This window comes from Aspergillus fijiensis (assembly GCF_003184825.1).
Source record: "Aspergillus fijiensis CBS 313.89 unplaced genomic scaffold BO72scaffold_17, whole genome shotgun sequence".
Taxonomy (NCBI): Eukaryota; Fungi; Ascomycota; class Eurotiomycetes; order Eurotiales; family Aspergillaceae; genus Aspergillus; species Aspergillus fijiensis.
The window spans coordinates 1-109,942 of NW_024468993.1; the positions used below are offsets into that span (position 1 = coordinate 1).

Consider the following 109,942-nt stretch of genomic DNA (forward strand, 5'->3'; position numbering starts at 1 on the left):
CATCCCCCCGCTTCTGCTATGGAGAAGACAGCCATGGAAAGGACCGTTTCCAGGCCTTAGCCCGTGACGTCAAAGAGTGGGCATCTCCGCCTCTCCTCCTCCCTGTGCCCACTGGACCGCCACAGGCATTGGCCGCTGGGGACGATGCCCAACAGGGAATGACCAACCGTGCGCCAGGAACGGGGAACCTCCGCGATCGGGCGGGCTGGGCATGATCCATGACCACGGGCACCGGGCCTTCGTGGCTCAACCCAGTCTTCAAGCGAGCGCCGCCAGGCGAATCGAATCCAGGGCAGATAAGCCGTAAAGTTTCAATACAGATTTGGGGGAGGGGGGAGGGGGGAGGGGGGGAGGAAGTCATTTCTCTTCGAATGCATGCGGGATTATTATTGACTTTATGCCTTGCATTATTCATGATCGCTATCACCACGAATTCCTCCCCTCGACGTGTCTTCGGGATTAACCGAACAGCACTCACTTGAACTGCCAGGCAAATTTCAATCGCTAAAAATGCGTTGAGCTGTCCTCCTAGAAATACGCCAAGGGGGACTGGATGAAGAGACACACACTACTCGCTGAACTAAATGGTTCGGTCTTTGTTGAGATGGAATGATGGAGCAACTAGATGTACCCAAGTCTTACTAACCTACTAATTAAAATAGCACACAGGAAACAAAGTGGATTAGAATAGGCTCGTAGTAAGAGTCCGCCGCCGGCCAGCTCTATCGGGGTACGATCCACGGGTCAATCTGCCCGGTTTCACTCGAATCCCTCTTGTTCCTCGTTCGCTGGTGGGAAACCTCCAGTAAATTTTCGTAAGCCTAAACAGCAGTAGTACCTGTTGCTCTCGCCTCTTGAATGGCTTGATTGAGTTAAAATATTGGAGTCGGATAATAAAAATTGTTGTTGACTGACACATCCATAGCCAGTATAAAGCCCGCGAGCCCTCATTCTGCCTTCCCCTCCTCCTCCCTTCTTTCCTCTATCTTTCAATCAACTTGCAGCCTGGAAGAAATCCTCCCAACTAGGTGTGCCTGCAAAACTGCTTGAATAGGTTCGTCCAAGCATACACTACAACATTCCACCCACCTCGAAATCCAGTAAACCGGACGAGAAAAAGGGCGCTACGTCCTATAATCCCCGAGTACCTACGCCAGTGGTGAAACTCCCTGGTCGATAGATCTTGTACTTGAAACTTGCAGTGAGGAAATCTGAAAAACCGATTTCCCAGCGATCGAACAGATCAGCAGTCCAAAAAGGATTATCGTGTCATTATTCGACCATCGACCGGAGAAAATACTCCGTCACGATGTTGCAGAAGCCCATCTTTGTGGCTACTCACCCCCGCGCGTGTTCCACGGCCTTTGAGCGAGTATGTTGTTCCCTGCAACTTCTCCCACCCCATCTCATCTCTTGGGTTGTAACATTTCGTTAATCTTGGTTGCATTAGGTCTTCATGACTCAGCGAGATACCATCCAGTGTGTCCACGAGCCGTTTGGTGATGCCTTCTACTATGGACCGGAGCGGTTGTCGACCAGATTCGCCGACGATGAACAGGCCCGTCTGGACAGCGGATTCAGCCAGTCGACGTTCAAGACCGTCCTGGATCGCATCGAGCGCGAATCATCTGAGGTCCGACCCTTTTTCTTGCCTGTTTTGTTTTCTTCACCACTTCTCTTTCCGTTGTCCCTAGCACTGTGTTCCCTCCCCTTCGGCCATCGTAGTTTGAGATCGTCGACGAATCCATTCGAATGAGGGCCCGGTCTGCCAAATTAGAGAAATCCGGGGAAAACGCAGGAGCAAGATTCTGCTTGCCGTCGTGATGCATCTACAAGCATGATTCTTCCGTGCCTGCATGTGGATCACCTGCGAGTGTCTTGTTTCGTTTCCCCTACACGCTCAGGGAGATGAACCACAGGAACAACCGGATGGACTGGCGAGCATGCATCAGCCTACTAAGCCTGTTCTTTCTGCCCTATTGTCTTCTCCCTCCCCCAGCCTACCACCATGTGTCCCGACACATCCACACATTCACAGTCCCACAAACCTGGCAAGATACTTACCCCAAAAAACAGGGCAAACGCGTCTTCATCAAGGACATAATCCACTACCTCCTTCCGCCGCACGGCCAACCCGCCAGCATCGCGCCATCCCTGCACAGGATCAAGCGCGGCGTAGGTACAGAGCAGCCGGAGGAGTCGAAGGCAACGCCGTACCCGTACGCGACGGAGGCGGAACCCGGCAACCCGACCGTGATGCCGCGGGCGCTCCTGTCGCAGTTCCACTTTGCCTTCCTCATCCGCGACCCGCATTATAGTGTCCCCTCGTACTACCGCTGCACGATCCCGCCGCTGGATGCGGTGACCGGGTTCCAGAACTACGACCCTGCCGAGGCCGGGTACGACGAGCTCCGCCGGACGTTCGACTATCTGCGGAACACGTGTCTGGTCGGCCCGCGGGTCGCCACGTACGAGCATGACGAGACGGAGCACGACTCCTCGTCGGTCGCCTCCTCGCGTCCGTCGTCCTCGGCTTCCTCCGCCAGCATGACCGGACGGAGCAGCGGTGGCAGGGAGGAAGAGGTGGAGATTTGCGTCGTCGACGCGGACGATATGCTCGACAACCCGGCCCCGATGATCGAGGCCTTCTGCCGTAGCGTGGGCCTTAAGTACGATCCCTCAATGCTGTGCTGGGATACGGAGGCCGATCACGCGTGCGCGCGGGCCGCGTTCGAGAAGTGGAGGGGATTCCATAACGATGCTATCGAGTCGACAGGCTTGGTGGGGAGGAAACATGTTAGTATTCTCCCTTTTATTCTGTTCATTGCCTCTCTCCTACGTCACGTCACAAAACAAAGAAAGAAAGAAAGAGATCCAGAGAGCTGGAGGAAGACAAGTCACCAGAACACGCACCACCTACCTTTCTCTCCTCTCTCTTTCCTCTCACATACACTCAAACCCATTCAGCTGGTGAAACTGGACTCCTCAAAACTAACACCACAAACTCAGCCCCGAGCCCAGAAGACCGAGGCCCAATTCGACGCCGAATGGCAGGAGAAATACGGGCCCGAAGGCGCTGCCCTCATCCGCAAGACCGTGGATGCCAACATGGCGGATTATCTGTATTTGAAGAACTTCGCCATGAAGGTTTAGGAAAGAGCTTCCCGAACCTACCTCAATCCATGATGTTGGGTGAAGACGAGGGTTTTGGAGGGGAGTACAGTTTGCATTAACGAAACGAGAAGAAAGAAAAGAAAACCAGCGGTGTGGAAAATGCAAGAGCAAACCAGGTGAACGGGGAATAAGAGGGGGCGGCGGATCAGATTATTAGGATCAATCTGTCCCCTTCAGAATCCCTTGTTTCAATTGTGTGATCATTTCCCGCCTTGATTGATGAACTTTGACGATATCTTAGCTTTGATGACGCGATTTCGATGTGCATACGATCTGCATAAGTATGCATACCACACTATGTCATGTTTGTATGTCGATGGATGATGATCTTGTGCTTGTGTTTGATTTGTTTGTGTTGTTTGTTCTTTGTGATCAACTGCAATTTGTCAGTCATGATCACGAAAGGGTCTGGGAAATTGTTACCATCACTTTGAGGATTTCGAAGCTTGACTATCTCTTTTGTGGAGGATTCTAGATTCTGAGAAGGGAAATTGATAACCATTCATTCTTCTGGTAGTCAGTGGTGATGATTGTGAGTTATGAGCTATCCGTATGGTAGTAGCTGGTGCCTTGAAAGTCTGCAATCAACAGCCTCCCTGTGCCCCTTCTGCTCGCCAGCTACCACTTGTTTTCTAGGAGTATCCAAGGAGCATATACATCGATCATCATGATCAATTGTCTCGTGTATCAGAGCAATGAAAACTAGCCATTTGTATCATATTCAAAAGTTTCCAATTCACCATAACTACCACTCCACCACACAAGGGCAATCCCTGCCTAAGTATGGAAGTATACCTGGAATCCGTCCGTATGCCGGCTCCTCAACTATAACATACGCTTTCTTGCACCCCACCTCCCAGCTTCCTTTAATACAACACGTACCGAAATAGACAACCTTCTAAACCGCACTGTAGCCGCCTCGCGACCCCGACCCTTGCAACGTGTTGACCACCCGACGGACCCAATCCTGGAAGATGTAGGGGACATCGCGCAGCGTGTCCCCGTGCGGGAGAAGATCCCACCCACGGGCACCGTAGCGGTTATAATTGAGCCAGGAACCGAAGATCAAGTAGGCAGCGATACACAGGAAGAGACTGTATTATCCGGGGATTAGTTGATTAGCGTTTCACCTCTCCACGACAGGGTATTAAAGGCACAAGTAGAGAAGGGGACGGAAACGGGAAGACATACAGAATAATCAGCCAGGTGAAGAATCCCCAATGACTCGAGGAGTCCCCCTTGTTATCATCTCGGTACTTGTCACACGCGTACCGTGTCGCCCAGTCCAGCCGCAGCACGTAGGTGTCGTCATCGACGGGACCGAAGCTCTTGAACTGAAGACTGCTGGTACTATTTCTGTTGCCGCTGCCCTCTTCCTCGCGAGCGCGCAACACAGCCTCACTACCGACCGGCTCGTTCGTGGTCTGGAGACCTTCCAACCCCGACCGGTCGGGGTCGCAATTGAACTCGATCACGGCTTTGGCGGCGTGCTTCTTGCCAGTCGTGTCCTCATAGCTGCCACCGGCAAATTTGATCAGGAGACCTTCACGGGATGAGTCGGATTCCTTTAAGCGAGTGACCTCGGTGTCTTTGCTGCCGGATCCGAGGTGGTCGTAGCCCGCGATGGGAAAGCCCTGGTCGATTTCGACGCTGCTGTTCGCGTGGCGTCGGTATTCGAAGCCGCAGACTATATATGATCGAGAGGTTAGTGCATGGGAGGATGCGACGCAAGAGAAGAGGATAGATTCGCGGGCAAGTTGGCAAGGGGAGAAGCGCACTGTTTTTGGACGTTCCACACTTCAGGTGCTCTCGGTTGGCAGCCTTCCCCAGGATACTGCAGATGTTGAGCACATATGTCGTGTTGACTGTCGCGGATTCCTCGGGCTTCTCGACCACGTTGTAGAGGGTGTGTACGCCGCCGAGAGGGCTGAGGTCATATTTGATTTTATCGACGATTATGTCTTTGCAGTTGAAATTGCCCAAGGCAGAGACCAGACTGGGGAGGAGCAGGGCGGAGGAGAGAAGGGTAGAGGATAGGTTGGACGGTATTCGCATTGTGGATGTTGTTGATTGTGGTGCTGACAGGGCCGCGTTTGGCTGAAGAGGGTGATTGCGTTGGTCACCGGAGCTCAGCTCGACAGTCTCGCAAGTAGAAAACGTGAAAATTTTCAGATAGCAGCGACGAAGTTAATAAAGTAGTATTCCTCGTGGGGAGTCAAATGAGGTGGTGAACTGGAGAAGCCGTGTTCAGAAAATGAACAGGCGAGAAGGCAGGCTGGGAAATTGATTCGATCAGTTGTCGGCGATGATGCGGTGGCCGGAGCTCTTCGTTTCTCCGAGGCGAGGGCGGGCCGAGAGGGAAGTCGACTAAGTCAGCATGCAGAACGTCCACAATGCAATCCTTGCAATGAGGCAGAGAGAGAGGAAGAGAGAGCTTCGAAGGATTAAACAATAGCGAGGGAGGAAGGAGACAGTGTGAGAGAGAAGGCAACTCGCGTGCTTGAGGAAGGCTTGTATTGGCACTGCGCCTGGCGAGCAGCTGACGGCAATGATGTCACCCGACCAGGTGCCGCATGTGCAGAATGTGAAAAGGAGACTGGAGGTTCATCCGGCAGAGATACGAGGGAGTTGAGAAGAAATGTGCTTAGAACAATTCAGATGCACCAAAGAGTCACCTTAGCATTCAGTGAGGATGAAGTATAGAAGGTTAGCAAGTTAGCAAGCATACAAGGAAGGAACCGAGAGCTTGGCCACTAGCAACAAAGCACAGCAGCATGAAGGAGAATACTAGATAGATAGACAAAGAGACCTAATAGACTACCTTACTATCAATAGCATTCAGTAGTACTTTTTACAGGTCTATAGAACACAGTTTATTTGACACTTCACCTTACTCTGTCCGCCCGTATTGTAGTTAGGTTATCCAAGTCACTCTGTGCACGGGCCACATCAGCCCAAAGAAGAAACCTCCCCAGCATCAAATCCCCATCCCAATATTAATCAATCAATCAATCAATCAATCATCCTCTCCACCCCTCGAAATTCGCACCCGTCTATTCTCCAAAATGATTCAAACTCGTATGGTAAGCACCCTTCTTCTCATTTTGATAGATCTACTAAAATCATTCCCCCATCTAATTCACCAACCAAAAAAAAAAAAAAAAAAAAAGAAAAAAAAAAAAAAAAAAAAAAAAAAAAAAACAAACCCCCCCCCCCCCCCACCAGCTCTCAAAAGAAGATGAAGCCCGCGGCGAGGACAACGAAGTCCGCCGCGAGGACCAAGAAAAAATCAACCGCTTCAGTCGCCTCCACCAACGGGAAATTGTGTTGGAAGAGCAATTGAAACTGAAGCAGGTAAGCTCGGCAGCCCTTTAGTTGTCTTTCAGACTTGCGTTCTCCTACCTCTCTCTATCCCAAAATTCACCCCGCCAACGTCGTCACTACGTAACCTCCACCTGAATAGTTAGCACTAAAAACTGATATGAGAAATCAAAAACAGAAAGACAAAGAAGATCTCGAAGAAATCTCCACCGAGCTCGAACTCGCAGATGAAGATGATCTCGTTCCGTAAGTGGTTACCCTCCTCCCCCCTTCCCCCTCATCCTTCATCTCCAATTTCTAATCCCCATTATGATCCGCTGACATCCCAACTGCAGCTACAAGATTGGTGACTCCTTCTTCCACCTTCCCCTGGAAGAAGCCCAGTCCCTCCTCGCCACCTCCACCGAGCAAATCGACGCCGAGGTGAGCAAGCTGGAGGAGAAACTGGGCGACCTGCGCGAGGAGCTGCAGCAACTCAAGGTCGCCCTTTATGCGCGCTTCGGCCGGAGTATCAACCTAGAAACCTAGGTTTCCCTGCCTTCTCAGGCCTAGTTCTTGTACCTAACCCACCTTTGGTTCGCTTGTCATCCTACTTTTTTCTTTTCTTGCTTTGCTTTCTTTAATGAAGACTATTTTTCGGATGCGGGGAGAAATATCACGTTGCTAGTACTGTAAATGGTGGGGGGCGTGGGGTATGGTAGCGAAGATGGTATTGTTGTTGTGATTCAAGAGATTGGACAATGAACGGAGTTGACTTAGGACACGTCTCATCAAGTTTGAGTTCAAGAACAGTGTAGGGATAGTGTCATCTATTAAAAAAACTCAATCGCCTATGCGTGTACACATACTCTGTACAAAAGGGGTTCTGTCCAACCAACAAGAGGGATATCTACGCGAACAATATACTAAATATTATAGTAGTGAATCATGGAGAAAGGAAAGAAAAGGAGAAAGAAAAGCTGTTTCGTAATCCATAACTTCATCTCACATGCTTTGATAAAGAGACGTGAAAAGAGCTCCCACGGGCAAGATATTATGACATGGCGTTGGTACAGCAAAATCCCGTTCGCTCGATTGCTCGGATGGGATATGTCTGCCTCAGGCATGATAGTTCGGCTGTGGTGCGACCAAAACGAGCTCATTCTGAGAGACTGGACCTGACCTGGTAAAAGAGCCAGATGACAACGAACCCCACCGAGTGCCGTGCCCAACCATTTTATGCGTTACCACTTAAATGATACTGGCGATCGTCATGCGCGAATGAGATGAGCTTGACTGGGGTGTGGTTGCATCAGAGCTGGTGGCTGCTGCGTCAAGTCCCAGGTAAGACGATTCCGCTGGCTTAAGATGATGGTGATGATGGTGTTGTTCTTGTTGGTGTTGGTGTTGTTGCTGTAATTCTTTTTGTTGTTGTTGTTGTTGTTGTTGCTGCTGCTGTCTCTCACTCAAATACCGTACGCTCTGCTCAACCCAAGCCCAACCTTCCCAATCCTCCGTAATCTCCATCTCGGGACGCGGATATGCGGTGGGACTGTTGAGTTGGGGGGACATCGTTTCGAGTTGAGAACCTGTTGCGCTTCCTTGCCATACCCAGCTGCTTTCAATCGTTCCTTGCATGTCTCCAGAAACATACGCAATCAGCTCTTCGTCAAGTTCAGATATAATGGTCTCGCTGCGTTGAAGTAGCGCCTTCAAGAAAAATGCCAAGTATTGTCCGCAGGCAGCATTCACCGCGCGTGAGTCCCCAATCGCCGCACTGGCTTGTACGCAGACTAATGCAGCGGCATATTCCTGGCGAAAAAGAAGCAGCAGCACGCAACGCCAGAGATGTACGCATAGCATAGCGCCAGCTGATGAGGCGAGTAGTGGTCGCCAATCCTCGCCGCTGCTTGTCGGGTGTCCATGACGCGGGCTGGCGGGCGGAGGTCGCATACAGCGCGAAAGAAGACGGGCAGTATCCTGGGCGGTCGACACACAAAAGTCCAGCGCCGACGTTCGGGCCTCGCGATTGCAGCATGGGGACATATTGTGTCGATGAAGAAGGAGTCGCGCGTTCTGCAGATAGATTATGGGTGCAAGAGAACGGGGGTCAAGGTATTGCTCGGACCGCGGCAGATATTGCGAGGGAAATGTAGCCAAGCAGGCATTGAAGTGTCGCTCGAAAGTTTCCAAAGTGGCCGGACTGATGGTTGGGCTCTTCAGGGTTCGAGACAGCTGTCCGATCGAGCGGACGACATGGATGCTTGCAAGAAGGGAACTTGTTTGCGGGCTCTCCGGCACACCACCGCCTTCTGAGATATACTGTTCATCAACGGGACATGGCAGGTCGACATCGCAGTCCTGATCATTGATCAGTACTGGTTTACCCATCTCTAAAGCAAGAAGCCTGGGAATGAATTAGTCTCGGACCTTCGGCGACGAGTCCTACGATCGGGTGATTCTTACCGGTCCCAGGTGTACATCCCCCACCATACTCGTTTGCGCATCTCGCCCTCTAGAGGTGACCAGGGCCCGGATTCCAAGTGCAACCCGATCTCCTGGGCCACTCTCACAGCAGACCCAATCCACACCCAGCTGGCCGACCGGGAATTCGCTTCGTAAAGGAAGATACTGGCCAGCAGCGCCGCTCGGGCCTGGTCTAGAGTGAAGTTATCCTGCCATACATCGATGACACCGCAACAGATCTTCACAAACTCCTTGCCTTCCTGTTCCCGGTTTCTTTCTAGGGTGTGTAGAGACCCGCATGCAAAGACACCGAATAGGACTGCCGCCCATTCCCGAGGGATACCCAGTAACGAGCCTGCTTGGTAGACCTCCTCGTACTCCGCCACAAAAGTAGGCCAGTGAATGACGGGAAGAATAGAGTGGATGCAAGAATAATATTGCCCCAGCAAGCGATTAGCCACATCTTTTGGTGGAAGTGGTGGGGGATCCGTCGTTAGCAGGGATTTAGGTCCTCGCTGTCGATAAGGTGGAGGAACCTTCAGAATTCCTCGACCGTACTTGCGCAGGTTGATCCGTGCCTGGGTCAGATCATGCACGAAGGGCGCCTTGGGTCGGCGCGGGGGACGGGACCCGATATCCGGAAGCTTCAGCTGCGGTTGGCCCGTTGCATCAATGTCGAGATCCATCAGATTGTCCGACCTTAGCATCCCCGATCGTAGTTGGTGGAGTTGCTGCCTGGTTGACAGCAGTTGCTTTTCGAGGTCTTGAACTTGTCTACCAGGCAATTAGCATGTGTGGTCACGGAGGGAACGGTAACACAAACTTAATAGACGACATGCGTCTGTTGGTTTCCTTGGTGAATTGGCAGCGCACCTTGCGGTTGGTGCATTCTGTGCAACTGGACGACTCGGAGGCGTCACACTGGGCGGAAGGTCAATGCGAGGCCAAAGTAACAGGGCTGCGGCGTAACCATACCTTGACCTTGCGCTCCCGACAGGCATCGCAACTGGGATCCTTCCTCCGCTGCCGATACGCCCTCTTCTGTTGCAGAGGCTGCTGCGATTGCTGATGATGCGGATGCGGTCCAGCCGCCACACCACCCACCGGCTGTAGCATTCCCGGTCCCGGGCCGGAGAGCGTTGGCGCATCCGCGAGGATAGATGCGCCCTCCGCGGGTGAGCCGCTGGACTCATAGGAACGCGAGTAAGGCGGAAGAGAGGTTGCGGTGGTTGACGATTGAGGGGTTGGCATTTGCTGGGCCAAGGGTTGCAAAAGATGGGACATCCGCAGACCGCTGTCGGGTCGACTGGGCGGTGCGGAAAGCAGTGAAGCAGCACCAGCGGCGGGTGGTGGTTGTGGTGGGCCGCCGGGCGGTTGAAGAAGAGGCGCTGGCGGCGAAGTCACCGCGTGCACGGGGGGAAGCTCATACGACCCTCCCGGCTGGTTCGGGCTAGTTGATGAGCGAAAATAATGCGCCTGCATGCCGACACCTGCAATGCAACCTCATAAGGCGAAGGTGATGAAGGTGGAAGCAGTTTGCGCGTGCGCGCCGGGACGGTAATCGACTCCGTCCGCTGGTTAGAGAAAGAGAAGCAAAAGAGGATGAGGAAGAGGCGGATGATAATAATAATGATGATGCGAGGCCAGACAGCAAGGATTGATAGCAGACCCCCAACACTATTCTTTTTCTTTTTTTCTTCCCTTTCTTCCTTCTCCCTTCACAGATAGATAGATGCAAATCAGAAGGCAACTAGCGTAGATAGTGGGGAGGGGGAATAAAAAGCGACAAGGAACTTTGTCAATCAACCAGATCCCGAAAAGAGCGCAAATTCCCGAAATTCCCACCCAGGTTTTGCAGTAGGATAGAGTGGAAGAGGAAGGGGGGGGGGGGGGGGGGGTTAAGGTGGAAGGAGAGGGGCGGTTATCCGCAATGGCGACGAAGGTAAAATAAAATAGCTGTATCGCTCGCACCAATGATGAAATTGGGTCAGAGATTCAATGTTCCAGAGAAAGAAATAAAGTTGGAGCGATGGTCAACCGTGGAGACATCTAGTCTAGACGCGGTAGTCTTGCGGTAGTTCCTGGTGCGGACAGATGGATGTGTTGGAGTGCAAGTGGGTGCTGGTGAAGCCATACAAGAATACTACCGAGGCTGAGGGGGGCTGCCAGAAGAAGAGCCGCCTAAGAAATGCCTTGCTGTGGGTTTCACCAAGGAAGGAATACTTCGTTGTACTGGTGGTGGTCGCGTTGCGAAGTTCGACTGGACCAGGTTGTCGTGCGCATAAACAAGCATTGATAAGAATGAAGGGGTTTCAGAGTGTTGTGGACACAATTCGTAGAGGAGGGGCTGGTGAAGAGGTGGCCACCTTAGAGAGGGGAAGACAAAATTGAGGGAAGGGAAAAGGCAAGAAGGGACGGAGAGAGAAAGGAAGAGAGAGTAGAAAGGGAAGAAGGCGACTTGCGGCAGAAAAGACGACGACGGGGCAAAAAGAAGAATGAAGAGGAGGAAAGGATATAGAGTGAATAATGAGTGGTGACGGGCTTCGGCAGTCATGGGCAGGAATGGACGATAAGCCCGTCGTCCGTCATACTACTACTAATTGACTACCTACCTACTTGCCTACTACCTAAGTTACTACCTACCTACCAACCTACCTAGTTAGCGAGCTAAATAACAACTACTCGCTATAAGCACAATCTTCTTATTGTGGGGGGAAAAAAAGAAAGGAAGAAAGAAAAAAAAAAGAGATCAAATAGATAACTCGATTCAAGAGGAAAAAAACCTGAGAAATTTCTCTGTGTCAGGGATTCTGATCTGGTATGGTTAAATATCTTATTAACAGATTCCTCTAATTTTCTCGAACCCTAGTTCGTCGCTATATTGACTCCGGCAATGATCAAGTGGAAACAAATCCCTTCTAAGATTTAGTAGCAGCGGGAGCGGCAGCGGCACCCAGCAGCACCAGCACCAGCACCAGCATCAGCAACAACAACACTACAACGCTACAACACTGCTCAACGGCGACACCAGTTGTCAGTTTTGATTCCCAGCTCCAACCTGCTCTTCAGCCCTCCGTCCCCTTTAACTAGGTACTTAGTCCATCATATGTGTTTGAAATAAGTTCAACTTTGGGGGGCACAGTCACCAGGCTTGAAATAGCTAGCCTGTCAGTGCGAGGAGAGGCTGAAATCGGCCAACCTATTGCCCCCTTCGTCGTTCTGTCTCTTGTCTCTCCTCCCCCCCCTCCTTCCCCCCTCTCTTCACACGACCCAACCATCCAGGGTCCTCCCAGGTTCAGGAAAGGTCTCCGAAAGTTTCTCGGCTGACCCCGGTTACAGAACAACAGGAAAAACATGGCTGAAACGACGCCATTCTATACTCAAATCAGATCGAAAGGAGAGGGGTGGGCAGGCTCGAGCCGGAGATTAGACCTGAGCTTACTGCAGAAAGTCTATCCGTCAAGGAATCTGTTGCCGACGCGGTAGCCTGATGGCTTCTAGCTCCTGTCGCTTGATTAAAGTGTGTTAATTACCACTGCACCCATTGATTGCTGTTGCTTCGCTCGCACTCTCTCTTGCACATGCAAACATACACAAACACTACCGAACCGTCAACCAATGTAATTTATGTTAATATCGTCCTAACCGCAACACGAGCAGAAACAGTGGCCGGTCTGTTGCCTGGATCGATCGACTGTTTGCGGTTGATGAATGAGAGAAGAGCATCGATCGGAATCCCTCTTCCTTTTATCTTGAAGATCATGCAAAGAATTGCCAGCCGCTTTGATGTAGAGATAGAGATGGTCTGGTGGATGGTTGTAGTCATGAGAAGTGGGCAGACGAGGGTCGGTACCAACTTCCGGGAGCGCAGAGGCTTGATGTTTTTTTTTTTTTTTTTTTTTCTTCCATTTTATGTTTAGTAGTTTTGGCTGAGGATCAGACCTCTAGCTAGCTGGAAAGCGACCCGAGATCGGCAAGTGGCAGTGTCGTCCTGACGACTTCAGGGCGACGGTTTGAGATCGCGACGTGGTCCTGGTCCCACCACGGAGCGGGATCAAAAAGAAGAATGGCGGGCCTTCCTTCCTGTGGGAGGGTCTCTCGGTCTCGGATAGGGGAGGACAAGAGAGAGAGAGAAAGAGAGGGGACGGAGCCAGACCCGGCCATGGGATGAACAATTTTCTGGGCTCAGCCGTGGACCATTGGCCATTGACCATTAACTGTCCAGCTTACATACGTCGTAGTAACGTTGATAGGTAGTTAAACTTACTGTACGAATATACTTGTACATACAACCCGCAACACAAAGTACATACTGTACAGATCAAAGAATGTCATTTACGGTGCTCAAATCCGAGCCGTTTCTACAATACTGCTGACCTGCAGGATCATCGCGTTGGGGAAGAGTAAGCTCGCTCGTAACTAACAGCAGCAGCAGCAGGGAATAATGCCTCGGATCAATCCCGTAGCCGATGGTTGCAAATGATTAGCCTAAGTAATTAACTTACTAGTTAGCCCTCTGATTGATGATCGATGGACGAGAAGAGAGGGGCAGTGGAATTGGTCACTCGATCCAGACTGCCCACTCTGTCGGTACAAACGTATAAACGTATTCATATGCGTATGATCTTGCATTAATGTACTCAGTATGTCTTACCTCTGCTTCACGGAAATGGGACTCTGGAATAGAATCATCAAATCATGGATCCAAGAAACCGACTCCGGAGTACGGAATGATGACTGGCGGTTTGACGGGAACGTGGAAAGTCAAACTCGCTTTACCTTCAATGAGAAGGTCGATGGGGCAACGGTTTGATTGGATGTTGGGGAAGATCGTTGGTTGCTATTCTTGTTCTCTTCACCGACATCCATCCAATACCGGGTGTCGCTTCCCCTGATGTTGAGGTTGAGACCCGATTGATCCCTTCAACAACTCCAATTAGAGTTGCAATCCATTACACCGAATGACACCGAAAGAGAGATACTTTTCTTTTCGACCTATGTGTCTATTTGAGACACTGAGGACAGATATAATGCCCCGCGTTGAAAATGAAGACTGTAATTAAGAGACGGAAATAGAAAGAGGGAAAAAGAGAGTCGTCATCAACATATGCTGACGATCGACTCGGAATCACTGCTCCGGATCAAGCCCATTGGGCAGACCAGTAAACGGCACGAGGCAACAACCGTGGATCCACTGCGACCAAGCTTGTGCACATTAATCATCAATATTACCACTGGTACTGATACTATACAATACCAACTGCCCTGTTGAGATGCTGACGAAGATGTCTGGCAGTGGAATTGGTGTTGATGGGTGGTGGTAATGATGCTGATGACGATGCTGCTGCTGATGATGATGGTTTTCTCGGGCGAAACACGGACGCCATTGCCAGGCCGAGTCACGGCAGCGAAAATTCTCCGGCTGCCCACCACCCAATACCCACCGTCATTTGCGCTGAAATGATCGGTTAGCAAATTCAGGCCGTTTGCTCACGCTGATTGGTATCGGCACATCGGTCGTTCGGTGCCCAATGCTCTTCGCAAGGTGGCAGTGCGTACTAGGTTCAATGTGTACACACACCACGCAGTCCCTAAAAGTGCTTAAACGCAATAATCGACTGCGCATAGTAAGGTATGTACTGCCTGTGCTATGGCCGTAGGATGGGTATCCTGTACCTTGCCTCTGTACGAAGCAGTATATCATCCTTCACTACCTGATAGTTCAATCAACTTATTCCCTCTTTGAGCATTGAGAAAGAATCCAGGCCTCCTTCGCCCCTCATCACCTTGTGAGTGCTTTCCCTTGAGTCAGGTGTCAACGCCACAATCAATGAGTCCTGAACCAATCGATCCCTCGAGACAGCGCGCTTGGGTAACTCTGCCACGGGCCTAATAGTCAGCCACCCAAGCCCGCCTTCCCCAAATAAAGTCTCCTACGTAGGAGCCGACCCAGCAGTGTGCAGTAGTATCTTTTGGGTGGCATGGGCCCCCTTTTTGTTTTTGTTTTTTTTTTTCTTTCTTTTTCTTTTTTCTCAGTTTCTTTTTTTTTTTTTTCGTCAATTGCCTACTTTTGTCTCTCTTTTCTTCTCCTCTCAATGCAGCGCTCACCTTCTGGGTTTCGGCGACTGTCGATCAGCACCGCAGTCCTCTGCCTCTCTCAAACAGGGTCCTTCCCTTTTCGCAGCTTGGCGGTGGGACACGGCTGCTGCGTGTGTCTTAAGCTCTTGGCCAACTGCCAATTTGTAGTCAAGTTGTTCCTCGTCTCGATGCAACTGATGCCTAGCCCAGCTCTTGTTTCTCCTCTGAACAGAATGAATGGGGGCAGGGGGCAGGGGTGTAGGGGAAGGAGGAAAATAAGAGACTCTCCTAGTGGCCGGCTGGTAACTCTCCTGATATGACAGAAATCATCCTCAACCTTACGCTTTTGAAACTCAATACTGCTGAGTAGAATGTCACAGCTACCCTGCCCATTCAGGGTTCGGGTTCAACTGACTAACCCCAAACGACTAACTTAGGTAGTTACTGTCTACCTAGATGTGTAAGGTAGTGTACAATTACTACTACTGTAGGTTATCTCAGGTCACACACGGAGTAACTTACCGATCAGTCTGCTGCGGCGGCGGCGGCGTGCCTGCACCGTCCTGCGCAGCTGCAGCAACCGACTCCAGTCGTAAATTAAGTTCTTGACTTGCTCCGTATGTACACCTACCATCTCCTTACAAGTTCAGAACAATTGACCATTTACCAAGGCTGCGGAAAATATCTCCTCAGCCTATCCTGCTTCGATGAAACTGCCGCGCCGACGGGCAACATCCGCCAGTCTTACGCATTAGTCGACAGCGTCGTCATGTCGCAGTCCGCACCCCAGTTCATTCGTCGCTCCCACCCCCGTTGCTGACAGTAGTGGCCCATCCATCCTGCATTGAAGTGGATGCGGGAGCACACCCTCCCAGAAAGATGCCGCACTGCCGCGGGTATCGGATTCGTTCCAAGAACTCGGTGTTGTGTTGCATGATTGCCTTGGGTTCCGAAAGCACTGGGTGGACTCTAGACCTCCGGAAGAGAGAGTGAGACTGGGCGGTGATGTGGTTGACCAGCCCGCTTTTCTCTTAAGTTACAGCACTACTACTCGGCTACTACTAAGTTTAATCGTTCTGTCCCTTTTCGAGAACAATGCGATCGGGTCGGTGACAACAAACAGGACCCAACCCACTCGCAACCCAGTCGGAGTACCTTAGTCACCTTTGACCAGTCCTCCAAGGTCAAGACTAGACTAGACTAGGGCAGGTTAGGCCCGAGAAGTGGTTCCCTGACTAGGAGTCACTAGTGACTGCATGTCTAAGGTACCATGTAACGTAACATGTCGGCCGGATGTTCTAGCCGAGATCTGAACAACGATATGGTTAGGACTAAGTAAACTCTGGTGGATGCAAACTCCGGCCAGTCACAAGTGGCAAAAGACTAAGCTTTTCATAGGAGAAACAGGCCAGAAATTGGTAGTTACGAAAGGAAACTATTGGAAGGCAGACAGGAAATAGCCGGATGGACGGAACGTCAAACAAGCTGCGTCGAGTTGCTAGCTACATATGATATGTACGAGTATGTACGGAGTACTGTACAGTGAATAGCAGAAGCTCGTCTAAGCTGTTTCCCGGTCGGCCTTCGGCTTGTTGCGAATTTTGGGACAACGGGACCTAAGTTTAAAAATGTACAGGACATTTGGTGCGTGCTACATGGAATTAGAACGCGGGCGGTGGTCGGATTTGGTTCCTGCTGTGGGCCCCTTCTCAGTCACTCTCACTCACACACTCACACACATCCTCTCTCTCTCTCTCTTTCTCTCTCATACTCATACATCGTTATAGGTAGGTATATTGTGACTGGTAACTTGATACTTCGACGGGCAAAAATACCTTTTGTAGTTTAGCTCTACACTACCGTTGTCGGAAGATATGAATTGGAAGCTGGTTGGGCCTCTCTCCGAGGAGCATTTTTATTTTATCTAATCCATAATTCAAGGGTCCCGCTTTATATGGCACGTCCCGTGACACTTCATCGGATGCACTCCAGTCTTAGAGTTGTTCAGCTATTGACGGGTACGATGGAAGAAGCCAGTAATAACACTACAGCAATGTTAAAAAAAAAAGCAGGGTACTGTACGTACGAACTAGCACTACTACTTATTTACCTTACAAGCGGTGAGCGGGGGGACCATTGGTCCCCTCGCAGTCAGCAGTGTTTTGATGAGGTGCGGAAGTCTGTGCAGAGGGCGGCAGAACGGCTGAAGAGAGCAGGCGGTAAGGCTGTAAACCTTACAAAACCTCATTGCCAACACATGGAAGGGACACATGGGAGGGATATTCTCGGCAGAGCGGACAATTGAAGGGCTTTGGCTGGCCAGACCTTTTTTTACTTCCCTTCTCTCCCTCATCTACTTCTCCTTTGTCCCTCTCCTTACGTACATGAGTCAGTCAATCAATAGACCAACAACCAACGAGCCATGATGCACTCTCTCGTCCGGTCGTCTGGTGTGTATGCATCGAAATCAACAATTCGACCGGGGCTAGGCCACCTGGACGCAACTCGGTGAGTTCCGTCACAGCACTAGTGAAATAATTGGTTGTGGCCAGTCGACTTCTCAATGGCGGCTGCGCTCAACTAAAGGGTCTAGCTATGTCACGATCCATGATGGCTATTCTGCAGGTTTTCTTCTCGCGTTCGCTCTCTCTCTCTCTGGCCTCTTCCTCCCTCGTTCTCTCTCTCGTTTTCTCACTTCCTCGCTTCCTCAATCGACTGGTCCTTCTGTGCCGTGTTTTGCCCCTCTTTGCCCACCCACAACGACGGAAGAGGATCGAATGCCGACACATCTACGGAAAACGTACTGAGTAACAATGGTGGGCTTGACGGGCCGGATATTGTTCGAGAGTCGAGCCTAACCATCCACGTGGGCCATGCATGGACCATTGGCCCACCTGCACACCCGCTGAATTGAAATTGAACAGAGACATGTTTCTTGTCGGTGGGTTTATAGCCTACAGAGCTCCGTACGTACTCAGTACTTTACTCTACTCACATCACCCTTTCAGTCTTACCTCTCACCATGACACCGTAATGTGGATTCTGGGCCCCCAGTGAATTGATCATGCTGTCTGAGAGTAGCGACTGGCAGTCGGAGCCTGTCAGCCATTAATCTGTTGCGCGAATAGGGGTCTTCGTGGTCAATGCCCTTCAACCATGCGGCGGCAGGTTCCAGCCAAGCATCCTAGTGCGATCGTGGTAGCTTTGCATGCGGTCTCTCGGTGTCGTAGACAATTGCCGTGTACAAGGACTAAGCGACGCTTTTGATTGGGACATAGGATGCAGACTGCTATTCTGCCTTGGCCCCAAGACAACCCAACCCGACACTGAACTACTCGTACTACGTTCACCTTATCAATATTCGCGAAACAACTAACTCTTCCAGTACTATCTTGAAGCGGTTCTTTTCTTGTGTGTTTTTCATCGTCGACACGCGCCAATGCGCACGCCTACATGAGAGGATGAAGTTCTGACGTCCGATCGGACGAGAGGTCTGATGACGAGGTCGGAGGTCTGTATAGCCTAACTTACACTACGGATAGACTATGTGTAATAATGAATCGATGGCCTCGTTACTCTCGCCGGGGATCTTTGGTCGGGATTCAGCGGGCCAGCGCCACTTGAGATTCTTGGCCTCGGATTTACTTCCGACAGCCTGGCGGCCGGTTGAAAGAGCATCATGTGTAGTTGTGTACTGTATTTACTCCGTCCATAGCCGGACTCCTAGATTGGTGGCTGTTACAACCGTCGCGGGTTTCTTGCTTGCTCTCCTCCCAGGTTTCGGTTACTGAACCGTGCGACCCCACCCCATCCGGATTGCGCTCTGCGTACTGTACTCCGTAACTTACTCCGTACTTTCTAGATCCTGCATCCATCCTAACAGTCTGTGTGCTTGCTTACTTGCAGATTGCAGGGCTACTAATTCTAACTAATTCTCATTGTTGAGCTTAGCGGCTCATTTTCTCCGATCCTTTCCGCTGACAATTCAAGATTTGTTCCGACCTAGTAACCTCAGCCGCAAGCACACGAGCTTGAACACTCTGACATTAGTTGGTTAACTGTCGTGTCGCCTTTGATTCAATGTCGGGAAATTCAAAGACTAAGTCTGCAAGTCCGTTCTTCTTCTTCCTCCTCCTCCTCCTCCTCCTCCTCCCGCCTCTTCTCGCTCTCTCTATCTGTCCTTTTCCTGTCTCTGCCTCTGCCTCTCCAAAGGATTGTCTCTTGCTTAGTCTCGTATTCGATCTACCACGATTCAAGGCCATGCCTGCGGGATGGACTGCTTCGCCCGATCCAACCGGCGCGCTTCCACGCATGTTGGCCAGCCTCGGCCGAACTTGCCAGTGGCATGAGGGCAGTGGCTAGACCCGCGGGCTGGACTATACCGTAGTAGTCTAGCTGACCTAGCGGCGGGGGCTCGAGATGTCGTGATCAATTTGGGAGGAGGGAACAATCTCGCCCTATATTGACCCGCAATTTAAGGAGATGCTTGAGATGTCAATCTGATTATCTTCTCGCTTTTGCCCCCCTCGGCAAACTGCCGGTATCTGCCAAATTGGGAAATACTTCCTATCAGGAGTTACCTACCTGCCTGAGTCGTGGACATTTCCCGATACAGTCGGCGGATAGTAATCATCCTTGTCCTTAATGGCTGAAGTATTCAGTAGCTGCTTAGTTAGTATACTTTAGGCCTCGTGCATGCAGCTGTTCATCCACCTGACGATGTTTGAGCGTTGCAGCACAAAGGGCTTCTCCGACAGGGAGGGGTGGGAGGTGGCGCTTTTCATTCGATTTGGGGCAAATAAACAAAAAGTAATGACGTCCGGGAAAGACAATCTTCACAGGGGTCTCGAACATAGGTAAATGAATTGGGACTAGTGGGTTTTCTCTTCTTTTATGGAATTGCAGCCGGGTGTGATAGTTACCACCTATGCTTTGAACACCCTACTGAGATGACTTGATATGACCTTCCAATTGCGTCTTATCATGAGTTAGGTCATTACCGTTGACGATTCACGAGTCAACTATCTTTAGGGTGTACGGTGACGGCTATCGGACTTCCAAAGCTCGAGGACATGTTAGGTCTTCGCCTACATCGCTCTCACTACTGCTATCGCCCTAGAGCCTAGTGCTCTCTAGCCTTCAATTGAGGAACCTCAAATGAATGCGACATATACTAAGTGCCATGGTGATTCAAGCTGCGCAGTCCTCTACGCCTATCACCAGCTATGCCGAAATACTCATCATAATAGTAACACGCATGGGTGTTGCAGAATACAATTCCTCTTCCTTCCTTCTGGCGTCAATCTCATATTTATAATCATCTCAAGCACTCCATATCATAAACCCTTGGAGCATCTCGCAAACCCTCACGGAAGGGTCTCTACCACTTCCTCACAAATTGAAAACTATCAACCGCGGCGACCATCGCGCCACCACTCTCGGACCCGGAGATAAGATAGAAGGGAGAGAAAACAGCGTCAGAACACAACATAAAATCGCATTCTAGACACCATGGCCTAGGATAAATAAGCCCTCGCGCGCTGAACAGTAACGGTCTCATCCCTCCTCCACTGCCTGATAGACAGACTCCAGATAGTACTTGTGAGAAAGTGGAGAGAAAGACATCACTGCCTCGCATCCTCCCACCGCTTCACCACCACCTCCACGATCTGGCGTAGCCCTTCCATCTCCTCCTCGACCTGAAGCCCCAGCGAGGTCGGGTCGAAGCTGCTACCCACGTAGACGGGGATGCGCAGCCTGCGGGCGAGGATCTTGGCGACTCGGGTGGTGTATTCCACGCTGTTGGGGGTGGAGTAGATTGTTGTTGAGAGGGGTGTGGTGGGGGATTTGAGCTAGGGGTTTGTTGGTTAGTTGCAGGTAGCTAGCGTTTGGGTGTTGTAGATGGGCATGGGCATGGGCATATGCGGTATGGATATATGTGATATAGAGGGCATCAAGGGCGAAGGTATAATATTCGTGCATGAGTGAGGAAAAATTCAGTGACCCCATCAATCAAGGTGTGGGTAAAAAGCATATGGGTTCAGGTTCATCCTGAGCATGGGGGACCTGTTTTGATGACGCAGATCTATCTATATTGTCCACTACACTTACATCAGGCATCGCGTAGATCAAACTCCCCATCGGCTTCACTGTCCCCGCTGAGTCGCCCGGGGTCGACGTAGCGAGAAATACCATGGCACATGTGTCCAACAAGGTCAGATGAATATGTGCTGTCGTGTGAAGAGCCTTGGGCAGTGGGAAGGAGATCTCCTGCGGGTGGAGGCGGGGTGGGATGGGCTCTGCTGCTGTCGCCATTTCCCTGGGTCCAGGAATCAAAGGCCCTGAGTGTTTACAAGATCTGCTAAGCCGATAAACCGGTTGCTTGTGAATGAGCCGAAAAGAGCTGTTTGTTTTGCTGGCCCGAAGTATAGAAAGATTGAAGATGGGCTGGAAGGACTGCCAGTGGGCGAAGTCTCGTTCCGCTTCTGGACTGGGGAATCTCATTTTCCCCGCCAAAAACAAAAAAGAAAAAGAAAAAGAAAAAGAAAGCGGGTCTCTCCGCGGCGGGCGGCCCTCGAATTCCATCTTCCGGCTTTGGAGTCTCATCATCGCTTGTCATTTTTCTCGCACGCGAGTTTCTGCTTGGAGCTAAATTTCCTGGTTCTTGGTGTTATCGCTGCCTGGGATCATTTGTTGTTCTTTCCTCCCGGTTCGAATGTCTGGAGCGATCGTCTTATCTCAACATGTCACACGATATCACCCACTCCGTCAAATCGGAACCCCACGATGACTCGGAAGATGTGCGAAGCTGGGCCGGGGACTTCGACCCGTTGGCCGACGCCGATGAGCGGCGGGTGCTTTTTGCTGCATTGGATTCCTTCAGGTGCGTGCGGATGGTCTGTGTGGTACAGCTTCTGGAGCTTCTGGTGTCACCGTCCTATCTTATCGTTCGTGGTTGTATGTAGCCATGGTTACTGGGTTCTTGCTCTACGCTACGCTAGTCCTACAGTGAGGGGAAGGTCGCCATTTCTCCAATAATCCATGCTTCGCATCACCATGATGGCTTTGAATACTTGAGAATCTGCTGACCATGGCAGACAATATCGGAGAACGGCGCATATGAATACAACGCATCGGCGGCGACAAGCATTCTACGCGCTGCCCTCGGCGCATTGGCAGATGCTTGCCGAGCCGCCCTTCTCGATTCTGGAGCACTTCAACCGGGTAGACGATGCTATCGACATGAATGCGGAGATTGCGGACGCGATTCTCGCCACGGGCCTATCGTCCTTTGGCTTGTCGCTCGACCCGAACCCGGAGGACCTCCGGGAGAATTGGCACGGAACGGCCAACACCTCTGATGTCAACAAGGCCCATTCGACTTTGAGGCAGTTCTACCGCGACTGGAGCGCCGAAGGGCGCGCCGAGAGAGAAATCTGCTATGACCCGGTCCTCCAGGACTTGCGCACCGAGTTTGGTGCGCGCACCGCTGCGGGCCAGGAAATCAGGGTGCTGGTCCCGGGAGCTGGCCTGGGTCGCCTGGTCTTTGACATCGCTCGGGCAGGCTTCTCACCCGAGGGCAACGAGATCTCCTATCATCAGCTTTTGGCCAGCAGCTGGGTCCTCAACCACACCCTCGGTCCTCAGAAGCACACGCTCTACCCCTTTGCCCTGCACTTCTCGAATCTGCTGTCGCGGGAGCAACAGCTCCAGACAGTGATGATTCCCGACCGACATCCGGGCACTGTGATGGCAGAAGCGCAGGAGAACCCAGAGGGCCCTCCTTTCGGCCAGATGAGCATGTCGGCGGCGGACTTTGTGGTGCTCTACCGCCAGCCTGATAACCGAGAGGCATTCGATGCGGTGGCGACGGTCTTCTTTATTGATACCGCCCCGAACCTGATCCGGTATATCGAAACAATTCATCACTGCCTGAAGCCGAACGGGCTCTGGATCAACGTCGGGCCGCTGCTATGGCATTTTGAGGACGGGGCCAACCGCAGCCACGAGAACAGCCACGACTCGCAGGACCAGGGGATCAGCGAGCCAGGGAATGTGGAGTTGACGGAGGCCGAAGTGTTCTGCCTCGTGGAGCGGATGGGCTTCGTGATCGAGCAGCGCCAGCCGGCACACGAACGGCCGTTGTGTGGGTATATCCAGGACCCCAACAGTATGCTTTTGCCGTTGTACCGGCCATCGCATTGGGTGGCCCGCAAGGAAAGCCACTGAATTCTTTCTCCTTCTTGGAAAATAATCATTAGTGTCATTCAGTATATAGACTAGATAATATATAGGGTGGATCAAAATCGGAGTCGGAGGGTAAGTACATGTATGTTATAATAATCATACTGTACGGGAAACATGGGATCGGGTGGAGACCAGACGCTGTTCAGCCGCAGCCTTGAGCCCGACACCAAGACAAAGAAAGAAAGCGGCGATCCAATTCAATTTATCCCATCCAAATTTGCCCATTCCGGGCGAGGCTTAGCGGCATTGGGGCCAAAACAACGGATGATGGTTCCATCGCAGGCTCAGGCACTAGAAGAAATGAGCGAGGCAGAAACATTCTGTTAGAGAATAGAAAATCATGGTAGACCGATACTGTACTGTACTGTACTGTACTGCACTGGCTTATACCTCTTTCTCTGCGCCAATTGTAAACAATCAAGTCACTAGGGGTCAATCAAACCAATTGAGGTTGCGGCCTCAGGCGTGGTAAGATACTGTACTGCTGTAATGAATGGTATGGAACCTAGTGTTGAATGGACCAGACTTTCGATACCTTGTCTGGGAATTCAATCATATCAAAAGCATGAACCTGAAAGCATTATGGTTCTATGGTTCTTTCTTTCTTTCTTTTCTGTTCAATAGGGTGAAGTGCTCTGTACTCTGTACTGTACCCTGTTTAATTCACCAGGCCGGTAGTCGGAAGCCGATCATTCCAGAGAGAATTCCAGGGCGCATTTCACCTGCTAGCAATCTGACAGACAGTCAGTCAGTCTATCGATGACAAACCGGCTTCGGCTCCAGCTCCAGCTGCTGTGCTGTCTGTCTGACACTTCTTTTTCTGTTCTCTTCCTCTTGACCCAAATTATCAACCATCAACATAATTAGAACCCATTCCGCCGACTCAGCCCTGTTATTTAGTGGATGTTGAAATTGTGGTTCAAGTTGTTGTTGTCGTTGTTTGTTGTCCCCGCAATCTGATCCTCCCCACTCTCCCTCTCTCTCTCTCTCTCTCTCTCTCTCTCTCTCTCATTCTCTCTCTCTCTCTCCCCCTTCCTTTGATTATCCATCACATCCTCACTCAATCCCTCACTCTATCGCGGGCACTGCCTCTTCCTTCTCCCTCGCCATTTTTGGTCCCGCTCGTCTTACATCCTTTCCTTTCTTTCCCCATCTCTCTCTCTCTCTCCCCCTCTCTCTTCTACCACTTTCTTCTCCATCTCCGTACTATTTTCTGTTGTCATTTTCTACTACAGCACCGCCCCATTCTCCAACTATCCACTTTTTCTTCTCTCCTCTCTTCTCCTCTTTCCTTGTGCTGCCGCTGCTGTTCCTCCCTCGCGTCCGCCTCTTTTCTTCCCCTCCCCGCCTCGTATCCCCTCCTTCCTCTTCCTCCCTCTCTTTGTTCGTCCCCATCCGTTGCTTTTAACGGTTGTGCACAATCAAGGACCTGATGAGCTCACGCTTAAACTTCAAATCGTTCACCTTTGGGACGAAGCGCAACAAGAACAACTCAACTCCGCAACCTCTTCCCGTGTCGACACTATCCAGCCAGGGAATCAGCACTGCGCCGTCGACCAGCACTCTCGTCGCTCCTCCCTCTTCCACCTCGCCCAGCTCCCCACCATCCGGTCACAGTTCCTCTACCACCAGCTTACCCATGAACAATCAAAATCCTTTGGGCCGCCCCCCGAGTTATACCTACAACACGGTGGGCCGGCCCACCAGCCCGCTGCCGCCTGGCCCTCACCACCCACCCTCCATCAATACCAGCCTGCAATATTCGCAATCTCCGATGGGAGCGCCCCCCGGGTATGGACTACAGCAGCCCATAGCCCCGGGTATGACCCCTGGTCTTCATCAACCCCAATATTTGCGCAACCCCGCCGTCGAAGTCGAGGGCGCTGGCCGCAGCAAGGCCCAGCTGATCGTCGGTATCGACTTTGGGACAACCTTCTCTGGAGTCGCTTTCGCCTTTGCGACCAACAACGAAGCTCGGGAAGACATTATCACAGAGTGGCCTGGGGCAGGCACTCACACCAAACAGAAGGTGGGTCCAAACAATCTCCCCGCACCTCATATGCAGGCTCCCCTAGATTGCTCACTCGATTCCCGGTACCCCCCAGATCCCAACGGTGCTGTACTACGACCAATACCAGAAGGTGGTAGGATGGGGTCCGGATATTGCAGATGCGCTGGCCCCGACTGGTTACCCCAAGCAAGGGGTCCAGAAGGTCGAATGGTTCAAGCTCCAGCTCATGCTCTCCGGCAACACCTACATCGACCCCATCAACCTGCCGCCCTTGCCGCCGGGCAAGTCCGAAATCGATGTCGCCGCCGACTACCTTTTCAAGTTGCGACAGGCAATGCGGGCCCAGCTTCAGAAGACCCTCGGCGAAGTGTTTACGCGAGAAGAACGGAACATCCGATACTACCTTACCGTTCCGGCCATCTGGAACGATGCAGGGAAGGCAGCGACCCGGGCGGCAGCTCTTCAAGCTGGGTTTCTACGCGACGAGAACGACAACCGCCTCACCCTGATCTCGGAGCCGGAAGCAGCTGCGCTCTTCTGTGCTAAAACGGGCTTGCTGAACCTAAAAGTGGGCGACGCCATTCTGATCGTAGACTGCGGTGGTGGTACGGTCGATCTGATCGCGTATGAAGTCGAAGAAGAGTCACCCTTCAGTGTCGCAGAATGCACGGGTGGCTCGGGTGATTCATGCGGTTCCACTGCTCTGAATCGGAATTTCAGCAACATCCTTAGGGCCAAGATCCGCAAGATGAAGCTGCCCGATGGCTCACGCACCGCCGGCAAGGTCTATGCCAAGTGTATCATGGACTTCGAGAATCGTATCAAAGCGGACTTCCGCAACAACGGCCAAAAATGGGCGGTAGACGTGGGAATTGAAGCCGACTTCCCCGATGCGGGCATTGAGGAAGGATACATGACGTTCACGAATGAAGAGATCCTGCAGTGTTTTGAGCCGGTGGTTAACCGCATCCTCGAGTTGGTGCGCAATCAAATTATCGCGATTCAAGCGCAGAACCGATCGCTCCAGGTATGCCGACGGATGTTTAATGTGCAGTGTCCCATGACTGACCTTGACCCAGAACGTCCTCGTGGTGGGTGGATTCGGTGCTTCGGAGTACCTCTTCCAGCAAATCAAGTTGCACGTACCGCCACAATATCAGACCAAGGTTGTTCGACCTATGGATTCGGTTGCAGCGATTGTGAAGGGTGCCGTGACGGCCGGAATCACTGAGCGGGTGGTCACCCACCGTGTCGCTCGGCGGCACTATCTGATGGCAACGCTACAGCCATTCAAAGAAGGATATCACCCCGAACAGTACCGAGTTCCCAGTCTGGACGGCCGCGATCGCTGCAAATACACGCGGCAGATCTTCATGCAGAAGGGCGAGCGAGTGAAGATCGGCGAGCCGGTCAAGGTCAGCTTTTTTCGGCAGGTTGCCCCCGGCGCCACCCTCATGTACGAGGATATTTTGTATGCCTGTGACGAGGATGTGTGTCCGGAGTACACGAAGGACCCACGTAAGCTGCTCTTTCTATAGAAAACTGTCCATTCAGCACTGACAAAAATCCACCGCAGGCATCAAGGAAGTTGTCACCCTCACATCGGACCTGTCCCGCAAGAACCTGGAAACAGACTTCGAGCGCATGGACACACCCCAGGGAACCTTTTACCGCGTTTACTTCGACATTTACTTGACCCTCGATGGTAGCGAGTTCAGCGCGGAGCTAGTGTGCCAGGGTGAAGTAATGGGACGCTGCAGGGCCAAGTTCCGCTAGTTCCAAATACACCTCGAGAAGAAAGGGGGAAAGGGAGAGGCTACAGATATGATGATACCCGGTAGAAGAAAGAAAGAACTCGGACCCAAGGTTTTCCCAAACATATGCGATATATAAATCTCATGACACACGCAATCACGCTGCACTGGCACTGGGATGGCGTTTAATATTCTTTTTTCTTCTTGTTTTCCATTTGGCCCACTGACACTTCTCTTCCCTGACAATCATCGACAGATTCGCACCAGGGAACCACCCACCAACTCTGGGATATACTTTTGGAATGATTGTGCTATGCTGCTTTATATCTCTTGATACCTTTTGATCTACAAATGCTCTGATGCAATGTGATTTGTGATTTGGTCACCATAGCCAAAATACTGGATTATGACTAGTTTGAGTCCTTGTTGCCGAAATAGGGTCTCACCTTGGTTTCCGGGCCCCAGTGGCCCGCTGAGCCTTTGTTAAGTTGGCACTAGCAGGATGCAGAGGATTTCCTGATCTTGGAAGCCATGTTAGTGCAAGCATGTCCTGGTATATTCTCAACATCCTCGATCTCTCCTAGCCTAAGACAACCCCAGCCTAGGTTATACATACAGCACACGATTTTCAACAGCTCCCTACCTCTCGATCGGGTTACCATCGTCACATAGTCAATCGAATAGTCAAGGACAAGCTGACCAAGCAGCCAACCACCAACGCCCTCAAATATTGAAATGGAAAGACGGAGGCTATTGCCAGACCCACTTCTTTACCCCGTAGAGTACCATCAGTTTACTTACCAGGCCCAAAAAAACTGTACTTGGGTAGTGGATGTATGTGCAAAGGGGAGAAAGAGAAAGAACAAAAGAAAGAAAAGAAAGTTATCGAGGTAATAGGTGTGTGAAAAGCAGGCAAAAAGAAAGAAAGAAAAAAAAAAGATCGCCAAACGTCCCACTCCATACATCTTCTCTTCCTTCTATACTTGTGTATCAAAGTCAAGGTAGAAACTCACCAAAAAAAAAAAGAAAGACAAAAGAAACCCCCCCCCCCTCAAAGAGGGAAAGAAAAGAAGAAAGAAAAGGATAAAAGTGATTAGAAACCTAGAGAAAGAGCATTTCCCCCTCCCCCAAAAGCCCCCTCCTCTCCTACGCCCCGGACCTATCTCCGTCTAGATATACCACCCTTTTCTCCGTAACAAGAGAGACGACACACACCAAGAAGCAACAACGTTTGCGCAGGGCTTGGGTGGAACGTGATTCAATAAGGCCGTACGGTAGGTAGGTTGGTAGCCTACTTGCCTACTTGTCAAGTGATGGTTACGTATTATAGTAGTTGTTGATAAATATATACCCCATGGAAAAGTCAAGGTATACCTACAGTAGGTGTACATGCTCCAGAAACCAACTCAACTATGATCGGCCAACGGCCCTCCCCCACCCCTTCCCCCCTCTTTCGCCGCCCTTCTCTCTCCCCACCGTCATCAACCATGACGACAATCCATGCATGACATAGAAGAGAATTCCACCACACAATGAAAAGCACAAAAAAACAAAAGATTCGATCACGCGCCACATCTGGATAAGGGTGGTCGGCCTGGGCGTCGAAAAAGTGGGGGGGTAAAAGGAGGGGTGGAGGGAAGAAGGGGGGGAGAGAGAGAGAGAAAAGGGAAAACAAGCTGCTGCATGGCTTAAAAAGGAACTAATGCGTGGCGTTGGTTATCTTTATTTTCTATCTCTTTGTGGGTTCTCAAATTTGTTTGCCATATATTAGTTTGTATTTATCTATCGCATTGTTGTCTCGATAACCGAGATACTGACGTTATGTACTAACTCTGGCCTTGATTCTCTCCATTTGCCACGAGGGCTATTTTCTTTTATACAATATACGAGAATAGCGAACGAAACCGGTTCGGACTGCATTTACATATCCTTTCTGTTTTACCCTGATTCTACCGTTCCGAATGATCCGAGGCACAAGAGAAGCATTCGTTGAGGTTGGTAGAGTATGAACACGGAATCGATCTTGAGTGGTTCTTTCTGCGGGCTTTTTCGGATGCGAGATGGCGGTGCGCATCAGATCTTATTGGAGATGCATGTTTGCTTGAGAACCTATCAGATTCGCCTCGGATGGGGGTTCTCCGAGGTCAATCTATTGGGAACCGGGGAGCCTTGACGCCTGATCTGACGTGGTCTCTATACCGGTATTCCTTAGATGTAGAAGTTGTATCAACATACACAATCAGGAATCGGGCTTGGGTCGTGAAGCTGCCCTCGGAAAAATTGTCTGCTTGCACCACAGGGTATGTATGCCACGGTAGACTGTGGCTCGACCATGTCGATCATGAGTGTTCGACAGACGGGGATCCGCTGAATGATAAGAGGTTGATCTTGTATCAGTCTATCGTCGTTCCATTAGAGCCCAACATCCGAGGGAGATGCTGATCACAGACTCGTAGCCGAGCCGGCTCTCCTGGTATCTGCCCTCACCTCGCTAGCAAGAATGTTCGTACACTTTGCTGAAGGATGACTGAGAGTTGCATTCCACGCATGAATTCTCGACGCAGTGGCGATAGTCTTAGAGGACGCTGGAGAAACAAACCCAATGCAAATCCTCCGTCATGGGCAAGGACAGAGAAGGACAAGCTTGAGGGAACAGGGTTAGCGAGTGAGTCTGCAGGGCTCCAACAACCGTACGGATTCAAGCCTGAACTATCACCCCACGCCTACAGTAGGACCTTCCATTTGCGGTAAATACAACCGCATGATGTCTCGCTCTTGCCCGGGGCTTCCAGCTCGGACGACATAGGGTCCCTTGAGTTGAAGCCAAACGAACGCAATTACCTTGTCTGCTCGACTGCAAGCAAGAGGAGGCGTACATCATCACTTCAGATGTAGCCATACTCGTCAGGATTTGGCTCCTCCGGGTGTCCACGAGACCATGCCTCGTTATGGCTCCCTGTCCTTAACGGTCAAGGAAAGGCTTTTCATGCATGACTGTCAGTTAAAATCTCGGAATAACTGTCAATCATTGCCGACTGCCGTCATATGTGTCTCAGCCCAAGCACATGTATGATCCAAATCCACTTTGACCAAATCAACACGGATACTGGGCCACAACCCGCAATATCACGAGCTAGGGCCATATTTTCAAGAGCGGCTTGCGTAGGTCGACAAGCTGACAGGCAGGTCTAAGCCAGCCTCCCTTTCCCGGATGATTTCCGATATCCCAGTCTTGCTCATGATTGTGGCTCGACCAGAACAGAATCTCAAGCTTGCGGAGACAGTATCCTTATCCGCGAGACCAATCGGTCATGCTGGAAATCAACGGTTAATGACACTGGCATCATCGAGGCGTTCCTGTTCAATGACGAAATCCTGGTTATTGAAACAACACGCTCGCGACAAGCACCGTCTGCGCCATGTTGGACACCTCGCTGATCCCGGCACGATGCCTCCGACTCGTGTTATAGGTCTCGATGCAGAAGAGGTAATGCTGCCGTTGCTAAATTGGTCATCACACCGTGGGCTGAGTGCATTCGATGGGGTTATAACAAGCTCTGCTAATTCAATGACAGGTCGATAATATGCAGCTCCTCGAGGGTTAGCAAAGTGTCAGATCCACTCAACCCCAGATCGAGCATCGTGCATGATGGCAGGAAGCTACGAAAGAGCTCCAATCTCAAAGACCCAAGCTGCCTTCACAGCGCCACTATTCGCGAACTGGCCCCGTTGTCGGTGGGCCCGGGTTGTATCCGGCTGAATTGAGCATTCGAACCAATGAGGATGGGATTATCTCGGCCGTACCAAGCGTGCGATAGTAGGTAGATGTGGTAATCCCAGCTAGGGAGACGTTTGGTGGTTAGAAGGAAAGGCCGAGAGCACATCGTGAGAAACGAGTCTGGAGTGCGCAGGATCACATGATGACCTATCACCTGCAAAGCCCTCCATACCGTGGTCATGTCACATGCTGTCAGACTTCAGAACCAGGAAGACAGAAATCGTACATTGAAGAAAAGGAAGTGAGAGCCACAGCCAAGCTCGTCCATCGCCGGTTACGACCTCCATGGGGCTCCAAGCCTCCAAACCTCTGACCTTCTCCGCTTCTGTAGCGTTAATCTACCTCGCATCGGAGGGTGTCTGCAGCTATCAATTTTAGGATAAGAGCACAGGGGCGAGATTCAGCCATGGATGTGCATCCTTGCTCTCCCTACTATGATGTGCGGCGACATTAAGTCCAGCCCGTGGCTAGGATTGGCCATTGTACCTCTGCTGGTTTTAGACGCTGGGTCAACAACCAGTCCTGACACAAGTACGAACGAACTTCTTTGCGCGCCCATCCATTGTCCCGCGCGAGGGAGTAGTAGTTACCCATTTCGGCACTATCTATTATCACCACCATGCGGGAAATCGTGGAGAATCATTGCCTTGTACTGACTTAGCCAGCCGTCCGTGCACTAGGATCCCATCCTCCTAGGACCATTTGTGGCCCAGTCGAGTCCCACAGACATTGGATCGCAGCTTCCTTTGGGGCCTCGAATGCTCTATCTCTGAATCGTTCTATAAGTGTGGAGTAAGAAGAGGAGACTACTTGGTCTGACGCAAGACTGGATTGAAGAGGGCGAGGTCAACACTATGGAGTAGTGCCGTTTGGCCCGCTGGGCTCGCAATCCTGGCCCACCCTTTGATTATCATAGATGAAGTGTAATTTCTTTTTCTCGAACCGCGTGCCAGCTTATCAGCTCGGAAGATAATGTCCTATCCACCTAGACGTTGGGATGCCTGGCCAGGCCTTCAAGAGGCGATCGCGGTGATGCTGGAAAAGGGCCGATCCATGGTGATGAACCAATTGGGAGAGGTAGAACTCCACTAGAAGCACTAAAAACTCCCTGGTCCAAAGTCTGCCATGGACAGTCTGACACGAAAGGCAACAGGTGCGATACCATAGGCGTCCTACCAGCCGTTGGTTTATCTCGGAGGATTTGACATCGTCGGTGGCGGGTGAAAACCAGAGGCAAGTGCTGTAAGCCTGGGAAGTGAGAGACACGAAACTGCTCACTAGCCGGGAGTCGATGATGAGAGGATCTAAGGTTTGCCGAAAGGGTTTGAGAGGCAACTAAAAAAGAAAACAAGAAAGGGAAAATCGAGGTAAAATGTATTCAGAGCACAAGAAAAAAATTTTTTTTTTTAAAAAAAAAAAGCAACGAAAAAGACCAAAAATGGGCAAGAAAGGAAAGGCAGCGAGGAAATTAGGTGACGAGCGGAATCAGGGAATAGGCAAAACAATGAAGAGGGAAAAAAGCGCATTCCTCCTTGAGACACCACCATCGGCAGCACCCTGAAAGGAGCAAACGTACCGGTTCGCTCGAATAATTAATTCCTTGCTGACCTGCGGCAAGCGCGCTTTGCGCGACCTGAAGCGGTTGCAGCGCAAGACCCCAGATGGGAAGAGAGTGGAGAGCTTGTCTTAGACGGTCCCGAAATCTGGGCTCATGCTGGAGAGGTGGATCGCCCGCTGAAATCTGGTAGCCTTCTTTCTTTCATTGTTCAGGTGGGCAACATGTTGTGGTTGCTGCTGCTGCTGCTGCTCCTGGTGGTGTTGCTGCGGCCACTTTTATCGCTCAATGACTAGCATGTTACTCTTCTGCAATGTATGCAATGTATGTATATGCACATCGCATCCAATCTCGCTAGTCGGTTCATGGTGTAGGGTCTGCATCCCGTGGGGAACGCAGTAAAGGACTGGCTGTGACGGCTAGAGGGACTGCAAGGACACCTCATAGTACGTCAGAGTCGATTACATACTTTCTCTGAACGACTTAGCCTCGAGATAGTGTCACTGCCGCTCCGAACCCGTCTGACCAGTCGCAGCGTCCGAAATGGCCAGCAGGGCCGGCACGTCAATGAAGGCTGATGGAGACCTCCTAGGTGCCTTCAATCGGTCTCCAGCATGACAGGCAGACCCCGTAGAATTTCATAGCCGCCTAATTGATGACCGTCGTCCTCTTACGTTGGAGCTGATGACCAGCCGATGCCGAGCTGATGCCGGCTCACGCAGGATCCCACGCGCTTTTTCTCGGCCCATGCTCACTCTATCGCACAGGGGATGGAAAATGTAGGATAATTTCTCATCAATCCGGTCTGGAGACATGCCTGCCCGGCTTTCATGCTAAAGTGCGCCATTTCTTTCTCATGCTCCTTCTGTCGTCGCGAACCCGATTTCTTCTCTCCTGCGTCCGCTCCGGGGAATAAAAGACGAATACCGCTGGGGCGGAACCGCAGGAACCTGTTAGACAGGGGAATCAATGTGTTCTGAACTCGGATCGGGTTCAGCTCACGAGGTCTTTCCAATCGAGGCGCACAGACAAAAATACGCGTGGGCTCCGCCTGACGATTTTCCTGGGAAGGCGCAGAGGTACCGTCACAGCCATGACTATTCTTTTCACCATCCCCATGGTATGTGAGTAAGCGCATTAAGTTCGTGCCACACTCGCTCAGCTCGAGCGAGTAGATAGGTAATGCTACCGTCGCAAGTATACTGGAGGCTTAGTACATGCTCCGGCTGCGGATCTAGAGCGGAGACGGACCTGCGCATCGTTGGGTCTACTAAGCCACTTAGAGTTCGCCTCTCGATGGGTCCTCCTCCCCGCGTTCACCAGAAGGTCCCAGTCGACTTAGATTTTGACAAAATGCTAGATAATTTAGTTAGATCATGTGAATGCTGTCAGGTCTTTTTCTTTTTTCGGGGCGGCGAATTGCGGCTTTTGCGGGGAAAGACAGAACGTATCAGAAACCGACCCAATGTACTGAATCCGGAATGTAGAAATCCCCTTGTTGATATCGTCTGACCTAATGATGATCCCGGACACTATAACCTGCCGTCACGAATATAATTGGGGCCATTACCCTCACCGGGGGAAGGGGTTTCGCCATCGTTAGTGCGGCCCCGGTCTGGTTTGCATTGCGAAGGCTTCGATATATAAGAGTGGTCAAAGATTCTTCGCAAGCCGGCCTCTATCCTCAACCATCTCCCTTTTTATGTCAGAGCTTATCTTACACTTTTCCGTACAAAGTACTCTCAGCGGGCAATGAATACCTCTATATGCGTCGGAGTCGCGTTTGCGTTTCTTTTCCTTATCATTTCGAAGATCCGAAAGACCCTCTTGTCAAGATGGGTCTCCACACCAAACAATGAGGTGAACTGCAGTGACCTCAAGCCATACCCGGCTCAACCCATCAAAGGTCGAGAGAGGTACCGAGTGATGATGGACGTCCGGAGGTTAGACGTGGCAAACTGGCTCACTGTCGACAACAACTACATGGATGAGCATGTTGTTCGGGGTCAATTATTGGAGAAGGAAAAGAGTAAAGTGCTGCAATGCCTTCCAGAGTCATACGACGCGTGCATGGAAGCATTGGAGGAGGTGGTCGACTTCCTTTGTCAACGGTTCTCGACCGTGTTCGAACGAAAGAAGTCCGGTAACGAGTGGACCATCCATAACAAGATGACGGGTGAGACGTTTGTCGTTGGTGGAGAGAATAAGAAAATCGATCCGCTCGAGGTTGCCGTGAGGTTGACGATGGAGGATCTGAGCATCCTGATGAAGAACGAAGACGACGAATACTACCTGTTAGTATACACTATCGCGACTCATTATCGTTTACTCGGACAGTGACTGATGATTTCGGACAGAGCGGCCAGCGCAAGTCTATTCCCGGTGGGATGGACGGTGCAGGAACGTATCGGGTGGACGATTTCTAAACTTCACAATCCTGTGCCTTTGTGGCACCAGCAAGTCGCTAACTCTGTCAGCAAGTGAGTGGCCTCCTTCATAGCTCAGCCGCGATGAGTGAGGAAAGAATTGCGGTAACTGATTTCTTCAATTCTAGATTTCTTGCTCGTCTGACTCCAGAGTCCCCGATGGAAAGATCTAATTACTTCGTCGAAGTAAAAAGACCCGACGAAGAACTGTTCGATATTCTCTATCGCCCGACTTCGTTGTCCGAAGACAATCCAGATCCATCCCCGCAGGACATTGTGATTCGACGTGAGCGTCAGACATTCCGTCGATTACCTCGTACGGGAACGATTGTGTTTGGTGTCAAGACTTTCTTGACAACATTGGAGGAACTGCCAATGCAAGAGCTGCAAAATCTCGCGAAGGAGATCAAGAGTTGGCCCGAGTATGTGGGAGAATACAAGGGTCGGGAAATTTGGGGACCAAAAGCACTCGAGTTCTGCGAAAAGAAAACTCGGATGATGGAAAAGCAGGAGGTCTAATGAGAGGAAAGAAGAAAAAGAAGGAACGGAATGAAGGCAGGCGCGGAAACAGCATTGGTGGTATTTTGCCTCTCACGCTTCACGCTTCACGCTTCGTATCCCTTCGTTGCATTTGGGCCAGCAAATCGATGGAGAGGGCGGCTGTCTGATTATTATTTGCAAAAGTCACTGTCCTTAGCATTGCATCTGTACTTTTGAGCCTGTTTTGTTTTTTTTGTCTTGATATCCGTTCTTGGGCTGGCTGTCTGTCTATCTGTCTGTCTATCTGGTTGGTTGGCTGGTGGTTATTTGTTCTGTTTTTGGCGGTTCTACTCATTGGCATGGTAGAGATTGGGTGATTTGTATGATTGATGACGGTTATAACACTGAACCATAATGAGGATGACGTTTTTCATGGACAAGATTGACCTTGGATAATGTTTTTGAGCAACAGGTTGCATTAACGTAAAATCATAATCATCGAATTAGGATTCAAAAAGTTTTACAGACGTTAGCGACGTGGGGATATGATTGAGATGAAACGAAGCCAGTATAGAGAAGCCGATGGATGTACCAATGGATTGGAAAATCTATCGAGTATGCAATAATTATATAGAGAATATTGTATGTTCAATTGACAGTTCTACAAGATGCAGGACGGGTATATTATGTAGGTGTCACATTTCTCAGATCTTGGATCGTGGCGGTTCATCCTGCTTGAGCCGTACGACACCCTGATTCTCTCCAGCATTAGCACTGACTCAAACCAAGTGAGGACTTCGAATACGTAGGACAGCCATACCTCTTGCGTGCATGTGGCGATAAGAATTCCATCTTTGGACCAGAACTTCTGAAGAACCAAGCCTCTTCCCTCGCCAGCCCACGGACTTTCCATCTCGGAGAACATCCATTCGTCTGCTCGGAATGCCCAGGGATTGTGAAAGTAGATCGAGTGGTCAAGGCTTACCATCATGCCCACTTCCTTGTGTTCTTTGGGGTCCTGACTCGTAGCCTTGCTCAAAGCGCCCTCTAAGCGACGGCGAAGCTCCACGGTCTCTTCCTCTTTTAGCTCCTTCAGCGCACGTGCAATGTCTTCATCGTCTAGATCTGACGGGTTCTTGAGAGCTTTGAGAAGCTTCTCGAGCTCGGCCGGCGAGGAAAAGCGTGGGATATCGTGAACTCTTGACACAGTGCCAATGAAATAGCTGTCGGTAATGTATGCAAGGGCGGATAGGTGAGCACGGTGTCCTCCTGCATCGGATATCTTCCCTCGTGACCGGAAAAACCGTCTGACCTTTTTGTCTTCCGGGGCCAAGTGACCTACAAATTGTTAGTCCACGACGTCAAGGAAGACCCATCACTCCGCGTTCGAATACTGACGATTTACAATCCCCGCTCTGTGTGATTCGAATGGTCCGCCGCCTGATTGTTGGAATGCCCGTTTGGCACCAGGTTCCGACTCCTCTGGTAGCGCGACGGATGGCATAGATGAGGCATGCTCAAGCTTTTTCCTACCGCCACTGTTGGCTTTGCTGAAACTCAGTGTGGTGGTGAAAATAGGTCGACCGCGCTGCCTAGCTTGCACCGTGCGGGTGGTGAAACTTCGACCGTCGCGGACTCGCTCGACGTGGTAGACGATGGGGATTTCAGAGTCGCCGGCCAAAACGAAATAGCAATGCATGCTGTGGACGGCAAAATCATCGGGGACAGTTCGCATCGCGGCGGCAAGAGATTGGGCGATGGCGGCACCGCCGTAAATGCCTCGTGCGCCCGGAGGATGCCAAAGAGGCCGGGTGTTTGTGAATACATCCTGGTTGGATTAGGCGGAATCAGAATTAGCCCCTCAAATGAAGAAAGCAAGAGAGAAAGGAGCAAGTGTCATACTCTGCCCACGTCAACCACAGGGGTCAACTCTAAGACGTTCTCTATCGGCGCTTTCGAAGGGTCCAGTGGCGGGGGTTCGAACAAGGTCACGGATTTGGCCATAGTGGGCATACACAGTCCCTAACAAGCACAGGAAGTAGTCTTGAATGATTGCAAAGCGCTGAGATATGAAGGGCGCTCTTTTAATTTGAAGCCCAAGTCGGAAAAAGGGTCAGAGTTCAGGAGTCAAGACAACTTTTGGAGGGGAAAGTTGGAGTCTTCACTTTCCAAGTCCCGCCCTGCTGTTCCGCGCGGTCTGTCCCAATTGGGTAATTGCCGAGGTTCCATTTTTGTGGATCGGGTTATGAAGTGATCTTCATGGATAGAGTCGTTCGTTAAGTCGTGGTTAATGCACATTGATCTGGTATAATGGGGTGTCAAGACGAGATTATTCAGTGTCAGCTTCGGCATGACTTGGGAAATGCGACCGTCAACGTGTCAGATGACAGCTGTTGCACAGCGGCTCTATTATGACTATAGATGCTGGACTTGCACATGCTCCATTCTGTCAAACTTGATGCTGAAATCTGATGTACGGTGGGTATGTCTGCCAGAGGCATGAAAGGCCGATTGCTGAAGTATGGAATTCAATGCACTTTCTGTCTACCTTGAGCGGCACTCATAGCCGATCTATTTTCAGACTCTACAAAATTAGGCACCTATCACAAACCATTTCCTACATCAGCATGGTCGCTGTGCCCAGGCTACGCTGAAAGAAGACCCAAAAGAGTGAAATGGTAGAGAAGTAGATTCAAAGACACTATGAGCCGGTGGCCCGGTGCCACAGCTATATACTCTAGATTCGCTATGTTTCAGATGGTGTTAACAAGCGACGACTAGACTGGATTGGAAACCTGGGAAAGGTACTTCAAATGATGATATAATTGACTACGACACGAGTGAGCTTTCAAGTGCATCGACGAGACCAGAAGTGTTGCTGTTTTATACAACTGTTTTGCGCAACCGTGACCACTTAAAACACATATCCAATATCCTCAGGGAATCCGGGGGCATCTCATCGAAAATAATTCTCCTCCCGAGGAGGAGGTATGAAGGTATCCCAGCCCTTGCCAGGATTAACCAGCTCGGGAGCCTTGACTTGGAATGTCTTGTGGTACATCTTGGAGCTTCGCTTCTTCTGAGAGGACTCTGGTTCTAAAAGTCGCTGTAATTGCTGGCGCTGCATCTCTTCATCAGTCAAGTGCGGGCTATGGCGATGACCCGCTCGAGATAAACCGGGGATGTCCCACGCATAGGCACATAAAGCTCCAAGGCCAGAAAGAAAAGCGAAGGTGCTGGAAAGGCCAAGGCTGACGATTTCCAGGCTGCCCATAGGGAGCAGATTTCGACAAATGACGTTGAGCAGGACGTTCAAGAGAGCGAGGAGGTTTGAACCCAGGCAAGGTCTGAAAAAGCATTAGCTGGATGGAATGGAAGATCGTCAAGGCGCACGTACAGAAACAGAGAATAAAGCAGGAAATTGCGGTCCTGAGACTGAAAGCAGACGACTGCGAGCGACAAAGAGTATGCAATGGCGATGAGGATGAAAGCTGCGATTGTCGTGGGTGTCTTATTCGCAGGGAACTCGGCTTCGTCATCCCCGAATGCTAGAGGCAGAACTAGAAACCTTCACAAACAGACTTATCAGCACCTTGTTCTATGCGTTATTTGCGATGGACAAGGACACACCCCACAAGAAGCACTTGCGACGAAAATGCCGCGGAGAATTTCCATAGTGGACTGACGAGCTGTAGCGGTGTTTGTCGCTCCTGCGATGCTACAGAGAGTTCTTGAAGTTGAGGGGTAGACATCGCAGGTGATCCCCAGCCTACAGCTTCTGTGAGGGTCAAGGCAGCATCGACAGAAGCTGTCATCGGTGTGGTCTTGGGTGTAACTTGAACCAAAGTGAGCGCGAGGAGCAATACGTAAGGGAGGCGATGTTTGATCTAAAAACCGGCGGTCAACGAAGTAACCACGACGATACGGCGCGGAAAGTGCGATGTACGATGCAGATACCGTAGTAGAAGACGATGGCTGTGCAGCTGATGGACGGATTCGAGGCGCATGGCAGCAGGGGTAAGAAACGCAACCGGTGCCAGTAAGAAAATTAAGATGGCAATTATAGAACGTGGTCACAGGGGTCGTGCATCACAATCTCTGGCATTCATTTGATCAAAACCTTGACGGCCGCGACTGATAGATTTCAGCGGGCGAATGGCGTGGAGTCAATGGCTGCATACTAGTTTAGTGCTGCTGCTATAGCTTCATCTGTTTTGCGGTTGCTCAGGAGTATTCAATGTCGATCAGTCTTGTATAGCTCGCAACCCACGTGTGATGCAGGCTGCCATTTTCCATATGTGCGAGGGCTTACTCCGTTTTCTTTCCCCCCCTCTCCCTGTGTATTACTAGATCGTTATCTTATGCATGTCTGAGGTCAAATCCCTCACAAGACACCCAGGATGAGTAGTTTGAGAACGGGAGGAATTGAAGTGGTGTGGGGGGAGGGGGTTGGAAATCGACCGAAGGATTTTGCTCTGGCCCGAGCACTTTATCAGCAACAGTCGACAACAGCCTGTCGATTTATGTGGCCCCACTAGCTTGCAGAACCTACCTTGATTCTGGAGGTCTGAATAGGAGACCAATCTGTTTTTTTGATGGCTTATAGTTAACTATATGGTCCATACTTGTATTTCCAGGCCCCCGAGATCGCTTCTCCTCTTCCTCAGCTGTATGGATTTCGGGTTCTGTGTTGATCAGGCGTTTCATGATATGAGTAGTCTCCAGGAAGTCTGCAATGATACTAGTTGACAATGAGATTCTCTCGTTGTCTTGGCGGGCTTCGTATTGTCGGCGGCCTTGTACGTTAAATCCGGCTGAATTCCGTCGACTTGGAGTATCACGACAAGCCCATACAAGCTGAAGCAAGCCAGATTTGTCGACTGTCCAGTCTCTAGTCGCTACAGCAATTCTTAAATCACGAAACCCCGAAAAACCCGCAGAATTACTGCAGCATATATCGTCATCGAATACTTATAGTCAAGCCTTGGGACACCAGAGGCGAAATCATCATGGCAAGTCGAGAAGTCATATCAGACTATGTAATTCTAATGTTTTTGAAACTGTGGTTAGTGGAAGCCATTCAGCTCAATACTGCCACTTTTGTCAAATTCGGCGGAAATGCAGCGCTGATGCTGAGAACCGTTTCTCCTACGCTTTTGAACCCGCCCATACCATCACAAATAGGTACTCAATGTCTCGACCGGGAGCCACTCCCATCAATGGTGATGAATGGTATACCTCTCGAATAATATCCACATATTTCTCCGTAGTTAGCTTTCAAACAACATATAGTTCTTTCTCGGAGGAACTTGGATTGCCTATGGCACATGTGAGGCCGGAAAAGTTTCAAGAATTGCTATGCTGGATGAAGCCTGGGGTTGTCGGCCGCGGATTAGCAAATGAGGCAATGTCTCCTAGAACCTGAGCAACATGACCACTAGCTGGTGTAACTCGATTCCTCGAATCAGTCGCATTGCTCTCCGGGTGCATATACAAATTCGCGCCTCTGTCAGTGCCGGACATTGCCTCTACCTGAGAGTACAATTGACTGTAAGACATCCTTCATGGCGTTGTAGAGATCGCCAAAAGGATACACGAGTTCTTCTTTCGCAATATGGCAGCATTCTCACTGGTTTTTCATTGCCATATTTCGCGTTCTTCCGTCGGATGCTCTGACTTAGAAGCTAACGGAGCCTTAGGTATGTGTCAACCTTGAAGGTGATGCAGGGTAGCAGGTAATGCGACAGACCGGAGCGGAGGCCGCAGGCGTCAAACCTTGTATAAGATGTATCGACTCTTCCAGGGGGCATTGTTCAGTCGTAGGCGTCGCTCGGCAGGAGTACGAGAACTGTAAACTGAATCAAAATCATAGAATAGGCTATGAGTAGCTCTGAAATGATGTGAGTGACAGCTTGTCTCCCGAAAGTACGGATCGGGCTTCAGATTTAGATTACTGTACCCATGGTTGATTGAGCTACGTCGTCAGCATCATTGTAAGATAGGCTCGCATTACATCAGTTCCGCATCGCATCCGTGAAGAAGCTCTCAGGAATAGAGACACAATCGAGATGTTTGAACACCTTGTGAGCGACAGGGTGTAGAAACCCAAATTTAGCATGATGGATGAGATCCGCCTGGATATCTCGGTCGGCTTCCCGTTGACCGAAGGGGATTCATGCGCCAATCCGGGACCTTGTCGGGCTGGGCGGAGTTCCAAGGATTCAGATTCTTTTACGGTCAGAGAGGATCCGAGGTCAATTGAATATTGCTAGTCCTCTTAACAATATGCGTGTCAATTTAAGGATAGATAGGGAAGAATGAGAGAAAAGACCATCACTACCTAGGTAACCATGGAGGATGTCATTGTGTGTGTGTCTCTCTTCATCGAACAAGTATGGCGGGTAACTAACGGGAGAACGGGGACTGGAATGCCTCAGGCTTGGAGGAGGACTTCTCAAGATCTAACAGTAACAACAGTATCAACAATATTAATATCACTTGGTAGAAGAGCCACCAGCCACTTGTCGAGAATTTCCCAAGACTCAACAGTAGACGTGTAATTGGGAGATTGGGGGTGATTCAGTCAGCCCTATTACCCTACCAATGCTATCATTAGCATTACTCAATTCCTTATACTAACTATGACGACGTTTTTCTTTTTTTCCCTTCAATAACTTTTGCCATCATCATTGCCATGTGTTGACCGGGAGATCGGATTTAAAGCGGTTCCAAGGCGCGGTGCACTGGCAGCGAAAAGTTTTCGGGTTCCGCTAGCCACTAGGGCCAAAAGCAGCGAGGTTCCGGCCATCCCTTTCAAACTAGTCCTAGTCGACTCTCTCACTCCCTCCCCCGTTGCCGGCCGCCTCCCGAGTCCATTTTCTTCCTTTCCAATCTCTGCAAAGCTTCAATCGCTTCGCTCTTCTTTCCCTTCTCCCCACACTCCTCTCCTCCTTTTCCTTTTGTTTTTCTATAACATCCCATATACCCTTTCATACATAATGTCCGTCACTACTCCTAAGGCCGACGCGCCTACTGGCCTTGCCCTTTACTCCAGATTCGCCTTCGCTGGTGCTGTCTGCTGTTCCGTCACTCACGGAGCTCTCACTCCTGTCGATGTGTAAGTCGGACACCGTCTCGTCTCGCCCACGTCGCAATTGAAGAACGCGCTCAGTATTTCCGCCTGTGCGCGCGCTTGATCGACTTGCCTGTCCTGCCATCCGACCATGCCCGTTGCTGACGTCCTCTCTCTTTCTCGTGCCTTGCAGCGTCAAGACCAGAATCCAGCTCGACCCGGTCACCTACAACCGTGGTATGATTGGTGGTTTCAAGCAGGTCATTGCCAACGAGGGTGCTGGCGCTCTCCTCACTGGTTTCGGTCCTACCGCTGCCGGTTACTTCCTCCAGGGTGCTTTCAAGTTCGGAGGTTACGAGTTCTTCAAGCAGCAGTGGATTAACCAGCTCGGTTACGAGACTGCCTCCAACAACCGCACCGCTATCTACCTTGCCTCTTCCGCCACCGCTGAGTTCTTCGCTGATATCGCCCTGTGCCCCCTTGAGGCCACCCGTATTCGTCTTGTCTCCCAGCCTACCTTCGCTTCCGGTCTCATGAGCGGTTTCGGTAAGATCCTCAAGAACGAGGGTATCGGTGCTTTCTACTCTGGTTTCGGTCCTATGCTCTTCAAGCAGTATGTCTTTCCGCGACTTCCCGGCCGCCCGCGCCCATAAATAATGATATGCGCCATTGCTAACTTCCGGCAGGGTTCCTTACACTATGGCCAAGTTCGTTGTTTTCGAGAAGACTGTCGAGGCTGTCTACGGCTTCGTTGACAAGAACTCTGTCTCTGAGGGTGCTAAGACTGGTATCAACCTTGGCTCTGGTCTCATTGCTGGTTTCGCTGCTGCCATCGTCTCCCAGCCCGCCGACACTATGCTCTCCAAGATCAACAAGACCCCCGGTGAGCCTGGTGAGGGCACCGTTTCTCGTCTCATTAAGATCGGTAAGGAGCTTGGTCTCCGTGGCTCTTACGCCGGTATTGGTGCTCGTCTCTTCATGGTATGTTCACTCCTCAAAGGACGACAGATTTGGACTTTGAAGGCTAATATCCTCTCCAGGTTGGTACTATCACCGCTGGTCAGTTCGCTATCTACGGTGACATTAAGGTATGTGGATCTCTGTTCGTCAGCTGCTTCCAAAGCAGATCGCTAATTGAGTATTGTAGCGTCTCCTCGGTGCCACTGGTGGTGTTGAGATTGGCAAATAAGCGTCGAATTGTACGATTACTTGATCATGTTAGACCTTTAGTTTTGAAACAATGCATATATATTAGATTAGAGCATGATTCTGCGAGGTTGTATCCCGCCGACGCCACCAACGGCGGTTTGTACCAATCCGGCGTAGGTACTGCCGATCGCATCGGTTGGGAATAGTACACTAGTATACTTGAAGCGTTACTGTATGTTTGTCATGACATCAGGGATCGAGATGACTTGTGTAACTTACTATATGTGTGGATTAACATTTGTTCAAGAACACATTAGTATAGGAGTGGAGTGTCAAAGCACCCATAGCCCTTCAACACACTCATCTCATCCACGTCGGTATGCTTGGTTTTGTATGACCACCCAGCAACTGCGTTGCTCAGAAATTCAGAGCCCTCTGTTGTCTTCTTCCAGATACAGGTCCCGATCACGCCGAGCTCCGATACGACCGGGCCCGAACCAATGCCCTGCGGCGACATGAGCACATTATACACCGCCGGCGAGTGGATGCGCTCCATCAAGATGTATGCACACCACGCGGAACGCGCAACCGAAGCCAGAAAGTCAGGTATATCCGCCCCATGGACATTGTGGCCCCCACCCTCATGTGACGGTTTCAACACGTAGTTCTCCGCGACATCTGAATCAGTTGCCCAGTTTCGAGCCCGCAGACCCGCTTGGGACTCATCCAGCGGATACATGGGTACAAACGTCTTTCTGATCTTGGCCGCCTTGTTCGGTGACAGGAACCTCTCCACAGATCCGGGCTCTGTGAGGGCTTGCTGAACCTTCTTGAATGTGAGGATCTGTGCCAACAATGATGGGCATTTGATCGCTCGGGATGTCTCCAATCGCACTCGCGCCCTCTTGCCTACATGGTCGTATTCGTCGGCTTCGTAGCCTGCGCGCAGGTAGACGACGGAGATCTCGATTGGGACTTGTGACTGCAGCCACGATGGGTGAAAGAGCAGCTCTTTCGTTTTGGACAGGGATGTGGTTTCGAGTAGATCGTCGCCCCATTCGACACGGTAGGCTGGGACGGGACTGGCTTGATTCCACAGCGCATATTCGACGGGCCGCTCGTCAGCAATGTTGAAGTTCTGGGGCTGGACAAGAAGGAGGACTGCTGTTTCTGCAGCTACCTTGCTCTTTGCTTGCCCATAGAGGGCGTGCGCTTCTGCGAGGCAGGCAGCTAGTGATTGAATATTGTTATTTTCGGGCAAGGCAGCAAGACCAACAGGTGAGTTTCTGTTTGTGAGGGAATTGTATGCCCCTGTACGGGTGAAATGGCGGTGCATATCCACGGTCTTTTGTGCGTGGGATGCTCCGGCGCAGGAGAAGGTATTGAACTCTACTTGCTTCAGCTGCGGGATGGAGATAGAGCCGTCGGCTGGGTCGATAGCCAGCTTGGAGGTTCCGTCGCCTTGAAGCATGTAGTCCGAACGAAATATTCCACATGAAATATTTTGGGTGTACCCACCTATGCGCTTGACGTCTTGGTGTATCTCCCACAAAGCCGCAGCAAGCGGGTTGACGTGAAGGATCTCCTGTATGGTTGTCTGTATCCAATGCTCATCTTCGGTCATAGCACAGTACAGCTCGTTATAGATGCTCTGCAGGTTTAGTGCTTCATCGAATTGCGCTCGAGGGAATGGCGTTGGGAACAGCGTGACTCCGATGGGACAGCAGAGGACACTGTGTGCAGATTGGCTGCGGACACGCTTGAGTAGGAAGCCATGATTTATCTGCCAATCCTGAACGCTGGAAGCCAGCCAGAGGTCTTGCTCCTCGGATAGTGGTGGAGGGTACATGTCAGGTTATTGTTCACATGGATGTACAGTAGATTTGACACCATTGATCATCTTATCTCAGACACGGATACAAAATAATGAGAGAGTAGCAGTCCGCTCACCACAGAGCTGTGCACTGCCTCACTACCTCATGGCCTACCTAGTACCTAGTACTGATGGGCCTATGACTGATGCGCATGTGAACGATTGTCTTTTGACACTTGAACTGATTAAGTGTCAATCTGATTCTATTCCTAATGTAGTTAGCGCACTGACTCCACCGTATCCGCTTCGGTGCCTGAGGATTGCCGCTCTTCCTCCGCCGCCGCCCCCGAATCTGTGCTTGTGCCTGGCCATTGTCACATCTGCATTGATAATCATCCACTTTGATCATGCTCTAAACTCCTCCCATTGCTCGCCATGTTGACCCTGTTTCCAGGGCTCCTTCGGGCCCTTCCCTTCGTTTTTCTTCTATTCACAGTCTCCGTAACCTCTGAGCATACGTCGAACTGGGCCGTTCTCGTCTCTACCTCTCGCTTCTGGTTCAACTACCGCCACCTCGCCAATGTCCTTTCCCTCTATCGCACCGTTAAGCGGTTGGGTATTCCTGACTCGCAAATTATCCTAATGCTCCCCGACGATATGGCCTGCAACCCCCGCAACGCTTTTCCTGGAACCGTTTACAGTAACGCCGACCGCGCAGTCGATCTCTATGGCGACAACATCGAAGTCGACTATCGCGGTTACGAGGTCACCGTGGAGAATTTCATTCGCCTCCTGACCGACCGTCTCGACGAGGACGTGCCCCGCAGCAAGCGGCTTGGTTCCGATGCAGGAAGCAACGTTCTGGTATACATGACCGGCCATGGGGGCGACCAGTTCTTGAAGTTCCAGGATTCTGAGGAGATCGGGGCATGGGATCTGGCGGATGCCTTTGGTCAGATGTGGGAAAAGAAGCGTTACCATGAGCTTCTGTTCATGATCGATACTTGCCAGGCCAACACCATGTATACGCATTTCTACTCGCCCAACATCATTGCCACCGGATCGAGTGCGCTCGACCAGTCCTCGTACTCCCACCATGCGGACAGTGATGTGGGTGTAGCGGTGATTGACCGGTGGACATACTATGTGCTGGAGTTTCTCGAAACGCAGGTAACGAGTGCGAACTCGAAACAGACCCTGGGCGACCTCTTCGATTCTTACGATGAGTCCAAGATCCATTCCCAGCCGGGCGTGCGGTGGGACCTCTTCCCTGGCGGCGAGCAGGAAGGTCGCCTGCGGACGGTGGTCGACTTCTTCGGAAATGTTCAGAATGTCGAAGTTGAGAATGTCAATGGCACTGAGCCGGGCTCCCTCAAGGAGGACCTCATTGAGATAGCCCGGCTGCTTGAGAAATGGCGCACACACGACCGGGACATGTTTGCCGGGCACAATGACTCAGTTCTGCAGGCTGGGGCAGCCGTTTCACGTCCGGAGTCAGACATACACCATCAGTTGTCCCCGTATCACACAGTCAAGATGAAGGTTGGACCGGCGAGGATGACCGAGGAGTCCACCTGGGAGAAGCGGTTCATTGGCTTGACTGTGCTTGGTGCATGTGCTGCCGTCTGGCTCGGCGGCTCTGTTCTAGGCGCGAGCTCTGCTTGATTTGGGATGTCGTATGGCGTGTAAAGCGTGTCCAGTTTTCGTATATTCTATTTGTGTTCATTTCCACTATACCTAAGCTCGTTCGTTATTAATCTTTCTCTCTCTCTCTCTTTTTTCTGTTCCTTCTTCTCATGATCACGAAACTACTTGCTTATTAATGGTCTTGCTAACCAAGATGATTGTGATGACTGGGCGTAGTGGCGCAGAGGAACCGGCGGCAATTGCTTTTCTGACCATATTCAAACAATGATCGCAAACGCAAATCTATCTGGAACCGGGTATGATATCGTCGATTTTAGGACGAACTCATACAAGGCAATCCTATCCTTGGTCTGATTACGGAGAAATCAATGTTCATTCGCATGTGGTACAACATCTAACTATAAGCAGGAACGAACCCCTCCGAGACAAACAGGTACATACAGTACAAGCGCGTAACACGAGAGACGGAAGTGTGTGAGAAGAATTGGAAACATTGTCAGCCCTTCCCTCGCAACACCAGCAACTGAAAGTATGCCGAAGGTCTCCAGCAAAAAGAAGAAAAGAAAAACAGGAAAGAGAGAAAGAGCACTGGGCACTGGGCACCTCCTGGCAAGGGAAGGCTGAGGGAAAGGGGAAATTCTTCAGTGGAAACCAATTGAATTGGGAGTAAAGCAATGAATCCTAAAAGAGAAAAAGAAGGCTTGGCAGAAACTCGACCTCCCGCACGTGCCAGACGCGTCGTCGGGCCCTGGAGATGCGCGACGGGAAAACCGATTATTACTTCGTTACTTCTGTTAACTTACTTTAGCCGCTCAACTGCCCTACTTTGCCCTCTCTTGACTCGATCTCAATTGTCCCCAATAAACATCTTACCCCTCTTAGACAATGGAGTCTTTGACCTTCTAGAATTTGTTCTTCCCTTAACTTGCAAGAGATTGCTCCTCCTACTTCTCTCCCTCCCATTGTTATCCCACCATCTTTCTATCTAAACCCCCCCACGGAGTTGGGGCCTGTGGAAGGGGGCCCTTTCTGTCGCTGCTGCTGGTGCTGCTGGTGCTAGTGGTCCTGCTGCTCCTCGCACTTCACTGTCTACTTTACCAGTTTGTTGAAAACTTTCCCCCGAATACTATCATTAACCCGCGCATACATACGCGCGCGCGCGTGTGTGGAGGTGATTCTCGATAAGAACTTACCCACCTAAAAGAAAAGACCGGCCCAACGGACCTTACCTTCCACGTTCGAGTCGAGGAGAGAAGTAGTGCGGCGGGGGTGTGTCTTTTCGCGCCTTGCTTAGTTTTCACCCACCGCCATGTATCTCCCTCGTCAACTCATCTCCCATCTATACCTACAATTACTCCGCTCACATCACCCATTGTCCCCACCGGTGCTCATCCTCGTCGCCCTTGAACCCGATGCGCTCTGTGCCTGTCGAATCCTGACCGCCCTACTCAAGCGCGACTATATCCCCCACAAGATCCAACCCGTGGCCGGCTATGGTGATCTCTCGCGCGCCGGCGAGGAGCTGGTCAAACCCATGCGGACGACGAATGGCGGTAGCGGGGGTGTTGTCATCTGTCTCGGGGTGGGTGGCTTGGTTGACCTGACCGAGATCTTGTGCTTGAGTGGCCCGGACGAGGAAGACGAAAACAATAACGAGGATGACGAGGGACGAGGGGCACAGGATATGGGAGGGGTGGAGGTTTGGGTGTTCGACGCACGACGGCCCTGGAACCTATCCAATGTGTTCGGGGGCGAGGCTATCACTGATGCTGGTGGCATAGCAGACACTGGTACCGGCAATGAGAGACGGAAACTGCGCGGGGTGGACAGAGGGTGCATCACACCCGGGTACGCATCGGGCAATGGGGGCATTGTGGTCTACGACGACGGAGATATTGAGGAGGAGCTCGGTAAGGAGCGAGAGGCGTATTGTGAATTGATGGCGATGCCGGAGGTGGATGAGGAAGCAGATGATTTTGACGACATTGACGCCGATGGATCGGAGAGCGACGGTCAAGCCGATCATCCTTCTAGCTCGGATTCCAAGAAGCGGAAGTCGTGGTCGCGCCAGGACGATGAGGACGAATCCGACGAGGACGACGGTCCGCCTCGTCAGCGTAGGAGGAGTGATTCGGTATGTTTTGTTTGTCCGCGGTACTCGCGGCGGTTGTTCTTCGAGGCTAACCTGATTGCTCTCGTGCAGGGCTCGTATATCATCTCATCTCCAAGTCGTCCCCGAAGGATGGGGCACGATTCCTCTAACTCCTCTCGCTCCGTTACGCCGACGTCGGACTCGCCATCCCCCATACATCCCAAACCGCCTTCTGAACGGTCCTTAAGGCGTCGGTTGCTTCGAATGCGAAGGAAATATGAAGGCCTCTTGCAGAGTTACTATAACTCCGGCACGTCGTACTCGGAGCCGATATCGTCCCTTGTATATTCACTTGCGTCCGAGCTTGGTCGAGAAGATAATGATCTACTGTGGCTGGCCATTGTAGGTGTGTCGAGCTTGGAACTTAGTGGCCGAACGATGTCCGGCGTGGGCGTTTCTAACGCGCTGGAGTATGGTGGCTCGGCTGGTTGGGGCGGAGAACGAGGCGAACGAATACGGCAGATCATGAGAGATGAAGTCCACCGATTAAACCCTCCAGATCCCTACGAGCGCGACATCAGAGGCGAAATCAACGGTGTCATCCCGACCACTGCTCGGTCACCAACCGACAAGTCAATCCGACTCTCTCCCGAGCCTCGGTTCCTTCTCATTCGACACTGGTCGCTCTACGACAGTATGCTTCATAGCCCCTACCTGGCATCAAGATTACATGTCTGGACGGAACATGGTAAGAAGCGATTACACAAACTGCTCGCGAAGATGGGCATCAGTCTTAATCAAAGTCACCAAAACTATACTCACATGGATATGGAACTTAAGCGAGTATTACGGCAGCGTCTGCTCAAATACGCACCCATGTACGGACTCGATGGGCTTGTTCCTCCCGAAGCCTCCGGTCATGCTGCATCTCGTGAAGGGTGGGGTTTCGTCCGCTGCTGGGGTTGGAAAGCTTGCCTTTCTGCCACTGACGTCGGCGTTATCATTGGTGCTATTCTAGAGGTTGGCCCGGAGGATGCTCCTGGCACGTGGGATGCGAAACGGCTATCGAAACCTGCCCTCGAGACGAATGACGATGTATCTACTGAATCTGACCTGTCCAGTCTTCTCCCCCGGTTTTGGAGTGCGTATGATGCGCTGTCACTGACATCGGAGTCGCCGACGCTGCTCCTCGGCTCACTTTCTCTTGCACAACATCTCCACCGCGCCATCCTGCGCACTGGTACATCGTTGTTGTCCAAACATCAGATCCGGCACTTGCGCGCATTCCGCATTGCCGTTGTCAAGGACGGCCCGGATCTCAAATTGTTCACCAACCCTGGAGCGCTGACGAAGTTGGCTCTCTGGGTCGCGGAGGCCATCCGCGTGCAGGAACGGGAACGAGCGGATACCGTCAAAATCGGCCGCAGACGGGCTGTTGGCACCCCATTAGTTCTGGCCGGGCTTGATGAGGATCGAGGTCTTTATGTGGTCGTCGGCACAGGAGGTGGAGGAGGTGTTGTCGACTTTGCTGCTCTAACCAAACGCCGCGAGGAGAGACGGCGGAAAAAGGAGTCCAAGGAGAAAAGCCGGAAAGAGCGAGAGCAGCGTCGAGTCAAACGCGCTGCGGAGCGTGCAGCAAGGGATGATGACGAGCACGAGGACGAGGACGAGGAAACCGAAGAATCCTCCTCAGAGTCCGAATCGGAATCCGAGGACGAGCAGGACCTGCGTGGCAACAAGCACCTTCTGCGGAATCGGTTTGGGATTGCCTTCCAGGAAGTGGTCCAAGAGACCAGTGCCCGCGTCCGCATCGATAGTTTCGAGCACTGCGTGGTCGAGGTGCAGAAGGAGGATCTAGGAGGCTTTCTCGAAGCTCTCAGCTTCCGCAGCGTTGTTGGCTGATAGCCGCGGCTGGCAAAATGTTCTTAGGCTTATGCCGCGACCCATCCCTTTGTTACTGTTTCATGCTCTATAATCATCTTGATGCGCCTGCTGACACACCAATCTCTTATTCCCTAGTCATGTTTGAGGCGGTATATGGACGTTTTGATACTCTATCTTGCACGGGATGCAGCTTCGAGGAGTGCCGGTGAATTTTTTGTTTTCTGTTTTCTTTTCTGCTTTAAAGTTCTGGAAGACATAAAAGGAGGAGGACATGCATAATGACAGGTTGATGACCATCTTTGCGATCATTCGACTTTCTTTTTTTTTCTTTCTCACTGTGTTCAATGACTGTGACATCTTCAGGTTGGTTGGTTGTGGGAATTGACACTTTTGGATATAGCTGCATTCTGTCATTGGTTGCTTTGCTTCACTCATGATGACTGATTTGCATCTCCGCACATTGTCATGGCGCTTGTGGTGTTTTGAGTGGATTGGCTGCTGACTGTTGTTGATGTCCTGGTCTTCTTTTCCTGTGCATAGCATATAGCATCATGCATTCAGCAAGATATGATTTTTTCTCTTATTTCTCTCGACCGAGTGGAGTGACTGAAGATTGGAGACACGGGGAGTTCGGCTTTCTGTCCGATCTTCCTCACTCTCTCCCCGCTTTATCTCCCCACATCGCCTTATCTTTCCAGTCTATTTATTGCGCCCTCACCACAACAAACCCCCCCCCATCATGTTCCGAATAACCAAGCCATAGAAAACTTCATACTCACCATGGCTAGTATTCGCAAATACCCGGTGCTGTCGCGCCAAAGCACCCTGGCTCAATTGCCCCCTGAGTCCACCATCGACGCTGAAGCCCAGATCGCCAAGCTCCTCTCGACCACCTCACCCAGTCGTCTCGTCGTGCTTGATGACGACCCCACTGGCACCCAAACCTGCCATGACATCGCTGTCCTTACCGTATGGGACATTGACACCCTTGTCAAGGAGTTCCGCCAACCGTCCGGCGGGTTCTTCATCCTGACTAACTCGCGCGCTTTTCCCGCCAGCGAAGCCGAGCAGCTGATCCGCACCATCTGCGAGAACGTCGCCGAAGCCGCCGCACGCACCCATCAGACAGTGGACATCGTCCTCCGCGGTGACAGCACGCTGCGCGGCCACTTCCCCCTCGAAGCCGACGTCGCGCAGTCGGTGTTCGGCCCCGCCGCAGCCATCATCCTCGCCCCCTTCTTCTTCCAAGGCGGCCGCCTCACCATCAACGACGTACACTACGTCGCCGAGGGTGACTCACTCGTTCCTGCGGGCACCACCCCGTTCGCGCGCGATGCCACCTTCGGATTCCACAGTTCCGACCTCAGGGACTACGTGATGGAGAAAGCACCGGGACGGTTCAGCCCCCAGGACATCCACTCGATCACCATCGAGGATATTCGTCTCGGAGGACCGGAAGTCGTGTGCGAGAAGATGCGACAGATTCCCGAAGGCAATGTGGTAATCGTGAACGCCGCCGCGGAGTCGGATATGCATGTTTTTGTCGCCGGGTTACTTCTGGGTATGTCCCCCGGCCCCTATTCTTTCCTCATCCCGGATCAGAAACAAGGTGCATGGCGGATAACCCCCCAAACATCTCTTTCCCTTCCTCCTACATCTGGTCACCCATGCTGAATAAACAACCTATACTATCAAGCCAAATCCCAATCCCCGTCCGCAAAACCCTACCTCCACCGCACGGCCGCCTCGTTCGTCTCCACCCGCCTCTCCATCCCCACCATTTCCCCCCTCACAGCAACCGCTCTCGACCTCCCGCACCCCAAAAGTACAGGGGGGCTCATCCTGGCCGGCTCGTACGTGCCCAAGACCACCGCGCAACTCAAGTCTCTAACGGACCGCCACGGGCCGACGGGCACCAACGCCCTCGCCATCCTGACCCTCGATGTCCCTGCGCTCCTTACCCAGCCTACCCCTTCTCCCATCGCCAACGCCACCGATGACAAGACCCCCAGAATTCACACCGCAATGGCAGACCTCGTTACCCACATCCAGACGTCCTTGCAAGCAGGGAAGGACACCTTGGTGATGACGAGTCGGGATCTCGTGACCGGTGACGGAGGAGGGGAGAGTCTAAAGATCGGAGGAAGAGTGGCAGAGGCTTTAGTGGAGGTGTTGAGGGGGGTGGTCGCTGGGGTAAGGCCGCGGTATATTGTTGCTAAGGTTCGTAGAGCAAATTCGTTTTTTTTGTTTTTTTTTTTTTTCCTTTGCGGCTCGTTTCCTGGCTCGATGTTTTTCTATGTGGTTTCGCTCAGATGGGCTTGGGAATTCTGGGACCTTGCGGGGTTTGCTCTAAAGGGTTTTGACTGATTGCCCATGACTGGATGGCTGACTTTTCTGGTGGTTCTGGCAATAGGGTGGGATCACTTCGTCCGATGCGGCAACGAAAGGACTGGAGATCAGGCGCGCCATGGTGGTCGGCCAGGCGGCGCCGGGAGTGCCAATTTGGCGTTGCGATGAGCCAACCTCGCGACATGCGGGGATTCCGTTTGTGGTATTCCCGGGTAATGTCGGTGGGGAGGGAACATTGTGTGAGCTGGTTGAGGCGTGGAGTTGACTAGAGTGATGTTCGGTTACGACAAAATTGGGTGTGCATATACCACACTAATCATACTGATAGAAGTCATTCATAGACATTATACGGCGTCAAATCAGTGGAAGGACAGCTAAATCTGAAACTGAGATTGTGTTAGAGTGGCCCCATGGCCACGGAATGTGTAGCTTTATTCGACTAGACCTAACTGGCAGATACACCAGCACCTAAGTCAAAGCATGCAAGGCATTATGTACAGCGGTTAACCGTCGGTTCCTGAAAAGCGGCTCCAAATGATATCCTGTACCCTTACGGCCATTGAGTCATGGGAAGATAGCTGTCCGGCTCTTACGACCAATTACAAACCGGCGGCACCTCATTGATGCGAGGCATGACCATCTGTAGTATGCCACTGGCTGGCTGGCAGGGATATGAGGAGTACGAAGTGAAGACTGGAAGCAGCGCAAAGAAAGACGATCAGGGCAGAGAAGTGTAGAAGAACCAACCTTGAAAAAGTTTTGCCGGTAGGCGTCGACTTGTTCGCAATGCAAGCAATCCGGATACCAGATCAACTGGGTAATCGGTCAGATACGGCTGCGATTGTGTTTTTATCAATGCTTGTTCGTCCAGAGCAAGGGAACGGCTTATTTCGAACCCAAATACCGTTCATCAATTTCTGGCCCTCGGCTTGTGTTTGGTGGGGAGCAGGCCCCGGTGGAATTGTGTTCTCGGATGCACTATACCACGACTCACGCGGGCGTGGTTGCAGTGCTAGCCACCCCGTTGGAGATACCATTGGATGTGACCTGGCGCTTGGCAGCCGATTGGGATGCGTCCTGTGAAATCAGTTGATATCAGTTATATCCAGACATCGGATCTGACAAGTTTCACACGATACGCGATGATGCGCATTTCGTTACGTGGGCTAGCGCCGCTTCGTGATATACTTTGACTATCTTGTTTGCACTTACGTCCAATGAATCGATGCTCCGCTTGTGGCCGCTTGTGTCGGACTTCTTAATGACCTTCTTCTTCGGCCGAAGGGGCTTCTTCTCTCCGGGTTGGAAAACATCATCCGGCAGGTCGAAACTGGCAATGATCATCAGCATAAGATTTGCTTGTGTAGTGCATGAGACACTTACTTGCGAACATGAGTGATAGCCACATCCATGACCCCGGGCTGATATCCAGGCCATGTGGTGCAAAGAGACTTGAACAGCTGGGCATCGGATGAGATATCCAATGACCGTGAGGCACCTTCACAGGTCAGCGAGTTCACAGGTGAGGCGCATTTGACGTACCTGGTTCGAGTGGTTTCAGCTCCAGCCCAATATAGTACGTTGCCGTATACATGACTCGAGTGTCCTCGGCAGCTTTCTCTTCCGTAGCCGGAATCTCTTTATTTTCCGCACCGTTTTGCGCAGCAGCTTCGTGGGCCGCATCCTTAGTCTCATCAGTGGTCTCGGTTTTGATTTCCCTATCCTGGTACTTAGTAGAGCCAGTCTTGACTGCCTCAATTTCCTCCTCGGAAGAAACCTTGTGTACCCTCTCGAAACCTTTAGGGAATGGATGGGCGACGGCAATTGTAGCCTTCCTGTCAAGGGCACCGACGAGGTGGCGGATTTTAGATTCCACAAGACCAGACCACACCGACTCTGCTTCCTTGGTTCGGCTGGAAGCCGTAATGCTGAGGTAGTATTTGTAGTCCTGAGTGAAGAACGTGTGCCGTTTGAACAAATCATTCCAGTTGAGCTGCTTCATGAAAATCTTATCCACAATGTCACCGCCCCTCTGTAACTCTCGAAGAATCACAGTCTTGGTTGACACGGAAACATTGTGAGTAGCGCACATGGAGGGATAGGCAGGCGTGATAATGGGCATCAAATGGAACCGATCACCGTTGTAGATCTATACTGACATCAGTTACTCACCTCGCCACGCATCGTTACTTTTCTCGGAGAAGCTTTACCTTAGGGTTCCACACTTTCATTTGGAGAGGGCCATCTTCAATTGGCTTCAGTAAGACGGGCTGAGGCCAGGCCCACTTTGTCATGATCCGGAAGAATTTGCCAACAATGACTGAGCCGGTGGCTTGAGGGTATAGTTGACACACTCGTGCGACAAGCATTGCCCAAGCAACGCCACCTGGGAATCCCACAACATTGGCATAAATCGCTCGCTCTAATCAGAAGAGGTGATATTAGCGCAACAAGAAATATAGTCTGAGACCATGGACATGGGCACTTACGCTGTGCCCACAGCTTAATGGCGCGCAAGGCCAGGCGGAAGGTTTTTTGCTGAGGTACAAGCTCCAGAATCTGGTCGGTCACACGGGTTCCATTGAGCGACCGAACTTCCTTTTCATCCAAGCCTCGCAGATAATCATTGTTTTTTAGGTCGAGACTCATAGGCACGGATGGTACGATCAGGCGCGCGAATATCAGATCGATGCTAATGCCCGACAGCTCCATCTTTATGATTGGGACGAACGCATCGGGGACTGGTGTCATTTTCTCGATTGCTCCAGGTGGAGCCATCTGTTCAAGGACAAGGGGGAATTCAGCAAAGAAATCGTCGATGACGACATGCTTGGGTCCGACCACCAGCGTATCAATATCCGAACCTATTGACAAAAGGCATCAATATCCCTGATCTTAGCTCTGACAGGCAAATTCGGCCAAACCAACCTGGCCCATAAACACCAAGGCGGTAACTGCCGTATGTGAGAATCTTCCCTCCAGCTGCCTCCACGGCTGCAGGGGAGAGACCCTTCTTGCGGCTGACAACTTTGACAAACTCGATGGCGACACGCTGAAGAAGTTGAAGGACTTGTTGTCTAGGGTGCACAAGCAAAGTCAGCATCTTTCTGAAGCAGCTTCAGCCAAACCTGAGAGGATCCGTCTCACCTCCGTTCGGTCTCCGCCGGACTTTCGAAGTTATTCTGCGCCTTCAGCTCGGAAATCAGATCATCGTTGGCGGTAAGCTCATCTGGAGTAGGAAGGGCGGTGGAAATCGGAGGAGTGACTCCCCACTGCCTGGCTGGTGGTGCTGTCATGTTGGCTCTTTCGTCTGTCGAGTGTTACAGGATAAAGCGGTTGCGCCGAATAGGCGCTGGGTAGGCAGGCAGGCGACTAGATACGGAATAGGCGCGAAAAGTGAAGGAAAGACTTTACAAATTGTGGAATAGGAAATCACCAGCTATGATGAAAGGAATATCTTAGAGCGTGGTAGTGACAATATGAAAGGGGGAGGATTAAAAGGGAAGGTAAGGAAAAGTGGCTGGAATTGTAACAGCTGCTTTGATCGATTCGGAGTTGGAAATGAGGAGGCGCTTGAAGGTTTATCGCCGGCCACCAGATCAGCAGCTGATTCAGCATTCCAGCCCCATCACGTGCGTGTGGATGATGGTTGATTGCGGGAAAGCACAATCCAATTCACTGGGAAGTTCGGTTACAGGTTCACGACAGTCTGTTTGAATACTAACTTATTACTTGCTGCTTGGATCCACCTTAATCATTACTAGTGCCCTCCCAAGGTCATAGACTTGAGCTTCTCCCCCAATGTTTCTCTGACAGAAGAGGTTTCCCCGTGAAAAAATTCATTCAACTTCTTGTCCAACCAGCCGAGATCATCCTTACTCAATCCCGGACCACCAGCCCAATCTGTTGAGATATGCCTTAGATTAAAGCCTCAGTCAGGTTGTAGGACAAAACTTACGACCCCAAATCGAGGGGAAAATGCCGAGAGCACCAAGTCCCGGTGCCATACAGGCAACCTCATACTCCGAATCCTCGGGCCTGTGCGGTTGGCTATGAGTTTCTGCCTCAAGATAACACACGCAGCACGACACACTTACGGGAAGTATAGGTCGGTTCTTCCAGGCAAGACCAAGACTTTTGCTCTGATAGAAGCCATGGCCTTCTCGAAATCCCCGTTGTATGGCTCTTGATCTGCCACATTTCCATTCTGCCATGTTTGCAGCATTGTCAGGAGATTGGCTGGGTCTAAAATGCAGGTCCTATCAACGAAGGGTCCTCGGTGCATGCATTCGCGCGTCGCTAGGCTGACCTTTCGAGAGCGCCCAGCTCTCCCAGAAGCTCACCATGAAATCCTCTAGATCTTTGTATCCGAGGACGCTTTCATATAGCTTTTCCCGGTAGAATGCTTGTGAAAATCCCCTTTCACAGAGAGCACGTCAGAATGTCTCCCGCTCCAGACAAAGATTATTCTTACCAGCCAGCATAGCCCCTACCAAAAGCCTTCAGCCCGATTTGTTTCTCTCTCTCGCTCCATGTTCTATCAGACTGACCGGCTTCGAGAACACCGGCATTTCCAGACCCCGCTGAAGAAATGTGCTTCGCTGCGAGTAGTGCACTTTTCACGCCCTCAAGGAATACCTGGTTATGGAGCGACGTCCTGGCTGAACCACAAAATGGCACCACTAAATCCATAAACTCGGGATACTGTGTCGCCCACTGGAAGCTTTGCGCGGCTCCCATTGACCATCCAAGCACTGCACGTAAATGAGGGATGCCTAGATGCTGGGTCACTAGCATATGCTGAGCGCGAACGTTGTCGTAGATGGAGCATTTTGGGAAGGGCCCTTGAATGGGATAATTGGATGGCGATGTTGACTGGCCGTTCCCGAAGAGTGCGGGGATGATTATGTAGTATTTATTGGGGTTAAGGGTTTTGTCCTCTCCGATCAACCAGAGATTGTCGGAGATCTCTGTGTATATCAGCGTAAGTGCACGACTACCTTGTAAGTTGTAAATCAAGTTACATACGGCCTGAGAACCAGGAGGGGTAAACAATGGCGGGCGACTTGGGATCTCCAAACGTCTTGAATGCGATGTAGGCGTCGACCAGCTTCTCCCCGCTCTGAAGCTCCCAATCTCCCAGCTTGAAGGTCTCGTAATCGTTCTTCGTCATCATTTCGAATGAAGAACTATAGAATCTGAGAGGGGAGACTTGCTCGTAGAACAATCACTGGTGCTGATGCTGAAGTGATGGCGATGGGATAGATGGGGAACGAGGGGTCGGTCTGCGAGCCTTGCCTTGCCATGTTTGCCTTTTGTCTTCCTCTTATCGAAGCACCCGATACAGCCGTGTTCCCTGCTTGCTTCTCAGCCGTGCGGGGTTTTATATTCAGCTACGGTTGATGATAACTTGATAAGCCTCCCAATGCTCCCCTGACTTTCCGTCCCGCCGCGGGGCTATTTATTCGGGACGCTTACAAACGGGAGATGCGGCACGGATAACTTATCGACAGTGGGACTTTAATGCCACGCTATATCTTTGCTCTCAACATTCTGGAGTGGCGTGGAAATATGAGCACACTTGTGACACGTCATTGTGGAAATATGGCTCGGTCCTAGCACGGCAACCACACGCCAGATTGAAATCCCGCCCTGTCCTTCGGCTGTCCATTCTCAAGCCCAGTCCCAATGTACCACCGTGTCTCATCAATCACTTTGTGCCACTCTCTGAAGCCGAAATATCATCTTGCGTAAGTCAATAACCCAGACTGGACAGTCTCCATACCCAATGATCGAGCACCACCAGCAGCTTGCTTTACTAACGCATGCCTAGTGTCCCAAAGAGAATTCCCTGTCCCTACATCCGAGCAAGTTGTCCTCCTCGATCCTTTTCTCACTCTTCGAATATGGTCCAAAATCACGACGATTTCGAGAAAGTTCAGGCATCTCGGCCGGACTTCAATCGGGACATCCCCGTCACTTTTTCGAAGCCTCCCAAGCCCGATTGGAAGGAGGGAGACGGAGGCAACGATGGAGGCGAGAGTCTGAAGAAGAACCATGTGCAAATTGACCCGTACGAGGAAGGGCGCCCCGTGGCTTCTAATTACAAACTTCTCATCTCCGGGATGGTCCCCAGACCCATTGCGCTCATCAGCACGAAGTCCAAGGATGGGAAGACAGCCAATCTTGCCCCGTTCAGTTACTCACAGGTTATCAACCATGATCCTCCACTCTTTATTGTGGGCTTTGTTGGCTCCCTTGACAAGGCGAAAGATACCCTGAAGAATCTGGCGGAGACCGAGGAATGTGTGATCAATATCATTTCGGAGCACTTCGTGGAAGCGGCCAATGCGACTGCCATCAATGCTCCCTATGGCGTATCGGAATGGGAGGTCTCGGGATTACACCAAGAGCCCAGTACCATTGTCAAACCAGCTCGGGTCAAAGAGTCCATCATGTCCATTGAAGGGAAGCTTGTCGAGACCAAGGAGTTTGAAAGCCGAACGACCCCGGGGAAGAAGTCCAGTGTCCTCGCGATCATTGAAGGTGTCCGGTTCTGGGTTCGAGATGATGCCATCAATGAGGATAAGAGTATTGTCGATCTCAAGGTTCTCAAGCCCATCAGTCGCCTGGGGGGCATTTCATACGGGCGGACTACGGATGCGTTTGAGATCCCTAGACCGCATTTCTAGATAATATGGAAAGTAAAGTCCAGTGACTTAGGTGGGAGATGTAAAGGTTCCTCGGGTGATGCTTATTGTTATAGCAGCTAGAGGCATGATAGAATGATCGATAGAATTTTTCACAATAGAGAGGGTACGGTGGTCATATGAGTTGAGGAAATCGCGTTGCAAGTTCAGTCCCAAAGATGTGAGTAAAGTCGAACGGCATTCATTGTTGACTGCCTGCGACGTGTTCTAAAGTTAGCGGATGGGAAGGGAAATGAATCAGTGGGGAACGAAAGAGAGCCGACCGAGGAAGTGTTTTGTATGGAATCCGCCCGAGGTGGATCTGCTCGGGTCAACTAAAGCTCGTCCCCCCCCCATACGGAGAACAGCTGGAGCACAGTTTCAGTGCCCGTGTCCACTTTCAAATTCCCCCAGACTCCAACCGCGGAGAGTCCAGACCTTCATCAGACTTCCAGGCGATCATATCTCAGCGTCGAAACTGATCTTCGCTACCCCAGCAACCTCAGGGATAAAGAGGTGACAGAATAAAAGTTGCCTCTATCTTACACAACACACACACACTATCTTTACAGGGCGAAATGACAGGATACTGTGGTGGCCAAGTCCCGTAATGAGGCTGTAAGGGAACTAAATACTTGATAGTCACATGGGCTACAAATCCATCGAAGGCGGGACCAGTCCAATTTTCTTTTCCCCTTTCGTTTCGGTCTTCTTTTCTTCGGCTTGCTTCTGCCGTCCTTCCATAGGGTCTAGCACAGAGACCTCCCTCGTTCCTATGAGTAATTCCAATCAGATATTTCCGTCCAACTTTCGATTTCAATACCTAGCCGGATCGACCGGCTCAAGTTGCTTGATTTGGGATTGTGTTCAAGCGTCACAAGAGGAACCGGTGTCGAATTCATTGAATCACTACAAAGCGGTCAGGCTAGAATCGCTTGGGCTGCCATTCATTCTTGGGGTGGCTTTCTTTTCCGACGCCGCCTCTTTAAGGCAGAAAAGCAGATAAAAAGAACAGGAGCCACAATTGGACTAGTTAGTCCAAGCTGGGGGGGACTACTCCGTACCTAAGCTGCAGTGGCTCTTCTCAACCCAACAACGACTCAGACAGTCATCGCCCGTTGGAGGTCCCCGGGAGGGCATGACCAGGGAGGAACCTCGTACTAACTACTAAGTTAAGTTTCCAACACTACTCCGTAGTCGCTCCTCCCATGAACGATTCGCATTTGTTGTTATCGACTGAAAGAGCACTCGATCCTGCCTCCTCTCGTTAATCTCGGCCACTCGCCCGCTTGGGCTCCTGCGATGAACTTGCACCAGTCACATTCGAAATAGCGCCTGTCCATGGATGTTCCCTTCCGTTCAGTGCTTTCGTCCAGGAATCTCCCTCTTTGTCCCTCTCCGTGACTTCTATACTCCCGGTCTACGATCCCCCTGCGCATCATCTGCGGGTACGATCGATCGCCATAGAGCTTTCAGAATAAACCATCAGGTGCCCAATGTGTCGTGACGCCGGATGACCACTTGCTCGCAATGAGCCATATTTCTTCTCAGAAGAACGGCGGTAATAATGTTCCCCCTCCGCGACAAATTCGCTTTGTGTCGACAGACGGTCAACCTCAGACAAAGCGGCGGCGTGTCAACGCGGCGTAAGTCCTACTGCAAACTGCTTAGTTCTATCCTCTCTTACTGGCTGGAAATTATTCACTGACGGGTGGCTGGGATACCCTTAAGGTGCTTAACATGTCGCAAGCGCAAGATACGATGCTCGGGTGAACAACCAGGTGAGAAGGAGCCAAGATCCTTGAGGCTGTAACCCACCACTAACAGGTCGCATTTGGGTATGTAAGTGTGCAAGACTTGCTCCGACTACAATCATGTATGCCAAGGGTACAGCGAGCCAACAACACATGCCCGATCACAATCTGATTCCAGTGCTCGAGCCGCGACAGTCGCACCTTTATCGATCTCTAGCGAGAATACTTCGCGCGTGGCTCTGAAAGTCGAAACTCGTTCCCCAGATCCTCCCGGTCGAGCTACCGTGCCTCCTGTCGAACGCAATGACAGGCCTGTAGCGGAGCCCATACCGTCGGAAGTGAAAGAGGCCTCATCTGTCAGAGACATATCTTCCCAAACAACGAAAGAGCCTGAGCAGCAGACCTTAGCAGAAAGTCCAGAGAGCAGTATGTGATAGATAGTTCCAACCGTGATTCATAAATGGTGATTGCTCGGTGCTTACCATGTCTCATCTGTCTAGGTCGCACTTCTCTAAGTTCAAGCGCTCGCACACATGTCCCTTATTTCAGGTATTTTGGGCCAACCGCTATAGTTCCCGGCTTCAAGCAGATGGTTTGAATCCCACCAATAAAGGGCGCTGGAATGGTCGCGATACTGATTTTGTGCTTGCAGGTTGTCCAAGTCAGAGGTTCTCGCAAGAGCAATGCCTCATTATCATCAGGTCTGCATAATTTCGTTTGCCATACGCTTTTGTGTGCCACAAGATACTGGCCGCTCACGTACTAATACTGCACATACAGAGTCCCTATCACCATTACGAAGTCCCAGATTTCCCAATCATGGCATCAACAATGTGAGCGGTATGCCTGATACCCGCGACAGCCGTGACTACAACACTATTCCGTTCTATGATCGCGATGATACCCTTCCTGTTAGCAATCTCGTGATGCATCTTTGCGATCTGTTTTTCGTGCATCTAGGGTGCAGCTTTCCTTTTCTACAACGAGACAGGTTTCTACGCGACCTGAAAGACAAGAAGGTCGATACAATGCTGGTGGACGCGATCTGTGCGTTATCTGCTCGTTTTTCTCTCCATCCGCTCCTGAGTCCGCCTCAGGCACCTTCGATAGATGGATCCGAACCAGCAGTGGATATGAAGAAATCAAACCGCGGTCGGCCATTCGCTCATAGAGCGATGAGTGCTCTGGTCGATTCACTCTCTTGTCCTACTATCTCCGTTGTGCAAGCATGCCTCTTACTAGCTTACGAGGAATTCGGATCGAATCATGATAGCGGTCTCTGGATGTACTTGGGAATATCCATCAGGATGGCGCAGGATCTTGGGATGCAGAAAGTCCAGGGTCTGGAATACAATTATGGTCAGAGTGGGGTAACTCCAAATGCTGTGCTGACTGGACAAGCTGGAAAGTTGAGAGACGATCAGTATGATGAACCGCAACCTTCCCCAACACTAAGGGGCCAGCCGCGCGACGCGGAAGGTCGACGTGCTTCGGAACGTGAACGAGTGGATTCTTTTTGGAGCATTTTCTTTCTCGATCGAGTGATCTCATCTGGTACCGGAAGGCCTGTTACCTTGCGTGATGAAGAGATTGAACTCTGTTTCCCTCTTCAATCCGAATCCAGGCTGCCGAATGGTTGGCCTGCACCATTCCCTCCACTTATCCGCATCATTCACTTGTACGGCAGAGTGACAGACCTCATCAATGGGATTCAGGATGTCAAGCATGTAACATCGGACACACTGAAGGTGCTGGCCGGCATGGAAAGCGACCTGACAGGTAATGATATCTCAGACTCGAGTTTTCACCACGCAACAGCTAATCATGGTTATGAACCAGGAATATACCAACGCCTATCACCCAGGCTCCACTTCAACGCCGCAAACTTTCAAGCATATGTCAAGGCGAAAGAAGGAACAAATTTCATACTTTTACATTTCGTATGCTTGGCCTCCTTTCCCATGAGAACTCCTATTGACACAGACCAGTGGTTTCATACCCTGATAGTCTTGCTGCATCAGCCGACGCTCCTTCATTCATTTGGAGGGACAATTCAGCATCTATATCCGAACAGCCGGGAATTGTCGATGTCCTCAGCCAAAACCATTGCTGACATCCTCTCTTTTTCAGAGCTTGTTGACGGAAAGAGTTTTATTGGCAATCCTTTCACGAGCCAGCCGATGTACATTGCTGCATGCGCTTTTCTGATGGAAAGTGCTTATTACTCCTCGCCATCATCGAGGTCGTGTTCGCCTCCCATCCAACCGCTTCTGACAAACCAATCCAGTGGATTTGTAATGCCCAGCATGGATCCGGCCACCGGCTCTGAACGAAAACCTACCGCTAAGCACATTCTTCTCGCATCCGCTGCGAAAGAGAATTACCAGAGATGTTACAAAGCATTGAAGGCGCTTGAGACCTATTGGGAAGGTACAAGGTACATTCTAACGGTCTTAGACCAAAAGGCCAAAGGGATCGTGGATCCACTTTTGTATACTGTGGAAGAGATGGAAAGTACTGCTGGGCTATCTTCTGTCCAGCCACTCGCGGCACAACCGTGGCGACGGACGCAATCGTCTGATGATACGGTGGGTGCTGACCCATCAGCCCCGGGCTCAGATACACCAGCAGAAGGAAGGCGGTCGCCCAAAATAGATCCGAGTCAAGGTAGGGTTCATCACTTGCTTCTCCCTACCTCAGTGTGAGCTGACTGTCTTCGAGCTATTGGATGGGCTCTTACTGGTGCGACAAATTCTTCGCAGCCGAATCTAAGCCTTCTTTATCAGATGCCTGCACAGACAGAACCTATCCCGGAAAAGCCGACATATTCATCTCAATATAGCCATAGCTACCCCCATATACTTGTTCAACCTGATGGTGGTGGGACTTCGTACTCATACTCACAGGCCACAGAGTCATCCCGGAGCACAAAAGCGACTCCGGGGCCATCAATGGCCTCTACAACTGCGCAATATTCACACCTGGCATCCTCCGGCAGAGTTACCACTTCTGATGCTAACCTTCTCCTTGGTTTGAATACGACTTATCCCGGTTCGACCTCCCGTCTACCTAATTCACGGTCGGCTTTCAATCATCAAATGCCTTCTGCTGCATGTGGGCTTGAGGGTCACGCCCAAGTCTATAATTATAACATCCCTTCTACTGTGAGTGACGCTCATACAGGGAGCGGGCACCTAATTGCGCACAGCGTTGGACTGCATTCTGATGCCGAACCTCATGCTGGAAATGTGTTTATCGAGAGCCAAGACGTTGATATGGCTATGCTCCAGCAAAATGATCAGCTTCCCTTCGCGTTCAGCGGTGAGATACTTCCATGGCTTGAATATCTTCCACAGGACGTCCTCAATTACTTTGGCGATAATCAGAATTATCCGGGCATGCTGAGTCCGGATGACGAAACCCCTCGACCACATTAGCCTGTTATCGTACCATACGATCCCTACGATGTCTATACCCGTTTACACACGGTCTGGCCTGTTTCTACCCACTTCAGAGATTAAGATTCGATTCCGTTATAAATACCACAACAAGAAAGATTGCTATGGAGCAGGTATAGGGTTCGAATAGGCGCTTATACTTCTCCTTGTATGGTCTGTATATCTTCAGCGACAAGCATTGAATACCAGCATATGACCTGTTTGATCTAGAGATTTCTCAGTATTGGGCTTATTTGTAAATCATGCTTTGGTCAATTTTGATGCCTGATTGGGGCCATTTAATGTTTATCGATTCAGCGGACTGGAGTTTGTTTTATGTTATTCTTCAAGTTTCTTATTTCTTTAGTCTTCTCCTTCTATTCTTCTTTCCCCCCTCTCTCATGTGGGTGCTTGTTTAAGTGACATATACCTGTACATTCGCTACCATGAATCTCTTTCTGCCTTTTCCCTGCAACTGATTTGATATATCCATTTCAGTCTGTCTTCGTCATACGCGAGTCTCAAAGTAGGCTATTGTACCGAGATAGAGTACAGCGTTGCCCAAGTGTGCTGGAAGCTTACTGCGTCAAAGGGCAAATATCGACATTGAATTATTCTCTGACTAACGCTGAAACAGTGTTTAAACAACACGAAGAGCATAGTGAGCAGAAACCATACTGACAACATCGAGAACCTAATATTGACACCGCTCTGTGCCATTTGCCAAATCGAATCTTACGGACTGCCACCGACCAGAGATATGAGAGTGATCCATCATGACCTATATGAGACACCCCGTGTCATTCTTGCCTAGTCGACAAGGATTAGGGAGCTGGCCTGCTCAGGGTGCTGAGTATTCAATTGCCTAATTTTGCTTTTCATCTCCTCTTTCCGCATTTCCTGGAGACATCTTATCCCATCTCGCATCGTGAGCTTCAATCACACCTAAGTCTGTCAACTTGGCTAGTCCGGGCATGCCGCTTATTTGAGTGGTGCTTCAAGAAAAGATGACGGCAAATATCCCTTCATCCATCATGAACACATTGTCACCTAGTCAGCAAGAACCTCCCAAAGTCGTCATAACGCGATCTATACTTGCCGCGCTTCAACGTTGCGCGATACACCTCCTTCCCATTGCCGTGTCATCTACAGTTATTGGACTGAACATCAAGGGCACATATCTAGGAGCGGACATGATGTCTCCATTCCCATCCGAGACTATAAACCTGGCACTCTTCCAGTTGGCTGCCAAAGCTCATGAGATAATGATCGTTGCAAGCTTGAGTGTAACTGTTCTACTCTGTGTCCGCCATGAATTGCTCTTCGGCCGTGGCCTTCCCTTGGGTCTCTTGGGATCAGGGCTTGCGTTCAACAACTTCGGATATTTTTTCTCCAGAAAATTTTGTGGTGGTTTAAGATATGTGGCTATTCACGGCGAGAGATCACGCAAGGCTGCACTGATAAGTCTTGTGGTCGTGGCAGGCCTGCTAGCTACTCTTGCTGGGCCAGCGAGTGCTGTTCTCCTTGTTCCAAAATCACAACCCTGGAACCCCGGAGATACTGAGTTCTTCTTGAACGGATCAGAGAGCGATTATTGGCCTGCTGACTTGTCGAAAGAGATCCCAGACCTCGAACAACTCTGCAGTGAGCAAAACTCGACTCTTCTGGGATTCTGCCCGGCGGGTGGATTTCTCTCGTTGTGGACTCACTGGGTGACGATGAACAGCACCACTTTCCAAACCCAGAATGTCCGCTCCTATGCAAAGGAACTTTCCGGGTCTCGGTTTTACTGGCCAGTCTCCAGTCCCTTGTCTCTAATCCCACCTCTATATTCACTGGGGGACATTCAGCAAGAGCCAAATAGAAGAATATCGCTGATACAGCCGCACGCAGCAACCGTGGTGATGCTACAGCGGCTTGCGGAAGATTGGTGGCGGGCCTTCAGTGTACAGAAAGGTCTTTCGCAGAGTCAAATTGATGATCGTACTGCTTCGGTTACCTTCAAACATGCTATCACTGTCGCCCGTTGTACAGCGCCACAAAAGCTACGAGCCTCAGACACCACAGTGTATTTTCCTTCAATACATGGTCGGTTTGACTTTGCCGATAGCCTACCACTCGACGTGGATAGTCTTAATTCCACTCCGAATGGCCACCTGTCATTTCAATGGGTTCATCTTCCGCCCAGATTTGGTGCTGCTAGCATTGGGGGACTATTCCAGACCCCCTGGAAAGCCACTAAGGGGGGTAGCGTCTCTAGAATAGCAATCGGTTGTACAGTACAGGCTGGGTGGTTTCCTGCAACGGTCTTCACTGACAAGTACACTTTCTAGACCGGCTAGTATCCGTGGAATATCCAGTATGACGATCGTTCTCCCGCATGGAATCCGACTTCTTACAGCGCAATCAATGGCCGAGTTGCATTCGGTGATGAGTGGCTCAAGTTATTGACTCCTCCAAGCCCCCTTACAGTAACTGATACTGCCAGCACTTGGCGACTATCGACCATCGAAAGCATCTTTTCAATTGCAGGCTTGGCAACTGATGCAAAGGCCGATGAGATAACTCTCGATGGTTGGCTTGTCAACGATATTTCCAGCTGGCAGAGCGTCTCTCTAGTAGAGGCCATTGTCTGCAGTGTCATTCTAGATGGCATCAGCCGAACGAGAAGCCATCAAGTGTTCATCGAAGACAGAGTGGCGATTCAACCTTCGACTACCACCGCCTCCACCCCCAGCGAATCAGTGACGATCACAGCAGAATTCAAGATAAGCGGCTTTTCACTTCAGGGCTCTCTTTCTGGTACTCTCGCCATGTCAGTCCTCATTGCTCACCTGGCGATTGCTATTGGTCACATCATCTACCTCATCCTTAAAAGACACACGCCGGGTAGCTGTAGTTCAGTCGGTGAGCTCATTGCTCTGGCGCAAAATTCACCGCCAGCGTCTGAAGTTCTAACAAATACTGGAGGAGAAATAAAGAGCTCGAAGACCTACGCTCACCTAGCAAGGATTCGTGTGGCGAAGGCTTCTGACTCCTGTGGACAAGACCGCATTGAACTAGTCTTCAAAGCGCACACGCCCTCTGCTGAACTCCGCGGCGATTCTTCTGGGACTGAGTAAGTTGACCTGCATACCAGCTTGCTCAATCACTCGTCCACACGGCATAGTCAGCATCATACAAGCAGGAACACCTCACCATCTACACAGGATAGTATTTGGGGTTTATCACATTCTACTGAGTGGTTGGTCTTTGACAGTCGTCGCGTGGCGAAGGTGACAACAGCTCGCGTGCAACCTGAGCGCTCGTACGCTTGAAATACATCCTTTGAGTGTGTGCTATGGCTGTACCTGTAGGTACTAGGTAGATTGTAGAAGACATTGGCTGCATCTGTTGGACTCTTGGCATGGGGACTCCACAGAGCACACTCCACTCAGGAGGCCCGGCGCGTCCTGTCAAAAAGACCCTGTATGTCTGATTTCAACTTGAGTATCCGAAATTTCCGAATGAAACGTGTAACTACAGGGCGAAGGGACAAAGCGTTGGGCGGTAACTATTGTAATGTATTTACGAGCAGTCCAACCTTACAGTTTAGCTCGAAATTGACAATACGCACTAGCCATGTCGCTTTGTGCACGGACCCACTCTTATTGTCCCTACACTGGCCCTCTCTACTTCATCCCTTCCATCATCAAACTATTCGTTCTCTATGGGCAGCACGAATGGCTAACACACCGCTGTATCATCAGCTCGGCCGACTCTCTTTCTCCGCGGTTAGCATCATAGGCTGCATTTATCTCATCTTATGTCTCGTCTTCCTTGGCTACTACCATAGCTCGAGCTATCGCGATCCCACGTCTTTGTTCTTCGACCCCAGCCGTGCCTATCAGAAACGATATTCGTCCAAACTCCAAACGAATTGCCCAAGCAGAGGCATTTCTTGCCTCCGCCAGCAGCTTAGCGTCTCCGACGAGAGAACACCAGGGGCCCCCAGCGGTGTGCGTGGGAATAGTAACGGTTCGTCGAAGGGGTGATCAATATGTTGGCTTGACAGTGGCGTCTCTCCTGGATGGACTCACTGAGACCGAAAGAAACATGATGCGTTTATACCTTCGTGTTGGCAACACTGACCCGAAAGAGCACCCCATCTTCTCCGAGAAGTTGGGTGGAAACGCTACCCGATCGTCTGTTAACGTATTCGCAAGATGACCCCGACTTCGGACAGCTACGAGCGTGGGAGGAAGGTGGCTGGTACCGGAACAAGACCATCTACGACTTCACAACCTTGATGAAGGACTGCTATGAGACCGGTGCCGACTATGTCGTGATGATAGAAGATGATACCCTGGCAGTGAATGGCTGGTTTCCATCTGCCTTGCAAGCTCTGGACACAGTGCATGAGAAGGCTGCACGTCAAGGTCAAGAGTGGATTTATCTCCGCCTGTTCTACGTCGATGGCCTCCTAGGCTGGAATTCGGAAGAATGGCCGCAATACCTGGCGTGGTCCTTCATTCTCTGGGCGTTACTTACAGGGACAATGGTTGTCTTCAAGGCACGAGTGTTCACAACGCAGCTCCGTCGGTTCCCGACCAGTGCCATCTGGCTTGCATCGTCCCTGCTTATACCCGGTGCGATTCTTCTTTTCTTCGTTTCCGGCCGGCAAACAATGTGGCCCATTGCCCCTGGAGTCCATGAAATGAACAAATACGGATGTTGTTCGCAGGGTCTTGTTTTCCACCGAGCGATGGTACCCCGCTTTCTTGAGCAGACTGACTTGACGACTGACTGGTTGGTTGATATGATGGTTGAAACGATTGCGGACAGCCAGGGCTGGACGCGCTGGGCTGTGGTTCCGCCGTTACTACAGCATATCGGCGCGACGAGTTTCAAAGGATATGGGTTTGACAGCTCCGCCAAGACCTAATGGAATTTCAGGTTTGAAGAATATGATCAATAGTGAGTCTTTAGGTTTGAACAGAGATCTTGTTATTCCAATCGACTTTTATCCACCAGTAATACTACTCGGGCAGTCAGCGCAAGTCAACTCAGCGTAAAGCATCTCCCATATTAACCAGTTGACAAGGCACAATATTGAATGTGATAAGATGCCACGTAAAGTAGCTGGACATACATGACGCTAGAGAATACACGAGTCGATTTGTATTGATAATACTGATGAGTGGGCCGCAGCTTGAGACTATCTCAGGCCCATGTACGGAGTATGCAAACGGCGATTTGCTGAGGATGTTTTTCCGTTGGAAATACCCAATAGAGGGTAAGAGGATCGGTACCTACGCCTTAATCTGATTGATTGGTTGATTGATAAGATCGGAATCCCTATCACATTGGAAGTTACTTATGTCGCTCTGGGTACGTATCCAGATTGCTTGATAAGATTACTAGTCTCCGATGTCAGTAAACAGCTATCCTTGGTTTGCCATCGAGGTTGCTGCGGGGGCAACCAGGGGGTTGAGAGGTTCGGTTCAAAACCTTGGGCTCAGGAGAAGTAAAGTTTCAGTTTATGGGTCATACTTGAGCATAATATTTGTTCACGCCTGGTAGTGAACTCAGTTCATAGATATATAGCATTATTGCGGGGCGGCATTTTCTACAGGAGAGTTGGGATAGAGGAGAGAGACAAAAGGGTTGAAGTCATTGAAGCACGGAGTTATTATTGATGATGGTAGTGGAACAGTCAGAAGCAGCAAACCTGATGACAGAAGTCTAGTGGTCTAACTATAACTAACCTAAACCGCCTAAGTTACTACTAGTAAGTTAGTTAGTCTATCTAGTAACTCGATCTAGTTAGTGGTTGCCCTGCACAACCAGGCGGTCAAGCGTCAACTAACAACACACCGACTGATGAGGATCAACATCATGCAGGCGACTCTTTTGAAATAACAATCGCAATCATGTATCCTTGACTTCTCACATTAGAGGCATCTTCTGTGATAGATCTGGATTTGAAGTGACGGAATACCTAGGCTGCGGCTGTTTCACGAATCCACAATCCCCGGAATCTTTGAACTATAACTATTGGGCAAACTGTGCTGAATCTTACTGGTGCTCCGATAACAAGTGGGATACCATTTCTCTTATCCTTTCACATTCCAGTTCCTGCATTTGCTTTTTTTTTTCTTTTTCTTTTTGGACCTCTGACCCGCCAAGGTCATCAATGGAGAACCATCCTAATGGCAGTCAATTTACTGACTACGCAGACCTCCCAGACGAGGAATCACTACGCCTCTCTTCAGCTCCTTACGATATCGCGCACTCCCCGGGTTCCACCTCCCCAGCAAATCGAGCCATTTCGCAAGAGTTCGACCATCATGACGATGGCAGTTTTCTCATGGGAGACGTACAGATGCTGATTCGTGACGGATATCAATCTGACGGATCGTCGACACGCCACTCCAGTGAGAATCTCGGCGCATACCTTGATGAGGACCAGGCTTGTATGAGCTCAGGAGAATCCAGTCGCTCTTCGATATCGTCGATACCTCCATCGGTGTTCACAAACATGGCAGAGGGAGTGAAAGCACCTGGGCACAGACATTCTCATCCGTGGGACAGTCATGATGGCATTCATGCGCATGGAAGGATAGATGCGACCTTACGGCCGCTCTCTGCGACCCGGCTGAGGGAAGCTGCGTTCAGGAAGCCAAGCTCGGTCAAGGCAATGCAAATGCATACCGAGGATGAGCGGGACGATGATGCCTTCTTAACCCCGCCCAAGCGTCGGGCGGCCCACCAGCGCTACTCGGACGCCTCTATGCGCTCGGTGGGCTCGTCGCCATTGCGGAAATCTCAGTTCTACTCACCTACAGGGTCGGCGGCCAGCAAGCAGAAAGCCAAGGACGAGTACCCGCTTGTCCTGTTGCACTGTAACTTGCTACCACCATCGCTTCCAGTCCCAGGCGCAGCGGCCTTTCACAACCAGAAGATCGTCAGAGAGGTGCTTCCCCCGGTCTTCTGGCGTCGATGGAAGCTGTTAGAGGAGAAGGTGGGCTCCGGTGTGCTCCGTGAGCGTGGCGTCCTGATCTCGCATCCGGAGGATCTGTATGACTTGCTTGAGGAGCGGCTGTTGGAGAGCCTGGAGCTGCAGCGTCCGCGCTTCGACCATGGTCACTTTATCGGACATGACGAAGCTGAGTCAGAAAAGGAAGACCGTTTGGAGAAGGAGGACAGCGCGACAGACGAAGAGGAAGGGGAGGCATGCCCCGACTGTGGCGGTCATGTGGTCCGGCATGGCAATGCCGGGCGGAAATGGGAGATCAAGGTGTTTGCAGCCAATGGACTGATGCGAGCTGGAGCTTGGGCTGCTGCTTGGAAGGAAATGGAGAAGGTGGACGTTGAGGTCGGCTTGTGGCTGCCATCAGAGATCCGCAGGGAGCTGGAAAAGAGGCTCATGGGGGATGATTATTATTCCTGCCAACTGGATCCCCAACTGCAGGTGCCGCAGCTGCAGGTGCCCGGCAACGATCCGGTCATTCCCACACACCCGCAGGCCCGGCATGCGCGGACCTCAAGTTCAATCACAGCTGATCAGAGGTCTTTCTCATTCGACGGAACCGAAACACAGTCGCCTCCGGCTATCAACAATCCTGCATCAGTCGAAAGCCGACCGCCGAAGCCGTCTTTTTCTCCGCAGTTGAATGATGATATCGACATACAAACACTGTTGGTCAATTACGTCCGCGTGTTGGCTAGCGACCGGCGCAATGTGGCCATTGCCATTCTGAGCATCCTGATGGTATTTTTCGCCATCCAGTCGGGCTCCCAAGTGAAACCTTCGGCTCTCCGTCCATTTCCTCATGATTTCATGGAGCATGAACCTCTGCACCCGCCTGTCACTTCAGCCAGTCAAGCTGATAGCACCATTCGCAACGTTCCCATTGCCTGCGTGAGTCAAGCCACCGAGAGCGCAAACAGCGAGATCATCGTTGAGACAGCGCCTCTGTCGGTGAGTAGCATTCCAGATCCAGCGAGCATGAGCGTTCTCCCTCCCGCTATATCTGAGACTGTCGCTGAGCCGGTGCTCGTGTCTGCACGCGATATATCAGAGCCAGTGGGCGAGAGCGTTCAATCCACTGTTTCATTAGAGGCCGTTGCTAAAATAACTCCCACCCGTGTGGGTGACATCTCAGAATCTGTGAGCATGAGCTCTCAAGCTGTTGCCTTGTCTGAAGCAATCACTCCGGTTGCAATGTCCGAACCTGACAGATCACATCATGAGTCGGATGCAAGCTCGCGGGCGAAAAGTCTTCTCACTCACTCCCAGGCTCAACAGCAATTGCCCCAGTCTCTCTACCCAGTTGTGCAGCCATCGACAAGACGGATTGCCTTGATCAAAGAGATGACACCAGCCCCGGATAGTCTGAGCCCGATCACGGAGCAATTGATGGGCAAACAAATGATATGATGATGATTACGATGATGGTAATTGTAGAAATGCGATTCATGACTGAGATGAGATTGATTGATGTATGGATTTGTGCGGTAAGGCACTCTGGCTCATCATTCCTGTGGTTGTTGCAAGCTTTTCCTGTTTTCCACTTGCTTCTTTTCGACTCTTCCAAGATTTTTTTCTAAGCCCATGTAGTTACTGTATCTAGTGTTTGCCGTATTCCTGGTCAAGTCAAATAGTGAACTAGCCTACTCTTTAAGTGTGATCAATCCAATTATCTAGACAATTATTGCCAGGCTGCTAGGCATGCGGTGTGATAAGTGGGATTGGCATGACTCGTTCTAGTGAGAACCCATAAAGAATAGGATTCAATAAAGGTATTTCATTTCGGCTTCCCGCCTGCCGATCATCTTCCAGTTCTTTACTCTTTTGCCCTCGGGTTAACCCCAACACCTCCAAAGGGAGGCTCTTGTCAAGAGAACTGCTGCACGCCTTGCAGCGCTTTCCTGAATGAATCTTTGCGGATCTCGCATCTCACCATGGCCAACCAGCAGGCCCTTCTACTTCTACGTTCAGTTCTAGGTCCTTGAGTTAGACCCCTCTAGTCCCTCTCCGCATATGGCAGGTCATCATGAACTCACGCTGAGGCATTGAAGGATCCCTTACTTGCCTTGGCTTGGACTTGACATCTAGTCCAAGATACACAGTGGGCGGGCGGGCGAGCGGACGCTGTGAATCGCTATCATGGCATCTATAAAGCTGGAATGTCGTGTTGCGCAGAACGCCACGAAGAGGAACGGCGAAGAAGCAATCGTTGCCTCCGGCTTGAGGTTATTCGCAGGGCGTTTACTCTCATACTTTTTATAATATCCCTTTCCCTTCTCCGATCGGACTCTTGTTGGTACTCCTTGTCTGCGCGGTGTCTTTGTGGTATCTTTCTTCTCTTGTTCTTCGCCATGAAGTTCTCTTCCAGCAAGCTGGCCTTGTTGTCAGTGATCCCTGGCTTGTCCCAGTGGGCTTCTGCTCGCGTTGTTCAATTTCAGATCGATCTGACATATGAGGATCATGAGGTCGCTGGATTCGTGCGCAAAACTATTCTCAGTAATGGGCAGTTCCCTGGACCCCACCTGCAATTGAAGCAGGGTGACGACGTGGAGTTCCTGGTGAACAACTCGATGCCTATAGCGACGACTGTTCATTTCCATGGTTAGTACCGTCTCGTGCAATTGGAGGGGATTAATTCACTCATGAATGCTTTCCCAGGTATCGAGCAAAGAGGCACACCATGGTCGGACGGGGTCCCCGGATTGACCCAGGAACTTATCCAGCCTGGAGAACAATATCTGTACACCTGGACGGCCAATGACTATGGCACCTATATCTATCACTCTCACTCCAGAGCTCTGCTGGACGATGGGTTGTACGGCTCAATCTATATCGAACCGGCGGAGTCGGTGGAGAGACCGTTCGATTTGATCACCAATGATCCAGAAGAATTGCAGGCAATGCTGGATGCGGAACAGAGCACGCAGCCAATCCTGCTCTCTGATTGGAAGCACTTTGATTCCACGGACATCCTACGGCTAGAGAAGGAATCGGGCGTGGAAAGTATCTGCACCAGTGCCGTTCTGGTCAACGGCAAAGGTTCCGTGTTCTGTCCCCCGCAGGAGCATATCAATGCGATCACGACGGCTGCTCAGAAGGAGATTCTGGGGAATACGACTTTGACTGATATGGGGTACGGTTCTCGGTTTAGCGAAGCAGAGATTTATTTGCAGCGGCTAACTTAGACTAGATGCATTCCTGCCGAAGTTCTCTTTGGCCCGGCATATCCGATCGATACCAGCAAGCTGCCCAATGGCTATTATAAAGGCTGTACGGCCAGCGAGGGTCCTACCGAATTTCTCAGCGTGGGCGCAGGCTATCAGAGCTATGACCTGATCAGTATGGGGGGTGTCACCTCCCTGGTGTTCTCTATTGACGAGCATCCCATGTATGTCTATGCGGTGGACGGCCGCTATGTTGAGCCCATGCTGGTCGACGCTGTCACCGTACCTATCGGGGCACGATACTCGGTTCTTGTCAAGTTGGACCAGCCCGCTGCTGACTATACTGTCCGTATCGCCAACAACTACGCGACCCAGGCCATCAATGGCACGGCTATCATGTCCTACGAGAAGCAGGGCTCAAATGCCTCCAGCGGCTCCAACCAGAGGTCTCAGCCTTCAATCACCGAAGTCGGAAGCAATGCCACGGCCAGTACAGTTTTCCTGAACGAGACCCAGGTGGTTCCTTTCCCCGTGGTAGCGCCAGCTGTGGATGTTGACCACACCTATATCATTGACATCGTCCCATACAACGCCTCGTACACCTGGATGATGCACAATGCCAGTTACGCGTCATCGAATGAGGGGCTTTTCCCGGTTCTTTACAACCGCAGCTCGATCCCAGCGCAGTATACATTATCCACGCTGAACAACACCTGGGTAGACCTCATTATCAACATCACGACTGCTGGACAGCCAAATCATCCCATCCACAAGCATTCTAACAAGTATTTCGTCATCGGCTCGGGTCAAGAGACGTTTACATACTCGTCAGTGGCCGAGGCCATGCAGTATATCCCGCAGAACTTCAACCTGGACACACCTCAGATGCGAGACACTTTCTTCTCTCCGCCGGCGACGACGGGCCCTACCTGGTTAGCCCTGAGATACCAGGTGGTCAACCCAGGCCCATTTCTGATGCATTGCCATCTTCAGATGCATCAGAACGGAGGTATGGCCCTTGCATTGCTTGATGGAGTCGACGCATGGCCCAATACCACTGAGCATCGAATGCCGGTGAAGGCCACGCCGTGAGGCAAGGGTAACTTTCTTTGCTTCAGTGTATACATGATATTCATAGTATTGTATATTCCTTGTACTCATACTAATAATTGAACTTCTTTTCTTGCGTGCCGTTCCTTGTTTGGAGACTGATAGACTAGTCTATCGATGAGAGGGCTGGGAGAAGAACAGAAAAACAAACAAACATGCCAAACCGTGGATAAGTGGTTAGTCATTGGGGGACTCCACCGCCCGGCCCAGGAAGTGCCGCGATAGGACGACTTCCTCCCTTCGTCATCTCCGATCTTTCTCTCGAGTCTCGAGTGACCGCCCGCCCGCTTTCCATCTGTATCCATCTCCATCTCCATCTTCCTTCTCTTCCCTCTCCTTCCTTTCTGACTTTTTCTTTCTTTCTTTCTTTCTTTCATCACACCTTTCTGCACCTCACTCTCAGTCATTCCACCTATATATCTTCAAACAATCTCCAAAAATGGGCGGAAAGAAAGGCGGAGCCGGCGAGAACTCCAAGAAGGCGGCTGGCCAGGCTCGCGTATGTTTGCACTTCCCAAGTTATACACTAATTTTGTTACCCCGCCCCCTCCCTGCTTCTCGCCTGGAACAATGACACAACACCCCCCCCCCTTCCTCTCTTTATCTCCGGAAGAACTATACTTCTAGAGGACTATAACTGACCACACCCCCATTTCCATCCAACAGAAAGCCGAAGCCGCCGCCGGCAAAAAGGCCGCCGAGGACGCCAAGCGCGCTGCCGAAGAAGACAAGCAATGGCAGAAGGGAGCGAAGGGCAGTGCTAAGAAGTGCGTTTTTCCTTCCCAGTCCTTCCCCTCGCTTTCATCACTCATCTCCATCCCCCTCCCCCCCCCTGTTTCTTCCCCAACAACTCCATCTAATCGCGAAATATTTTCAATCCGCAGGGACGACGCCGAGGCCAAGAAAGCCGAGGCCGCCCGCAAGAAGGCCGAACGCGACGCCCTCCTAGCCGCCGAAGAAGCGTCGCAGCCCTCGAAACCCAAGGGCAGCGGCGCCAAGCAGGCCGTGAAGAAGACCCGGGGTCTGGACCTGTCGCAGCTGGATGAGCCGGCCGGCGGCAGCAGGGCCTCGGCGCTGAATGCGTCGGGTATCGACAACGCGCTGGACGCCCTCTCCCTGACGGGCAAGGACGCCGGCAAGGTGGACCGCCACCCGGAGCGGCGGTACAAGGCGGCCTACGCGGCCTACGAGGCCCGCCGGCTGCCCGAGATCGAGGCGGAAAACCCCGGCCTGCGCCGGCAGCAGCGCGTCGAGCTGTGTCGGAAGGAGTTCGAGAAGAGCGAGGAGAACCCCTTCAACCAGGTGCATGTGGCGTTCGATGCTAGTCGCGAGGAGATCGCGGCCGTGCGGGATGCGGAGCGGAAGAAGGTCGAGGCGCGGTTGGCCAAATAGAGGAGGAGGAGGTTTCTTTTCTTTTTCTCTTTTGTTGGCGGGGAGTTTTCTATTTTTCTATTTTGTCCTCGATGTCATCGCCGCTAGGTGCTATTAGTACGGCCTGCTACGTACTATGATGTGGTATATATACCCGGGTTTTTCCTCTTCATCGGAAAGCTCAAAATTGGAGTCGGATATAGGGCTGAGTGCCTCGGATCCATGATAGAGAGGTTTGGAACTGAATACGGTATACAAGATGAAATGGCTGGGAAATGAAGTACAACGAACGAAAATCAAGCATAGAAAAGGTACATAATCAGAAGGTGACAAAAATGTTGGTATCATGCAGTCTAAGATCATATATCCATAATATAGAAGAAGAGTCAGTGAGAAAAAAGAGTTGGCTCAGGACAAACCGGAATCAACCACCCATCACAGCCCGTACGTCCCAAACATATAGACTCTCATCCCACCCGACACTGGCACACCAGCCCTCACTCCCGAACAGACACCAATCCACCCCTGTGACGAATTCCGTATGCTGGCCCATTCGCCCCAATTCCACTCCCATGTTGGGACCGCCGGGCCCGGCACGCATCACGTCGACATCCCCGACGACCCCGGCGGGGGACTGATCCGTCCAGGCGCGACAGGTCATATCATAGCTGGCGCTGAGCAGGACGTTGGACAGATGCGGCGACCAGGCGACTTTGCGGACGGCGTAGTCGTGGCCCAGCATGACGGTCTGCGGGCCCTGGTGCGGGGCCCGGATATCGAAGGTCCGGATGGTGCGATCCACCCCGGCGGTGGCCAGCGTCGAGGGCCGATACTTGTTCCAATCCATCGTGAGGGCCTCGGCGGGGGCGGAGCCACCGGCCATCAACGGCGGCGGTGCCCCCGGTTGCGGCGCCATGATGCTTGCTCCTGCTCCTGCCCCTGCCCCTACCCCGCCACCGCCTGCATGGATCGGAATCTGTAAGGTGAGATGATTGGAGGCGGAGGCCGGGGTGCGCAGGTCGTAGAGCCGCAGGTACGAGTCCGAGGTGACGCAGGCGAGCAGGTCGGGCGAGTGCGGCGAGAAGCTGGCGGCGTAGGTGCAGCTGTGGGTGGGGAGGGTGAGGAGCGAGTGCGGGCGGTGCGGCGACCAGACGCGCACCGTGCCGTCCCAGCTGCTGGAGCTGAAGCGGTCCTTGGCCACCAGGTTCCAGTGCACGCTGAACACCTCGCGGTTGTGCTCCTTCCAGTTCTGCACGGGGAAGTCGTTCAGGCTCGTGTCGAAAAGCTTGATGCTCCCGTCGCCGCTGGCGGCCAGGACTTGGTGCTCGTGGATCTCGGACCAGGCGAGGTCGTAGAGGGAGTCTTGGGTCGTGAAGCTTTTGTTTTATTTAGGTGAATTGTGTTAGTTTCTGGGGGATGGTTTCCAGGTGAGATGCTGAAGGGGAACGGAAAAAGGAAGAGGGGAAAAGGGAAGGTGGTGTGCGTACTGTTTGGCGGGGACAATGCCATGGGGAGTCAATTCGAGAATGAAGAGTCGTCCATTGCCCACTAGGCCATAGTTGGCGGAGGCGGCGACCGCCAGGCGGTTGTCAAAGAATGGAGAGTACTTGACTGCGCAGCCGTTGAAACCCTCGGTGCGGAAGTGAAGCATTGTTGTTGTTGTTGTTGTTTACTGTAGGGGTTTGTCGGATGGGGGACTAGATCCGGTGGTCTCGGTGCGGGGAGATGATGGGAGGAATCAAGGACAGGCGGTCATGGCGGGGAGGAGCGGAGATGAGGGGTGGGAAGGCGCAGAGGAGAATGGGGGATTCTCGGAGGAAGTAGAGAGAAGGAAGGAAGTTCGAGGTGGTGATAATCTTGTGGTGCGGGGAAAGATGAGGCCGAGTCCGAGTCCTCCAGCTTCTGTTGTAGTGAGTGCCGCTCACTGAGCCAAAAGCGGCGCGAGTCCAACTAGTGCGGGGGGGGAAAAAGAGCGATGGAGAAGAGCCGAGGTTCGGCAGTCCGACGACGATCTTGACCTGGTCGGGTTTATAACCTGGCACATGCACGCCACGCCTGTCGATTCGATTCTTTGGACCTGAACTATATCAACAAGTAACCAGGGTGTTCATCTTCATTTAGACACAATCATCAGAATATCAATCAGCGCTTCCTATGTTTCTAGAATAGGAAGGGAAAGGATGTCACAGTGACGCCATCAGGGCCAGATTTAAACTTTGAAGCCCAAAGGGTAAATCTTCACCATGGCCTTTCTCATGAATTCTCCTCCCCTCCACCGTCCCTGTTCTAAGCACACTCACTTAAGCACACTTTCCTAAAACCACCACCACCACCACCACCACCATGCCCTCAGCCTGGACCGATGACAACAACAACGACCATCCCCCAAACCATGCATCATCCCCAACCCCAGCCGCCAACTTCCTCACGACAGAGATCTACAACATCGGCGCCCAGCCGGGCATCCGCTCGCTGCCCCCGAGCCCAGAACGCGACTTCCTGGCCCTAACCTGGGGCCCCGTCGTCTATCGCACGGCCTACAGCGCCCGCTCGGACCGACTCCTACCAGTGTTCCTGCGCGCCCTGTCCTACGAGGTCCAGGCGGCCATCCCGCGCCGGCTCCCCGGCACGCGCAAGCAGCGGCACCTCCTCGAGACGAGCTACGCCTGCAAGGTCTTCAGCGACGAGACGCGGTATGCGGGAGCGGAGATCGGCGCCGTCCGCCGCGCGTTCCACGACTGGAAGCGCGCGGACCTGGAGCTGCCGCTGATGGAGCTGCCGGCGCGGTTGCGGGTGTGTTTGGTGGTGGACGAGGAGGTGCTGCGGGCTTTGGAGAGAATGATGACGAAGGAGGAAGACGGGGTGGACACGGACGAGGAGGCGAGGGGGGGTCCGACGCAAGACGGCAGCGAAAAGGGATCCGGGGAGATGTCTTACGGCCGATGTCCGGTCATCATGATGGAGGAGAATTTCCCGGATCGGAGGAGGCGGGACTCCAATCCCGCGGACGGAGAGTACCCCGGCTGGACGCAGGTGGCGCTCTCAGCAGTCGTGGAGGTACTCGAGGGGATGAGGTTTGGAAATGGATTGAGTCGGTTTCATCGCTCTGGCCGAATTTATCTGGGAGAGAGTCAGTGGTCTTGATGGATTGATTCATGTCTCTTGGAGTTTGGGCTCTTTTGGCTCGTATAGATCGTTGGCGTTAGGAACCGGGTGTATAGGTATAGAGCTGGGATAGATAGAGTATTCTTATATAAAAGGTATTGAGAGTATCACGATTATGACTGCGGAGCTTGATCAAGTCTAATTTCCATATACTGTGCAGCAACTTAAGTCAATCGACAAGTCTCTTCCAGTATGGTTCTTATCGCGCAAGGAGCACGCCTGCTCATTGGCCAGATTGAGAGCAGTCACGTGGTGATAGGACATCCATTTCCACCCATCGCTGCCAGTTTGTCATCGTTCAATCCCTTCGTGCTCGTCAATTATACAATTCCTTTTGATTTTGTGATAGTCGAAATACTTGGCTTTCTGAGAGGAGTGTACACCATGGAACGGTATCTTTCCAGAAAACGGGCCCGGAGTCCACCGGCGCCCACCTGCTCCGACGAAGACTCGACCGATATGAAGCTCGCGCGCCTGGCCTCACTCTTCCCAAACATGGCTCTAGATGCATTGATGGAGATTCTACTCTCCACTGGCGGCTGCGTCGAGACGGCAACCACCACAATCCAAGCTCAAGCCTCTCTGTACCCTCTCAAAAAGCGATCAACGGCCGGCGCCACACCCGCCGTTCAGACTTCCTTGAATGCCCACATGCGAATATCCCACCACCCGGGACAAAAGCGATCGCGGACCCGAAAAGGCAAGACGCTGCATCTATACTCTCCGGAAGACATCGCGGCGCACACGCCCTGCACCATCATCCACAACTTCCTACCCGCGGAGCAAGCCAACGCGCTCCTCCTCGAGCTCCTCGACGAATCGCAGCACTTCTCGCGCTACCGATTCCAGCTCTTCGACCGCACCGTCCAGAGCCCCCACTCCGCCAGCATCTACGTCGCCACCCCCGAGCAACACCGCCAGCACACCTCCGAGTACACCTACGGCGGCACCTACCGGGCCACCGTCCGGCAGACCACCCCCCACCTGCGCGCGGTCTCCGGCAAGGTCCAGCAGGCGGTCAACGCGGAGATCCAGCGCCGCATCCGCACCGTCTACCCGGGCGGCCGCAAGCTGAAGTATCAGTCCCCCAAGGTGTGGATGCCCAATGCGGCCTTTGTGAATTGCTACGACGGCCCCACGGAGGCGGTTGGATACCACTCGGATGAGCTGACCTATCTCGGCCCGCGGGCCGTGATCGGAAGCTTGAGTCTCGGCGTTGAGCGGGAGTTTCGTGTCCGAAGGATTGTTCCCACAGACGACCATGACGACGATGACGCTGAAGACCTGGGGGCGCCGGAAGATACTCCCGAAGGACGGATCTCGGCGCATACAGCGGAGAAGACTTCCACTTCGGCCAAAGTCCCGAAGGAACCGAATCCTTTGGAAGAACACAACAACTCTCGCAAAGCACCGATGACATCGTCATCACCAGCATCAGCATCAGTATCAGCATCAGCATCAGCATCAGTATCAGCATCAGCATCAGCATCATCCCGGGCAGACGCTCAGGGTCAAATCTCTATACACCTCCCGCACAACTCGCTGCTGGTCATGCACGCTGAGATGCAAGAGGAATGGAAGCACGCCATTGTCCCGGCACAAACCATCTCGCCGCATCCGCTGGCGGGGAATCGGCGCATCAATGTCACGTATCGGTGGTACCGCGACTCATTGCACCCGCGGTACACGCCCCGGTGCCGGTGTGGCGCCCATACGATTCTGCGGTGTGTGCAGCGCAGACGCGAGACCCGGGGCCGGTATATCTGGATGTGCTATGCGGGGTATGCCCCGGGCAAGAAAGGGTGTAGCTTTTTCCAGTGGGCGGATTTCGATGATGATGGGGAGCCACTCTGGGACAAGACGGCGGTGCATGATGATGCGCCGTGGTTGGAGAACTTCGTAGAAGGATAGGACCAGTTTGAGACTGAGGTTGGGGGGCACGTAGGAAATGAGAAGGGGAATACCAGTATATGAAAATATCCGATTAACAGTGGAAGGGTCGCATTTTGTGGTACTGCCTCTCTCCATGGATATACTTCCACAATCTCATTCTGTATGCATAACAGATTTAGTTACACTTGATTATCAAAGAGACCCTTCAATTGTGAGGCCGGGGAGAGGATAGTGAGCAAGGTGGCTCTTTTGCCAGCATCCACTCCGACTACGGCCACATTGACTGCCGTAATCCAGCAAATTTGGGCGTCAAAACAACTGCATCGCATCGTGTCAAGGGAGGCGAGTTGACAACCCACCGCCGAATCTTCGCGCTCCTCTGCTTCCTCTTACTTGATCACATACCGAAACTCCTTGAAGCCCACACATCCCAGACTAGATCGAGCATCAGGCACCATAATCCAACCTTGGAACTGATGACTTCTGGCTATAAGCTTTAATTCCTTCGGCACAAGCTTATTTTCAAACTTTCGCTGCGAGGAGAAATCGAAACCAAAATCCTCAGCTCATGGTACTGGGCCGCCATCGCGCGAGTTCTGCGGCGCCCGGAAGAAGATGCGTACGGTCCCTTCTTTTCTTGCTCCCCCTCGCCCGCCCCCACCAGCTCTGAAGGACCGACGCTTGCTGTGGGAGCTGCAGTACTCGGAGCAGGCGACAGCCAAGGCGAAAATGCAACAGATTGTAACGATAGGGACGAGGATGAGGAGACAGACGATGATCGTTGTCTTGTAGTTTGACGGGGAAAAGGTTCGCTTCTCACTGAAGGTGGTGAGCATTGTAAGTGTCAGGAAAGCTTATGTCGGTGGGATTTGCGGTGAATGGTTTGGATGTTGATGTGGGTTGAATTTTGAGAGGGGTTGGATGAAAATTGCCACAAGGCTTGTAAACTGTGATGAAATTTGCATAGATAGGATATACAGGAGGCTGGTGATCGGGATGCTTGGTTCCGGTGTTTTTGAAATTGAGGGTACTGGGAGGGTCCAGAGTCCGGGGTAAGTTGCTAGCTGCTATGCAACGAATGGGAAGGTGCGAACAGCGACTCAAAACGGGAGCCATGATGAAATCCCCGAGGTCATGAACAATTAGGTATGGGAAGTAGGAATATCCCAGATCAACTGATTGATGGTAGTACAATGAGTATATTGAAGCACCTAGCTCGTAGGCTTTATTGATGCACCTCCTCCGTTCGTGGGTTGATTTTCTCCATCACCGATGCGAGCGTAGCCTTATCCAAACGGGTGAATCGAATCTATGGCCAGTCCATGTCAGCAACAGTCCCTCGCTGAAAGGGGGAAAAGAACATGAAATAACATACCGTCTCATCCGCTCCTCCGCGCGTGGGCCCATACAGAGTTGAATCCGAAATACTAGCCTCAACCTCACTCTGCACCCGTCTCACCCAGATCCCATCCCAGTGCCAATCCCCAGGGGCCCTGGCTTGCGGGCTTCCAGCCTTCTTCACCACCCCCAATGAGGTAGCTGTAGCACTGTCGCTGCCCCTCTGGTGCGCCTTCCACGCATGCCACGCGCTCGGGTTCGCGGCCGCCTCCAATGGTAAGGAGTCCAGAACAGTCGCGTCGTCGAATGTCGAGCGGATATAGTCAAGAAGGACTGCTACGGGGACGGTTTGCCTCGTTTCCGAGAATCGTCGGTCTACTGTTGGAGAAGTGGGGTCGATCTCTTCCGTCGTGGGCGAGGTGGGGGTTGTTTGGTCTTGGTCGGGTATAGGTTCTTCGCCGGCCGGCGTATCGGGTCTCCTTGCTCCGTTTGTATTAGTGCTGATGGTCGAGTTGCGCACGCTCACGGCTTTGATGGATGGAGCTGTTGACGGGTTGCATCCGCCTCGTTTGGCCCGACCGAACCAGTGCGGGAACCCGTGCCGTAAACTAAATCCGCCGGGGGGTAAGCGCTCATCGTCGGTGGCGCTGACGGGATCTTCATTCGAGGCACCTGTGCTGAAGGTGTAAGTGGTGAGGGGCACGACCAGGGGGTGAAAGACGTCGGTCGCGAAGTTGACCATGGGCGGCATGTCGGGATAGGAGTCAGGGAAGCGGATCTGGAAACGGAGGACAGCGGAGGCATATGGACCTTTAACAGACGAGTGATAAGCATGTGCATTGACTACTATGAAACTTCACTTGGCCTGCCGAACGTGTGGAGATCTCTTACCAGCGCGAACAAAGATGACACCAGACCAGAGCGTTGGGTCACCGGGACTGAGGCTCACGTAGGTGCCCGGCGGGGCTGCATGTTGCAAACTTGCACTGGTGCAATTAGCCGAAGATTGGACAACACTTGATTATGGACTGACTGACAATTCCAAAAGAAGCTGCTGTTTCCGAAGGGATGGAATGCTGGGTAAACGGGTTGTCGACATGATGTTTATGGTTGAGGCGGAAGTCCACTGATCTAGTCTGGCTTTCCATTCTTTAGGGGCGGGCGGGCTCGATTGACAACTGGAAGTTGTTGGATCTCGCCCTATCCCCGTTATCTCCACCCCCGCCTGCAGTGCCTCAAGGCAGATAAGGATATAGCGAGGTATGTACTAAGTACAATCTTGGTTCATTTTCAAATAGTCGACTAGTCTATCTCTATACTTGCATGAAATTCGACGCTTGTGGTGAGTGCTCCAATAACGCAAATAGGAAAGTGCACCGCAATCACAGACATCCTGCCTACAAAGCTCAGGTCATAAAAATGTCATTTCACAGCCCCCTTCTGAGTGCTTGAATTGAGGCCCTCTCGAGTTTTGTGTGGGGTTGCATCAGCCCCAGAACCGTCATACCCTCTCCCACGCCCTCATAGATACCACCCGCGATACCTTCCACCCACCAGTCTGTAATATTGATCACAGTCGAGCGCACCCTCCCCTCGTAAAGACCCAAGATGGTAGACCCAAAGCTCATGCTTCGTTTGCCCCAGCTATCTACCGTGTCCAGCGTCGTTGAAATGACACGTTCGGTGACCCGATGAGAGCGCTCGTACTGATAGACCCGCGCAAGGAGTAGCTTCAGGTACGGGACGACGTATCGCACAAGGACAAAGATTTGAATAATAACGAACGCCAGCAAGCGATGCAGGAGTGACCTTCCAGACTTATTAGACCGATGATATGTGTCTGGTTCTGCGTCAGAACTTATAAGCCCTGTTGCCGGCTGGCTTGCATCGCCCGGTACCAATGTGGATGACTGGAGACTTGATGGAAGGTTGTGCCGGATGGTTGCGATCTCGTCGTGAGTCAGTTCTGCGGGTAGAGCATCTAATAGATATCCCAGGGCAGTAATGTACAACGAGCGGGCCAGGGGACCGTCGCATCGGGGCAGTTGCGCTTCATATCCAGCGTTTCGGAGAAGGCTCAGCGCTAATGATAAAAAGTGAGTCAGTTCTGGCACAACAGAATTTCCAGATCATCTTGCACCGAGAACTCCGCGTTCTGTAGTCGGAGGATCAGGGCATAATCCGGACCAATTCAGATCTATTAAGAGGGGATAGGTGTTGCTATTACAAACCAGGTATTACTCTATTCCATCGCAATCCAGACTCCGCTTCGTACTTCGATGATGATGGTACGCCGAATGTATCACCATATCTACCGTCTTCAAAAGCAGTGATCTCACTCATGTCTGGAGCCTTTCCCGATACAGACGACACGCAAGAGTCTCGCTCATTGCTCGAACTATCCGCTGTCGCAGGCCGCGGGAAAAGGTCGCCGCTGAGTGAGTCAGGCAGGGTCTTATAGCACTCCAATTCCGGAATAGAAGATGACGGCATACGCGAGTGCATGGAGGCACTCGGTTGCTCGCCAGTCGTATTCGCCTTGAAGTTTGGCGCGACACCTGAGCTGACCGATCGCTGAATTGTAGAGTAAAAGCCAGGGAGTCGCCGTCGGAGAGATGCTGGAATGACGGGAAAGAGGATGGTAAACGCCTGAGGATAGACCATTGTGTCATGTAAAGGTGTTCGATCATCCATGACGGCCATTATTGACGGCCAAATGCCGTCTTTGACCCTGTATAGTACCTGGAGAGGAGGAAGGGCGAAAGGCTAAAGGGTCTGCGTCAGACATACGCAGGCGGGCGGGAAAGCGTTGAGACTCGCTTGTAGTTTTTCTTAGGTCTACTGATATTATCAGGCCACGGTGAATTTGCACGTGGCTGTGTCAGACCGTTAAGTAGCAGCGACTGATGCATGAAGACCATTTCGATTGCGTTGGAGGGGGAAATCCCCTCGAAAAGCCCCGGCGTCCAGTTCCGAGAGAATCACATGTCAATCACGGATGTCAATAGATAGATAGACTCATCTCGACTCGGTTTCCCTTTCCCTTTCCCCCGATAAGCAAGCAATCCCGCGACAATCCCGAGTCAACCCCGTCAAGGTGCTCCGTGAGTAACCATGAAAACATTCATAGGTACTGGGTATCAATTCATTTCATTCGTTCACGCGAGCCATCCAGGATGGATACCAGACCCAATATACCTAGCCAATCAAATGGAAGTGGCACGCCTGTCAGTTCAAGTTACACGCCCTGCGCCCTACGTCTGACATGTGCGAAACAAGGATCGAATCCCTTTATGAACCGATTTATATTAAGACTAAACATCGCCCGCTTTAACTTCTGTGTCAATTAAAGAACCTTTTGAACGCTCACAAGACGATGACATGACTAACTAAAAACAGAATCCGAGACTTTTACCACCATAACTTTGTCCGTCTGACAATCTCCTAGGCCAATTACTCCTCTTCTTTCGCCAATCAGGCATTCCTTCCAGGAAAATATTGATCTTGTGCCAGAGTGTGGTTCGGATCAGGACCTGCATCGGACATGTACACTTCGTTTTGCTTGGGACTGGGTATAGGAATGGGTGCCGAAGCCATCTTTGACGGAGCAAGTGGCTGTGCCATCGAAACTGCCACATGTGCCTCATGTTCATGGGATATGAAATCATTATCACTTCTGCCGTCGCCTCCGAAACCCAGACCCTGCAATTCCTCCAAGGGCATCTCATCGTACCGGGAATTCAACTGTTGAAGGAATTCTGGGTCGAATCCCATTTGCACGAATGGATCAACCGAAGCGCTCAACGGAGTAGAAAACGCGGTCGGTCCAGCAGACAAACTGCTTCCCCAGTCAGACGACAATTCTGATTGTGGTCTAATGGGCATGATGCCAGAATTCTCGGCATAGCTACCAATGGAGCTTCCAGGTGCGCTTGCTGGGACAGAGGACCGACTAGTTCCTGGAAGCGCAGGGCTGTGAAACCCGGAAGGAGGAGCCATAGGACTGAATGGTTGCTGTGAACGACAGGCAGACCGTGCTAACAAATTGGTTTCCAAGGGTGGCTGTCGCAGTCCGTCCGTTGCGGCGAATGGGGGCTGCATACCCAAGTCAGAGAGCTGGATGTGGTCCGAGCCGGGAACAACCTCAAGACCAGTATCCCGTTTCAGGAAGCTGAGCCAGACCGGGTTGTCGGCACAAGTCTGGTGCCAGCGGTCGTCGGTGCCGTAAATGATCATCCGGGCTTCATCTTGAATCATCTGATCCGAGGGCACAACGCCTGCAGCTACTTGATTGTGTATGAAGGCAGTGAGTTCATGTTTCAGTCGAATGAAGCAATTGGCGTCTTCTGCTACCACGAGTCCAGGCGCTTTGCCTGCTGCAGAAGAAGGCTTGAAGGGATTGAGGGTCTTCTGGTCGTGGCCAATGAGGTACGGTGGCATGGCATTCTCAACGAGGCCTAAGATGAAGGGCTCGAAGCCCCAATCACCTCGCCATTGAGTCATGTTGCTGCCATTCTTGAAATGCGAGGCCAGATGATCGACTCGGTCCTTCCAGGTCGACAGACCAATTCCGCAGAATCCACATCGTGACTTCAATTCAGTGATGCTACTCCGCCATGCATCCATGGATGAGAGAAACTTGACATTGTGCATGAGCCGAAGGTGCTGATTGAGATGATCCTTCCGATAGAAGGAACGTTCCGCAGATGTTTTCTCTTGGCAGGCACTGTAGTTGTGTGACTCCAGGTGGTCCATGTCTGGGTCAACCGCCATGCAGAACACACAGCGATTGGCACCAGCGATAAAGGCAACCCCCCCTAACGGCGAGCAGGTCCACTTCTCGAGGGCTAGATGAAGCGACTTCTCATGACGTTGCCAGTCATACTTTGTCTGGAAGGTATCTGTACAGAAGGTGCATTGAAATATTCGGGCGTTGCGGGTCTTCTGCTGGTTGAACGGGTTGACGGGCAGTGAGGGCTTCCGACGACGACGCCGTTCCTTCCGTTCCATCGAGCCAAACGACCCCAATGAGGAACGGTGTGAGAAGGCGGACGCAAAGGAGAGATCGGATAAGGAAGAGCGACTGGCCGATTGACTGGTTTCATGACTGCTTACTGATGGAGCATTAAACAAATTGGAGTTGTCATGGCTTGAGTCATTGCTGGACCCAGTCTTCCGAGAATGGGAACGCACGTGACCTGGATGAAACGAGCGCGGCCGCTCAGGATCTAGGGACGTATTGTTCAAAGCTCGAATAATATCGGATGTGGCAGCGGGTTCGTTTTCGGGAGGGGAGTGCTTCCAACGTTCAAGAGGCGTCATGGTTGCGACGTCTCGACGTTGCTGCTGTCCGGGGATATCCACTGCTCCGGGCGCTGCTGGAGAACCGCTGCGCGGAGGAGCTCGAACTTTACCGCGTCGCCGAGCGTTGGCAAGCCAATTGCATATCTGGGTTCGTTTTAGACCCGTGCGTTGCTTCAGCTCGTCTTTTTCTTGGTCAGTAGGGTAAGGATAGGCACTGTGGTCCAGCAGCCAGGTCTTGAGGATGCGGACCGCCTCGCGCGACAATCGGGAATTGCTCTTCCTTGACTGGCCGTCCGCTTCCTCGGCGATGTACGAATGGGACTTAAGCGCCTTCTTCCCTGTTAGACCGCCAGTAGTATTATCGATGTTTTCGGCAATCGGGTGTAATGTGTCCAGGAACCGGCCGGGAGCTTCGACCTGCTTCGTGAAACTGCATTCACGCCAGAGAGAGATGCAACAAGTACAGCCACTTTGACGCATCACTCCACTCTTCGCAACAAAGCAATCTAGATTCATATGCCTGCAGAAATCACAGGGCTCCCTGGCACGCCTCATTGGATAGACACCATTATCAAGAAGCGAATTAGGAACATCCACCAATTGATGTTCTTCAAGACCCTGCTTTGGTGGGTCGTTGGAGAAATCTAAGGGTCCGTCTTGGAGGAACGAGTTGTAGTTCGTAGCGGCATCACCCTCGTCAATCTCAAACTTGTCGGAGGCAATGTCATCTTCGCGTACAAGAGAGTGCGAATCATACGAAGCCTCGTCGAAATCGAAGTACTCCATATCCCACTGGACGAGATCTTTTGAGGGAAGATTAAATTCAAGAAAGAAGTCAGTGGGAGGCTTGCGAACAAGTTATCCGTGTCTATCTTCTTTTGGAAGATGAACAAAGAGGAAGATCAGACGAGCAATAGTATGGAGCAAGAGACCAAGTCATGAACTGTCTGTAGAAATGGATAGTAAGCGGGTTGTTGGCGGGCGGACGGGACAGCCAACATGACTATATTTTTCGTCTGGGGTATCAAAAGCACGCCGAACTGCAGAACCCTGGTCGATTTGCGAGTTCCTTCCATGCACCCCGGGGGGGGGGGGGGGGGAAGGGGGGGTTGTTTCATGGAGCCATGGAGCGCTGGATCGTAAACCGTTAGACCTACGGAGTAGCGATTGTTGGGCTCCGGAGAAGGCTGCGTGGTCCGGACGGGGATAGGCGAGCAATGGACAAGAGATCAGGAAAAAACTGGAGCTCATGCAAGACTGCACGCCCTTCCAATGACAGCACCATTCCTATTTGAGGCAAGCGTTGTCAATGCGTACAGCCAACTTTGCGCCCACACTAATCCCGGATAGGCAGGAATGATTCATCTGGGCTGGCAACGATATCGGAGCGGTGGGGGGACGGGGAGGGGGGGTCCGTTGTTATCAAATTATCAACACCGCGATAAACTAGTTACTGAGTACTCGTGACTACATGTACATGTGGATGCCAAGACGAAGAGACTCCTTCTCCTTCTCCTCTACGTACTGCCGTTTACCCGCTATCGAACCATATGATCTCGTTCTCTTTGTCCATTCAATCAATCACTAAGGTGGACTCTCCCTTGCATATACTGCGGGCGCCAACGCGATGTCATTCCTGCTTCCCTTGATCGACTCTCAGCTCAATCACGGAACCTTCTTGTCCGATAGGAACACAGCCTAAGAGATATTGAGGCTTGGCAGACAATGCGGCCTCTTCAGGTGTGCATGACATAGTAGGCCATCACCATGATCAGAAGACTCAGATTGGAACACCGCTGGTCTAGCGACACAACGCCGGAAAGCAGACAGCATCTACCGCAGCGATTATGGTTGATCTTCAGCAGCAGTATCGTCATCTCACACCAGGCCCCCTCCCTTGCCCCTCATCCAGGTCTGTGCGACTACCATCTCTCTTTGTTCGGCTCGCGCCCCCGCGATGTAATCCTCGTGTGGTTCGAGCTATCAAGGTGTTCGCAACTGCGCCAACAAGCGGCTTACAACTACCCGCAATACGAAGACGCATGGCAAGCAGGGAGTCGACAAGAATCACTAGGTTGACTTTGAAGCATGAGGCTGGAAAATGCAAGCAATGCGTTCCCTTCCTCCAATCCGGCACCTCCGAGGATATTGCACATAAGAATAGGAGTGTGAATCAATCAGCCATTGAGCAGCTAAGGTGTTATTACTCAAGTCAAGCCAGTCCGGAGAGTTCGTATGCACAAAGCCTAGTCGTATGCTTTTGAATGTGTTTTCAGATTGGCATGTCCCGGAATTGAAAAGGAATCTCGCCGTTCGATAAACTTGTGCACTTGAGCAAGACTAACTAACATAAGGCTGGTAGCCAAGACCCGCCTTGCTCCACTTAGAACTCTGGATGCCAAGAACTGGAAGAAAATTCGTCGAACCCCAACAGGAGCCGAGGGAAGGAAGCAGCCTGAGAAGCCGGAAAAAAAATATAAAAAAAAGGAGAGGTGATGGATGGGGCTCCTATAGGGGGAAACATACCTCCCGGCTGCTGTATAGCAAACGGCTCCTAACCCACGGCGCATCACCTGACTGTGGACAATGAAAGAGGCGCTAGAATATACAGTACCTGGATAATAACCTTATGCCTCTATGAGAATCACCACGCCTCGTTTTCTGTAAATTTCTCCATTCTTTGTACTTAGTATGTTCACTGGACGGTGACGGTTTACTGAGGTTTCATGAAACACACATAGTATCCCTACTGGCAGAGCATGTCAGTGTATCGGCACTCTTTCAGTAGAATGCCATGGTGTGTCCAGTTTCCATGATCCATGCTCTTGCACTCGCTTTATGTTGCTCGAAGATGACGGGATGTATTATGAGGTTGACTGCATATTGAATTTACCAAGGATCACCATCTTTCCACCCCCTCATGCCATAATGAACACACACTCGATGTATTATATCCTTGGATATCTTTTGTAGAGAAATTAACCGTACCAGAAGTATGTATAGATAAATACAAGGGTATCTCGCCAACCCTATGGCTTGCATAGTTCAAACCAGGTCTTTACAAGCCCCACATCGAGAACAATAATAGATAGGTGGACGACAGTCAATTCAGCCCTCTCCAGACGGTCCATTGTTACCCGAGCCACCAAAGAAGTATCCTTCCAGCATATCATAATTGGCATTCTCACTCCAATCATGCTGAAAATCCATCGCCATGCCAAAGCCGAGGTCGATCCCCACACTGTGACCGACCCCATGGCCTAATGAAGGCATGGCCTGGAGATTGTACTCGGGGTTGTTGTCGTCGGAGGTGGGAATTTGGCCATCGGCTGCACTGCTGGGGTCAAAGTCGAGGAAATCAAGGCTGATAGATGTAGGGCGGTCGTGAGGGGGTTGATATTGAGCACCAGCAGGGTGGCTTGGGTTGTTGCCGGCACCGACACTGTTAGGTGAGGCGCTTTGCTGAGGCGAGTGGGCGTAATAATACTGCGGCTGCTGTGAATGCGGCTGCTGTTGAGCCTGAGGCGAGACAGGATTGTCGTATGGAGACGCGTAGTATTCTAGAGAAGGGGTTCGCTGGGGATGGGGACGAATGGAAGTCCGATCTGGAGGGTAATTGGATGAGGAGGGTTCTGGGTAGTCGGGTCGGGGCCCGCGAGACGGTGGTAGTGGGTATGACTGCACAGGTTTCCTGGACCCATTGTTGGGCCGGTCGGGAACACCAGCATGATCGTTGAACAGGTCACCAAGATTCATGTCGAAGCGTGGCAATGGGCGAGGTGCTTGACGCATAGGGCCGGCACCCTGTCGACGGACGGGGCCTTGGATATGGCGAGACCGTGAATCAGCTTGGTTGCCTGCGTATGCTCTGGCCTGGTTGGTGTGAAGTGCAGCTGCCTGTCGTTGTGCTGCTTCTGCCTGGATCCGGCTGATGTCTACTTGCGATCCGAAACCAGTAGTCGAAAGACACATCTGTACTGTGGCTTTGCTCATTCGCTCGAAGGCGTCTCGACATGCCTCTGCAGGTGGACATTTGTGCATGAGATCCCCAAGAACGGAGGTAGCAGCAAGGACGGTGAAGTCGACCTCGTCGAGTGTCTGTGAACTATTAGAGACTGGGGACAAGAGAATGGTAGAAAGAAAGTAATGGTGAAGTACGTACCAAGCGACTGCGAACCAGAGCTGAATGCCAAATCGCATAGAGAAAAGAGATACCTGAAATCTATTAGCGCACGCTTGTTAAACGTCAGTTCGATACAACTTACCAGCCATGAAAATATGGTGTGTAGCCAGATAAGTATAATTGACCAACCGCACACGATGCATCTGGCGATAGATCCGAATCACCTTCTGCCCAGCCTCGGCGACTTTGTAGTAGATTTCATCCTCGGCCTCCACTTCATCCACATTGGAAAACGACGGACTGGACACGTCTTCAGCAGGCATCATTTCATCTGCCAATTCTGCTGGCACCGTCAAACTCTGTTGATATAGCATGATAACAGCCTGCCAATAATTCAGCTCAAGGAACTCGACGGAGAACTGCACGCCTGTGTCACGGCGGGTTGGCGCACTTTGCTGCCATTCTGCCAAGCGCCTGTGAACGTCTTTGCGCCAGGAATGAAAAGAGTCGAAGCCTTGCAGGAACGGAGATACAATGTCTGCACGAATGGGTCTTCTGGCGGGATATGGCGACCTTTGTCTGAGGAACCGGGCTTGTTGATGCTGAAGCACGTCTTGAATTTCTGATTGCAAAACTCGGAGTTTAAAATAGTGGTGCGCTGCATGCTTATAACTCGGTGCACCCTCGGGCGGTGCCACGATGCCAGACTTAGTGATATATTTATCTTCGAACGCGGATGGGAACTCGGTGCTGATGGCTTGATCGCTGATACCGAATGGGCGACCGACACAGCAACTGACCAAACGATCGAGACTATATACACACCACCAAAGACGGCGACGAAGATCACGCACCCATTGGCGCCGTCCTAGTTCGCGAGTATCAACATGCTTCTTAGGTTTATCGGTGCTCTTGCTTTGGGTACGATTGATGCTCTCGTCCCCGGGTGTATCGATCTCTGTGCCATCCTCGTAATGCAAGCCGAGATCAACTGCCAGTCGCATTGCGACGCCAACGATATACCATAACCCAGGTGCTACAGGTCGCAAAAGAGCGAAACTAGCGAGAAGTAGCACAGCTTGCAATTCCTCTAAGGCACCTGATCCGTCTCCAGAGGCAGTATTCCCAAGGAAGGACTCCAGGTGAATGATTGCAGATGCATGGTACTCTTCCGGTTGATGTTGGTGGCTCGACAGTCGTGGTCTCTTAGAACTCGGGGATGAAGACTGGTCTCGGCCTTCACATTTGCCGTCACCTGATGGCTTATCTTCGAAGATGATACCCGCACCTATAGCAAACACGATGTTGAGTGAGTAAAGGCTTCGCGGGGAGCGGTTCTTCTCGTCAACTGCATATGTCCGATCGAGCATCTCCATGAAGTCAGTCCGATGAAGAATGGGTATCTGAGCGTTTGCATGTTCGAAGTAAAGGGTGACGAGCCTTTCAGCCAGGTCCCGGTCCGGAAATGCCGCACATTTCATGGTCGGCCGTGTCTGTAAGCCGAAGAAAGAATCACGCATCGTACTACCAGCAGTCCCCGTGGCACTGTGCGGCAGGCGCTCATTGGGACGCATTGGCCCGCGCTCCGCAACGCTCCCTGACACGGAACTCTTAACAGCAGCGAAGACGACACGAGCGAAGGAGATCCCGGAAGTGGAGCCCAGATACCGCGGATCAGAGGTTCCTTGCACCGATACCATTCCTATGTTTGATACCAAGTTCTGAATGCGCCAGTTGTCCTCTTTGTTGGGATCCCGACTTTTGTCCAGCTCTTGTCCGCTCGAGGCATCCATCTCCTGTCTCACGACCGAACCGTCTGTCTCCCCTTTCACTCCTTTCTCGTCTCCATCGGCTGTGAGTCCTTCGGCTGTAGACAGTATCAAGGCCTCCGAGCCTGTGGTCGGTGCCTGAGGAGCATCAAGCCCCGCCTCCACTTTCACGGCCTCCTCTTCATCGAACGCAACAGGTTCCTTGTACTCGACTTTATTGTCCATTAACAGCTTTTCTAGATATGCCACGCGAGCCTCGAGAAAGTAGACGTAGCTACGGGGTATTTCGCGTTTCGTGATTGGGTCATAGCCGACGCATCGGACGCCGGCTTTTTCGCAGGACTGACATCGGGGGAGTCGCTGGTCACAGCGATTCTTTCGCAGACGACATCGGTTACAGGCGGAGACGTTGCGGAATGAAGAGGCATTGGAGGCCTGAGACGAGGATATTGAATTTGCGGGGGCGAGCGCTTCACGGGCGGGCTGCTGCTGAGACTGCGCCGGCGACTCTGCAGGCATGGAGGACGTATCAGTTGACGAATGCGGTCTTTTCTTCCCTGAGGAGGCCGGTGAGGGAGGAGATGCGGGGTTCAGCATGGCGGAAGAGGCACGACAAAGGGAAGCGCAAACGTGCGAGCATGTCTCGGGAATGGGTTTCTGGAGATGTTGTTCAAGCGAGATGGGTATAAATAAGAGTGCGAAAGTGCTGGAAACAGCCGAGCATTCATGGTAGGATCAAGCGCTGGCTCCTATCGTATCCGATCGATAGAGTAGTGTACTGTATCGACGCAAATAAGACGCACGTGGTTCTGAGGCCGCCAGTAGCGTATCGTGACGGCGACTTATGCGGTCGGTCAATATTCGGAAGGCAAGGCACAGTTGCAGCCCATGACGCAGGCGGTCTACTTGCACGAGGGCTCTAAAGTCTGGATAGGGATTATTGTCGCGCGAGAGAGACGTAAATCAGGGGGAACTGTGGACACACGCACGGAGACGAACAGAGGGGGGAAGAAAAAAAAAAGCAAGCAAGCACACCGAGGTTGAAGATAGCAAAAATTGGTGGAGACGCTGGAGGAGGATAAGTCTGGGTCCCGGGAGTGTATGGACCGGGAGAAGAATCATGTCAGCACTCACCCACCCTCTCACAGGCACTGGTTCGTGCTAATCTAACTTGGTTAAGTGAGTTGCGGGCGAGGATTCCGCTGACAAAGGTACAGTAACTAAGATGTTAACATACATGAGTACGTATCTATCCGCAGCTGCCATGGTCAATTGAGAGGGTGGAGGTTTGATCTCAGTGCTTATCTACCTCTTTCAGGTTGTAGTAGCCATTGGACTTAACCTAGAAGCGAGACAAAAATATGTCTTGAGGAAGGGCTTGTAAGGAAGCAAGATTGGTGAAGAGATGCCGAGGTCTCAATAAGGTACAGTACTGTACAGTACCTGTCGGGCCACGTGATCTCTGCCATTTCAATCGCCGGGCGGAGACTGATTGGTTACTGATAAGGCAGGTCCAAGTCCGATTAGTACGGTATAGATCTCATGCCTCTCGTATAAGCTTATGTTGTAACCTGGAAAGGACCATGGGGTGGGTTTTGGGGGGGGGGGCAGAGATAAAAATAACGAATATATCTTTTCCAGTCTGCTGATTGGTAAGTGAGGGCTGAACAAAACAAAGAAGTTGGTGAGTTCTTGTTTTGCTCTGGTATATTGATCCCTGAAGGGATAAAACAGCAACTGGTCGAAACAGTACCCTCTTTTCTTGAAAGCACAATAATGCTTACTAAGTATCTATACAACATTGATATTTGGCTCCAATCATGGCTCGAGTATTGATTTATTATGCGAATGTAACAAGCACTATGGAGATCCGGGAGGGAGAGAGCCAGGTCAATCAGTGATAGTTCGGAATAGCTTCAGCATACCTCACTTGGGAAGCTATGAACGGCCCGAAACGGACGGTCGATTCCACCACCCGCATCACCAAAGAGGCCCAATTTGCCCCGCGCCTGACCAGCTCAGCCAGAGGCTCGAGAGAGGGGCATTCATAGAATTGTTCCCCTACAGGCGGGGCCGGCTGATCCCCCTCTCTGCAAGCCCCGCACTACCATATGACGTGAACGCACGGCAACAGCGTGGTCGATTCACCAAGCAACCTAACTGACTACTGCATCAACGTGCGTGAGGCTTGGCCGACTTTGCCGCTGAAGGAGAGGGGTTGACCGGGTCGCATTGGACAGACTACCAGAGCCTCGAGAAATGAAAACCCCGGTTAAATTGAGGAAGGGAGGGGTAAGGCGAAAAACCACTATGGCAAGCGCGGTAGCGCTCACCGTCTCGAATACAACAAATTTGCACTATCAAAGCGGAAGACGTAATCGTACTAAGTAAAGCAAACTTAACTGTCTTTCATTTGCCTCTAAACATTTGGATTGTGTTGTGGAGATGTTTCTCATTTCCACTTCAATCTCCTAGCGACGGATTTCTCTTATCGGACTCTCGAAGAGTTGGGATATAGTAAGCGCAATAACGAAAAAAAAAAATGTGAAATGACAAACACAAACAGCCTCTCCAATGCATGAAGTCATAGATGCCCAACGATGCCCATGCTAATAATGCCAACAGAAAACAATCCAACAGTAGAGATTTGAAACAGACTCGCCAGCCCTCATGCTTTTGTCGCATATGCATCCGGTCTATAAACTGCGCCATCGCCCATCTTGAGTCAGGGTCTAAAAAAAAGCACAAAACGTAAGAATAACAACAACAAAAAAAGGGTAAGACAAGCCACTAGACACAATATCCACAAGATGAAATAGAGGAAGTTAGAAAATGACGTATGAGTTTAAGAACTCAAGGGGAAGGACAAAGGGGGGGTAGAGAGAGATCAGAGACCCGAGGTAATAGGACAGGATACGTAGGAGGCTTCAAACCTCGACTTCGGACTTGAAAGACTCAGGCGCGCGTAGTTGCGCTGAGTCAACATGAGGGGGAACGTCCAGCTCATCGATGCTTGTCCGCGCGGAAGAGAGCAATCTCCGCACCTCTTCGGGTGTGCCATCCTCCTTCCCGACAATGAACGAACCCCGCAACACGTTTTGATCTTCGGACATGTCATCGGGTTGGATTTTCTTTTCCATCTCCTTTTCTCGCTCCGACTCTTCCATCCAGAAACTCTCGAAGGCACCAATGATGCAGACAAGACCGCAAGCCCACCATGCCAGCACAGAGTATCCACTCTCAAGACCTTTTGAGTGCAACAAGCCGGTAATAGTCGGGCCAAAGGCGCGGCTCAAACTGGCAGTAGAGGCTGCGGCGCCGTTGATGGAACCAAGCACCTTAGAAGATGGAGCAGCATTGGCCAGCAGAATTGCCGTAGCGGGGAATGCGATGACATGTAGAGTGATCTTGCTGATCAGAGCCAGATAGGCCGCAGCAAGCTGGAGCCTCTCCGGCAGAAGGATGAGGTAGGGGACCATGAAATACAGGGGGGGCCAAACCAGCAACACGAAGCGGAAAACCCTGAGTGTGCCAAAACGACGAACAACGAAAGGAAACAACCAAAGCTGCGCAATCATCGAGTATACACCTTGGACTGCAAGCATAAACCCGATCTTCTTGGTTGCCAGTCCCAGACCTCCGGTGAACTTTAGAGGAAGCGAAGCGGCGTCAGTGGACGTAGGAGTGCTGAGGAAGACCGGCATGAGTTGGTCGAACGAAACACTATGGCTGGGGACGATGTCAGTACCGGAACAGTGTGGAGAAATAGATACTCTGGTTAGACTCACTATGCGAGAATGCCATAGGCGATGATGTTGAAGATCACTTGTTTTGTGAAAGCCTTGGGCTTCTGCCCTTTCATCTGCCCCTCAATGTCGTCATCCGTAGAGAGATCATCTGATTCTTTCATCGGACCCAGACGAGGAGAAGACTCAGCACTTCTGTATTCGGGGGGTGGAACATCGTCGTAGACGAAGTAATCATCGCCGGTGGTGTCCGCCTTGACGTCCAATTCCTCGGCAAGGTTGTCGCGGAATCCCTTGAACTTGTTGACCAGCCAATTGCCTAACTCCAAGCCCGGGTCGCGGCGGTTCCTCTTCTCGGGATGGGTCTCCTCCAAAAACAACAAGCCGACAATGATACCGGACGAGAGAACGACAACACAGACCAAGTTGGGCAGCAGAAATGGGAAACTGTCGAAAATGGTTCCACGCTGGAACAGCCAAGGGTAATTGTCGCAGGGTTGTGCCAACGCACCACCCATGGCGGGTCCGATGATCGAACCTAAGCACCAGACGAAGGGCATGATAGAATAGGCCCGGGGTTGGTGCTCTTTAACTGTGACTATCTCCGCAACGGTCGTTTGGAGGACTCCGATGTTACCATTCAGAAGACCTCCCAGGGCCCGGGCGACCATGGCAGTCGCCAGGTTGGGAGCGAATCCGAACACGATCATGCTGATTGCAGTTCCAATCAGACCCATGACCAAGACGGGTTTCCTGCCAATCCTGTCACTCATGCGACCCCAAAACATACCGGCGGAAAATTCGGCGAATGTGAATGACGAAGTGATCATCCCCGCATATAAAGCAATCTTGCGATCATTGTCTGTCACGTGGAAGGACTCAACCATCTGATAGACATAGGGGAATATGGACATGAATGCGATTGGCTCGCAGATGCGACATAGCGCTAACCCAGATGTCAGTCATGATATTCATTCTAGTAAATGCTCCCCGAGCGCAAGAGGCGCGGCAGTAGAAAAGAAAATTCAAAGGAAAGAATCAAAATCAGAGGAAGAAAGGGGGGAAGAGGGGAAGAGGGGCAGGGGAAAGAATAGAAAGATCCAACGACAAACAAACTAGCATTCGCCTTGAACACCAGTCTCTCTCTTTTTTTTCTCTCTCTCTTTTGTTTCCCCCGACAACTGTTGGGCGCAAAAAGCAAAAAGCGACAGCAAAAGCAAAAATACAGAAGGTCGGAAACGTACCTAGCACGAAGAGTTGCCGTACAGGGAAAGCGGACCAATCATCGTTGCGCTCGCCATGTCGACGGCCTTGTAAACACGACGGGCGTTTGAACATCTTGTCGTTGGACCGTTTGTGCAATTCTAATATCCACGGGGTGATAGAGTTATATTTGCTTGCTAGACCCTCTGATCCAACAGGAGCAGGCTTGCCAGCGAGGTCAAATGGTCGAAAAGGAATGTGTCTTCGGTGTTGTAACCGAAGGGAGGGAATGCTGGGTATAGTATAGTGATAAGATCGCTGTGCTGAAGAAAGGAGAGAGGCTGTTGGTCAAAGGGGGCTCAACATTTCCTCCCCCTGTCGCAAATTCAATGGCGAGATTCCCGTTCGTTTTCGTTTCTCTGCTTCTGCTGGTCTCCCTTTTGGGTTCGGTGATGGTCAAGAGCCGAGAAACGGCTAGGCTGTGTAACTGCAAGGGAATCCGATGACGCCAAAGTTTGATTTCAACAAACTGGTCGCTTCTGGAGGAAGCTGGTCAAGGTAACGAGGAGTGAAGACAGAGAGACAGATCAGTGTTGTTCAATCGAGTAAAATATCCAGTTGATCGTCTGGACAGCAGGTCAAAGGAGGTTAGGTTCGGAGGGTAGGTGTAGATATAGCAGCTGATGTACTACTTGATAGTATAGTATGAGTGTCAACGGGCGTTTCGTCTCAATTGAGAACAGGGGAAGCAGATGAATTGAGGTTGAGAGCAGTCAAGCACAGGGGAAAAAGTAGAAAGGTCAGTCGAAAGGAGAAGCTGGCCGGGCAGAGGAATTAAATGTAGTATTTTGAAAGTGGATAGCCTACGGAGTACTGATATGTGATCAGGCAAAAGACTAAAAAGGTGTTAACGGTTCAGGATAGTAGTCAGTATGGGACAATAAAGGCAGGCCCTTTTTCGGTTACAGCTGTACAAGAAGGATGCAGCTGCAAGCGGACAGCAAACAGCTGAGGAATAGGAAGGATCCACTCTAAATTACTAATAAAGACAATATTCTTTTTTTTTTGGTCGCTCGATCTTAGGTTGTTGAATTAATTTGATTTATTTTTTTTCATGCCGGGCTCTTTTAGCTTCAATTTTTATTTTATTTTATTTTTCCCTCTCTCAGATTTTTCCTAAAGCATAATGCGGGTGGGCTACCCGGAAGGATAGGGAACGCCAGATGGATCGGAGCCATCTGACACGACGGTACGGGCAACAAGACTACGGTACCTTAGTCTAGATACTGGGGTACTACATCCTAGTTTAGTCCTCCGAGTAGGCCGATGACAGAGAAATCAGGTTCAAAGGGAAAGAACCGGAATCTGGGATAGGGTGGAACCAATCGCTGCAAGAAAGAAACGCAATCCATTCAAGGTACGTACGTACCGTACCCAACTGTACATCGATCCTCAGGAACTGAGGGTTGCTGCTGCGCTCTGCTTGGGTAGTCAATACAAACCTGCTGTACGCACCAAGCAAGCAGAGAAAACAGGCCGGGTTACCTGCTATCATGTACACAGTGCAGTACTTCCAAGTAAGAGCGGTATGGGCTGGTCCATTTTTGACAGAACAAAAAGAAAATGGAAGGAAGGGAAGAGAAACCCACTCCTCCATTTTCGACCCATATTGGGGGATAAAAAGGACGAAATAAAAGAAAACAAGAAGAAACCCCCATGAATGCCTATCAAATCACATACAACCGTCGGAATCAGATCCAGATCGGAGCTGGAATTGTAATCATCGATCCAAAGTCTAGTACGGAGTACTGTCAGACCACACTAGTCTACCAAAAAAAAAAAAAAAAAGAAATCGAGCAGTAAAAACCAGATGGGGTGGGTGGGTAGAGCCGCGAAGCAAAAGAAGAATAAAAAAAATAATCAGAAATCAAAAAGGGATGGAGCCAGTTTACAGAGAGGGATGGGAAGAACATCAAAAGAGAGAGAGAAAAGTGATGGATAAGAAAACCAAATTAAAAAATAGAAAAGCGATGAGGTCGAAGGAGAAACCGCAAATTGCCCCATTCCAGAGCCGCCGCCGCAGATTGACCGGTAGGAGGAGACCCATGAATCCATGATGGACCTGAGCCCTAGGCTCCGGGGAACAGTAGAAAAGGTGTGTAGCTAAAAAGCCCGCTAAATTGGTCCGTAAGGCAATGATGATCGACTTTCCAGAAGTCTGGTTTTAGTGCGACTTAGTGAGATGATAGATCTAACAGCGACTCCCCCAAGTCCACACCTGGTGTCCTCCCGTCTCTCCCTCTCTCTCCCTATCATCGTGCCCCCCCCCCTCCCCCTTCTTTCAGAAATCGCATGTCTCAATCAAGAGAGGTCAACGCGATTCCGAAGTCCGAATGGAATTGCAACTACAAAGGAGTGCGCCCTTCTCTTATCCATTGTGGAGGTTTCTGAAGGAGCAAGCCTAGTCCCCATCCACTATTATGCTTGATGCTCGATGAACAGGATAGAGGGTCCAGTACCTGGTAGGTGCAGTAAGCATAAAGTATCACCTTCCAAATGTAAAATAAATGTACGTATCAAAACAGCTAAGGCCCATCGCTGAACAGCTCAAGAAGAGCAATTATGACAACATTCATGAAGGAGTCAACATCTCCAAGCTTTGTGCTTTCTTCAATGTCATGTGACCTGCAATAGGAAATTTACCCAGCAAGATGATGGGTGCCTGCACTGGTGGAGCGATAACAAGCGGTGAATTCCATTGACTACCAACTTAGCTACCGTTGACGAATTGCACTTAGTAAGAAGTCAAAACCCTGCCTGTCTGACCAAGAAAAGACAGCATGAAGCGCTTGCAATCCGGTTCAGAGCAGCGGATCGCGAGCAGAACGATAAGGCAAAATGTAGACTGAGGGGTTCGGCCGAGGAAATGTATAATGAGTGAATTTAATGGAGGGAAAGAAGACTGACAGTGCAATATGAATTGATTGTATTCAAAGGGGAACGAACCAAAGAAAGTTCGCATGGCCATTTGCCGAAGTGGGCCAGGTACTTCGAAATGGCGGCGAACTTCACTCCTTACGGTGAGGAACAAAACTATCACACTTTCTCTCGCCAGACCTGGAGCGGGCCGGCAATGGGGGGTTGAACCTGGGAGGAGAGGAACCATCAATTGAAATTGAGTGGAATCACCAAAATTGGTGAAGATAAAGATTCAAGGTCATAGAAGGAACACTTCTCAGGCGCAAAACTCCTGACTCTCCTTCATACCTGTAGTATCGACTCCGTACTGGGGGCCCTTAGAATCCAGGCTCAATCGATTTTGTCGTTAGTTCCCAGCTGTTGCTCATCATCGTGGAACATGACAACTTGCAGTCGTTTCTGCCTCCCTTAACTCGGTCAGATAATGCTGCTATAGCAAATGGTTGCTCGGCTTCTCGAGCAAATGCTCCGGAACTTTAATGTGATCCCCAGCTCCAAGCAAAGCATCATTTACGGAGTAGTTGAGTAGTTGGCGTATACTTTGGGTGACGATACCGTTACCGTACATGAAAGAATTTCCGGGGAAGTGAGAAGAATCATTTTAGCGTCGACCGGGCGGAACAACACAATTAGGGAAGATAAGAACTACAGTCTCCGTACAATACCTTCTATGGCAATAACTTCCTTGGAGAGAACACCGAGAAGTCTCAACAATTTCTGATGCATTACAATATTTTTTAATTGCATAGGGCCTTGTAACAGACCTACCAGCAGGTTTGAACATTGGTGAATAGCAGACAAATGATACCATTCAGAGGCAATTCTCTGGGGTTTCTCGAAGAGCCGCCACTCTTTAATGCATAATCACCTCTTGGGCTGCCGTCACCTAGCTCTTTGCTATGCAATAACGAACCTACTTCAATTCTCTTTGACGTCACTTCGTCGGCTAGTCGCTAATTGACCAGCGCTGTTGGATTTTTCCCCAGCCGCTCGAATAGATGGAAAGACCTGAAACAGCGGGTTATGCGAGAGGAGGGGCCGGGGGTGGGTAGCGGGAGACCAGATAAAGACCAAAGTGAGGGTTCCAGATACCTTCTTTATGATACTAATGTATGGAGCCTACGATTCTGATACCTGTTTGTATCCATTCAGTAAGTGATGCTTAGCACGTCTCTTACGTGGCTGACTACTCCGGCGTTTTACTTGGGAAGTGAGTATCCTAGGACAGTCTTGGACCTACCAAAAGAATCTCAGCCAGTAGCGGCTTCATGCTGATGCGATCCCCATAAGTCGGTAAAAGAGAGACTGCGTTCCCTTAGGGACAAACAACACTAAGGGCGGGTGGAAGTGGGAAGGACCAAGGCACTGGGATCTCAATTCCAGATGCTTCTTGCCAAGGCGCTCCCCCCATGTCCCCATACCAGGGCTAAGGTAATAAGTAAGTTACCATCAGTTTACCGGGCAGTATGTATGTACAGTACACACAGTACCACATTGGAACTGTCCACCACTTGCTGCAGTAGGGAAATAGTGTCATGCTGTGGATCCCATAGTGCCTGACTTAGCTTGGTTGAGATCTGGAGCCACGCGAGCGAAACGAGGATCAGAAGAAAAACAATGGAAGAGTTTAGAGCTGCAAGTAATTCTTTGACTACAACCATGGTACGTATCTGTGCATAGCAGTGGGGCTTTCTCCTACTATGTATGATACAGACGATCGACCCTGAGCATCCACCATTCCCCCCCTCTCCTAGAAGAATGGGAAATGAATACTATCGTCGCTGTACGAACAATAAAGGTTTTTGTATTTTTCCCCTAATCCATTCATCCATATTCTTTTTAGGGCAAGAATGGACAATGCGCGACGTCATTGTGCTTGAATACACCATGACAAGCAGCAAAGAGCCGATCGGTACCAGAAGGGCCATCGAGGACAGCCAGAAACTCAGGACATGGACCAATCAGGCGAAATGTTCGACTCTGACCGCTGAATTGATTTAAATTCGACCTTGAGTGTTGACCCGGTCACACTCTATCATTTGTCCTGTCCTGTTTAGAGTCCGAAAGAGCAAAAGGGTGAGACTAGAGAAGGTAGGTACCCTACAGAGGACCACGCGGAGGGAATGCAACCTAAACTCTGACCCTGGAAGCTTTGAGAGCCTTCGGATACAATTTCAGAAGCAATCAACTGGGAAGAGGGGGGTGAAGCAGGGAGGCAGGTGATGTCTCTCAGAAAGTCTATGCGGAAAGGCAAGATTGGAACTGCCACATCTTACCTCCTATGTGAGAGGCACTCACTCACGCCATCGTAAATCCCCTAATTGAACCGCTCAGTGATGTGAGGTCCACGATGCCGTGCTCGTGAGGAAGCCTTTCTATCCAGATCGCTGGATGCAAGTGCTTGCATACAGCGAAGCATACCGTCATTGCCCCTCTCCTTCCTCGGTCTTCGAGTCCAAAAACCCGAGTTCAACGGCCGACTAAGCTGCGATCGATGATCTAGCGGTGTCAGCGTGACGTGCTTTTGGGGAACGCACACCCGCACACCATTACCAGGGAAGGGATGGCTGATGGGCTGTCAGCGGGCCGTCGGCATTCTAGCTCGAGTGACCATGATCGTGTCCAGCTTGATCACCATTCGGACTTTACGGAAAGGGACAGGATAAGAGATGGGGAATGTCATCGCGACGCACCTCACAGAAGCTAGTCAACCTGAATGTACTGCGGATGATCATGTGAGCCTACTCCGTCAGCTGTATGGAAAAATAGAATTTGAGGGAGCGATTGGATGATCGGAGGTAGACCCTGAGACGTGCGGCATCAACCTAGATCGCGGGGCCTGATAAAGGCCTGTCTGGCCATTGATACCGCCGAATCGCTGGCAGGATGATTGAGGAACAATGCGAGTGTGGTGCTGATGCTGGTGCTGGTGCTGATGCTGATGCTGATGCGCTGCAGGCGCAGTGAATACTGTAGCAGGTATAGTACGGAGTATGTACAGTACCAGATAAGTACCTACATACTTACCATCAATCTGCTGTACTGTACTGTACTGTACGGGAGTTACTACTAGGGCATTGGCCATAGACTGCGTTGGATAAGAGTCCGGAAGTAAGCGGTGAAGAGTCAAAATGAGGGGCTTGCAGGTCGCCGGCCGTCTTGGGTATCGCCAGGAGATGATTGAGGACTACAACTGCATAAACTAGTCATCTCTTGTCCGAGGCGGGAAAGGCAAGCTACTTGTCAACGGTCGGCCGATTTATTTTTTTCTTCCCTTGCTGCTGTGTGTTTAATTTGACGCCAACAGTCTCCTCCATAGGTCAGCTGGGGTTGGTTTTGAGATTGGGCAGAAACCGGAACGTTGCTGCTGCTGCTGTTAATGTTGTTCCTCGAGTCATGCCGGGCACAACCGTGTTCGAGAGGCCCTTGTTCGTCTTGCAGGCAGGGCAGAGTGGAAACATACGGTGAGCCGGCCAGCATTACCTGATCTGATACCCAGTCCCCCTCCCCCCTCCCTCCACACGAGACGGGGTAGTTGGCAAGCAATCTTCCGGAAGTGTTCTACCGCTTTGACAGCTGGGCCAAGATCCTCTTTTCATGCAAGGTAGCTTGATTGCTACCGACTGATTGTCGCACTGGCGGGGCATTGGGCTGCCCCGCGGTACATGGCTGTGAGTGCGGTGTACAGAAGAGCGTCTGGTAGGAACCAGGGCTATTGGATGAGAACTGGAACATCAGCCCATCGAGGCAACACTAGCTACGGAGTGGTCTTGCTCTCCTGAATCTATGCACTTGTCTTCCGCTTGCCTGTCTGTTCGGTTGCTTGCCTCCTTGACTCAGCTCTTGTTGTTTACTTCTGCTTATCACCCTCCCTATCCTCGGTTGGTCGCAAAGTCCATCGAGTCTATTGAGGCAGGATCTGCCCCTCGTGCCTCCAAGCACAGCCTACGTACAGTACCTCCTTAACACCAAAGGAGCTGATTAGCCAGTCTTCTTTGCCTATCTGATATATTTACCCCTCGTACTAATCTCCGATTCGCTTCAGATACTGCAACGGCCCCCATCTCGTTGGTGGGGGGGAAGGAGAAACTGTCTCGGAATCGTCCATTGCTTTCTTACCCTTCTCTGCTGATACAACACTAATCCCGCGGGCGCTCTTAGCCGGTATACTTGCTTACGTCTCCTGATATCTTTCGTCATCTCTACCCAAGGGGCCTAAAAGCTATCGACGCGATGGTTGTGCCGTCGAGTTCCCTCAGCTGAAGTCAGCTTCAAAGAGCCAAGCCACCCGCAGTGGATCGGATTATAGGCGCATTTCGCGCCCCAGAATGTCGGGTCCACCGTCGAGGATTTATGAGGCTAGATAAGTCATGACGCCCACAATTCTGCATCCACACGGCCATCTTCCGCTAGACAAGCAGGTCGGGTCCGCGGAATATTGTCCCTGCGGTAGGTAGGTATGTATGTATGTATGTATGTATGTATGTATGTATGTATGTACAGCACTGTACATAGTACCTAATACATACCAAATGATCCTCTACTTTAATTCTTCGAAGTTCTTTCTGCCGAGTCCCACTTTGACTACGACTAGTTTAAGAACTTTACTTATTATGTACTTGGTTAATGGTTAATTACAAGTTCTCTCCTCATTGGTGATGAAAGCATTTAGGCCAGATTGTGAAGTCACCCGAGGGTGTCAGTTCCCGTCTGCCTCATGTCGGTAACTGTCGGTGTATGCGCGGTAGTTTACAAGTGTGTGTGTAGTGTGTTTCAGGATGACTTGTTAGGTAAAAGCCCACCCCTCGCCTTGTATAGAGCCAAACGCCGTGCAAGGTATGGATCAATGAGCACATGTATCGAATCCTTCTAGAATTCGCTATGGAGGGCTAAGGGATGGGGATCCTCCCCAGGATGAGCGGTCTTTCGGTCATGCCACCGCCCTGGAGTTTTGACCAGGTACCAAATTCACCAAAAAGGTAAAGATGATCGGTTTGGTCGGTCGGTCGGGTCAAGTCCTGTGAGGACGGGTGTGGCGGGTCGAGTTAACCTTGTTCTTGCTTCGATCTCCCTTCGACAAGGTTGTTTCTTGGAATTTGGTCGTTGACGACACGAAATTTCCTATTAGTATCATAGGGAATGTGGTGATTTGCATTCTATAATATTAATACTCAGTATGTGTGTTCACATCAGTGATTAGCGGGGACACAGAGAGGGCGATCTGCTTCTCAGCGATGCGGCTAGGCTAAGGACTGTACAGTGTAACTACAGTGCATGTGCACGCAAATCTTCAGTGTTGCTTATTTTTACGGCCGCGCATATCTATTCGCAAAAGAATTCCATACTCAGTTTTGGTATCACCGTGTCGAATTTGGGAGTGGTCTTCAACCGTACAGAGATCACCTTTGCTTCAGTTGCAATCGACACTGTTCCGGAGTACGGACTTTTCTCGATCGAAACAAAGAAAAGTGGGAGGGAGGAAGAAAAAGGCCTCCAGCGGATACTTAGCGGCGGGGAAAAGGTTTGACCATGAAAGAGGCAAGAACTGGCCCACATGCCTGTACTGCGTGATAGTCTCCCAGTATGGACTGCTAAGTACAGTGCTATTCGCTCTGGAGTAGGTCAGTAATTTGAGCAAACTGGTCAAATCGCGAATCAAATCTGTCAGATTGAGAACACATTGACACGGCACAGCAATGTTCTACTATCTCCAAGTATAAGAAGTACCGGAAGCCGCCGTACCTTGTCCAGAACCATGGGTATCTCAACAATGGAACCGGCTTGTCTTCCCCGGGCCAATGAGTACAACCAAGCACACCCAGATGGCAACTTAATGGATACCTAGGTACTAGTCATGTCCAGTTGAATGTGAAACGTGAGATTTTGGCTGGAGCCAACATGAAAAAGAAAAAAAGAGAAAAAAGAAGAAGAAAAGAAAGTTCTCTAATATCGCGCGTCCTGGTTACTGCACACGGTAAAGCTAGTTTATCCTGTGTGATTTGCGTGACCTCATTCGTTGTGTCACAATTTGCATGTACACATGCTCATCCACATTTTACCGCCAACACGGCAGGGAGTTTTCCTCGCCCATTGCATGGCGCTAGGGAGAAAAAAAGTACGGCCGAATCGTACTTTGCTAACTGAGCACTGCTATATGCCTGTGAGTGCCCTCCGTAGCTTTGCAAAGTAATGTACCAGTACTCGTAGTTATTAGTCAAGCCACAATATCTTAGATATCTTTTGGAATGCAACACGGTGGGCATAGAGAGGGGCTGGTCAAAACTGATCCGAATTTGAACGCCCGCGCATATCAATAATCAAAGGAGATGTTGATTTGTTGATTTAGTTTGTGGGTTGGGCTACCTGATGAAATGTAAACAAACAGCATGATATAAGTATATCTTCACTTTGAACCCGTCGTGTGACTTACACCCTCTCCCAATCTCCCACGTACGCTAATGGGGCTGTCGCCGTGGCGGAAGAGATACTAGTAGGTTCTGGTTGACTCGGCGGCCTCTTCTACCCAAACTGAATTGAAGACAGTCGGCAGTGAGCATCCATGCATACCTCGTATACCGACGACCATATCAGAACGAGGGTCGTACTCAAT

At 51.2% G+C, this 109,942-nt stretch overlaps 34 protein-coding genes across 34 annotated transcripts; 19 read left to right on the forward strand and 15 right to left on the reverse strand.

Moving 5' to 3' along the window:
* Window positions 1-1,309: 1,309 nt before the first annotated feature.
* On the forward strand, window positions 1,310-3,153 carry BO72DRAFT_467648 (uncharacterized protein; the record flags this gene model as incomplete). Its single annotated transcript, XM_040946848.1, has 5 exons — window positions 1,310-1,372; window positions 1,451-1,633; window positions 2,077-2,501; window positions 2,547-2,796; window positions 3,010-3,153. 5 exons carry the CDS (start codon window positions 1,310-1,312, stop codon window positions 3,151-3,153), a joined length of 1,065 nt encoding a protein of 354 aa, XP_040802350.1.
* Window positions 3,154-4,072: 919 nt separating this feature from the next.
* Window positions 4,073-5,229, reverse strand: BO72DRAFT_457811 (autophagy-related protein 27; the record flags this gene model as incomplete). The annotated part of the gene is made up of 3 exons (XM_040946349.1): window positions 4,073-4,268; window positions 4,366-4,861; window positions 4,953-5,229. 3 exons carry the CDS (start codon window positions 5,227-5,229, stop codon window positions 4,073-4,075), a joined length of 969 nt encoding a protein of 322 aa, XP_040802351.1.
* A 926-nt stretch (window positions 5,230-6,155) lies between these two features.
* BO72DRAFT_476641 (tubulin-binding prefolding complex subunit GIM3) lies at window positions 6,156-7,324 on the forward strand. Its single transcript, XM_040947395.1, has 4 exons — window positions 6,156-6,257; window positions 6,400-6,528; window positions 6,674-6,741; window positions 6,831-7,324. Exons 1-4 carry the CDS (start codon window positions 6,240-6,242, stop codon window positions 7,021-7,023), a joined length of 408 nt encoding a protein of 135 aa, XP_040802352.1. The 5' UTR covers window positions 6,156-6,239; the 3' UTR covers window positions 7,024-7,324.
* A 366-nt stretch (window positions 7,325-7,690) lies between these two features.
* BO72DRAFT_71359 (transcription factor domain-containing protein) lies at window positions 7,691-10,839 on the reverse strand. The gene is made up of 4 exons (XM_040950639.1): window positions 9,916-10,839; window positions 9,764-9,861; window positions 8,941-9,714; window positions 7,691-8,881 (listed from the first exon to the last, which is right to left on the reverse strand). The coding sequence occupies exons 1-4, from the start codon at window positions 10,420-10,422 to the stop codon at window positions 7,726-7,728; spliced, it is 2,535 nt and encodes an 844-aa protein (XP_040802353.1). The 5' UTR covers window positions 10,423-10,839; the 3' UTR covers window positions 7,691-7,725.
* Window positions 10,840-17,621: 6,782 nt separating this feature from the next.
* On the forward strand, window positions 17,622-17,944 carry BO72DRAFT_447006 (uncharacterized protein). The gene has a single exon (XM_040944430.1). The coding sequence runs from the start codon at window positions 17,629-17,631 to the stop codon at window positions 17,827-17,829; it is 201 nt and encodes a 66-aa protein (XP_040802354.1). The 5' UTR covers window positions 17,622-17,628; the 3' UTR covers window positions 17,830-17,944.
* A 2,316-nt stretch (window positions 17,945-20,260) lies between these two features.
* BO72DRAFT_447007 (proteasome assembly chaperone 4 family protein) lies at window positions 20,261-21,689 on the reverse strand. Its single transcript, XM_040944431.1, has 2 exons — window positions 21,130-21,689; window positions 20,261-20,870 (listed from the first exon to the last, which is right to left on the reverse strand). Exons 1-2 carry the CDS (start codon window positions 21,331-21,333, stop codon window positions 20,643-20,645), a joined length of 432 nt encoding a protein of 143 aa, XP_040802355.1. The 5' UTR covers window positions 21,334-21,689; the 3' UTR covers window positions 20,261-20,642.
* Window positions 21,690-21,982: 293 nt separating this feature from the next.
* BO72DRAFT_447009 (N2227-like protein) lies at window positions 21,983-23,422 on the forward strand. Its single transcript, XM_040944432.1, has one exon. It carries the CDS (start codon window positions 22,198-22,200, stop codon window positions 23,245-23,247), a length of 1,050 nt encoding a protein of 349 aa, XP_040802356.1. The 5' UTR covers window positions 21,983-22,197; the 3' UTR covers window positions 23,248-23,422.
* A 1,275-nt stretch (window positions 23,423-24,697) lies between these two features.
* Window positions 24,698-27,052, forward strand: BO72DRAFT_457817 (Hsp70 family protein; the record flags this gene model as incomplete). Its single annotated transcript, XM_040946350.1, has 4 exons — window positions 24,698-25,294; window positions 25,341-26,303; window positions 26,356-26,794; window positions 26,853-27,052. 4 exons carry the CDS (start codon window positions 24,698-24,700, stop codon window positions 27,050-27,052), a joined length of 2,199 nt encoding a protein of 732 aa, XP_040802357.1.
* A 528-nt stretch (window positions 27,053-27,580) lies between these two features.
* On the reverse strand, window positions 27,581-28,049 carry BO72DRAFT_447011 (uncharacterized protein). The gene has a single exon (XM_040944433.1). The coding sequence runs from the start codon at window positions 27,993-27,995 to the stop codon at window positions 27,828-27,830; it is 168 nt and encodes a 55-aa protein (XP_040802358.1). The 5' UTR covers window positions 27,996-28,049; the 3' UTR covers window positions 27,581-27,827.
* Window positions 28,050-33,957: 5,908 nt separating this feature from the next.
* On the forward strand, window positions 33,958-35,707 carry BO72DRAFT_526760 (heme-dependent oxidative N-demethylase family protein). Its single transcript, XM_040950057.1, has 3 exons — window positions 33,958-34,657; window positions 34,721-34,843; window positions 34,918-35,707. The coding sequence occupies exons 1-3, from the start codon at window positions 34,116-34,118 to the stop codon at window positions 35,306-35,308; spliced, it is 1,056 nt and encodes a 351-aa protein (XP_040802359.1). The 5' UTR covers window positions 33,958-34,115; the 3' UTR covers window positions 35,309-35,707.
* Window positions 35,708-35,881: 174 nt separating this feature from the next.
* On the reverse strand, window positions 35,882-37,742 carry BO72DRAFT_447014 (acyl-CoA thioesterase II). Its single transcript, XM_040944434.1, has 4 exons — window positions 37,172-37,742; window positions 36,668-37,097; window positions 36,090-36,607; window positions 35,882-36,021 (listed from the first exon to the last, which is right to left on the reverse strand). The coding sequence occupies exons 1-4, from the start codon at window positions 37,271-37,273 to the stop codon at window positions 35,974-35,976; spliced, it is 1,098 nt and encodes a 365-aa protein (XP_040802360.1). The 5' UTR covers window positions 37,274-37,742; the 3' UTR covers window positions 35,882-35,973.
* A 483-nt stretch (window positions 37,743-38,225) lies between these two features.
* Window positions 38,226-39,084, reverse strand: BO72DRAFT_457820 (uncharacterized protein; the record flags this gene model as incomplete). The annotated part of the gene is made up of 3 exons (XM_040946351.1): window positions 38,226-38,616; window positions 38,667-38,837; window positions 38,900-39,084. 3 exons carry the CDS (start codon window positions 39,082-39,084, stop codon window positions 38,226-38,228), a joined length of 747 nt encoding a protein of 248 aa, XP_040802361.1.
* A 2,726-nt stretch (window positions 39,085-41,810) lies between these two features.
* BO72DRAFT_447016 (putative mitochondrial phosphate carrier protein (Mir1)) lies at window positions 41,811-43,603 on the forward strand. The gene is made up of 5 exons (XM_040944435.1): window positions 41,811-42,386; window positions 42,535-42,954; window positions 43,028-43,322; window positions 43,382-43,429; window positions 43,489-43,603. Exons 1-5 carry the CDS (start codon window positions 42,268-42,270, stop codon window positions 43,528-43,530), a joined length of 924 nt encoding a protein of 307 aa, XP_040802362.1. The 5' UTR covers window positions 41,811-42,267; the 3' UTR covers window positions 43,531-43,603.
* Window positions 43,604-43,656: 53 nt separating this feature from the next.
* Window positions 43,657-45,499, reverse strand: BO72DRAFT_401769 (glutathione synthetase). Its single transcript, XM_040942189.1, has 2 exons — window positions 43,770-45,499; window positions 43,657-43,708 (listed from the first exon to the last, which is right to left on the reverse strand). The coding sequence occupies exon 1, from the start codon at window positions 45,337-45,339 to the stop codon at window positions 43,804-43,806; it is 1,536 nt and encodes a 511-aa protein (XP_040802363.1). The 5' UTR covers window positions 45,340-45,499; the 3' UTR covers window positions 43,657-43,708; window positions 43,770-43,803.
* On the forward strand, window positions 45,470-46,968 carry BO72DRAFT_467659 (GPI-anchor transamidase; the record flags this gene model as incomplete). Its single annotated transcript, XM_040946849.1, has 2 exons — window positions 45,470-45,554; window positions 45,758-46,968. The coding sequence occupies 2 exons, from the start codon at window positions 45,470-45,472 to the stop codon at window positions 46,966-46,968; spliced, it is 1,296 nt and encodes a 431-aa protein (XP_040802364.1).
* Window positions 46,969-48,099: 1,131 nt separating this feature from the next.
* On the forward strand, window positions 48,100-51,003 carry BO72DRAFT_71682 (cell division control 45 family protein). The gene is made up of 2 exons (XM_040950641.1): window positions 48,100-49,084; window positions 49,154-51,003. Exons 1-2 carry the CDS (start codon window positions 48,260-48,262, stop codon window positions 50,942-50,944), a joined length of 2,616 nt encoding a protein of 871 aa, XP_040802365.1. The 5' UTR covers window positions 48,100-48,259; the 3' UTR covers window positions 50,945-51,003.
* A 703-nt stretch (window positions 51,004-51,706) lies between these two features.
* On the forward strand, window positions 51,707-53,540 carry BO72DRAFT_375305 (uncharacterized protein; the record flags this gene model as incomplete). The annotated part of the gene is made up of 3 exons (XM_040941173.1): window positions 51,707-52,487; window positions 52,623-53,146; window positions 53,340-53,540. 3 exons carry the CDS (start codon window positions 51,707-51,709, stop codon window positions 53,538-53,540), a joined length of 1,506 nt encoding a protein of 501 aa, XP_040802366.1.
* Window positions 53,541-54,403: 863 nt separating this feature from the next.
* Window positions 54,404-56,571, reverse strand: BO72DRAFT_375304 (polynucleotide adenylyltransferase; the record flags this gene model as incomplete). The annotated part of the gene is made up of 7 exons (XM_040941172.1): window positions 54,404-54,605; window positions 54,659-54,773; window positions 54,818-55,424; window positions 55,486-55,697; window positions 55,765-56,139; window positions 56,204-56,352; window positions 56,423-56,571. 7 exons carry the CDS (start codon window positions 56,569-56,571, stop codon window positions 54,404-54,406), a joined length of 1,809 nt encoding a protein of 602 aa, XP_040802367.1.
* A 423-nt stretch (window positions 56,572-56,994) lies between these two features.
* BO72DRAFT_426703 (homoserine acetyltransferase family protein) lies at window positions 56,995-58,448 on the reverse strand (the record flags this gene model as incomplete). The annotated part of the gene is made up of 6 exons (XM_040942955.1): window positions 56,995-57,178; window positions 57,234-57,313; window positions 57,373-57,520; window positions 57,585-57,694; window positions 57,750-58,245; window positions 58,304-58,448. 6 exons carry the CDS (start codon window positions 58,446-58,448, stop codon window positions 57,036-57,038), a joined length of 1,122 nt encoding a protein of 373 aa, XP_040802368.1. The 3' UTR covers window positions 56,995-57,035.
* Window positions 58,449-58,839: 391 nt separating this feature from the next.
* Window positions 58,840-60,123, forward strand: BO72DRAFT_447023 (flavin reductase family protein). Its single transcript, XM_040944436.1, has 2 exons — window positions 58,840-59,025; window positions 59,109-60,123. Exon 2 carries the CDS (start codon window positions 59,182-59,184, stop codon window positions 59,965-59,967), a length of 786 nt encoding a protein of 261 aa, XP_040802369.1. The 5' UTR covers window positions 58,840-59,025; window positions 59,109-59,181; the 3' UTR covers window positions 59,968-60,123.
* A 1,371-nt stretch (window positions 60,124-61,494) lies between these two features.
* Window positions 61,495-65,155, forward strand: BO72DRAFT_467665 (putative C6 transcription factor; the record flags this gene model as incomplete). The annotated part of the gene is made up of 9 exons (XM_040946850.1): window positions 61,495-61,610; window positions 61,696-61,745; window positions 61,812-62,144; window positions 62,219-62,310; window positions 62,371-62,419; window positions 62,463-63,497; window positions 63,558-63,658; window positions 63,707-64,385; window positions 64,440-65,155. 9 exons carry the CDS (start codon window positions 61,495-61,497, stop codon window positions 65,153-65,155), a joined length of 3,171 nt encoding a protein of 1,056 aa, XP_040802370.1.
* A 1,033-nt stretch (window positions 65,156-66,188) lies between these two features.
* BO72DRAFT_476657 (uncharacterized protein) lies at window positions 66,189-68,277 on the forward strand (the record flags this gene model as incomplete). Its single annotated transcript, XM_040947396.1, has 3 exons — window positions 66,189-67,183; window positions 67,214-67,461; window positions 67,498-68,277. Coding segments are annotated over 3 exons (2,023 nt in total), but the record flags the coding sequence as incomplete, so codon positions are not given.
* A 584-nt stretch (window positions 68,278-68,861) lies between these two features.
* Window positions 68,862-70,079, forward strand: BO72DRAFT_476658 (uncharacterized protein; the record flags this gene model as incomplete). The annotated part of the gene is made up of 3 exons (XM_040947397.1): window positions 68,862-69,034; window positions 69,084-69,320; window positions 69,361-70,079. The coding sequence occupies exons 1-3, from the start codon at window positions 68,878-68,880 to the stop codon at window positions 70,077-70,079; spliced, it is 1,113 nt and encodes a 370-aa protein (XP_040802372.1). The 5' UTR covers window positions 68,862-68,877.
* A 963-nt stretch (window positions 70,080-71,042) lies between these two features.
* BO72DRAFT_71965 (uncharacterized protein) lies at window positions 71,043-73,824 on the forward strand. Its single transcript, XM_040950642.1, has one exon. The coding sequence runs from the start codon at window positions 71,331-71,333 to the stop codon at window positions 73,575-73,577; it is 2,247 nt and encodes a 748-aa protein (XP_040802373.1). The 5' UTR covers window positions 71,043-71,330; the 3' UTR covers window positions 73,578-73,824.
* Window positions 73,825-74,518: 694 nt separating this feature from the next.
* BO72DRAFT_476659 (multicopper oxidase) lies at window positions 74,519-76,423 on the forward strand (the record flags this gene model as incomplete). The annotated part of the gene is made up of 3 exons (XM_040947398.1): window positions 74,519-74,768; window positions 74,826-75,300; window positions 75,358-76,423. The coding sequence occupies 3 exons, from the start codon at window positions 74,519-74,521 to the stop codon at window positions 76,421-76,423; spliced, it is 1,791 nt and encodes a 596-aa protein (XP_040802374.1).
* A 299-nt stretch (window positions 76,424-76,722) lies between these two features.
* BO72DRAFT_426717 (DUF1014 domain protein) lies at window positions 76,723-78,162 on the forward strand. Its single transcript, XM_040942956.1, has 3 exons — window positions 76,723-76,940; window positions 77,108-77,208; window positions 77,326-78,162. Exons 1-3 carry the CDS (start codon window positions 76,881-76,883, stop codon window positions 77,831-77,833), a joined length of 669 nt encoding a protein of 222 aa, XP_040802375.1. The 5' UTR covers window positions 76,723-76,880; the 3' UTR covers window positions 77,834-78,162.
* pex7 (putative peroxisome biosynthesis protein (Peroxine-7)) lies at window positions 78,150-79,689 on the reverse strand. The gene is made up of 3 exons (XM_040942957.1): window positions 79,300-79,689; window positions 78,770-79,188; window positions 78,150-78,742 (listed from the first exon to the last, which is right to left on the reverse strand). Exons 1-3 carry the CDS (start codon window positions 79,461-79,463, stop codon window positions 78,237-78,239), a joined length of 1,089 nt encoding a protein of 362 aa, XP_040802376.1. The 5' UTR covers window positions 79,464-79,689; the 3' UTR covers window positions 78,150-78,236.
* Window positions 79,690-79,853: 164 nt separating this feature from the next.
* On the forward strand, window positions 79,854-82,888 carry BO72DRAFT_485228 (putative CUE domain protein; the record flags this gene model as incomplete). Its single annotated transcript, XM_040947883.1, has 2 exons — window positions 79,854-80,942; window positions 81,159-82,888. Exons 1-2 carry the CDS (start codon window positions 80,156-80,158, stop codon window positions 82,886-82,888), a joined length of 2,517 nt encoding a protein of 838 aa, XP_040802377.1. The 5' UTR covers window positions 79,854-80,155.
* Window positions 82,889-83,900: 1,012 nt separating this feature from the next.
* BO72DRAFT_72038 (putative ubiquitin-conjugating enzyme) lies at window positions 83,901-85,409 on the reverse strand. The gene is made up of 4 exons (XM_040950643.1): window positions 85,246-85,409; window positions 85,100-85,194; window positions 84,246-85,018; window positions 83,901-84,179 (listed from the first exon to the last, which is right to left on the reverse strand). Exons 1-4 carry the CDS (start codon window positions 85,305-85,307, stop codon window positions 84,096-84,098), a joined length of 1,014 nt encoding a protein of 337 aa, XP_040802378.1. The 5' UTR covers window positions 85,308-85,409; the 3' UTR covers window positions 83,901-84,095.
* Window positions 85,410-85,635: 226 nt separating this feature from the next.
* BO72DRAFT_467674 (uncharacterized protein) lies at window positions 85,636-86,911 on the reverse strand (the record flags this gene model as incomplete). Its single annotated transcript, XM_040946851.1, has 2 exons — window positions 85,636-86,291; window positions 86,440-86,911. The coding sequence occupies 2 exons, from the start codon at window positions 86,909-86,911 to the stop codon at window positions 85,636-85,638; spliced, it is 1,128 nt and encodes a 375-aa protein (XP_040802379.1).
* Window positions 86,912-87,429: 518 nt separating this feature from the next.
* On the reverse strand, window positions 87,430-90,599 carry BO72DRAFT_447036 (putative homeobox and C2H2 transcription factor). Its single transcript, XM_040944437.1, has one exon. It carries the CDS (start codon window positions 90,296-90,298, stop codon window positions 87,683-87,685), a length of 2,616 nt encoding a protein of 871 aa, XP_040802380.1. The 5' UTR covers window positions 90,299-90,599; the 3' UTR covers window positions 87,430-87,682.
* Window positions 90,600-91,035: 436 nt separating this feature from the next.
* On the forward strand, window positions 91,036-91,995 carry BO72DRAFT_447038 (uncharacterized protein). The gene has a single exon (XM_040944438.1). The coding sequence runs from the start codon at window positions 91,280-91,282 to the stop codon at window positions 91,589-91,591; it is 312 nt and encodes a 103-aa protein (XP_040802381.1). The 5' UTR covers window positions 91,036-91,279; the 3' UTR covers window positions 91,592-91,995.
* A 394-nt stretch (window positions 91,996-92,389) lies between these two features.
* BO72DRAFT_426735 (uncharacterized protein) lies at window positions 92,390-96,488 on the reverse strand. Its single transcript, XM_040942958.1, has 3 exons — window positions 93,778-96,488; window positions 93,675-93,727; window positions 92,390-93,610 (listed from the first exon to the last, which is right to left on the reverse strand). Exons 1-3 carry the CDS (start codon window positions 95,999-96,001, stop codon window positions 92,621-92,623), a joined length of 3,267 nt encoding a protein of 1,088 aa, XP_040802382.1. The 5' UTR covers window positions 96,002-96,488; the 3' UTR covers window positions 92,390-92,620.
* A 1,843-nt stretch (window positions 96,489-98,331) lies between these two features.
* Window positions 98,332-100,488, reverse strand: BO72DRAFT_495122 (MFS transporter; the record flags this gene model as incomplete). Its single annotated transcript, XM_040948520.1, has 3 exons — window positions 98,332-99,133; window positions 99,193-100,096; window positions 100,395-100,488. 3 exons carry the CDS (start codon window positions 100,486-100,488, stop codon window positions 98,332-98,334), a joined length of 1,800 nt encoding a protein of 599 aa, XP_040802383.1.
* Window positions 100,489-109,942: the final 9,454 nt, after the last annotated feature.

What these genes read in the sequence shown, in the direction of transcription:
- BO72DRAFT_526760 (XM_040950057.1), top strand. Translation starts at nt 34,116, where the DNA reads ATGAATACCTCTATATGCGTCGGAGTCGCGTTTGCGTTTCTTTTCCTT. An exon ending in GAAGACGACGAATACTACCT is followed by an intron (nt 34,658 to 34,720) that starts GTTAGTATACAC and finishes GATTTCGGACAG; the next exon opens with AGCGGCCAGCGCAAGTCTAT. An exon ending in GTCGCTAACTCTGTCAGCAA is followed by an intron (nt 34,844 to 34,917) that starts GTGAGTGGCCTC and finishes CTTCAATTCTAG; the next exon opens with ATTTCTTGCTCGTCTGACTC.
- BO72DRAFT_426735 (XM_040942958.1), bottom strand. Translation starts at nt 96,001, where the DNA reads ATGCTGAACCCCGCATCTCCTCCCTCACCGGCCTCCTCAGGGAAGAAA. An exon ending in ACACCATATTTTCATGGCTG is followed by an intron (nt 93,728 to 93,777) that starts GTAAGTTGTATC and finishes AATAGATTTCAG; the next exon opens with GTATCTCTTTTCTCTATGCG. An exon ending in CTCTGGTTCGCAGTCGCTTG is followed by an intron (nt 93,611 to 93,674) that starts GTACGTACTTCA and finishes AATAGTTCACAG; the next exon opens with ACACTCGACGAGGTCGACTT.
- BO72DRAFT_71965 (XM_040950642.1), top strand. Translation starts at nt 71,331, where the DNA reads ATGGAGAACCATCCTAATGGCAGTCAATTTACTGACTACGCAGACCTC.
- BO72DRAFT_71359 (XM_040950639.1), bottom strand. Translation starts at nt 10,422, where the DNA reads ATGCAGGCGCATTATTTTCGCTCATCAACTAGCCCGAACCAGCCGGGA. An exon ending in AGACGCATGTCGTCTATTAA is followed by an intron (nt 9,715 to 9,763) that starts GTTTGTGTTACC and finishes ATTGCCTGGTAG; the next exon opens with ACAAGTTCAAGACCTCGAAA. An exon ending in GGGATGTACACCTGGGACCG is followed by an intron (nt 8,882 to 8,940) that starts GTAAGAATCACC and finishes ATTCATTCCCAG; the next exon opens with GCTTCTTGCTTTAGAGATGG.
- BO72DRAFT_447007 (XM_040944431.1), bottom strand. Translation starts at nt 21,333, where the DNA reads ATGGCGACAGCAGCAGAGCCCATCCCACCCCGCCTCCACCCGCAGGAG. An exon ending in TGATCTACGCGATGCCTGAT is followed by an intron (nt 20,871 to 21,129) that starts GTAAGTGTAGTG and finishes ACAAACCCCTAG; the next exon opens with CTCAAATCCCCCACCACACC.
- BO72DRAFT_447036 (XM_040944437.1), bottom strand. Translation starts at nt 90,298, where the DNA reads ATGGAGTACTTCGATTTCGACGAGGCTTCGTATGATTCGCACTCTCTT.
- BO72DRAFT_447023 (XM_040944436.1), top strand. Translation starts at nt 59,182, where the DNA reads ATGGTCCAAAATCACGACGATTTCGAGAAAGTTCAGGCATCTCGGCCG.
- BO72DRAFT_72038 (XM_040950643.1), bottom strand. Translation starts at nt 85,307, where the DNA reads ATGTCGACAACCCGTTTACCCAGCATTCCATCCCTTCGGAAACAGCAG. An exon ending in TGTCATCTTTGTTCGCGCTG is followed by an intron (nt 85,019 to 85,099) that starts GTAAGAGATCTC and finishes CGTCTGTTAAAG; the next exon opens with GTCCATATGCCTCCGCTGTC. An exon ending in GCGGAGGAGCGGATGAGACG is followed by an intron (nt 84,180 to 84,245) that starts GTATGTTATTTC and finishes GACTGGCCATAG; the next exon opens with ATTCGATTCACCCGTTTGGA.
- BO72DRAFT_447011 (XM_040944433.1), bottom strand. Translation starts at nt 27,995, where the DNA reads ATGTATGGAGTGGGACGTTTGGCGATCTTTTTTTTTTCTTTCTTTCTT.
- BO72DRAFT_426717 (XM_040942956.1), top strand. Translation starts at nt 76,881, where the DNA reads ATGGGCGGAAAGAAAGGCGGAGCCGGCGAGAACTCCAAGAAGGCGGCT. An exon ending in AGGCGGCTGGCCAGGCTCGC is followed by an intron (nt 76,941 to 77,107) that starts GTATGTTTGCAC and finishes TCCATCCAACAG; the next exon opens with AAAGCCGAAGCCGCCGCCGG. An exon ending in GCGAAGGGCAGTGCTAAGAA is followed by an intron (nt 77,209 to 77,325) that starts GTGCGTTTTTCC and finishes TTCAATCCGCAG; the next exon opens with GGACGACGCCGAGGCCAAGA.
- BO72DRAFT_401769 (XM_040942189.1), bottom strand. Translation starts at nt 45,339, where the DNA reads ATGTACCCTCCACCACTATCCGAGGAGCAAGACCTCTGGCTGGCTTCC.
- BO72DRAFT_447016 (XM_040944435.1), top strand. Translation starts at nt 42,268, where the DNA reads ATGTCCGTCACTACTCCTAAGGCCGACGCGCCTACTGGCCTTGCCCTT. An exon ending in GCTCTCACTCCTGTCGATGT is followed by an intron (nt 42,387 to 42,534) that starts GTAAGTCGGACA and finishes CGTGCCTTGCAG; the next exon opens with CGTCAAGACCAGAATCCAGC. An exon ending in TTGGTGCTCGTCTCTTCATG is followed by an intron (nt 43,323 to 43,381) that starts GTATGTTCACTC and finishes TATCCTCTCCAG; the next exon opens with GTTGGTACTATCACCGCTGG.
- BO72DRAFT_447038 (XM_040944438.1), top strand. Translation starts at nt 91,280, where the DNA reads ATGATCAGAAGACTCAGATTGGAACACCGCTGGTCTAGCGACACAACG.
- BO72DRAFT_476641 (XM_040947395.1), top strand. An exon ending in AGCAATTGAAACTGAAGCAG is followed by an intron (nt 6,529 to 6,673) that starts GTAAGCTCGGCA and finishes AATCAAAAACAG; the next exon opens with AAAGACAAAGAAGATCTCGA. An exon ending in GATGAAGATGATCTCGTTCC is followed by an intron (nt 6,742 to 6,830) that starts GTAAGTGGTTAC and finishes TCCCAACTGCAG; the next exon opens with CTACAAGATTGGTGACTCCT.
- BO72DRAFT_447009 (XM_040944432.1), top strand. Translation starts at nt 22,198, where the DNA reads ATGCTTGCCGAGCCGCCCTTCTCGATTCTGGAGCACTTCAACCGGGTA.
- pex7 (XM_040942957.1), bottom strand. Translation starts at nt 79,463, where the DNA reads ATGCTTCACTTCCGCACCGAGGGTTTCAACGGCTGCGCAGTCAAGTAC. An exon ending in GGCATTGTCCCCGCCAAACA is followed by an intron (nt 79,189 to 79,299) that starts GTACGCACACCA and finishes ATAAAACAAAAG; the next exon opens with CTTCACGACCCAAGACTCCC. An exon ending in GATTCCGATCCATGCAGGCG is followed by an intron (nt 78,743 to 78,769) that starts GTGGCGGGGTAG and finishes CAGGGGCAGGAG; the next exon opens with CAGGAGCAAGCATCATGGCG.
- BO72DRAFT_71682 (XM_040950641.1), top strand. Translation starts at nt 48,260, where the DNA reads ATGTATCTCCCTCGTCAACTCATCTCCCATCTATACCTACAATTACTC. An exon ending in AGCGTAGGAGGAGTGATTCG is followed by an intron (nt 49,085 to 49,153) that starts GTATGTTTTGTT and finishes GCTCTCGTGCAG; the next exon opens with GGCTCGTATATCATCTCATC.
- BO72DRAFT_447006 (XM_040944430.1), top strand. Translation starts at nt 17,629, where the DNA reads ATGGCTATTCTGCAGGTTTTCTTCTCGCGTTCGCTCTCTCTCTCTCTG.
- BO72DRAFT_447014 (XM_040944434.1), bottom strand. Translation starts at nt 37,273, where the DNA reads ATGGCCAAATCCGTGACCTTGTTCGAACCCCCGCCACTGGACCCTTCG. An exon ending in CAGAGCGGGGATTGTAAATC is followed by an intron (nt 36,608 to 36,667) that starts GTCAGTATTCGA and finishes AACAATTTGTAG; the next exon opens with GTCACTTGGCCCCGGAAGAC. An exon ending in TCGCCACATGCACGCAAGAG is followed by an intron (nt 36,022 to 36,089) that starts GTATGGCTGTCC and finishes GGAGAGAATCAG; the next exon opens with GGTGTCGTACGGCTCAAGCA.